General features: G+C 62.9%; 3 protein-coding genes and 1 long non-coding RNA gene across 6 annotated transcripts; 3 read left to right on the top strand and 1 right to left on the bottom strand.

The window, feature by feature from the left end:
• The first annotated feature begins 58,064 nt into the window (after positions 1-58,064).
• Positions 58,065-106,965, top strand: LOC114488691 (cell migration inducing hyaluronidase 1). Of its 2 annotated transcripts, none has more exons than XM_036013182.1 (28): positions 58,065-58,221; positions 59,761-59,907; positions 60,399-60,537; positions 61,200-61,436; positions 64,863-65,042; positions 67,164-67,234; positions 68,260-68,358; positions 68,876-68,997; positions 72,163-72,295; positions 73,051-73,242; positions 79,777-79,952; positions 81,079-81,288; positions 84,018-84,223; positions 84,849-84,918; positions 85,600-85,728; positions 87,284-87,369; positions 88,409-88,540; positions 89,110-89,145; positions 89,230-89,385; positions 91,767-91,947; positions 92,954-93,169; positions 95,822-96,033; positions 96,633-96,818; positions 99,885-100,089; positions 100,289-100,375; positions 100,993-101,150; positions 102,945-103,045; positions 104,036-106,965. In XM_036013182.1, exons 1-28 carry the CDS (start codon positions 58,080-58,082, stop codon positions 104,161-104,163), a joined length of 4,137 nt encoding a protein of 1,378 aa, XP_035869075.1. In that variant the 5' UTR covers positions 58,065-58,079; the 3' UTR covers positions 104,164-106,965. The 2 variants fall into 2 exon arrangements, with proteins under 2 accessions (XP_035869075.1, XP_028358253.1); XM_028502452.2 differs by having other exon boundaries at positions 68,263-68,358; positions 104,036-106,248.
• Positions 106,966-108,908: 1,943 nt separating this feature from the next.
• MESD (mesoderm development LRP chaperone) lies at positions 108,909-122,457 on the bottom strand. Of its 2 annotated transcripts, none has more exons than XM_036013181.1 (3): positions 122,316-122,457; positions 111,264-111,496; positions 108,909-110,133 (listed from the first exon to the last, which is right to left on the bottom strand). In XM_036013181.1, the coding sequence occupies exons 1-3, from the start codon at positions 122,427-122,429 to the stop codon at positions 109,875-109,877; spliced, it is 606 nt and encodes a 201-aa protein (XP_035869074.1). In that variant the 5' UTR covers positions 122,430-122,457; the 3' UTR covers positions 108,909-109,874. The 2 variants fall into 2 exon arrangements, with proteins under 2 accessions (XP_035869074.1, XP_028358033.1); XM_028502232.2 differs by lacking the exon at positions 122,316-122,457 and adding an exon at positions 114,648-114,896.
• On the top strand, positions 115,038-119,251 carry LOC118497739. Its single transcript, XR_004900274.1, has 2 exons — positions 115,038-115,239; positions 116,730-119,251. It is a non-coding gene; the product is annotated as an uncharacterized LOC118497739 (long non-coding RNA).
• A 437-nt stretch (positions 122,458-122,894) lies between the features above and the next one.
• Positions 122,895-125,008, top strand: TLNRD1 (talin rod domain containing 1). The gene has a single exon (XM_028502225.2). It carries the CDS (start codon positions 123,289-123,291, stop codon positions 124,375-124,377), a length of 1,089 nt encoding a protein of 362 aa, XP_028358026.1. The 5' UTR covers positions 122,895-123,288; the 3' UTR covers positions 124,378-125,008.
• The last annotated feature ends 11,307 nt before the right edge of the window (positions 125,009-136,315 follow it).

The raw sequence follows: 136,315 nt of genomic DNA, 5'->3' as shown, positions 1-136,315 counted from the left end.
GAGCAGTTTCTACGTCCTGGAAATCGGGCCCCAGTGCCCAGGCCGGGAAGTTCCCTTTTCAGATGCCAGCTTCAGGCTCAGTGTGCAAGGGCGACCCCTGTTGGTGTAACTTTAAAATGACCGTGATTTGTGACCCTCTTAAGATTGCAATGCCGGATGCTTTTGGGGGTGGGCTACGCTTGCTCCTTACCCCAGCTGCCTGCTGCTTCCCACCTCTCCAGGCCCCGGTCTTCTCAGGCTTGCCTGATATTCCCCTCAGCGAAACCGGATCTGGAGGCTTGGAGGATGGAGCCACAGGCATGGCCTGCTTTTGTAATTTCTCAGGTGGGCTGCTCTAGGGCTAGGGGCTGGATTTGCTGGTCAGCAGGTGGTGTGGTGACCCCTGAGCTGAAGGACAGACCTGGGTCTAGGAATGCAGGGCTTGGGCAGCTTGTGGGAGCCGTGAACAGGTGTGGGGGAGGGGGCTGCACCCTACCTGAGGAAGGGCAGGCTTTCTGGGAGATGTCACACCTGTCGGAGCATTCCCTGTCCTCCTGGACCCTCTCCACTGGGGACTGTGACAAGAGTGACCAGCTCCCACATCTGCACTTACACGGGCAAGAGCTTGGAGGGAGGGAATTTCGGGTCGCCGTTCGTCCAGAGTAGCGTTGTCAGCACCCGCCCCCAGAGCCACCCGGCGCAGCCCGTCCATCACTGGGTGCTGAGTGGGAGTGGCGTGTGGAGCTCGGCCGGGCCGAGGCATCTGGCTGCAGGCGCGGGGCCTGTCTGTAACTCATCAGCATCGCTCTTCTCCCTGGGGCGCTGGTCTGCGATAAAGAAAGCTGGACGCCAGAGGAATGTGCCGCGCATTTCTGTGCTTTGAGAAAACATGACAAAGCACTTCTGAGAGCTCATCACCACACTGGAGTCCTTTGTTACGGTGTCATCTCTGGGATGCCTGGGGAGCAGGCCCCCTGCCCCCCCGGGCGCGCAGGCCCCCACAGACCTCTTGTCTGCGGTCCTCCAGCGGGAGAGGGGCCGGTCGACCTGAGGCTGGCCAACCCTTCTCCACCGGGGCCAGGCACATGGTGACCCCCAAGTGCTTGTGGGTTCTGGGATGTGGGGGCTCCTACTAAGGAAAGGAAAGGACGCTTGGTTCCCTCTGAATTTGCTGGAAAGAAAGGCTGGGGAGGGAGGCCTGCCATAGCACCCAACTTGTTCTCTCCCCTGTTGAGGAAGGGCGGAGGACCCTGATAACTGACCCCAGGGGGCCTCCAGGGCACAGCCTAGGTGGGGGGGGGGGGAGGTGGGCAGCCCTAGCTGTGCCGGGTGATCAGGCTTCTGCTGCGGCCGGAGGACGTGGCCAGGGCTCCAGCAGGCCGCTCTCTCTGGCTGCAGCCTGGCCTCTGAGCCAGATGTCGGGTCCTGGAGCAGGTGTGTGCTGCCCGGAGCAAGGACCCCCCTGCAGGGTTGGTGCCCACGGGGCGCCTGCTGACAGGAAGGGGGAGAGGCGTTTTCTGGGGGGCACTCCAGGACACCAGGGGAGGGGGCTGAGCTGTAAGCTGCCAAAAAGTGGAGGAGGGACGGAGAACTGGTATCAAAGCCCTTGTTTTACCGACAATAAATAGATCCAGAGAGGGCGGTGGGCGGCCCCTGTCACAGGGAAGGTAGTGGCCAAGCTCAGAGGGAACTTCAGGCGCCCGGGGACCTGTTGGGGGCTTTTGCCAGTAGTGCATTTTCCTCTGTAAGGACTACCTGGAGCACCACTTCCTGGAGCATCCCTTCCTGGAGCACCCGTGCCTTCCCGACCCCTGAGGGTCTCCTCTGTACCGTTAGAGGAGCGCAGAGCCCTCCACACAGACCAGCGGGGCTCGGACTCACCCGGGGGGACCCCCTGTGGGCTACCCACCGCTCCTCTCAGCCTCTGCTAAATCCTCCCTTCACTCCGGTGGGGGTGCATCCAGAACCCCTTTCCCTGAGGGGGAAACTGAGGCCCAGAGAGGTTAGTAACACCCTCGTCCACAACCCCACAACCGGTGTGTCTGACCCCGCGTGCAAGCGAAGGTCTCCCACTGGAAGCCAACCCTTTGCTGCTCTGAGGTCTGCTAGGTGCCCATACCAGGGTCTCTTTCTAAGACCCCTCTTTCCTGGCAAGTTAAAAAAAAAAGATTGTGACACTACGGAGGTCTAAACCCCATCTCGAGGTGACTGGTGGCAGACGCAGGGCTTTCCCGTCTCCTCCGCGTCCTTCTTCTCTGGGAAGCCACCGGCGCGCCTGGGGTTTCATGCCCATGCACGGCGACCCTCGCCCTGCGGCCCCGGGAGCGCGCTCTGGCGCCGCGGCCGGTGCTCCGAGTCTGGGGCTCCAGCGCCCTCACCCGGAGGCTGAGGCGCCTTCTCCGTGCGCCTGGCTCCGGCCGGGGCGCGGGCCCCCGCCTCCTCGGAGCTCGGCGGGGGCGGGTTGTGGCTGGGCTTCTGCGGCCCGGGGAGGAGCCAGCGGCGCTGCCTGTCGAGCAGGCAGCTATAAAGCCGCCGCGCTGGCGGGCGGCGGGGATCGCGAGCCGAGCGCAGCTTGGGAGGTCGAGCCGAGCGGAGTCTGGCGAGTCTGGCCAGGCAAACGGCTTGGGGAGCACCGCAGGGCCCGAACCCCGCTTTCCCAGACCAACCACTGCTCTGCCTGCCCACGTCTGGCGGTTTGCTGCCAGACACGCCGGTCCCTGCGCTCCTGGCCCGGGAGGCGTGGCACCGCCTGGGCTGCAGACCGGGAGGTAAGGGGGCCGGCCCGGCGGTCCTGGCCGTGCTGACTGTCCAGCCTGGGGGGCGGGGGGAGGGAAGAGAGGGGTCTAGCAGCTCCACTGGTCTCGGGAAAACGTTGCCCAGCAACGGCTTCTGTTTGTCCACTCAGTGCTGTGCAGCTCGCCTCTGTCCGTCTGTCTGTTCGTCCATGCATCCGTCACTGTACAGGCCCCTGTCACTGTCCTCTTTGAGATTTCTCTGCGATTGTGTGATCCTTTGCAAGCGGCAGGTGCCAGGGGCGCCAGTGCCCCTGGAGCGCATCCAGCGGGGACAGAGCCTAGTTTTCCGTAGATTCTGAACGGCTCCCGGGGCGCAAGCCCAGCCGAGTGCCCCGCGGAGGGACTGCTGGGAGTCAGGTTGCAGAGTCCAGCCCACAGGGAGCCGCTCGCGCCGAGCACAGTGGGCGTGCGCTCTGCCGCCGGGTCTCGGCCCGTCTCTCTGGTTCCCCCTCCGCCTCCCGGACCGCGCTAGACACCCAGCGTGGCGCCGGCACTGACCGGGTGGAAACAATCGAACGTTAGATGACATGCGGGCCCCGCGGATGTTTAGATTGAGATTCCAAACCTGGCACCTCTGGAAGAGGGTTCGGTGGTCCCTGGCAAGGGATATTGGCTCCAAGAAAGGTCAAATTAGGTCGGGAAGGAAGGCAGGGACCTGGCGGAGCGCAGGTCTCCGGCTCACGGCTCTGGAAACGAGGGTGGGAGACATTCTGGAACGGCTGGCGGGACGCATGTGCCCCTGAGGAAGGAGCTCGGTGCGCCAAGGTCCTCGGCGGCAGACTTGCACTCCGCGCCCTCAGCGACCAAGGGTCCAGCACTGCGCGCAGCCAGCGGCCGGATTTGAAGTCCTGAGTCCGGCTCCCTGCAGCCAGCGCTGCCCACAGGTGAGAACTCCCTTTTGAACTACCTTTTGATGTGTGAGCCATCGCCTGGCTGCAGCCCCATCCCGGAGATGGTGAGCCTGGAGCGAGCCTCTCCATTCCAGCGGTCTGGAGAGAGAGCCCGGGCGCGCCCGGGGGCTGGGAGCCCGCGGCTGTGCGTGCCCAGGCGCGGCGCCACCATGGACAGCTCCCAGCCGCTTCCTCCGCGCGGGTCTGGGGCCCTGGGTCTCTGGGAAGTCGCGTGCCTCCCTCCCATACTCGGGGGATCCCGGCACAGGGCAGGAAAGGACAGACGGCTAGTTTGCAGGAGCCCTGGTGTCCTGTCCCCAGGCGCGCTGAGCCGTTCAGGAGCAGAGTGCGTGGTTTGTGCCGGCTCCTGGCTCAGCCTGCAGCCGGGTCGGTGCAGGTGTCTCCGAGGGGCCCCTGGAGCATCCGGCGGAGGCGCGCAGTAGAGCCAGACCCAACCAGCGGCCGCAGTGTGCGTGTCCTAGGGCTGTGTCCTGTTCTGTCACACTCCTTAATGAGTGTGGCATCGGGAGCATGCACTAGTTTCATAGTTGCAGTGGCAGAGTGGAAAAGGGTCAGAGCAAATTTGTAGAGAAAGGGCTCATGCATTTATTTGTAAAAGCGGCTATGCTGTCTCCTGATCCTGTTTTCGCCAACGTGCTTAACACTCCTAAGGAAGCGTCCAGCGGCTCCTCTTTAACCAGCATCTGGTTTCCCTCGCTGGTTGCTTGGGAACCTGGGGGAGAGCCTGTGGGGCTAAGCTGCATGAATGCCACGTGTCCCTCCCCGGGAGAGAAGTGACGGAAAAGGGGCTCTCCTCTTCTGGCATCTCCGGGTACACGGACATCTGAACCTTCCCCCACTTTAAAAACGCAAGGACATCGGGTCTGCTTCTGTCTGTGACTGATAAGGCCGTGAAGAGCAGCATCAGTTGAGCTTCTTATATTTTTTGGAGACAGCACGTGTGACTTTTCAAGAGTTACCTAGTCTCTGTGCCTGTTTCCTTGTCTGTAAGTTGGGGACAGCACTGTTGACTTTGCTGGGTTGCTACTGAGAATTACGGGGCGCAGGTAAAGCCCCTCGCCCAGCGCTGCGCCCAGAGAAAGCTCTGACGGAGGGTCGCGTGTGTTCCAAAGCCAGGCGTGCCTGCCTTTGGCCTTCTTGTCCTCCGGCCCTCTGCCCTCTGCCCCAACCTAGTCATTGTTTCCTAGGGACCCCGGTTCGTTTCCATATGTGAGAACTTGATGGAACCTTGCAGGCGCTGAAGTTGATCACAATGCAAAAAAAAAAAATTAATCCAAAGACAGATGGAAGAATTTTTGTGAGACGAGTTGAGTCAGTCACCTGTTTTCCCGCCGGCACCACTTGGAGGAAAGATAAAGTAAGTCATTTTCAAACTGTCCTCACGGCCTCTGGTGCCCACGATCCCGTCTTTCTGGTCTTTCTCTCGGGAGAATGCAGGGCCTTCCAAGGGGCCTCCTTGTCCTGATGGGGGCGAGGTCCACCTGGGTACGGATGGGGGGTGGCCTCTGGGGGACAGCAGGGGAAGGGAGGGCCCACTGCCCTGGGCAGCCCCTCGTCTAGGAGCCCCTCAGGGGTCCTGCCCAGGCTGAAAGCACCTCTCTTCCCTGTGGGTGAGCCCCGCTGAGCTGCGAGCTCCTCAGCGGGATGCTCGCCATGCCCGGGGCTCTGGCCATGTCCTGGGGCCCAGCTGGATTTCAGTGTCCCTTCGGGCCGCCCGTTTGGGCGGAAGTCACCAGTGTGAGACCCCCTGCGGACGTCTGGGAAGTGGAGCCACCATGGGCCCGATCTCACAGTTACACTGGGTTCCCCCCAAAAGTATGTGTGGTGTGTGTGTGTGTGTGTGTCTGCACGTTTCACATTCTGGTGCTAGGTTGTTTGTCTTCTTTTTTCTTAGAAGGCCAGAAGTAATCTCCACTCCCCCCACCTGAAGGCAGTGGGGGTACAGGCCACAGGCCACAGACGCTGGGAGTCTTCCTGTGACGGCACCCACCAGCGGCGTGAATGGGCGACCTCCGAGTCCTGGCTGTCTCCTCAGGACCCCCAGGCAGCTCTGGTTCTGGTAGGACACCGGGGGACCTCCGTGCGAACACGGCTGCAGTGAGGGTGGTGTGGGCTGCAGAGGGGCTCCCCGTGGTTCCTCTGGCACTTCGTCCACAGCGGCAGCATCCCCGTCTCCGGGACAGACAGACGGACTGGCGAGAGGGGCATTCGGTAGGGAAGGCGGGTGGGGTACGTGGGGCGAGTCAGTCGCTCTCAGGCGCCCCTGAGGCCCCCTTTCAGCGCCGTCGGTGGCACCGGCAGAGCAGCACGGTGCTGTGGGAACGTGCCCTTTGCGTGGGCACTGCAGCTCGGGGGGGAAGGGCACGCGAGCACGCGGGCTGGGTTCGTGAGAGCAACAACCTCGTGCGTGAGGGTTGCAGCCAGGAGATGGGTGTCGGGGAGCAGCGCAGGCCTCGCCTCTCCTGTGACGGCGCGTGCCCCACGTCTGATCCCGTCAGAGCTGTGCGTGGTCAGCGCCGTTGCGTGGCTCCCGCCCTTACGTGCAGGCGGCTCAGTTTCCTCTGGGCAGCGGAGAGGCAGGGATCCTGTCCTCCCTCCCGCGTGTCTGGGTCCGTCGGGAGGGGAGGGCGGCTGTGCTCAGAGGGAGACTTCTCCCTGCCCAGCGCCTTCTGACCGTTCTGCCAGGCGTTCGCCTGGGCCCCGAGCTGCTTTCCCAGGAGCCCGGCCCACAGGAACTGGGAAGCTGGGGGACTGTGGTGGCCACCGGAGTGGCTGCTGTGCACCTCTTCGCCCCAGCCCGCTCTTCCAGGGCCCGTCCTAGCTTCTGTGCAGGCCTGCCAGTGCCGCCTTTCCCTCTGTCCGCTCTGGGCCAGGCTGTGTGTGCGCTCGGCTCCTCAGAAAGCAGGCTGCCTGCAGAGAAAGGTCATCAAATATGCATTTGCTTTCTGCTTGGCTTCCTGGGGGCCAGGAAACACACGCCATGCCCAGAGGGAGAGGGGCTGCTGGTCTTCTCTGCCCTGCTGTTCTCCAGGCTGTCTCTGGGCTCAGCGGGGCTCCAGGGGTGCCAGTGCCCCCTTGCCCCAGGCGTGTGACTCCTGGGCCAGAGGCAGGCCGCCTCCCTGGACTCCCTCACTGGAGCAGGCTTCCTCTCTCCCGCTCCTGGCAGCCTGGCTCCTCGCTCGGGGGAGTGGCTGAGGCTCTGTCTCCACGTCTCCTACCCGGGCAGCCTGTTCCTTGGTGTAAGGTGCTGTGGCCTCACGACTGCCTTCGGAAACCCCGCCTGTTTGTCCCTAGAGAGCCTAGCTGCCTGGCACTGTCCGTCCCAGGGAAGGCACGTCTCGGAGCCGGCCCTCCTGGCACGTTGAGTGTCTGCGCCGGACCTCGGGGGGCAGGGGGCCACACTCCCCCAGGGGCCACTGCACTGCTCGGCCTTCCTGGGGTCACAAGGGCACTCGTTCAAACCAGGTTCGGGCGGGCAGGGCTGGGCACCTGCGTTTCTGACGAGGTCCCAGGTGGCGGCGCTGGTCCCTGGGCTCCCTGCATCATCACTCACTCCCGGTGGTTCCGAGTCAGCGCTGGTGCGGCTTCTCATATCCGAGGCGTGGGGGCTGGGGCCAGCTGGCCTAGGTCCTCCTGATGGCCTTACCACGACCCTTCAAATTCTCGGAGAGAACTATTTGTCACTCTTAAGCTGTCTTATCAGTATACAAAGTATCTGGAACCCCTTTGCATTCCCTTTTCCCTGCCACAATACATTTCCAAAGCTCTCTGCACCCAGTCACTTTTAAGTGCATGACCGCGTGCAAGTGGCGGTTCATCTTTGCTGGCAGAGGCGTGCAAGTGTGACTTTGGTGGCATTAAGAGATCACTTGGGGATTTCATTCCACTCTCCTTCCAGACCCAAGAATGCAGTTGTTTAAATGTTTACATTTAAACAACTTTACTCGACTCTAAAGATCACAACTGTTTTGGGTTTTTTTGAACCTGAAAATGAAATTGAAAGCTCAGTTACATCCTCCCTCCCCGCTCTGTGGTTTTCCTGTAGTGGGAGCTGGCCTGTGCCATCTGAGGTCACCCACTGCGGCAGCTGGGAGCAGAGGAGAGGTGCCCTCCAGTGTTCTGGTCGCGTTCTGGGCCAGCCCCTGCAGAGGCCCAGCTGGATGGATGGTGCCCGAGCTCCAGAGCTAACGGTCTAGCAGGAGACCAACCCCTCAGTCAGGGGGTGCCATGCTGTGTGACGGGCTAGGACAGATGGGTCAGGAGGGCTGGCGGGCAGGGGCCTGCTGGGGCACCGGGGAAGCCAGAGGACACCCCAGGCAGCTTCCTTGAGAAGAGGCAAGGGGTGGTCTGGGTCAGCAGTTTCCAGGAACTTCCTGGTGAGGCCCAGGAGGGTGTGGGGAGTGGGGCTCAGAAGGCCCTTCTCACAGGGACAGGGCCCTGGGGAAAGACCCAGAAGCACAGGCAGGCCTGACCTCTCGCCTGCTGCGAGCTCTCAGGTGTGTGAAGACCCTTGCCTGCCCAGACCTCGAGAGAGTCCTCTGAGCAGCTGGAGGTGCCTGGGTCCTTCGTCCCTTAGACCAGTGGTTTCAGGTTCCTTTGACCATAAAGCGTTTTTTCTGACAAAGTCTTACTACATGGTCTTCACGGACCGGATGAGAGGAGGCTGGGCTGGGAGTTGGGCCTCAGCTCTGGTCAGGAGATCCCCCAATGGCTTGCGCGGGGCTCTCTGGGCTCCGGGCAGTGCAGTCTGAAAACCTCTGAGCCAGGTCCCTTCCTTCTGCTTTGGGCAGTCGGGTTAACTTGTCACCTTGGTTTTCTTGTGGTTTGTCCTACTGCGTCTTCTTTACACTCTGACGCCTCGCTGGTTTCCGTGAAAACAGTTGTCGATGCCGAGGAGCCGGAACCCCCGTGTGTGACGGTCTGACAGGCGCGGGTCATGGGCGGCCGGGGGGAAAGGACATGGGGCAGCTGCCGGCCCAGGGAGCCCCGCTGCAGCCGAGCCCCCAAGGAGGCGAGCCGGGCCGTGAGCCTGCACCAAGGGGCTTTTTATGTTCAGTCTCACCGATTAATCTCGTCTGATTTCCCAAGAGTTTTCATATTCTGTAAGAGCCGGCAAGAAGAAGCCAGCTTGTTTCCATCCAGGGTCTGGCACCCTTTTCACTGACGTAGACAGGCCCCACTTGCCTGGCCGGTGGCTCCGGAGGTTGGAGCGCTGTTCCCTGCACCAGAGAAAGGTTGCCAGTTCGATCCCCAGTTGGGGCGTGTACGGGAGACAACGGATCAATGTTTCTCTCTCTCTAAAATTAAAAAAAAACAAACAAAACCCTCAGGTGAGGATTGAGAGAAAAACAGCAGCCAAATGTGAGGGCAGGGTAGTTTTGGAAGTGGGGCTGAAACGGGGCAGCAAGCGTGGCCGGCGGGTTGGGAAACGCCAGCACAGGGCGGGCGAGGGCTCCAGGTCCAGCAGCGGGGCCTCTGCCTGGGTCTGCTGGAGGGGAATCGGCCGGGAAGGGGCTGTGCCCAAAGAGGGCCCCCACCCCCGTGGCTGGGTGGTCCTAGGCCTTAGAAAGGGGCGGGAAGGAGCCCTGGGCACAGCCAGCTCTAAGACAGAGTCACAGGACTGATTTAAGGAAATGGAAGTGAGGGTGTCCAGAGGGCAGGAAACCCCCCAGCCCTGGGGGAAGGCCAGGGGATGTGGGAGGAGGAAAGGGTGGTGTCAGGTGTCCTGGGGGTTGCGTGGGCAGCCTCACCATCCGGGGCATCTGCCTTGCGTCCAGAGGTCTTCGAGTCTTCGCGTCAGTCTCCGTTGTCGTGGATACTGGCACATTGTGAACTTGGGACTTGACTCCCAAACCACGGGGTTCGGCCTCTTCCTGCTTCCTAGGCCTGGACTGAGGCTGGCTCTTAGGTCACCCTGGCCTGTTGGCACAGGTGACCCGGCTCCCCCGACCCTCTGCGACGGTCAGGGCGGCAGTGGCCAGCCGAGCTCTCCGCTGCACCCTCTCGCCAGGCTTCGAGTCTGTGTCCCTCCACGCCCCCGTCGGGGCGGAGGCGCCTGCAGGTGGGCGATGGGACACGGGTGCCCTCAGGGACGGAGCAGGTAAAGGGTGGCACCTTGGGTGTCTGTCCAGCTCCTAGTCCAGTGCACCCCTCCCCCGCCCGCCTGCCTTCCAGGGCTCTTGCCCTTGTCGTGTGCCGGGGCCAGTCACTCCCAGCCTGGTCCCCTGCAGCCCCGTGTCCCGGGGGTCCTGAGCTGTCTCCTTCCTGTCAAGAAAACAGGAGTGAACCTCACAAGGAGTGGGTAGTGGGGCCGATTTGGGCAAACCATTAAAAAAGTTTGAAAAACAAACCAGTGGTTTATGACAAGTCTGTTTCAAAGCCGATGTGTTAACAGTCACTGAGTAATCTGCTCGTGCACTAATTTTCCAAAGGTTTGGGTTCAGGAAACCTCAAACATCATGGCTAAGTACTTTTCCTTTCCTTTAAAAATTATGTTTACTTTCAGAAGAACTCAAGCCATATGTGTTAGATCCATTTCCCTGTTACTCAGCAGAATGTTGTTTTCCCCAGCCTTGCTGAGTCCTCACGGTGCCTCGACACCCCCCCCCCCCCCCCCGCCCCCCGCAGCCAGCCGGCCCCGAGCCTTGCCCACCTGGGCTCCTAGCGGAGCCCCTCCCCTCGGCTGAGCCCCGCGGCAGCTTTCTGTGAGGCTCGGCGAGTGCCGTCCCTGGAGGCAGGAGGGAAAGTCCGCCGTGCTGGTCCCGTCTGTCTGCAGCACTCTGACCTGTGGGCCGCGGTGGGTCTCTCGCGTGAATGCTGAATGTTGGAAGTGGACTGCAGCATTACTTACACGAGAGCTGAGTTTTTTGGTGCCCTCCTGAATCTCACACCCTCGCCTCGGCCCCCCCCCCCCCCCCCCCGTGAGCACCCCTCCGGGGCCCCCTCTGGTCCGAATGAGCGGGCCCCCGCGGCGCTGGTGCTGGTTCTGCAGCAGGAAGGAGCCGCGGTTTTGCACGGGGGACGCCGTGCTCGTTCTGCTGGGCTGATGTGTCACTCTGTCTGTGACTCCTGCCGGCGCTGAGTTCACCGGGATTTCTCAATCCGGTTCCCGGTACCGAAAGGGAAAGCAGTTGTGGGCTTTTTCCTTTGGAATGTCTGTGTGCTGTGATTTTTTCTGATTTAAGGGGTTTCTGTAACAACAAAAAGGCACAGCAGCCACGTCAGAGCGTCTGTTTGGTTCACGGCTCTTCAGAGGTGAGGACCCCTCTGACCACACGACCTGGGTTCTGCACATGCACGTGCTTGCCAGGTGGCCGAGAAGGCGCTGCAGCCTGTTTTAAGTCTTCAAATCATCGGGTAACGCTGTCACAAATGGCAACACGTAAACACATGCTGGGATTTTCTGGGAACGACCGTGTCCTGAAGTGCGTTTTCACCGCACACACCCCCGTATGCAGTGGCTTCAAGTAACCTGTTTCAGACACGCAGGGAGAAAGGATGCTTCGACTCAATCTTGCCAATAGGCCTGAGCTTGAGCTCCTTCTCTGCTGGGGTTGTTTGAGGTCACCGCCTCTCCCAGGTCAGGGGGACCCGGAGGGGGAGAGGCGGGTCCACACGGGGCCCTCTGGTGGGGCGGGCGGCTGGGTTTCCTCGGTGCGGGGCGCGGGCGCGGGCGCGGCGTCCCTCTCGGCCGCCTGCCGACGCGAGGCAGCCGTTCCTTCCTGCAGGACGGGCCCTCCGGGCTCAGAGCAGAGACCCCTTCAGGTTCCGGTTCGCCTCCGGGGCCGGCAGCGGCAGGCTCTCTCTCCGGTGTTTACTGAACACACGGACGCACGAGTGCTGCCTCTGAGCCCCAGGCCCGTGAGCACGTATGTCGCTCCAGGGAACATGCGTGCTGCAGATGCTCGTGGGTTCCGCTCTGGCCCGTGAGGGAAGCCACGGGCTGCCTGTCACGTCGGCAGAGGAAGGGGCCCGGGGGCCTGCGGTTCGTTCCGTCTCAGGGCTGGTGTCCAGGGCTGGTGTCCAGGGCTCGGCGAGCACCTCCTGAGCTGGGGCACCGTGCCGTCACTCCGTGCTCCCGACGGCCCTGAGCGAGGCTTCGGGTGGGGGAGGGCCCTCAGCGAGAGGCGAGGGGGCGGGACCGGGACCCGGTCCGTGGGAGTCCGGAGCCAGCTCTCGGGGATGGGCAGCGTGGCCTGGTTTCCTGCATTTTGAGGAAGCACATTTATAGGAATGTTACAATTTATCGTAACGCAGTTTGAGAGCAGTTGCAGCCCAAAGGCACTCCTTGTCGATTTACGGATCCCGGACACCCGGGGGTCAGGCGAGGCTCCGCTGTGCCTCCCTGCAGTAGGGGAGGCCGCCGTCCACTTGGGCCGACACAGACAGACGGACAGACACAGACAGGTGGACAGACAGACAGGCAGGCAGGCAGGCATGTGGCTGCCTGGAGCCGTGCCGTGGGGGAGCTGTGAGCAGCAGGGAAACACGACAAGCGGGCAATGAGGACTCGCTGGGGGAGGAGGCAGGTGGCGTGCAGGAAGCGGCACCTGACTGGCTCGCAAAGACGAGGGCCGCGTGCTGGCCAGAGGAGGGAGGGTTAGGAGGGAAGGAAGAGGCTCCACCAGGCTCCAAGAACCCAGAAGACGGGTATTTGGGGGAAGGTCTAGGAGTTTCCTGTGGCTGGAAACGAAATCATAAGGGCGGGGACAGGTGGGATGGTCCGTAAACGCTGAGCAGGGAGTTTGACCTTGAACCTAAGTGACCGATGAAGCTGCCCCCCAGTTGGTGGACGTCCTTAGGCCATTGTTCCTGCTGGCGGGCGGCTTGGGGCTGGGCTTGTGTTTCTCAGCCCTAAGGGGGGTGTTCTTGGCAGGAAGCCCACTCCCAAACACCAGCTCTCACTGGAGAAGGTGGCCGCAGGGCCCAGCAGAGCCGCCTGGGAAGCTGTGCAGCACCAAGTGCATGCCAGTACCAGGGGAGCACGAGGGAGGACCTTCGAGGGGAGACGTGGCCAGCGCTGGGGGACCGAGTCCCTGCCGACCGAGGCCTGCCCCTCTGCAGGAGGAGGCCCAGGCCCTTGAGGAATGTCTCTGGGACTCACAGTCCTGACCCCTTGGGGTTGTCCCTGCAGGTGGATGCAGCCCTGTTTCCATGTCCACTCTTAGTGTGGGGTCAGGAGTGTCCACGTTGTCTTCCTTTGGCCCGTATGCTGAGTTTTGTGCGGAGTTCCAAGCTGCCTTGTTGGGCTGAGCTGCGGCTGAGGTGGTGGGCAGACGGGGGTTGGGGGGGCGGACCGTGGGGGGAAAAGACAGAGCTTTTGCGTGAGGCTGCCCCGCAGGGAGGCAAGTTGTCACCCTGAAGGGTGCCGGTCCCATTCAGATTTTGGAAACTCCTTGCAGGTCTGCCTCCCCCACCGATTAGCTGCATGATGCGGGGCCAGTTACTTTACCTCTCTGTGCCCTACTGGTTTATCCATCTCCTAAAGTGTGAGCGTATTTACTCTGAGGACGAGACGTGGCAAACCCCTAGCGTCGTGACCTGGAGGACACTCGGTGGGCACGACGGCACGTGTGTTCCATCTGTGGGCACAGCTGGGTTGGCAGACACGGTAAGCGGAGAAGGCTCTGTGATCTGGGGCAGTTTTCACGCTGTGGCCCTCTGGGAAACTGGGGGCTGCGACCAATCCACAGCCCCTCCTGAGTGGCTTGGCCTGTGCTCCGTGGGTGACCACGGTGGGGACCTCTGTGTCCGGGTGCGGTGTGTGCCAAGCTCAGTGCGCACGGGAGCGAGAGCTCCGCCTGCCTCTGCGTCTCCAGAGCGGAGCTGGTGCTCAGCACATGCTTGTGAGTGGATGCTATTTCGGAAGAAGAGCCCCCCACCGACGCTTGCTGGCTCTGCCACACGCCACCCGCCACCCGCATTGTGAGTGCCTCGCGAGTGTTCACTCCCTTCACCCTCACAACAGGCCTGTGCGGCAAGCGCTGGTTTTAATTCCCCCGCCCCCGTTACGGGCGCAGAGCCTGAGGGGCCGTGCACGGCCCAGGTCACAGCCAGCGCCTGGCATCCCTGGGCTTCCCGCACCGCTGGCTCCCCCTCTGGGGGCCCGGGCCCACACACTGCACCACCACAGGGCCGTGGGGGGGTGGGGGGCAGGGCAGGAGTTGGAGACGCGCCAGCTTCCGATGAGGGCGCAGGGCAGAGAGCCCAGAGAGCAGATTTCCTGGAGCCTCTGTGCCCTAGTTAGGATGGCTCTGTGGGTCGTGGCAGGTCCTGTGGCAGGGACACCTGCAGGGTGTGGCCTCCCGGCCCAGCGTGGCTGTGTGACCGTGCCGGGGAGTCGTTTCGCTGCCACTGAGGCTAGGTTTCCACTTCTGTCTCCGGCTTGGGAGCCCTTGGGGGGCCTGTCACCAGTGGGTTGGTGTGTGTAAGGCCAGCGTCCCGAGGCCCTTGCTCACTCGTCACCGGGTTGACTGCACACACCGTCCGCAGCTCACGGCGGTGCCCGTCTCTCACCCAGAGGGCGGCCGTCACGGTGGTGGGAGGAGCTCTGGCGATCGCCGCCAGGCTTCCCACGGGGAGGGTTACCCAGAAGGTTCAAACCATGTGCCGCTCCTTACGGCTGTGACAACCAGGCTTAGACCAGCATTCCCAGGATGCGTCTCTCGGGGCAGCGCTGGCTCGGGCTGCGCACCGGCATGCCGAGTGCGGGGAAATCTGGGACACTGGGTTCCACCACGCTGAGCTGCTCGCTCTCCTGGAGGTCTTCCCAAAGCCTTTGTAAAGCAGCGGGCACCCCACATGGCAGCCGGGGTGACGGCCCGTCTTCTAGAGGGCCTGTGAGACTCATGTTCTGTGAGCACGTGGGGGGGCCCTCAGCCATGCGCTAGTTAGTGGGCAGATGAGTGGCGCCCACCAAGTGTAACCGGGCGCCTCTGACCGCCGTCCTTAGTGGCAGTGGTTACAGCTGCAGGAAACTCGTGCTGCCCCTGCGGGTGTGCAGGTGCCCGGAGAGAGCACAGTCAGGGGCCTGGGGTGCGCGGTGGTGGAGGGGGGGACGGAGGGGTGTGGGAGGGAAGCCGATCTGGGGAGGCCGCGTGTGGGCACAGCCTGGAGCTGCTGCAGAGTCGGGGGATGTCCCCGGCAGCGGGATTGAGGCGATGCTGAGAGACCAGCTTGTCGGGGCGCGGGCAGTGAGGGCGTGAGGACGGGCAGGGCAGGACTTCGCTTCAGGGAAGGGGCGGGGCACGGGCGAGGTCAGCAGCATCCTTCCAACCACGTCCATGACTGTGACCTCCGTCCCAGAAGCGGCCGGACTCACTAAACAGTTTGCGGCAAGGGAGTGAGACTGGTTTTCAGTTTTTAAAAGGATCCCTCCGGCTGCTCTCAGATGACTTCCTGTGGGTGGGGGTTGCAGGGGAAGGGCACCGGTCAGCCAGAGCTGGAGGAGGCAGAGGGGCTCTGGGCCTGGGCTGGGGGTGCCATGAGGGTGAGCGGAGTGGTGCGAGTCGTGGTGGACAGACGGGACGGACCCTGCGGTGTTTAGGAGACACGGTGGGCAGAACTGGGTGGGGCTGGAATGCAGGGTGAGTGAGAGGGAGCTGTCCAGGAAAGCCTCTGGTCTGGGGGCCCAGTACCTCGGTGGGTGCTGGGGGGCCGGAGAAGGCTGGGGAGGAGATACACACTCGGGACACGCGGGCGCAGCCGAGCAAGGAGCCCTGCGCCTTCCCGTGCTCTTGAGCGGTCCAGGACCGGACAAGCTGCGGAGCGTGCAGCGATCCTGTCACTGAGGACAGGGCCCGATGACTCCCACCCCGCTTGCAGCGTATCTATTGCTGCAGTGATAGACAGGCTCCACCAGGAAGGGCTTCCGTAAAGAGACGCCTTTTCCTCGACGCTTTTCAAGCAGCATTTACACAGACCTAGCCGCGTTTCCACAGAGATTTGGATCAGCATCTCTGCGCTGGTGGCACTCAGACGGGCAGCGAGCTTTGTAAGCGGATAGGGCTGCGCTGAGGTCCAGAGCCGCCAACGGTCTGCCCTCCGCGGCTCCACTTTTCATCCTGGGCAGCCCCGGCGGAGAGCTGAAACCCAAGACGTCCTCAAAGGAAGGCTGCCAGGGAGTGAAGGAGTGGACCACAGGTATTCCAGGTGAGACGCTCCTCTCACAGGACTCTGGGTGCGTGCCCTGGGGCCCACCCATGTGTCTGATAAGCCACCCATGCATTTGTCAGACTGACCTGTTTACCGAAAAGACTCGGGGTCTGGGAGCTTTGAGCCGGTGCCAGGTGAACCAGTAAACCACGAGGTGCTGTTTGCCCAGCCAGTTTGTCCAGCACACACCTATGAATCACCGTGTCTGCACCAGACACGGAGCAGGCAGGCTCCCGTAATTCCTGCTCCCACCTCGCAGCTGGAAGTGCGGGTGCGGAGGCACCCTGCATCTGCACCAGGCACAGAGCGGGCAGCAGGATGAGAGAGCCCTGTTACTCCCGAGGGACCCAGTGCCTGCTCTGAGCAAAAATGAAACATAGGAAGGATTGAGGAAGGGCGCTTGGGACAAAGGGAGACCAGGCACCCTGGTGCCTTGGAGCGTTTGGTGTGGTCGGAATTGCAGACAGAGTCAGATGTGTCACGAGATGAAGCTTTGGAGTGAGAGTTGCCCAGAGCGGGCTCGCAAGGCCAGGCCTGGAGAGAGTCCCTGGCTCCTAAGGGACCCTGAGTGGCGAGCAGGGCCCGCGCTGCCTAGGGGAGAGTGGCGGCCGCCCTTGGTTGTCCCGAGTGCAGACGTCAAGAACTAATTTTGCCTCGTACGTGAGCACATCAGAGCATTTGCCTCAGTTTTCAAAATCATCATTTTATTTCCTGTAAATTCATTTCTCAAGTTTTACTACTAAAATTTTTAAGTGGCCCGTTTTGTGTACGTGTTTGCCAAATCTGGAATGATTTCCATAGGAGAGGAAGGGTCCTAGAGCTGCGGTTGTGTGGGCCGAGGCCTGCGGACACTTCCGTGGTTCTTTACCAGGTGGCCTCCGAAGGTCCGTTCTCATCCACGCAGCCACAGGCCACGCGGGTCAGCACCGTCGCCAGCATCGGATAGCTCGCCGTCTGAGGAGTCACTTCAGCAGGCGACCAGTCACACCTGATCATTCCAGTTTGTTGACCAGTGAGGTCAAGGACTGCCTCACGTGTTTGCTTAGCCAGTTACTTTCTTCTTTTACGAGTTGTCCGTCCGCATCACTGTGTCTGTTTGTGGGGGGGGCGTATGCTTCTCGCCAGTATCCGTTCCCATCACTGTGTCTGTCTGTGGGGAGGGCGTGTGCTTCTCGCCAGTACACCTGGTCTCTTTGCATGGCTGCCCGGGTCTCTCTCCCTGGCTTCCTTGTTGGTTATTTTGCAACACATGTGAAATATTTTCCTGTAGTCCAGTCTGTTGGTCATTTACTTCTTAGGCTCGGCTGCTCCACGCAGCTCTGAAGTCTCTGGTGGTCCCGTGCTTGATTCTTGAGCTCCTTGACCCATCCGGAATTTATCTCCATTCACGGTGCAGGCAGAGATTCCAACTCCGGTTTCCCCTCAGTGGTCCAGGCGGTTTCAGGGAACAATCTCTCCTTTCTCCGTTGACTTGTGTGTCCACTGGAGGCTGACTTGATCCGGTTACCCGCGTGGAAGATGCCGAGAATGCGATAAGGCCAGCACGGCGGGGATTCAGCCAGGCGTCTAATCTGACCCTCTGGGCGGTCGCACGCATTCCGAGTCTCCGCTCTCAGAGCTGAGCCAAACGAGGGCCCAGCTGCTGGCCGCCCGGGAGCTGCAGGCCTGGCGGTCCCCGTCGGGGAGGGAAGCTGGACAGCACTTCCCTGCGGGGGCGGGGCTCACCGGTGTGTCCCTCCACGGGGAGAGGCCTGACAGAGACCACCCACAGGGCTCCCACACACGGCCCAGGCCGGGGAAGGCCCGGCCCATGGGGACATCACGGTCCTGAGTGTCCCGTGCGGTCCCCACCCCCGAAGTGGGGGTCTGTGCCCGGCTCGAGTCACAGACGGCCTGAGGAAGCTTGTGCACAGCCCGTGTCAGAGCGGCAGCGCAAGGGCACCTGCAGCAACGCAGACCCGGGAGGCGCCCGCTGCGGCACTGTCACATCCCCTCCGCCAGGGGCCGCCGGGGGCCGCGGGCTCGTGTCTGCTCGCTGGCGCAGCCTCAGGGCCCCTTGAGGAGCTGACGGACACAATGCCTATTGCCTTTATGGGATGAAGGAATGGACGGACAGATGGACGGGCGGAGGAGTGAGTGAGTGGTCACTGGGTAAATGTGGCTGGCTTTCCCACACCTTCCCCAGCTGGGGGCTTAAGATTGGTTGCGGCAACTCCTTTTAAACTGTTGGCCTTTCTCTTTCATAAAACCCTGGATGCCTTGATTTAATATTACCCTCCTTTAGGACTCCCTCCTAATTCTAGGCGTTATTTTTTGGTCGCAGTCTTGAAGAGTCTTTACGGACCATCTTCTCAAACACCCTAGCTGATGTCAGCGTGAGAGAAGGAATCCCCACCCTGAGAAGCTCTGCAGGGTGACTGGTGTGTTTGCCATTTCTGGTCACACTTGAAGTACTTCAGTTCTTGGTGTGTGGGCAAAACACTGAGGGCATCCTTCCTGCTAGCTCCCCAACGCCTGTGATGCAGGGGAGCTGTCGGCCTAGAGGTTCAGGGACCACTGGGAGCAGCTCTGGGCGCCGCCTGGGCTCCCAGCTTCCTGTGCGGCCGCCGCTCCCTTCCCTGCAGGCGGGCAGACAGGTCGTGGCCCTGCTGACACAAGGCTGCTCCTCACTGTCTTGCTGTTGCAGACCCCGTTTTCTCTGCCCCAGCACCCAGCCAGGCACCGTGTATCCTTCCCGCCCTTGCCCCATCCGCCCTTCTCTGGGACGAGGCCCCGAAGCCCCCCTCTCCAACGCTGCAGGGGGCTGGTGCGGAGCGAGAGAGCACCCCCAGCCTGGCGGGGGGCGCTGAGAGCAGTGACCGTGTGGTCATCGTTCTGTGGGTCAGGCAGCTCGGCCGACCGCGGCCCCTGTCTGTGTGCACAGCACGCTGGCGGGTCCACGGCGTCCGCACCCACGTTTGGCGTTGCTGGCTTTCCACTGGGGGGGCGAGGGGGCCTCCCGTCGTGCAGCGGACTCGCCCGGGCGTGTTCTCGGGCCGGGCCGGCGTGCAGAGGACAAGGTCTCCGGGGGCGGCCCCATGGTGGGCTGTTCTCAAGTGCCGGCGCCTCAGCACCTCGCTCGTGTGCGCCTGCGAGCCCCAGGCCCGCAGGCCTGCCCCGGGCCTTCCCTTGACCTCGGCTGGCACCTGAGTTCTCAGCTGTTCCCCTCGGGACGTGCTGGCCGTCGGGCCTCTGAGTGTGGTGTCAGGAACATGAGGGTGGGGACCCTGAGGTGGGAAGGCCGCCCCGCCGCCCCCTCGCCCTCCGCCAGGCCCTTGCCTTCAGCTGGGCGTGGGAGGTCCCGCCAGCCGGGGCTCCGGCCCTGGCCCGCGGGTCAGCACCGTGGCCCCAGAGGGCTGCTCCCGGCCCTGCCCACACGCCCGGATGTTGACAGGGGCAGGGCTCCAGCGCCAGCCTCAGTGGATGGTCTCATCACTTTTACAGTGATGACCCTGCAGCGTGGGCTGGTGGGGGCAGTGACCTCACTCCCCAGCAATCCCGGGTCAGCTCCTGCCGCGTCCGTCTGCCTCTCTGAAGGACTGAAATGCCTCTCCCTGTCGGGTACCTGCCCTGCGGTTTCCAGCACCTCGCACGCCTGTCCTGTGACGTGCTCAGGAGAGCACTGAAGGCAGAGGTCCTGGGTTCAAGGCCCCACCCTGGCTTTGCCTCCTGAACTTGGGCCAGCAGCCTCACTGCTCCAGGCCCGAGTTCCCCTGTGTGCCTGGGACATGACTACCCACCATGACCTGCCCAGTCAGGAATTTATGATCGGATCGCCCTGTGACTCGCCATCAGTGGCCTTGTCAGTTTTATTACAGAACCACTTTCATCCACCTTGGCAGGCTTTCTGTCCCCTCTGGCATGCGAGGCAGCCAGGCCTGCGCTTCCAGGAGGAAGTGCGCCTTGCCCTCCCTGCACCTCGCCGGCTCGGCGACCCCGCTCCTGCGTCCACACCCGCCTCTCCCCCAGCTCCCCGAGCACACGGAAACAGCCGAGAGCTGGCTTTGAGCCGGTTAAGACCAGCAGCGGCTTAGAGATCCAGTCGGCCCGGGGGAGGCGGGTCTGCCTCTCCCCCCACCCCGACAGGACTGGGAAAGGCAGTTTGCGTGCTGCTGAGTCAGGCCCAGAGTGAAAGAGATGCAGAGAAGAAGATGATTGTGGTGTTTTTAAAGCCTACCCCTTCCTGCCCGGCCCGGGACAATATTTACAAAGCAGACGTGCAAACAAGCAGACCTTCTTTTGAGGTTTAAATGGCCTCGTGAGCCCGGCCTGCCAGCTCCCTGTCCATGCCCGGCACCCTGTCAGGTTTTTAAAGAGCGCGTTTGCCGGCTAGCCGAGCCTGTCCACTGCGGCGGTCACCGTGTGGTCGGGGAGCCTGGAGCGGGGCTGCTCTGCCCGGGGAAGGTGCATGCTCAAGGGTGTCCCGTGTTGGCTTGAAGTGCCTCTGTTATTATGTTATTTCAATATGTGCAGGCATAAAACCGGTACAAGTCCTTTCAGCTTGGTGTTTGTATACAACCGTACATGTAAAACAGATTCACAGAGGACCCGCAAACCAACCTCTAACGTGAATGGAGCTCAGTTTGCCGACATTACCTCAACAGCCCACATCTGAATCCTTGCTGTTGGGCTCAGCAGGAAAAACTGTGTCTCTGTGTTTTGCGTCTCGCTTGCTAGTGTCTTGGCTTATCTGGTTTCGTGTGGGCAGGACCTTGTCCGGGTTCTCAGCGGTCATCGTTTCCCGCTGGTTAACGCCGACCCCAGCCGGAGCTGGGAGGCCCTCGCTTTGTTTGGCGGGCTGCTGCAGAAGTTCTCGGTACCTAACACTGAAACAAAATCCAGACGCTGGTTGATGGAGTGCTCGTGGTTGCGCCCTGCTAATGAGGCTCCTATAGTGCAACCGAACTACCCTGCAAATCACCGCTGGGGAGAGACTGGCGTGCCCATTCCAACACGTGCCGTGTGGCGACCTGGAGCTCCCACCCTTTCTGAGCCGCAAGAGCAAGGACTTAGGGTGAATGTCCTCTAATTACAGAGACTGAGGCCGTGCCTTAAAAAAACATAAAAGACCTTGTTTTATTGGAGAGATAGGACTTGGAAACCTCAAGAAATACGGCTTTTTTCCAAGCAGGAAGAAAAGATGCAGACCTCTCCTTCTCTGGGAGCCGCAGGAGTTAAAGGCAAGAGGATAAACATGTCAGAATGACTTCTTTATTTCTATTTATAACCCTTGCCATACAGCTCGGTGCATGGTGAGGTGCTTTTTCCAGCGTAGAAACTTTCCTTGGCCAGGGAAAGGCAAGAATAAATACTTTTCCTGGGATGAGTCCATTACCGGTGCCCTCTTTCCAATATTCTTCAAGACTGAAGGTTACGCCTGGAAGTGCAAGGGAGCTGACAAGACGGCCGCCTTCCGAGGCAAACCCGGCGCGATGCAGGGAGAAGTCAGGCCGCCCCTCCTGCACAGGAGCACGGACGCGGGTGCCTCGTGTGCATGGTAACCCTGCGGCGTGTGTCTGGTCTGGCAGCGGGAGGGAGGGGACAGGAGCGTCCGGCCACACTTCCCCTCCCAGCAGCGCCCCTCGCCCTGAGTGCTTCCTTCCCTGGGTCACCATCCGGTGGTGGCCAGGCAGCCAGGCCAGGGAGTGGCTGTGCTGACACCCCAGCAGACGGGCATGGGAGGTGCTCGGGTGTGGTCCCTGTCTGCCTCCTGCTCCAGGGCCTCCCCAGGCGGATTATCGTGCCTGCCGGAGGGTCCCGTTGCCCCCGTCCTCCTAACTTCATCTCTGCTTCTCCTGGGCCCGCCCTCCCCTGCCCCACAAGTGAGCATGTTGCTGGCCCCCTGGAGCTGCGGCTCCTCCGGGCTGTGTTCCCGGGTCCCTCTGGGTCTCAGCATCCCTTCCCTGGAGTCCTCCCCCCTCCCCTAGACCTCCTCCAGCGCTGTCCGCTGCCCCAGGCTGGGTTTTGCTTGTGTGTGGAGCGCTCAGGACAGGGTGCAGGGACAGAAGACCAGGTGCCCTGCACCTGCCCGGCCTCAGGTGTGGCAGGACTAGGTGGCTGACTTGTGGGCGTGGTTAGGAACCCGCCACCCACGCTGACTGTGGGGGAGGAGCTAAGCAGAGCAGAAAGGATGACTCTCTCTGCCCGTGACCTCACTGGACAGATACCACTTAAAGGTCTGAAGACAGTGTGGGGAAATCTATTGTTGTATTCTCCTTCGTAACACATACACTGCCTGGTTCCAGAAAAGAGCGGGGTTGGCTGGCAGCCAAGGCTTTAGAGAGGTCGTTTATGTGGAGAAGCACAGGGAAAGCTGTGCAGAGGGAGGACGGGGCTGACCTGAGGCTGTATCGGTGGCGTGACCACTCTGAAGGCCCCCAGGCCGGAGGCGGGCTGTGCATGGCCCTGGGGCCCCGTGGCCCCGAGCCCTTGGTGCTTGTCCTTGGGGAGAGGGGTGCGGAGGGAGCGGGTTAAACAACTGGGCATGGCTCACGGGAGAACCCCGTTTTCATAGCCAATGTGTGGCCAGAGGCGGAGGGCCCTGTGGGAAGATTCGGGGTGGTGTGCCGTGCGGCCGGATACGAGGGTGCGGTGCTCGTTGCGGAGCTGAGCCGAGGCCCGTCATCTAGGAGACTGTGGCGGCAGATCCTGGTTTGGTCCCCGGTGGCTGCGTCTGGTCATTTCAGAGATACTTTTGCTGCTTCTGGGTCAGTTTTCAGGTAGTGCTTGATTTTTCACTGAGGCTGAAGGAGCCAGGGGGTGTGTTCCCCGCCCCTCGGGGGCCTGCGCCGGCGCCAAGCCTGCCCGAGGGCCAGCTTCTGCAGTCGCCGGGGCAGAGGGAGGGGTGCCCCCGGGCACTGCTGCTCGTGCGTCCGGTCACAGGACCATGCCTGCCCCCACGCTCCCTGCTCCAGCAGAGTGGCGAGTCGGCGTGTTGGTGGCTGGCTTTCACTCTGGTACAGGGCTGTTTACTCGACAGTCCTTGTTACTGGCCCCCGAAGGGACATGAGTGTTTCCACTCTGGTGCCAGCTTCGTCTGAGCCACCGCAGATGCCGGACGCGCAGCCACAGGGGCACTGACCTGACGCTGGCACCACAGGCCCGCCCCCGCGATGGCAGGGAGCCGCCCTGCCTCCAGGGCGCCGGTCACTGGCGACCGCAGAGAGAGTGGAGGGACTGGGCCGGGGCTCCCAGAAGCAGAGCTGGGCTGTTGCGTCGAGTCTAACGTGGGAGCAGGAGGTGGGGAGAGGGAGCGGTCGCCTGCCTTTGCCACGTGGCCAGGGGTGTCCCTCGAGGGTGTTGCGGCCACTGGTGAAGGGACTTGCCTGCAGAGACCCTTGGTCCACGGTCCACGGGAGGCCGGCTCCTGTGTCTCTTCCCGGGGTGCACTGCAGAGCGGGGGCACGGCTTACAAGAGGTCACCCTGCGTCTGCAGAGCCCCAGTGCCCAGTGGTTTTCTCCGGTGGCTGAAGCCAACCTGGCCCCTCCGCCTGCTTGTGGCTGCACCGGGTCACACGTCTTCCTGAAGCCACGTTCCGAGTTTCCACAGGCTGTATCCATAAGGACTATTAAACAGCTCACCCGGCCAGTTCTTTCCAGAAATATGCACTCCTATTTGTAAAAGTGGAGGGTTATATAATTCTGAAACTGGCCCCGCCCATTCCCCCCCTTGCCCCAGTGCCACGGCTGAAGCCACGGAGGAGCCCAGCCTGGCACCCCACAGCCAGGACCGTGGTTCCGCCCGCGGCAAGGCTGGGTCCCATCTAGAATGACAGCCACACCTAGGAGTGGCCCCAGGTGTCTTGCTGGGATCGGCTGGCTTTGGCTTGCTGTGTTCTGGAGGCTGGTGGCTGCAGTTCCGAAACTGCTTTTCCTCCTAGATCTTTGCCACACCCACTCACGTCCAGGTTGTGAGGGAAGGTCACGTTTGCACCCACCAAGGCCACTGGCCTCAGGTCCCGATGACCCTCCTTCCCCTCTGGAGCCCTTGACAGGACACTGGGGTGCTGCTCCTTTGGAGCGGCGGGCGCGAGTTTTTGTTTCCAGGGGAGGAGTCGGTCTTGTTGCGAAGACCCCGTCCACACAGATGGGCAGGAAGGGACGGGGGGTGTGTGTTGAGTGGTCACCAGCGCGTCTTTATGTTGTTTCACTGACCCCCACGGCAGTCCTGCGGAGACCGGCCTCCGTCGGCCTGTTTTGTGGACAGGGACCCTGAGGCCCATTGGGCTGGACGACGTGGTCGCTGGGCCACAGTAGCACAGAGTCAGGACTCGGGCAAGCCCGGACCTGCTGGGCTTCTCCACCTGGCCTGAGGATTGGGTGGAAGGCACCTATCCTGCCTCACGCGATCAGGGTGGGACAGGGAAGCTTCCGGAAGCCTCTCTCTTGCTCATCGTGAATCCTTCCTTTCCACCGGGAGCCGCAGCCCCTGCTGAGGACCTGCCCAGAGTCCCAGGGAGCTGGGCAGAAACACGCCCTCCCTCTTCCCGGGCTGATTTTCCCTTATTTGATCTGGAGCTCTGCTGGGCAGCGCCGGTCCACGCCGGTGCTGTTACCCAGACTGGCTGGGGGGAGTGGGCAGCCTGTTCCTTATAAATACCGCGAGTCACATGTCCTCCCAGCTGCCAGAAACATTCACGCAGAGCCCAAGTCCTCCTTCTTCTGGACCGCATAAATTTCCCGAGGGCTGGCGGAACAGTGCGTCCTTTGTCTTCAGAGAGTCTCATGCTCTCGTGGGGGCTTCTATCTCAGGCACGTGGGTTTGACCGGTCAAGGCCCTTGCCTCAGCCTACTCGAAGTGTGGTTCTCACCGTCAGATGCGGGGAGGGTGGGCCGGGGAAGGGCAGTCAGGAGGGCTGGTGCAGCCACGCACTAGCTGTGTGACCCTGAGCAACTCCCTACGGTTTTTGAGCCTCAGTTTCCATGTCTGCAAGATGGGGTGAGGATAGTTGCCGAAAGCACAGGCTATAGAAACTGATGTGTCTGGATGTGCCTCCAGGGACTGGAGCAGTAGGTGACTTTGGACTCGTCCCTCGCCGTTTTGCAAATGCAGTATTCTCACGGATAGAGTGGAGGTTGTCGCAGTAATTAACTGAGTGGCTTTTTCTGCACAGTAAGTGCACTAAGACGTGGGAACAGCAGGTAGGACAACTTTGGGCATAAGATAAATGCTGGCTGTTTCTATCATGTTGTTATTATTCTCCAGCTTGCAAGGTGGCCGTGAGGTTCGGATAACCTAATGCTGTGGAAGAGTCTGATACGGAGTTTGGAATATAGTAGGTGCTTCAGAATAGTTAGATTTGTTTTTCCTCAGAAGGGTGCGTGATTTTGAGAAGGCAGCAGCCAGCAGGAGCTGCTCCACCCCCGGGGTCCTGTCCCGCCCACGTTCGCTGGACGCCCGCTGTGCCCTGGGCTCGGGCCGGTTGCTCAGGGTTCCCAGGTGAAGGAAACCCGTGCCCGGCTCCTTGGGGCGTGTCGTCTCACAGCCCGTCTGGCGGCGGTGCAGACGGCTCGGGGGAGCACAGAGCGGGAAGATGTCCTCTCTGGCTCCTTGTGTCCAGAGAGCCTGACTTCCGTCTCAGTCCCAGCTCCGGGTCTGGGCAGACCAGGGAGGCGCGCAGAGGCCCCGTCACGCAGGGCTGCCCGTCCGCAGAGCAGTGGCGGGCAGAGGCCGCCCCGGGACAGCGGGGGCACGTTCTCGTTTTAGAAAGGTGTCTGGCAGGCGCCTGGGCTGGGTGGAAGAAGGTAGGAGAGGGCCGGGAGTCCCACTCGGAGGTTTCCCCGTCAACCAGGCGACGGGACAGGGAACCAAGGTAGGGGGCAGATTCCAGAGGCGTATACGCGATGCAGCGGGTGGTCCCCCGAGGAGACGGGCTGCCGGTTGGCAGGGTGACGCTGGGGAAGTGGGGGTGTGCACGTGAGGTCTTCTGGGCAGAAGACGGCTCCTGCATCCCTCGGGCCTCCTCCTTCCCTGTGGAATGTCCTCTCACGACCGTGGCTCCGGGGCCCAGGCGGGGCTGCCAACGGGCTCTGCTGTGGGCAGCAGGTTCCTGAAGGGGGCTCTGCGGGAAGGCCCCAGGGGGGCTGCTCTGACTCAGCTGGGGCCCAGAGGGGTGCAGGTCAGGAGCTTGGGGCGGGGGAGTTCTCCTGCCGTAGAGACCGCCATGCTGGACGGCTCCTGTTCGCCCCTGGGCACGGGAAGCGCGGCCCGTCTGGGCTCCTGTGCCTCTCAGTTGTCGGTCTTCAGGCTGGGTCCAGCGGGCGGTCCCCGCGCCAGCCCCAAGGTGAGAATCGTGAGAGTGCCGACCTGTCCAAACCTGGCCTGCCGGGTACTCGGTGCCTCTGACGGCCCCTGGAGAGTGTTGACATCGACACAGGCTCCCAGACAGGGCTGCAACCTCGACACTCCTTGTGACAGCCGCCTGCTCCGGGGTGGCCCTTGACACCCGTGTCCCCCGGCCGGTCCCAGCGCCGAGCCGGGGCCTGGCCCCCCGGGAGAAGTGAGGCTGCTGGCTGAGTGCATGGCCTCCCTGCGGCCTGCCCCTGGGGGCCGCCGCCACCAAGCCCTTTTAGGAAGTAGAGGTGATGTGACTTCTCGTGGAAGCAGTCACACACCATCCCTGTCTAAGCCAGACCCGCCGTGCCAGGCAGCAGGTCTCTGAAACGGGAGCCGAGGTCCCCTTGGTGTGCGGACGGATGGAGAGCCTCCCCGAGGCTCCGCTGGCCGGTGCTGCGGGGACTCTGCGTGTAGGATCCCCGTCTCCCTCCTCGAGCTCCCGCGGGAGGAAGGGCCGCCCGCAGGGGCTGTGGACAGGCCCGGAGCAGGGAGCTCTGGCCCGCCCGGCGTCAGCAGCGCCAGCAGCTCGGTGAGGGGGCCGGCTGTGGTGCAGGCAGTCACAGCTGCTTGGCTGCCGTCTGGTTCTGCTTCCTCCCTTCTCGTTGTCTGTGGCACGGAGTGAGGACGTCGCCCAAGGGAGCGCTGCCCCCGGCCCGCGGTGCCATGTGGTTCCTGCGCCTTGATTGACTTCCATCTGCCGCCTCACAGGGCACCTCGCTGCTCGCCTCTCGAGCAGATGGTCAGGAGCGGGCGCCAGGCCTGGGGAGCTGCCAGACGCAGGGGGAGCGCGGCCCTGGGCGTCGGGGCGGAACGCCGCCTGGGCGGAGCTGTTCCAGGACCGCCGGCCCCGGGCAGCGGCCCCCCTCGCCGGGCTGCGGTGGTCTTGCGCATCAGCACAACAACAAGGCGAGAGTCTTTCTGGCCCGGGTCGGAGTGAGGGCGCTCAGGGTTCCGGGAAGGGAGCTGCGAGCCCCGTGAGTTCCCCGTGAAGCAGGAGCATGTTTGTGTCTGCTCCCGTGGGGGCCGGCCGGCGTGGCTCTGCAGGCGTGTGTGTGTCGGTTCCTGTTAAACACGCGTCATTCTGTCCATGGCGGGCAGCTTCAGACACACGTGGAATCCCCTGGAATCCCCCGAGGGTCGGCCAGGGGCAACGCACCCCCTGTGTGAAGGCCTTGGGAGACGACCGCGTCACCCGGTGACCCGGCCGGGCGCCTGGGGCTGGACTGCTCCCCAAGAGGCCCACCTCCTCAGGGCCCGGGAGGTTCCCCGTCCTCTTCCCTTCCCCCTCCCTCCCATCCCCTGGGCAGTGCTGCCCTGGGGCTGGCCGTGGGAAGGTGCGGCTTTGCCCTCTCAGCTCTGACGACATGGCCCTGGCGAGCCGTGGCTGAGTGAACCCCAGTGGGCTGGACGGTCTGGAGGGGGGGAGTTGACAGTGCTCAGTGAGCCCTGCGTTGGGACTGAGGTCACGGTGAGGGCCCGCCACGGGGCGCCGGCCGCGCAGACAGGGACAGCTGCGAGCCGCAGAGCAGAGCCGTGACCCCCAGTGGCCCGCACGCCCCCTCCCGTGGGGCCTTTCCCCTGGGCCCAGGGGCAGCTAAGTGTCGTCTTGCTTGCCGGCTCAGTGAAGGCGCGTTTGGGGCCCGAGGAGGGAAGTGGCGTGTGTGGATCGCACCCTTGGCGGCCACAGCCGGCAGCGGTGAGCCCGGGACTGCTCTGGCGTCCCGGCAGCCGGTCCACGCACCTGGCTCTCCCAGTCCCGCACCGTGGTGGTGCCGCCTGCTCCCAGTCTTTCCTTGTCTGGGCCTCCAGTCCCGTCTCTCAGCGGCTGGCTGCAAAGGCTCCAGGCAAGTCACCGCTGTCGGAACCTCAGCTGTCACCCATGTATCTGCCTTCAAGAACCTGTCCTCTCTTCCTGTGACCCAAGCAGACCTCCCCCAGCATCTTCTGCTCCAGACCCTCAGCCTCCCGCCCCGTGGGCGCGTGGAGCTGCCCGTGTCCCAGCCACGCACGACGGCGTGACCCGACACACCGGGCACTTCGGTTCTCGCTGTGCTGGGGCGGGAGAGGCGTGTGCCCCGCCCCCTCGCCCTGCACTGACAGCCGCAGCCTGGCCCAGCCTCCCCGGACGGGGCGGTGGGCCCTGTCGCACTGTCTCGTCTCGCTGGCTGGAGTCCCCTGAGACTCTGAAAGGCCATCACGACCCAGGGAGGACTCCTCTGGCCTCTCTGAGCAGGGGAGGGGCGTCAGACGTGTGTGGTGAGCAGAGCCACTGGAGCGGGCTCAGTCCTCAGCCATGCTCAAAAAGCGACCCACCTCCTGGGGCCCGAGGCAGGAGCAGGCTGGTCTACCTGTAGACCGAGCTTTCTTCAGGTGGGGCTGGGTCAAATGATATTCTGGAACATTCTTCAGCAAGCTATTACCAGATAGCCTGAGTACAGTGGCTCTTGAGTGACGGGGGAAGGAGGAGCGGTCGGCCTGCCAGACTGCACACACCTCCTCTCGTGGGCCCATGTGGCAAACCCGTGACACAGGCGTGGGAGGGCTGGGCGCCCCGTGCACAGACGGTGGCAGTCCCTGCGGGGTGCCAGGCAGGCGCCGTGCCCCTGTGCTCTGTGTGCGTGCAGGCTCACCTGGGAACTCGCACAGCACACCTCTGCCGGCCTCCCCTTCACCCATAAGTGGGGAGACCGAGGCTCGAGAGACGCGGTGGCGTGTCTGAGGACCCCCACTGGGGTCAGCATGAAGCAGGACTAACGCCCAGTTCCTGACTCCCAGGCCCAAGACCTCCGCCTCGCCCTAGAGAAGCAGGCTCCATTTTCTCTTGTTTTTGGACACGTTAATAAGAATTTCCAGGATGGGGCTGGGCTGGGGTGGCCTCCGTCTGACCTGTGCTCCGAACTGTTCCAGAGTTGAGAGGCGGCCAAGCCGCAGCGTCCAGGGCCAGGGCGCAGACGGTGAGCGAGGCCACTGTGCTGCCCGCCAGCACCCAAGGGGAGAACAACAGCGAGGCAGCTGGCGTCTCCGTCGGCCGCGTCCCGCCGGGGCCGAGTTGCTGGCCGCACAGCGGGCCGGCCTCGGTGTCCCTCGGGTCAGAGGAGCAGCTGGGCACAAGGGTGGCTCCTCGGGCCATAAGAATGCTCCCACTTCCCCCCGTGAAGGGCCTGCAACAGCCTCCCAGGAAGCTCCCTTCACTCGCACCCGTTCCCGTCCAGACAGCTGAAACCACGGGCAAAGCCCCCACTGCAGCTGGGCTCCTTCCCGGGTGACACGCAGAGACCCCCCTTCCGAACGCCGCCTCCCGCTCCCGGGGGGCGCCACCCCCCGCCTCTCCGTCGTCCAGCCTCCAGCCTCCCCGGGGCTGCCCTTCCTTCGCCGTGGCCCAGGCCCCTCCCGCGTGCTCCGTCTAGCTGCCCCGGCGTCGGAGGGGGGTTCAGAGCACACGTGGTCCTGCCCCCCAAGACCTTGCGTTTCACCCAGCGGTGCGCTCTCTGCACAGCTGCGAGCTTTGCTCCGTTTGTGACTTTCGTTCGCTGTCAAGTTACCCCGTTGGGACCGCTGGCTGTCTGCGTGGGGCTCTCCCCGAGGGGGGCCCTGGGGTCCCCCAGCCAGCTGTTCTGGGGCACTGTTCTGTCAGTGGCCCTGGGCTCTGGGCGCTGCCCGGCTCCGGCTCAGCGTGAGCGGAGGGCTGCTCAGTGTGGCCTGCTGGGCTCTGCCAGCGTCACGTAGCTCTTCCCGGGGCCAGCGAGGGCGAGGGCGGGCATCCCGGCCCGCAGCGTGGGAGCCGGCGGCTCCTCATGGCACCGCCTGCCGCTTGCTCAGGGCGAGACTGGCGGAGAGCTCAGGTCTGACCTTGAGCTGTGGGCTCCCGGCTGCTAAGTGGTGCGGGCCTCACGTCACAGAGCACCTGCCTCCCGCTGATCCTGCAGAGTGTGTGCCGGTCAGAGGTACAGTTGGGCCAACAGGAGGAATGCATTTGGCCTTGGTGGCTAGAACGTGGTCATCTGTAAGTGCGGCGTTCCCTCTCCAGGTGCCTCCCGGCCGGCCACAGTCTCTCCACCGCTGACCGCCTCTCCCTCCGCCTCCCTTCTCCTGTCCCACCTGCCTGTTCCCATGTGGGCTTGAGTTCCCACCTCCCGCCTGACGTGCGTTCCCACCTAACCCTCACAGTAGCTTCGTGAGGACTCTCTTGTCGACGAGGAGACCCAGGCCCGCTTCGGAGGCCACGCACCTTGTCCAAGCTCCCGCAGCGAGGAGCAGGACTGAGGGGACCCAGCCTGTCCAGGGCCCCTGCCCCGCCCTCCCACCCATGGTGCGGCCGCCAGTACACCGTGTGCCCGTCAGGCACTGCTGCTCTGTGCTGGCCGGGGCCGGCTCCGACCTGGGTGCCGAGAGGGAAGGGCATGGCCCCAGCAATGACTTTTTGTGTCTGTGCACCTGCGTGTCCATGCGTGTGGGCCTCCCCTGCTGGGCAGCCAGGCCCCGGAGGCACCCCCGCGCCTCCCCGGTGGTGGTGACACGCCGTTCTGGGGGTCTGGGCAGCTCTGCGCAGAGGGCTCTGCGTGCAACAGCCCTGTGCAGGCCGGGCTTTCCGGTTTGGGCTGGTGGCCGGGCACTGCTACCCACGCCCATACTCTTCCTTCACTCCACATTCTTCTTGGCCATTTACTCAGCATTTTGAGATTTAGTTCCTTTTACGTTCGTCTGCTGGCACAAGTCCCACTCCACCTTCCCGCTGTAATTACTGGAGTGAGTGATCACAGCTCCTGTAACAGCCTGTGCTCAGTTTTTATCTCTTGCAGCGCCAGGCCGAGCGCAGCAGGGAGTGGGAGCCAGGGCTGGGGCGTCCCTGAGGCGTCCTCCTGGTTCTCAAGCTGCGATTTCTCTGCCCCCTGTGCGTCCTGCCGTAGCTGAGGCCAGCCCGGGGCTCCGTGGAGCGACCTTAGGGATGTCTGGTTTCTTTCCGGAGATTCCCAGCAGTTTTTTCCTCCCGTGTTGGAGGTCTGTGCTAACTGGAAACAAAAACACCTTTATTTGTTAGTTTTGTTAGCTGACCAGGAGCCTGTGGGCTGGCTAATGCTGCTGCCTAGCAAGGGGTGATGGACCCAGGGGACCGTTTCAAGCTGTGGTCATGCCACTGGGCTGCACCGTTCTCTGTCTGAGGCCGGCTCCCGCACCTGCAGAACAGCAGCACCTCAGCTGCCGTGCACTCCTTCAGTCACTCAGCATCTGTGAGTGTGTGATGCGTTCTTGTGCCAGGCCCAGGCCCGGGCTCCCAGGAAGTTCATGTCCGGAGGAGGTAAACCGGGAGGCAGCCACAACACAGGGGCTGTGTTAGGTTTGAGAATCGTGTGTATGGGGCGCAATGACCCCTCCTTCCAACCCGGAGGAAGGGGACCTGTGGGAGACGGGCAGCCTCAGGAAGGTGATGGGGGCCCTGGAGGCTCAGTCCAGGTGGGAGGTGGGAGTTGGGGGGAGCTTCCGTGGAGGTGCTGGGGCGCAGGCAAGGCCGTGAGCTGCAGGGCACAGCGCCTGCCCGCAGGAGCCATGGGGACAGAGGGCCCAGTGAGAGCGGTGGGATGGACGGGGGTGGGAAGCCCACGAGGGGGCCTTTCTTGAGGTGTCCAGGGCTGCCAGCAGGTGCAATGCGGTGGGTTCGGGAGGCCGCACCGTTTCCGGAATCAGCAACCCCTCTAGGCTCCCGGGTGGCCCAGGGCCTCGGCGAGAGGGCTGCTGTGGCCTTGGGCTAGTCATGTTATTTCCGAAGTTGAGCTGCAGGTGGTGGTCAGGAAAAGACGACCTCTCTGAATGGGGGTCCCACGTGGACCAAACCAACGGAGGGGCTGTGAGCACCCCGAAGCCTGGGTGGGAGCACTGGGGGTCTCTGAGCAGACAGCTGCGGCGCTGGCTGCCGAGAGGGTCCTGTGCTGGGAGAGCGTGGTGCTGCGCGTCGGTGCCCAGGGGGGCCCGAGGTGTGCGGGCCTGCGGCGCAGCTGCCCTGCCCAGCCTCCCCTGCAGCTGCTCCGCCACAGGGAGCGGAGGGCTGAGAGGCAGAGGGACAGCGGCCTGGGCGAGACAGAGACAGAGAGAACTCCTTGGACTGGTTCCCACCTATCGTCCTTCAGACGGTTCCGTTTTCAGTGTCACCTGCTCCAGCCGCGAGGGACAAGAATGTGTCTGCAGGAGCTGCTACCCCTGCCTGGTGCGCGCGGGGCTGTGTGGTCGGCAGGCCTGCTTTTGTTTGGCAAAACCAGGTTCAGAAGCTTTGCCCTTCCCGTATTTAGCAACGTATCTGTGGTGCGAACGTACGTGGTCACAGTCGAGGCCGTGAGTAATCCGCTCTTGGATCTGGGCTGGCTCCGAGTCGCCACCTCACGCCCTGCCTCAGGTTCCCGAAGCGTTGTTTAGCATAGACACTGTGTGCGCACGTGTGTGGCTTCTGGCAGTGTTGTTGTTTTTTAAAAGAGGGATCTCTGTGCATTTTGTAAGATCCAAGACCTTACAGAACCTGTAAGGTCATGTTTTTGGACTAAAGAAATAGTGGGACCCTCGTTGCAGAGCGAGCGAGCACCCACCCTTCCCAGCCTGGTGTTCAGCGTGGGCGGCAGTGCAGCTCCCCCGCCCCCGTCCCGTCCCGTCCGTGCCTTTCCCTGTGGCCTCGGGAACCTTGTCCAAGTCCACCCCCCGCAGCCCCGTCCACCCTGCCTTTGCTCCTGCTGTGCCCTCTGCCTGGAGTGCCCTGTGTCACAGCTGACCACCGGTCTCTCAAGGCCCCGACCAAGTGTTCCTGGAGTGCCCTGTCCCCTCGGCGTCCCCTGGCGTTCTCCTCACCCCACCCATCCTTGCATTTGTCACTCTGTGCAGGGTCAGTTGTGTTCTAGTCTGCCGCTGCAGCAGGGTGTGGGGTGGGACCGTGTTGACCAAGTGTCGCTCATTCACTCGCTCATTCATTCACCAGCCATGTCCTGAGGTCCTTCTAGATGCCGGCCTCTGTGCTGGCTCCCGGGGAGATGGAAGCATGCACCCTGCCCTCAAAAATCCCGCACACGTGCAGACAGCTGCCGTACACGCCATCCAGCTGCTGACTTGGGAGGGCACAGAAGACGGGCCCCCCGACCCAGGACCTAGCATGAATGAGGGCCAGCTGGGCGATGTCAGGGTGGCTTCCTGGAGAAGGTGGCACCAGTGCCACGTCCTGACGAATGACTAGGAATTCCTAGGCGGGGCAGGGGTACCTGTTGTCCACAGATACCTCGGTCATGCACGGGCAGGACGGAGCTCAGTCAGGACCTGATCACCTTTGATACTTGAAATGCATGGGCCTGGGCAGCCAATCACGCTGTTCTGGCCCGTGGAAGGGGCCAGCTTGTCTCGAGCATCTGGACTCTACTTGCCTGGCTCTGCCTGGTCTGAGTCCACAGGGTGTCCTCAAAGCCTGGGAACAGATGCTACGATTTTACTGTTTAGAGCAGGGGTGTCAAACTCATTGTCACTGGGGGCCACATCAGTTGGCGGTTGCCTTCAAAGGGCGGAACGTGATTTCAGCTCCTTCACAGTGAAGGAGTAGTCACATGTACACAGTCCTAAAATTGTTCCAGCCCTTCGAAGGCAGTCGCCAAGCTGATGTGGCCCCCGGTGACAATGAGTTTGACACCCCTGGTTTACAGGTTGGAGATGTCTGTGAAGACATTGTGGACCTGTGGGCACTCTGGGTTTCTTGGGGCTCCCCTTCCTTCGGGACCTTGGGGTGTGGGGGTGTACCCGGCGTGGTCTCCCTTCTCCACAGCCCTGTCCTCCCGGCCTCACCAGGGCTGCAGCAGGCCCACACAGGTCAGGGCCCAGCCCCAGCTGGAACCGTGGAGTTTTTTTTTTTTTCCCGAAAAATAAAATAAAATTTAGGCAAAAGTGGAAACAGCTACATAATCACTTTTTAAGTGTCCTTCTAAAATGCTAAGTTCTTTGTTGGTTGGGAAACATCAAAACAGGCCGTGTCTAACTCGGCGTGCTCGTGAAAGAGGTCACACTCGATGTATTTAGAGAGGAGACAGAGGCGATTTTTTGTATTAGGTTTTTCTCTATTTTTCTTTTTCAACCAGAGAGAGCCTGGAAAATTCCTCCACCCTGTCCACGGCTGGTGTGTTTTCCTGGCCTCACGGCGCTGGTGCAGCCGTCTGGTCCCCAAATTGAGGAGTCGGATGCGCCAAGCTTCGTCTGACCTTGTGCGCTGCCGCGCTCTCCGCCAGAGCAGGGGCGTCGCTTCCGGTCTGGTGTCGGTACCGGGCAGCGGAGGGCAGTGCTCCGAAGAGGAGAGAAAGGTCTTTCTCTGTAGCAGGCTGTGGCAGGGGAGAGGAACGTGGGTTTTGCCAGCCTCTAGCTGCGTCTGAGGGTTGTCTCTGTTTTTTGTCCTTTGCACCAAAAGCGTCTGTGTGAGCGGCAGAAATGTTGCTGAGGGTGTCACGGGAAGGAGGGTTCCGAGACACAGGCCTCGTGGCACACAGCCTGGAAGCCACGTCAGCACGTCTGCTCCGTGGTCCCGACCCCTCGGGGTGCGGCCCGCCGGGGCCTTCTCTCTCCCTGGGCTCCGCCGGCTGTGCCCCTTCCCACCCCTCCACCCAGTCCACTCGCCGCCCCTTGTTGTTGGTCTGGTGTCGGCTTTCGTGCCCACAGTTTCCCTTTCCAACCAGCGGCGTTTTCAGCAAAGGGCTGTTACCTGGACTGTGGCCGTAGGAAGTTCTAAGTCATGCTTTTATAACAAGCCCAAATAAGAGGGTACGCCAAAAAGTCTTGGAGGAATTTCTGAGCCCTATTCTGGAATGGCTATTTCCACTTTACCCCCGTCCCCTGCCCCCCTCCTCCAGGGCTGGCCCAGGAATCACTGTCCCCTTCCTTGGGGACAGACCCAGCAGTCCCTCTCTCCCTGAAGCCCTCAGCTGGCTGGGGTCTCAGGGACGGGTGGGGTTGCTGCATCTAGACCGGTGCCGGCTCTCCCGGCGGCCGGGCCCCTCAGGAGCCCGGGTCTGTCTCGCGAGCTTTGCACCATAGAAACTGCAGAACGTTGACCAGGCACTTGGAGGTGCTGCAGGTGGGGGCCGGGGTGCTGCACCAGACCCTAGGCCTGACAGGACAGGTGGGCGTGCAGATGGATGGGGTGGAGAGAGAAGCGGGGGCTGTATTTAGTGAGGCCGGGTCTGCAGTCGTGCGGGCAGAGGGCGTCCCCGGCTCCCTGGAAGGGGCGTTGTCATGGCGAGGCCTAAGAAAATGTTGGCCTGTCTCTCGGCCAGCCTGGCCTGGAGCACGTTGTGTACTCCCACAGGCTCCTCCTCATCTTGGTCCCAGCCCCCGCCCCCCGCCCGCCGGCATCCTGAGAGGTCTCGGAGCCCAGGAGACGCGGCGTCGCCCGGGCTCACACAGCAAACGCGGCTGTAGTGCAGAGGCCCGGGGGCACCCGTGTCCCCGCTCCCCAGGAGCTGCCGCCGCCCTGCTGGACCTCTCGGGCCGACGCTGCCCGACCACGTCTGCCTCCTCCCGTCTGCCTTCCGTGAGGGGCAGCGCCTGGACACCCCCGAGCCTCGAGGCCGGGCGTTCTCACCTTCACTTGGGGACGTTGTCAGTGCTCATCTGATTCCATTCACGTGCCGGCTGGCGGGAGCAGTGTGCGGTGTAGACGGGGGTGGGGGGTGCCAGTGTGCCCGCCCGGCCCCCGGTGGTTGGCCTGCCGCCTTCCCTGCGCATCTGTCCTGGTGAGACAGCGGTGCTCCCACTGAGCCCTCAGCCCTGGCTCCCCCCCGGCCCCTCCCACTGGTCCCACGTGCTGCTCTGTGCTGGGGCAGCTCCAGGCTCCCCCCGCTGTTCTGCGCCCCAGACTCTCTGCTTGTGCCAGTCCTGCCCCTGGTCCCAGGCCAGGCGCAGTGCCTCGTCCCCTGCTGCCTGTGGGTGCACTGAACTCCCGGCACGTCTTCTGGTCCCTCTGAGAAGCCCCCTTCCTTTGGCCTTTCTCTGCGGGTCTCATCCCCTCGCTCGTGGGGAGGCCCATCAGGGCGGAATCCCCCCCAGCTTACTCGTGTGTCCCTAGGACAGGTCCTCCGACATACACCTTCCATCAGTGGTAACCGGTGTGCATTCAGCTCCTTGCAGCCCAGGCAGCTCCTCCTTGGGGTGCGATGTGGAGTCCCATGTTACAGAGGAGTCCACTGAGGTTCCGACAGGCGGGGCAACTTGCTTTCGGTGACTCTGCCGGATGGAGCAGAGCGACGGTGTGGCCCTGGGTCGGCCTGGCTCCAAAACGCTGCCCGCGCCCCAGCCCTGGCGCCCACAGGGCTCCGTGTGTATCGGGGCGGCAGCCCTCGGGGGGTGGGCCTGCCCTCAGCACCTCGGTCTGCAGCGCAGCTGGAACGTGGAGGCAGTGGGATTGGGGTGGGGCTGAGGCCTCATCCCAGGAGAGGGGAGAAGCAGCGGGTAGGCGTGGGGGTGGGGAGCCACCTCACTGAGGCGGCAGGCACCTGAAAGCTCTTTGTCCTCCACAAGGAGGCCCAGAGCTGTGGGGGTGGCGTCGCCCCCCCAGCACTCGTCCGTCCAGCTTTCTGTCCGTCCAGTGTCTGTGCTGCCCCAGTGAGTCCGGGCCTGGAGCTGAACTCGGCTCCCGTCTTCCTCCCTCCTGTGCTGGGGAGGGGCTCCCAGCCCCACCGCAGCCGGGGGAACAAGGGTCGCCAGAGAGGCCGCAGAGCGGGTGCGGGCGGGGTTGGCCCTGGAAGCGAGTGCGTTTGCACCTCCTCCTCTCGAGCGGGCGGAGAGCGGAGAGGGGGCCCCGCGTCAGCGGGCTCCGGACGGGGTCGGAGCTCCCCTGGAAGGGGTGTGGGAGGCCGTGCGGAGTGCGGGGCTGCTCCGTGGGAGGGGCTGCCAGGCGGGCAGGGGGCATGATTCCCAGGGGCCGGGGTCCCCTCCCGGGCCTGACCCCGTGGGTCTGCCGTCTGCATTCTCCTTGGCACTGCCCCGGGATGGTGGCGGCGCGGCCACATGTTGCAGTGTTTGTTTGGGTTTTCTGGAAGCTCCTTGACGCTGGGATGGAACATCTGCCTGGTGGTTCCGAGACGCCTCGCACCCCCCGCAGGCCTGGCTCCTGCCGTCGCTGGGGGAGTAAACAGGCCGCACGGGGCCACACTGCCCGATTGTGGGGGCTCCAGCCTGGGGCGTGGGAGGCGGCTGCGGCCCCGCAGCGCCCGAGTGTTTGCCCAGGTGCCCTGGACAGCCGGCCGGGGCTGCGGGGGCCGGGCCGGGAGGCCGGGGGTGTCTTGTGTCACACTGGAAACACCAGCAGGCTTCCTGGGGAGGACGGGGGCCGGCGGTCAAGGAAGGAGCGGGCTTGGCGGCCGCCTGGCTCCCCGCCGTGCGGCCACCATGCCTCGCTCCGCGAGCTCACAGAGCAGCTTTCTCCGCCTCGGCCGCAGTTGGGGGACCCGGGGGAACGTTGGGCTGCCGTCCCAGAACATGGGGTCGTGGCCAAGGGCACCTTAGAGCCCCTCCCTCCTCGTCTTCTTGTCCTGGGGGGGGGGGGGGCTGTGCCCGGCGCAGGGGCGGCTGCAGCACAGCTCCCGACGACTGTGGCCGTGTGGGGCTCAGGGCCCGAGTTACTAGGTGTTTAGATTTTCGAGTGCAGTTGGAAATTCATATATTTGCTTGAAATTTCTCAATTTCTGAAACGCTTAAAGACGTTCTGCAGGCTGCACTACACATCTGCCGGCCAGATGTGGTCCCTGGGCTGCCAGTTACCTCTGCCCATGGCCTTCCGGGCCCAAGGCCACCAAAGCAAGGGTCCCCTTGCCCCTGATGGGGTGGAGGTGGGGTGCAGGGGAGGTGTGAGGAGGACCCCGAAGTCCACAGGCAAGAAGGGCATAAGCCTTCTTTATCCCCAGAGGGGTAGGGATTGCCCCAGCTCTTGGTCCTCACCCGCCATCTGGGCAGGAGGAGGGGTCTGTGGTTTCCGGCCCCGGGTCCTCGTTCGTCTCCCAGGCATTGCGTTCGCACTGGGCCGGCCTTATCCTGGTGGCTCAGCCCACCAGGGGGCTCTCCCTCCCTCCCCCTTCATGGATGGGTCTACGACTGCCTCCCTCATAGGTCCTTGTGGCCACCAGAGCCCTTCCTCAAGGAGGTTTCGGCCAGTGACAGGGCTGGGAGGCTGGTGGCTGACCAGTCAGAGCAGTGGGCCATGCTGGTGGGAATTAACGACAACATGGCCTGGGTAGAGGAAGCAGCTTTGGGGCCAGACAGACTTGGATTCAACTCCTGTCTTTCCCTAAGTAGCTTTATGTCCCTGAGACTGTTATGCAAGCTTCGTGCAACTCTGTTTCCTCGTCTGTGAAATGGGGACAGTAAGTCCTTCCGGGGGCGGGCGGGGGGAGGAGGCAGAGTCAAACCCGAGGATGCGTGGGAAGTGCCCGCGCAGTGCCTGGCGTACGTCGGGAGTGATCATTGATGCAGGCGGTCTCAAACCCCTTTGGCTCGAGTTCCTCCCGGAAGATACCGTGCCAGGTTCTAAACACCCAGCTGTACGTGTAAACACACTCCCGGGAGGGAAGCCAGCCGGGTGCCATCTGGGTACCTTTTGTAGATGCACTTCCATCTCCTCTTCTACCTCAGTCTCTTTTAAACAAAGCCGCGGGGGAGTGAAAGGCAATGAATGATGTGTCACGTGGCTGCGAACTCTTCTCCCGCTGGGCCTCTCGGTAGCCACCGGGACCTTTGCTGTGGTCTCCTGTGGTCGCTGACTCAACGGTCAGCAAACATTCACCGAGCACAGGGCCGTGCCCCCTGCTGTTGAGGGCTCCTAGGGCGGTTGGCAGACAGACAGACAGATGGTCCTCGCAAGGGTGGAGAAGGGGAAGGCCGAGGCGCTGGTGGGGCGGGGGGCGGGGAGATGGGGCAGAAGGCCTGCAGAGGGAGGTGAGGCGGACCCAGTGGGGGCCCGGGCAGCAGGCAGCGGGCCACGCCGGCGTGAACCCCTCTTCTTGGCGACTCAGTGGGGGCCACCAACTGAGAGGAAGAGCAGCAGAGACAAAGGTTGGCCAGGTGACCTTGGCAGTGCTGGTGGGGCAGCAGGTGGAGCTCCCCTGGAAGTGATCGTAGCGAACCCACTATGTGCTAGACACGTACGGAACGTCTGAAGTCTTGTATCTGGTTCAGTCTTCACAAAGGCCCTACGAGGGCAGGCGCCCCAGTCACCCCCACTTTCCTGGTGAATGTGCCGGAGTCAGGAACTCCAGGGGGCTCCTTCGGTCCGAGGTCACTCAGCCGGCAGGCAGGGTCTGCTGGGGCACCCGCCTTCTTGACCGTTGGCTCACTCGTTTCTTCAGCCGTCCGTCGAGCGCGTACTGTGGGGACGGCGCTGCGTAGGTGCTTCGGCTCGCCGGCCAGGAACACCTGCCCTGGCGTGGGTCGCGGCCACGGCACGCACTGTCTCTGCTCGGAGATGCCGAGTGTGCGCTGAGGGCTTGGGCTGGGGCGCTGCCGGCACACGGCTGGGCTGCAGAGGTCCGGTGGGAGCTCTTCCCCTGGGTGCCCCCGCCCAGGCCCGGCGCTGCAGGCTGAAGAGAAAAGCTGGGATCGTGGAGACATGGCACCTGGGAAAAAGGGAAACCTCCCCTCGTTTCGCAGTTGGGGAAGGTGAGGCCAGGAGGACCCAGTGCCCAAGGCTCCCCGGAGACTGCAGGGACAGAGCCAGGTGAGCACACAGCCCAGGGTCGGGCTCACGTCTCCTGAGGCTCAGCCCACCGACTCCCTGTGAGGCCTGCCCTTGGGGGGGGCCGGCCTCACACCGCCCCTCCCAGGAAGGTGGGCACAGAGGAGGGTCCCCACGGCCGGAACCAGCCTCCCTGGCATGCACAGCCAGGCTCAGGAGCAGCTGGTCGGGGTGTGGACTTCCTGCCCCTTCCCGGGGATGAGCCGCAGCTGCCTGCGCCCCCGGCCCGCCCGTGCCCCGTCCCTGAGGGCTCAGGCTGTCCCGGGGAGAGAGCTGGCAGAGCTGGGCCAGGGGCCAGGGCCCTTCAACTCAGCCGCTGTGCATGCCAGGGCGCGGGCGGGAGGGGGTGGCAGCAGCTGCCGCCCGCACCCGGATCCAGCCAGGTGACGGCTTTGCCCGCTCCTTCCCCTCTGGGCCTCCTCGGGCTGCTGCCTCCTCCATGGGGGTGTGACCCCGAGCCCCACCCACTGGCTGACTCCCGGGCTGCGGCAGCGGGCAGGAATGTGGGCCCCTTGCAGCCCAGCCCCTTCTAAGCCTGTTCGACCTGAACACCTGCTGCCCGGGGGCCGGGCCCTGGCCAAACGGGGCTGCCCCGCTTCCTGGGCCCCCGCCACCGCTCCAGGGGTGTGCTGGGGACGGCGGGCGGCACGGAGGGCCCGAGACCTCCAGGTCCGCTGGTCCAGGGCGTGCCCAGTCTCCCGGCAGCCCTCAGGCAGGACGTGTGAAGCGACTTGGAAGCTCTCTGGTGGCGACCTGCGGCTTGACCGTTGCTGAGAGGTGGCACTCCAAAGAGGACAGCGTTCGGGGTTGCACGAGGCGAGTGCGGCGCTGCAGCCGGCGTGTGATCCCGGCGTCGGAGACGCCCGGTCCGTGGCCCACAGACGAGTGACGCGGGCAGTCGCCCCCTCCCTGTCCAGCTGTCGGTCCCTGTCCCTGCCTCCGCCGCCGGGCCTGGTCGGGGAGGGCAGGTGTGGCAGTGGGGCCGGCTCGGTCTGGTGCGTCCGGGACAGCTTTCCCGTCTCCGCGGTGGCTTTGGCGGTGGCCTGGGGCGGGTGTGCGGGCTGCAATGACACAGGAAGCCCTGTTGCTGAGCTGGCCGCGGTCAGCGGGCGGGGCAGGGTCACTGGGAGGGAGTCAGGAAAACGGGAGGCGGCCGAGGTCTGGAGTCTGATGCAGGCGACTCGACAACCAGGGAGCCCGGTGGCTTCCGGGCCGCCTGCTCGGACTCCTCCATCCAGTCTGGGTGGGCCCGCCCACCCGGCTACACCTGTCTGACCCTGCCCTCCTCGGGCACGCCCTCGGCTCACCCCCCACCCCGAAACCAGGTGGGGACAGGAGCTTCTTTCCCCACCCCGTCTGTCTGGGTCCCCGCGCACACACGCACTGTGTGCTGTGGGCTGCACCCAGCGGGAGAGGGAAGCACAGACCCGGGGAGGACGGCCAGGGACCTTCCCCCCGCCCCCCCCGCCGCCCCCGCTGTGCAGGTGGGCACCTCCCGCCCACCCCACAGACTCAGCCCCGAGGTTGGTGTGTGGCTGGGGCTGGCGTGCGCCTGCTCACTGCGCCCCTCCACCAGCCAGGAGCAGGGACCCTCCTCCTCCACCCCCCACCCCACACTCCCAGCTGGCCGCGCCCTTCTCACAGGACTCCGCGTCCCCAGGGGCTTCCCTTCCCCACCCTTCCCCGCCGACCCCTGCTGCTCAGCGTCTCGTGTGTTCACTGGACAGAACTGACTACGTTGTTTGCAATTGTGCGTTTGATTTTGTGACTACTCGATAAACGCCGGCCGCACCAGGAAATTAAAAGTGTCAAGAGGTTGGGGAGCTCAGCTGCCATGTTAAATGCTGGTTCCCCAGTGCCTGGCTCAGTGCTGGACCGTGGAAGGAAGGGAGGAAGGAAGGAGGGAGGGAGGGACACCCAGGCTGAGTGTCCCTCCCCAAGGACCTCCTGGAGGGACAGAGGGGGCTTTATCCCCAAGACAGGGCCTTGGGGCTCTGCACCCCAGCGTGGCCCCTGGGTCGGGGGTGACCTTCAGACCTTTGAGGAGGCGAGGACCCAGAGGAAACAGCAAGTGGATTATTCATCAGCAAGTCTGGGGAAGCACTGAGATGAGGTCCTGCAGGGCCCTTCATGGTCTGGGAGGGTCGAGGCGGATTCCTCTGGCTCTGGCCTCAGTACCTGCCCCTCTGAGCCTTTGTCTGTCGAGGAGCCACTCTCACTCGGTGGCTCTGCGGCCGGGATGCCGGGGGACTGGGTTCCTGCACGGCCGGCCGGGCCCCAGCTCCCCCGCCTTGCCCCACACCTTGGGCTGGCTTCTCACAGCCTGCGCGGCACCTCGTGACACATGTACTGCCCTGTTGGCTCAGGAAAAGCTCGGGGGGAAGCAGAGCCCCCGTGCGCCAAGCCCACGAGCCTCTTCTCCTTGGCCTGAGCTCAGGCAGTGGCGGCGTTCCTAGGGAGAGAAGAAGCTGGTTCACACCTTGGGGCCATTCCTCCAGCAAGCATCGGCAGGGAGGGAGGGAGGGCGACCTCCTCCTGATGTCCCAGGGAGGGAGAGCCCTCAGGGAGCCGAGCAGCCTGGAGCCTGCGGGAGCAGAGGCCGTGGCAGCAGCTGCTGGCGGCAGGGAAAGAGGGGCACCTGACTGAGCAGGTGGTAGGCCTGGCTGGCAGCCAGGTGCTGGCGCTGGGCTGCCGGCTCCGCATGCTCCAGGCGGGTTCTTCAAATGCTCTGACAGTCTGGCTGGCCCTAAGGGTGCACCTGCCCTCAGAGGGGAAGGGGCCCTAGGGGGAAAGAAGGGGTACAGGAAACTGGTCCCCAGAAGCAGGTTTCCCCAGGCTCTGAGAGCAGGGCCAGGCCGGCAGTGTGGGGGGCGGCTTCCTCAGAGGCACCCTGGTGGGCTTTGCAGGGTCATGCCACTGAGTGTTGGTGCTCAGCCTCCTCCCAGTTGCTGTGCCACCTGATGCGTTCACACCCCTCCCCCAGCTTCGGGGCCCTCGCTGCACTGTGACCACAGCCCACACCTCCCTGCTGAGCTCCGGACCCACCCACACGACTGCCCGCTGCACACTGGCCCTTGCCCTCCACGGCCCCTCCGGTGCAGCGGGCACCTCCTGCCGGCTGGGAAATCTCACTGCTCTTGGCCGGGGGTCCTCCCCGCGCCCCAGCCGCCGACCCCTGAGTCCTGCAGCCCCTCGTGCTTGCTCGCCCCTTCACACACAGGGTGGGCGGCCTGCTCTGCAGGGGCCCAGGAGGCCGTGGGCGGGGCCGGGCCTCAGTGCCCACAAGAGCTGGGTGAACGGGGGTGGGGAGGACCTGAGGGACATGCAGGGCTTCTCTTCAGTGGGGCGTCGCCTGTGGTTAAGGAGAGTGACCAGCAGAGAGACGGGGCGGGGCGGGGGGGAGAGAAGCGGATCAGGAAGCAAGGGGACAAATCACGAATGGGCGGGAGGGGCTCCGGGAGGAGGGGTGCCAAGCGAGGGCAGACACAGGCAGAGAGGCCCAGGCACCCCCAGGAGAGAGCGGCCCCGGACGAATGGGCCGGTGCCGAGCGCAGTGACTTGGGAACACGCCTGCTGGTGGGGGTGGGGGTGGGGGTGGTGGGGAAGGGGCCGCCTCGGAGGCTTTGGCCACGACCGGAACCTGACAGAGACGTGTCTGGGGAAGACGGCGTTGGCAAGATGGGCTGGGGAGGGAGGGGCAACTGTGGTTGCCCGGGCAGGGGGTGGGCAGAGCGTGGACCGCGTCAGGGTCGGGGCCAGAGGTGCTCACGGGGCACAGGAGCCTCAGCGGGTGCTGGCGGGCTGGCGGTGGGAGGAGACGGTGGCTGGCAGTTCTCTGTTGGTGTCACCTCTCGCTTCTGCAGGGAGACGGGCCCGAAGGTGGGGAGCAGCCGTGGGTTATCGGGGACCGTGCTGACCATAGCAGCGCAGGGGAGGGAGTGCTTCCCTCAGTGGCTGGCCCGCAAGCTTCCTCCAGGTCTGCTGGCCCCTCCCTCCTCTGTCAGCGCCCGCGCCTGTTGAGCCCCAAGGGGGTGAGGCTCGGGGAGCGCGAGGCAGCATCGGGAAGACCTAGGTGTGGAAAGGGCAGGAGGGGAGGGGGTCCCGGGGCCACTGACCTCGGGCTGCCATGCTCCCCAGGCTGCGCCTGTCCCCCCTGCTCCTCCCTCATCGTGTCCTCTGGGCCTCGCAGGGGTCGGACGGGGAGCAGAGGCCGAAGGGGCTGCTGCCTCAGGGGACGGCTCCCCTCAAGGCGACAGGACCACCCTCACCCACGCTCCCCAGCCCGAGCCCAGAGCCCAGCGCAGACTGGTCGGTCTGGCTGGGGTCAGGTGCTCACCCGACGTGGACCCGCAGGCTGGGGCGGCGCCTGGAGGCTCACACAGCTGGGGTCCCCCTGTGGGAGCGGAGAGGCCCACCACCCCTCCTCAGGGGCCAGGAGCGACAGGGGGAGGGAGGGAGGACGCCGTCCGCGGGGCCGGGGCCGGAGGGCTGACACAGTCCGAGTCTGGGTGCGGCCTGGGTGGCGCTCAGACAGGCCATTCGTTCACTGGCCTCCGGGTGCGCAGGTTCTGGCATGCGCGCAACAAGCACTCGCTGGGCCCCTGGTCTGTGCGGGGCTCTGGCCCAGGGATTCGGAGGTGGGAAAGGGGAGGTTCCCTGCCCCCCGTTGTCCCCCCCCCACCGCCGGTGGCTTGGTCCTCGCGTGGGAGACAGCTGGAATACAGTCTGTAATGAGCACGGACACCGGCAGGTGCTAGGGAGGGGCGGAAAGGAGGAGAAAGCCCTGAGTGATTCCTGCTGCGAGTCCAGCGAAGGCCCCAGGAGCTCGCTGCCCTTGGCAGAGCGCAGGGCTCCCCGGGCGGCCACGCTAGTTGAGGGCCTCCTTGGCGGAAGGGGCTGCGCGCAGAGAGGCACGGACCCCAAGAGGGAGTGTGCGGGGCGTTGGGACGGGGTCCTCTGGTGGTCTAGGGTGGCCGGGGTGCAGGTGGAGAGGTGCGTGGGGGCAGCGGGTGGCCAGACATGAGGTTGGGTAGGCAGCCAGGGGCCAGTCCCCGAGGGCCCACAGGTGACGTGAAGGGGTTTGGAGGGCGCAAGTGAGCCCCGCCCCGGAGGAGGTCCGCCCTGGAGGAGGACTTGCTGGGCCCAGGGCAGGGCAGGGCAGGGCAGGGGCCTGCAGGAGGAGAGGCCTGGAGACCGCAGCCGGTCGGGAGGCCGCTGCAAAGGGCAGGAAGGCAGCACAGAGGCCCCGTGCTAGACCTGCGGTTGGAGGGTGCCGGTGGGGGGGAGGTCCTGCAGCACTTCTTGCGGATGGAGAGTTTGAGAGCAAGAGAGAGAGGAGGCCAAGTCTGGGGCACGCTTGCCTGGGCGTCCCCACGGCCCTCCAAAGGAGCCGTCCGTTTCGAAGGTGGGAGCGCAGCTGGGCGAAGACGGGGACCAGGAACCAGCAGCGTGGGGCCCGGGGGAGACACAGCGCTCAACTCACTGGTGGCGCGAACTCGGCCAGTTAGACCACTTAACCTCTGGGACAGGGCGCGGCGTCGGCCAGGCAGTAGCCCGAAGCCTGGCAGGTGGGAGGCACCTGACAGGTGTCATCTGAACCCGAGTCTGAACCTTTGGGGACACGCGGGCCGTTTCTGTGCTGTGTTTTGGGGGTCGGGGAGGTGTGAGTCACAGCAGCGAGGGAGCACGCTCCGTGTCGAGGACAGCAGCCTGTTTTCACGGCCCGGGAAGCGTGCCGACCTGGCTCGCAGACCTTTCCTCTGCACCTCCGTCTTCACACCCACACGTGTCTCCAGACACACCTGTCCTCATCCACAGCAGGCTCACCCCGTGCGGTCCTGTCACAGCGCACTCAGAGAGGTGTCCTCACGTGCCTGGGCCCTGGAGAGCGGCCAGACGCGGTGGTGATGCTCCCTCGCCCGGTCCTGAGGGCGAGGAGGCTGAGGCGTGTGCACCGCCGAGTGTCTCTGGAAGCTGTTTACGTGGTTTTCGCCGTGTCTTTGTTCCAACATGAACTGACTTGTAAATACTTGGGAGTGGCTCCTGACAGGTGCCCGAGTAGCTGAGCAAGCAAAATGCACCAGTGGCCGCAGCCCCGTGCCGTCTCCCTGAGTCCTGCTCCGCCGACCCCGCCCCGCCGGGGATGCGCAGTGAGCCGGGCCGTCACGTTCCCTGTCCTTAGGGAGTTCCGGCCACCAGAGACGGGGCCGCAGCCTCCCAGTCCCCGAGAACAGGGGAGGAGTCCACCGGACCCGTGTGTTGTGTCCGAGAGCTGCGTGGCCAGCTCGGACCCGAGGAGAGAAGGGCTGGGCCGCTCCTTGGGGGGCTGAACACTAAGGGTTTTTTTGGTTGTAAGTAATAGACACCAAATTGAGCTAAATGGGGAGGGAAAAAACCAGCGTGGGGTTGGGGTTGCTCTAAGGACACGGTGTCTCCTAGAATCAAGGCAGGTGTAAAGCTGGGCCACAAGGGACTGGAACCGGGAGAACAGTGCTCAGCCGAGTTTCGGGCAGTTGAAACTGCTGGTCCAATCAGCCTGGCCAAGGCGCCGGGGGTGGCGCTGAACAAGCGTGGCTCCAGGCGGCCACCGGCCGCGGGGGAGGCCACAGTGGGGCCACAGCACAGACTGGGGCAGCAGCTCGGGAAGCCTCGGAACCTGGGTGTCTCGGAAGCCCCGAGAAGGTCACGGACCCAGTGCAAACGGCGTGGGTCTCACGGCGAGAGGTGCGGCCGCTCAGGAAGGGTCGCCGCATCACGCGTGGGTGACAGAGCCAGCGTCCTGGTTTCTGTGCCCCCACGGGCTTCTCCCAGACTCGGGGCCGGCCGTGCACACAGGCGGGGCCGGGGAGTGTGCCATCAGACCGTGCGAGTGCGCGTCATTACGGACGGAAACGGTTGAACAGAAATAGTTCATAGTGTGCAGCCCAGCCCCAGGCACTGCATGTTGAGGGGAGCTGGGACCAGCTTTGGATCCTCACTGGGGGACCTTGAGCAAGTCACGGCTCCGTGGCTTTGAAGGCCGCTGCCTGCTCCAGGGTGCAGAAACATCACCTCCAGACTTGGCACCGAGAGCCAGCTGGCAGCCGGAGGCAGGGAGAGGAGGGCCAGAGAGTTCTGGGTTCAGCTGGCGGCCGGGTGGCGTCCAGCAGGCCCTGGGTGACCAGTGGGGTCTGCCCGGCGCTGACGGTGCCCCCCCCCCTCAGCCTGCTCGCCCCCGTTTCATGGTGAAAGGCGAGGAATCACTTTTTCCAGCCGAAGCCCCTGGAAGATCTTAGGCAGTGCAGCCAGCTTGGCCTGAACTCGGGCCAGCGTCCCAGGCCACGGCTCCGCTCAGCAAAGGAGGCCAGAGCCCGAGGCGGGGGCTCTGCGCTGGCCGAGGCCCAGGCGTGGGTGCAGCCCCGGGAGCTCGGCCAGAGGCCCAGGGGACGCCTCCCTGGAATTCCATTTGCAGCAGCATCTGTTGGGCAGGAAGCCGAGGCTGCTGTGTGCCCGGTGTCCTGACTCCTCAGGGCAAGGCGCTCCCCAAAGCACTCCTCGGGCATCCGCCGCGTCCGCCAGTCCGAGTGCACTGCACTGCCGTGGGCCCTTGCGGCGCGCGGGCCTGACGACGGAAGGTGGCTCTCGCAGGGCGCTCCCGCGCCCCGGGAGCTGGGCTCGGCGCGTTCCGTGCGCCTCCCTCAACCCCTCCCGGCCCCCCTTCGCTAGCCGGAGATGCACTCTCTCTGCCTTCTGAGCTTCCCAGGGATCCTAGCCCGACACGTGGAAGAAAGGCAATTCAGAAAGTTGAATGGCCACAAGCTGCTACCGTACAAGAGGACGAAGCTGCTCTGTTGTAGAAATAACCCTTGGAAGTTTCCCAGGATGGCAGAGCCACTCAGAGGCGCCTCGAGGTTTAAGCCCACGTCTTTGTAAGTCAGCTCCTCCTCTCCGAGACAGAACATCGAGAGCACTCTCTGTCTGGGCCAGGGGCTCCGCCCACCACCCTGTGTGTGCCACCCCGTCGTTCCTCACCAGGCCACTGGAGGGGCGCACTCCCCGATGAGGGACCGGGGGACGGCTTTGCATGGCGCTGAGTGGTGGGGCTGGGACCCTGCCCCCAAAACATGCGGCGGGGAAGAGAGAGCCTCACCCAGCAGACGGCACACGGGCTAATTCCCTCTGTAGAAAGTTCTAGAGCCCGCGAAGGGAATCTGCAGCACGGCTCTGATGTGTTTCCACGACCACAGTGGCTGCCTCCTGCGAGAGGGCGCCGGGAGGGTGGGGCGGGCACGGCCCTGTCCTGCACCCAGGCGGTGGGGCTTGGGGCGCCCAGGTGCGGGCCTGCACCACGTGGGCCGGGGGACACCTGACGGCCGTGTGTTCCTTTACGTGCACATCTGGCCTGAGAAGGTCGTTGAAAGTTAAGTGACTGGTGAACTCCAGGCAGTGACAGGCCCGCAGAGTCGTTAGGGAGAATGTGCAGTGGCTGCCCTGTGCTGTGAGGTGCGCCAGAGAGTAAGGGTGATGTGTGACCGGAGAGAGGGGCGGGTGGGTGTGACGGGGGGCCTAGCTGAATGTGACCCGCGGCTCCTGGGCTGTGGGTCGGCTGGCGTCCACCGTGGAACGCTTCCAGCTCGGTGTGCGTTTGAAAACGCCCGCAGGGAACTGTTGGGGGCGTGGGGGAAGCAGTGACATAGAGTCCCGGGTCCCCTGGTGGTGGAGCAGGGGTCCCGGAGCTCAGGACTGGTAGGTGCGCTGCCCCAAGCAGGACCGTCACCCTTGCCCACCTCTGTCCCAGCCCTGTGCCCAAGGTCTCCTGGGACATGGACCTGGGCCTCCCCTGTCTCTGGCCGCCCCTCCCCATCGGTCCGTCAGAGCCCGTTTCTTCCGCAGATCACCGACGTGTGCTCCGAGGCTGGAGTCGCACCTGCGTGCGGGAGTACAGGTGACTGACCCCAGGCGCGGCACCTAGGGGCCCCCCGGGCCAGCAAAGCAGCCTCCGCAGGGCCCCCACGGGGCCTCACTTCCGGGAGGCGTCCTGGAAGGAGTGGGAAGCCACGGCGGCTTCTGCAGATAAAGATAAACAACCCAGAGGAAGCCAGGCCCTCGGACCCAAGGAGGGCCGCGGCCCAGTCCGCCGGGCAGAGGGGAGCAGGGGAGCGAGTCTGCTGCGCCAGCACCCCGTCTCTGCCCTCCCCAGGTCTGTGCGAGCCGGGAGGACGGCCGTGCTCTCCGAGCCGCTGCCAGGTGGCCCCTGCATTGCAGCTGGCTTCCAGGCACCACAGGTGCCAGCAGGTCGGCCTCTGGAAACGCCCCAGCCCCGGGGCTCCCTCCTGGGCCGCTTGCCTGCCTTCCCTGGGCTCACACTTTCGGGAGCTCTTTGGGGGCGTCCCCAGCCTGGGGTTGGCGGCCCCCTGTCAGCGCCACTGGGGGATGGAGAGGTGCAGGGGCACGCACAGAGGCCAGCGCCCTGACTCCTCCGGCGGCAGGGAGACCATCAGGTTGCAGGGGCCTCAGCAGCGAAGTCCTCAGACCTCAGCGTGCCCCCGCGTCCCTGAGGCCGCCAGGCGGCGGCTGCGGGCTCTCGGAGGTGCCGATGCTGCCAGCCCCAGGCCTCGCCCTGAGCAGCACCGCCGGTGGTTGCAGCGCCTCCCCCGCCCGTAATGTCAGTGAACGGTGGCCAGTGAAGAAAGCCACCAGGACACGGGAAGGCCCTGACACAGAGGACTCCCTCGAGCGGTGGGGGGTGTCGGAGAGAAGCCTCTCTGGGACAGGGCCGTTGTGGAGACGTGAGGATCGGTGCAGTGGCGGGGGCGTTCCAGGCAGTGGGAACAGCAGGCGGGAAGGTCCTGGGGCGGAGGGGAGCTTGGCATCGTCCAGGAGACGGCGGAGAGGCCCACGTGGCAGGAGCAGAGACCGTGTGCGTGAGGCGGAGAGGGAGCCAGGCTGAGCAGGGCTGGAGGGCGTTCTGACTCCCCCTCCGTGCGGCGGGGGTTTGAGCAAACACGGGCCGGAGTCCACGCTGGCTGGCCTGCGGACGGGGGCTGGCGGGGGGTGGGGGCAGCCTGCGAGGGGCTTCTTGGAGAGACTGTGGTGGTGGCGTTCCTCCTGACGCGGGTCCCCTGCCCCAAAGACGTGTGCTCGGGGGACCCGCTGCCGTGGGAGGCAGGAGGTTTCTCTGGCTGGTGAGGTGAGGTGACGTGGGGCCTCGTTGGTTTAGGGGACACTCCGAGAGCTAGTAGACTTGTAAGGAAAGTAACCTTCCTCTCGCCTCTCCCTGGGGGCGCCTCTTCAGTCAGGTTGTTTCCATAGTAAATATCAAAACACAACTCACGTTGGCTCGAAAGGAAAGGAATATTATGGTCGAGAGGGAACGTTATTGGCTGGTGGAGCTGGAGCGAGCAGGCACAGCACTAGCTTCAGGCGGAGTTGGATCTGGGCGCTCACGCACGGCCCCTCTCGTGCTCTGGGCTCCGAGCCCCTCTGCGTGCAGCCCCGTTCCCCGCCGGCCCTCTCGGGGACCCAGGCCTGCCAGCCCCGTGCGGTGAGAACCAGCCTCCCCCGCAGGTCTGTGTTGCCCCTTTTCTTGTCCCCGATCGCCCGACCATCCCCAGACCAATGAGGGCAGCCAGGGGGTGGACCGAAGTCCTCGGTCCAGCTGGGTACCGTGGCCACCTGGGCAGCCAAGGTGGGTGGCTCGGCCTCACCTAAACCCGAGGCTGGGAGTGGGGGAGAGATGGCCGTCCAAGGAAGGGCGAGGTGGGGAAGGCAGGGCGGCGGAGCCGGCGAGCAGACCCACCGGCGCCCAGGACTCCCTGCTCGTTCCATCTCCAGGGAGCTCGCTCTCCCTCCGACCGGGACGGTGGTCTCTCCTTTGGGGCAAAACTCAACCGCACCTGGCCCTCGCCTCTCCTGAAGACTCTGGGCCCCGGTCCCAGGGGCGTGCTGCCCGCCCGGGGCAATGGGCCTCTGTCCCGGGTCCTCCCTCCCAGAGGGAAGGGTGCCTCGGGTTCCTGGGGTGCGTGCGGGGGGTGGGCCCTCCTGCGTGGAGACGCGCTCCTGCCTCTGACAGGCAGGGCCTGCGTCAGAGCTACCCACACGCGGGCCAGGGTGTGCAGGGTCCTGCCCCGGCCCCGCCCCTTGTCAGAACCCCTGGGGGTGGGGGCGTGGGGGTGGGGTGCATGCCGGCCAAGCTCTGCAGAGAGACGTTTCTGTCACCGCCCCCCGCCCCCCCCCCCCCCCCCGGCAGTGAGATAGGTGCTCCTTCCCCGAATCTGCTGAGCTGTCCTCCAGAGCTCCTAGCCCGCGGGCCCTCCAGGAGGCGTTACTTGTTCCTCTTCCTTCCCAGCTCCCACCCCCCCAGACCGGCCTGGAAGCTGGATCCTTCCTGCAGCAGGCACTTACTGAACGAGTGTGGGGTGAACTCCACCCCCGCAGACGCCTGGGGGCCGCGCTCCCAGAGCCTGCCTCTCCCTCCGCATCCCTGCCAGCAGCACGTTTGAAAAGTGTGAATCACCCCATCCCAGCCTTCCCATCCGCCCACCAGCCCCCAGGCACTCAGGTCCAGACGCCTCCCCACCGGCCCTCCAGGACCTGGGCCCCGCCCACCTCGGGCATCCTCGCTGTTGCTTGGCACCGATTTTGTGCTCTGTGACGCAGAGCTGTTTGTGGGGATGAGCCCTCCCCCAGGAGGCAGGAGCCCGCAGTGTGGAGAGTGGGCCCTCGGGGCCATGGGGATCCCAGGGGTTGAGGCACGTCTCTCCCCTCCCTGGAGGGAGGTGGGCAGAGGGGACGGGGCATTCTGCAGACATCTTTCTGGAGCCTCAGAAACGACTGGGCCGCCCCCGCCAGCAGCGTGGGCACCGCCCGCTGGGAAGGTGGGCAGCCCGGCGGGACCTGGGCAGGTCCGGGCTTTGACTCGGTCCTGGGAGGGGCCTCCCTTTGCAGCTGCTGAGCTCCGACGGGGGCGCAGGCCCCGACGGCCGGGCCTCCCCGTGCCGGGAGAGGAGGGCCCGCCGGCCTGCAGGGGTGCTGTCTTCTGCAGGTGGTGCCTGGGTGGGAGCCAGGTCAGCGTGTCCTGGAAGCACCAGTCCCCACACCCCCTTGCAGGTCCGAGGGCCAGACCCGCGTGCCCTGCTGGACCCCTCTGGTGCTCGCGGGGCCTGGCAGCCCAGCCCCCCCCCCCCCCCCCCCCCGTGGATGAGACGGCCGCTCTCACGCTGAGGCGGGACACAGCCCCCGCCGAGGGGCAGTCCGAGTGCCGTGCTGGCAGTGGCAGCTTCTCCCCCTGGGGGCAGCGGGGTGGAGCTCGCTGAGCCCCGCTGGCAGCCTGGGGTGACGGGGACCGTGGCTGGGACGTCCAGGGCCCTGGCGGTCCTGGGGACTCTCAGACACGCCTGGGCGGGTGGCCTTTCCCACGTGAATAAAAGTGGTTGGAGCCGTCGAGCATCTAACGCCCAGGCACCGAGGGAGGGGACACGGGGCACTGGGGGCACCGGTTAGTGGAGTCTCACTGCGTTGCCCGTTTCCAGGGGCTGCCCTGGCTGCTGGAGCGGGGTGGGCGGCGGAGAGGAGGACACGGACGCCAGGGAGCGTCCCCTGCCCGCCCACGAGGGCCGGCAGGGAGGGGGCGCACAGTGGGGCCTGGGCCCCGTCTCCCTGTGCGCGGGCCGGCCGTGGTCACTCGGCCCTGGGCTCGGTGCACAGCCCCACCCCCGTCTCTTCCCACGGGGGCTCTGTCCTGCTCGAACTGCAGAGACAGGGGAGCGTCCTGGGAGGGAGAGCCTTCCCGCCCGCCTCCTCGTCCTCCGGGGTGTTGGAGACCCCGCCCCCGGGTGCTCTTTCTGAAGCGGCGGCGGCGGTGGCGGCGGGTCTGCCACACCCACAGGCCCGGGCAGAGCCTGTGCCCGGCGCCCAGTGTGGGCTGCGCTACGTCGATTGTGTTTTCGTCGCCCCGTGAGCCGACGTCAAGTCCGGGCGCCCAGCCTCCGAGAAAGCATCTCTGGTTCAGTGGTGCCTCCCGACCGATGACGCAGTTTTACCAGTTTATCAGTGAAGAGGAGGCTGGAGGTCCCGTTTGCTCCGCTGGGCTGAGGGTCCGCCGGGCAAGGCGGTGAGCAGGAGGCACGCCCACCTCCGGGGCCCCGGGGCCCCGTGGGCTGTCGCTGTGCCACACTCGCTGCGTGCGTCTCCTCACCCCCACAGCCCTGCAGGGCAGCTACAGTTACCCCCACTTCACAGCTGGGCGGACTGAGGCTCAGCTCGTGCAGTGAGTGGCCCGGGTCGCGCACAGCTCGGAGGAGGCAGACCAGAGAGCGCCTTCGCGCCTGTCTGGGACGGGGCCCCAGGGCTTCGCGCTTGGCCGGCGCCCGGCGCCCCACACCCCGCTCACAGGAGGGACGCCTCCCTGGTGGGTGGCTGAACTGGAGGTGCTCACCCTTGGGCGCACGGCGCCGTCCTCCGCAGGCTTGGGGACGCGGGAGGCTGGACCCCAGCCCCTGACCCAGCAGGTCGGTGGGTCTGGAGCGGGCTGTGCTCCTGGTCAGGGAGGCCGGCGGGGGAACCGGGCTCTGGGTCCAGCTGCGGCTCCAGTGTGGACCTTCTGACCGACCCTGGGCACCCGCCGGGGCTCTGACCCTGGGCTGTGTGTCCAACACGAGCTTCTGCGGCCCAGCCCGGCGGCCCCTGGCCGCTGACGGCTCCTGAGCACCGGCACGGTGTCCGCTGTGAGCGCGCGGCCGGGTTGCCAGCGTTGTCTGCTGTGCGTGAAAGCGGAGTGCTCCCGGCACACCACCTGCGGCTGGCCGCCGTCGACTCAGACAGCGGCGCCTTGTAAACACCAGGCGGCGTGCGCCGCTTCCTTGGGTGACGTGACTTGCCCCGAGGTTAACCCCCCGTGAGAGTGGCCCCTTCCCTAGGCGGCATCGCCTGGGCGGGAGGGTCACGCCTGCGGCTTCACCGGCGGTGCCTGGTGTGTGGGGCGGTGCCGGGGTGGGAACCTTACCTCCTGTTCCCCCAGCCTCCGGTGCAGGGAGGTGCCCGGGACGCCAGGGCCACGTGTGCCCGGGGCAGCGGGGGGAAGTGTGGTTTCAGAGCTGCAGGTGAAGGCTGGGGGGCCACCGGCCAGTAGCCGACTCGGGGTGCGGTGGGGGTTTAGGGCGGAGGGGGCTCCAGTGTGCCTGGGGTGGGGCCCTGCTCCTCTGCGCCCTGGGGCTCTGCAGGGCTCCCCAGCGGGGATTCCCTGTCAAAGGAGGGCAGGCCCTTGAAGGTGCTGTGGACAGAGCCTCCCTGCGGCTTGTCGACCCTCCCGACGGTGACCTGAAGTGACTCCTCAGTTGAAGCAGGTGGCGGGGAGGGTGACATGTGCCCCATGACTTGGGGTCCAGCAGCAGCAACTGTGTCTGACCCTGGTTCAGACTTCTCGTGCTGCTCCCGGCCACTGTGAGCGCCTGACTCCCCTCTGCTCCGTGGGCTCGGAGAGCCCGGCAGAGCCCAGTGGGAGGGTGCGGGGGTTGGAACTAGGTGCCTGCTGTTCAGAGCGCGGCCCCCCCAGCAGCAGGGGCGGCAGCCTCCCCGAGACCTGGTTGGACACGCAGGATCTGACCCGAGAGCTGCAGGGCCAGTCTGCAGGGCCAGGCTCTCGGTTCCACGCCCCAGGGTCCCGTGGCCGTGGTCCAGCTCGTCCTGGATTCCAGGAGCTCCCACGATGTGCACATTGCCGGTGCGTCCGGCCCCGAGCTGTTGGCCTTTGGGGGTGGGGGGCGCCTCCTTTGACCCGCATGGACTGGGATTGGGAGGGGCTGCCCCAGCTCCGCAGACGGCAGTCTCGGCCAGACACTCCCGCCGCTTTCCCGGCGCAGCGCGTGCAGCGGGGCCTGCAGAGGCTGGGGCCCCGGCTCCGGTCTCCGCACCGTGCTGTTTGGCTGAGTTCGTGTGACGCGGAAACGGCCTCGGTGCCGTGCCGGGCGTGCGGGACAGGGTGGGGTGGGGGTGGTGGCCGTCCCTGTACTGTCTCAGACCGCCCCGAGGGTCCCGCCTCGCCCCCTGCCTCCGAGCGGAGATGGCCCCTCTCCCCAACTTCTCCCCGGGCCTCCGATGATCCCCGAAGAGACTCCCGATCTCGCAGTCTCTGCGGAAGCAGGATCTCTCGCCCCCGAGGCCGGGATGTCTCTGGCAGGTGTGTGCCTGCCGGGTCTGCTGCTCTGGGGAGGTCTGAGCGAGAGACAGAGGACTGCTGGTTGGGGGCTCGGGGACAGGAGGGGGAGGGACTGGGAAGCACATGTTGCCCGTCACGGGGACGTTGAGGGCAGTGGGGATAGTGGTCGGCAGGACCCTGACAACCGTCTGTGGTGCCAGGTGGTGCCGGGCAGGCGCTAGGCCTGCCGGGGGGGACCACTTCATGAGGGACAAGAAATCTACAAAAAACTAAGAAGAAAGCATCTGGGGCCCCTTTGGAGGCTGGAGTAACACTGCTCCGCTCTCTCTCTCTCTCTCTGTGCAGGTGACAAGCCCTGGACCCAGGCAGCTGTGGACGGGCCCCTGCAGGGACAGGGGAGACCCGGGCACCCTGTCAGCAGCCGGGAGAGGCCGAGACGCTGTGGCAGGCGGCGTCCCTGGTTCCTGCTTGGCGCCTGCCTTGCCCCGTCCCCGTGAGGCCGGGCAGCGCGGGGACTGCGTGCAGTGGACGGCGACAGAGCCCCTGGACAGCGTTCCCTGTGGCTGTGAGGGCCCGGAGTGCTGGCCTCCCCAGCCGGGCGCAGGCTCCTTGCCCCCATGGGCTCTGCTCAGCGGCAGGACAGCTCCGGCCACCGGGCCCAGCACGGGCAGTGGCCGTCTGGCCTCGGCCACCAGCTGTCTGCGGAGACTCCTCACACTGTTCACTGACGGTGCCCGTCCCCGGCCTTCCTCGGACTCACCTCCCAGCGGTGCCCTGGCGTCCGGAGAAGCTGGTCGCAGTGGCAACGCCAGAGAGCTTGAGGTGGCCAAGCAAGAAAGCCGCCCACCCTTGGCGTGGAACCTTGAACCCCCAAGTGCAATTTGAGAACCGCGTGGGGATGCCCTCGTGACTGTTTCTGGGGGCTGCGGCACTCAGTCAGGCGACGGAAGCTGCTCCTGGGTGAGGGAGGCCACGGCCCGCCCCCCAGCCACGTGGGGCCCACAGCCCGGGCAGGGCTGGCTCTGAGGCGCAGCAGGAGAGTGCGTGGACGTTGGGAAGGAGAGGTCCGCACGCAGCCCCTCCGAGGGGCTTGTCCGCACATCCACGCAGGGAGTGCCCTGTCTGGTCCCTGCGGTGGGCTGTGACGCACCCGACGGCGCCCCAGCCCCGGAGCCCGCGGTCCGCCTCCTCTCTGCACCGGCCTGGGGAAGGCCCAGAGGGCAGCGCGCCCTGCGGAGGGTCACCGGGCCACCCCCGGCCTCGCTGCGGAGGGAGCAGCTCCTGGACCCGGAGGCCAGGCGCCCCCAGAGGTGCCCACCGATGACTCAGGGCTCCTGGGCCACAGCCGGCACACCGCCTTGGGCTTTCTGGCGATGATGAAGACTCGAGCGCAGGGCTCTGGCTTCCCCCTCGGGACCACAGAACGCTCCTGTCCCCAGCGCCCCTCCTTCCTACTTCAAAGAGCGTGCAAGCGGACACTCCTCTGCGGGCCGTGGGAGAGGCGCCGCTCCCAGATCGCGATGTGCAGCTTCAGCCATCGGCTGCGGCACCAGAATGGGCCCCGTTGTTCTCTGCAGACCAGGCCTGGGCCCGGCAGGGAGCCCCTTGGGAGGACACCACAGGCATTGATTCTGGGACGACTGTCCCTCCCTCCCTGTGCTCCCGGCACACCTGTGTGGGGACCTGGCTCAGGGCCAGTGGCCCCCTTCCAGGCCCTCCCTCCGCCCCAGCTCACGGGGGCACAGAAAGTGTGCATCCCACAGTGGAAGGGCAGGGTGATCGGATTGTCCCCCCGCCACTGCAAGCTGAAAGGGAGGCGTGGGACGGGTTTGAGCTGCTGCTCTGTGTGTGTGGAGTATCTGTCTGGATCTGGGCACCGCCACCGCCGTTCAGGCCCAGGGAGGCACTGGGGACTCGGGCAGAAGCCCCATCTGCGCAGTCTGCCTGCCACCTGGGATCTGGGGACAGAGGCCTTTCTCCAGTGGCATTATATTCTGAAAGGGCAGTCTGGCGCCTTTTTAAAAAGTTCCTGCCTTGAGGTTTATCTAGACAGATTCCCTCACCTGCATGGATAAAAGCGCACAAAACAAGCGGCTTTCGTAAAATGGCAGTGGAGTAAACCCCTCTCACATGAAAGTCTGTCGTCTAGGGCTGCGCAGTCCTCCGTGAGGTCAGAGCCTGGGTTCTTTCCCTCTGCTCTGCCGTCATCCATGCCCAGCTCCCCGACATGGCCAGAGATAGCTGCTGAGATCCAGCCATCACCTCTCAGTTCCAGCCGGCAGGAAGACGGGAAGAAAGGCTTCCTGGAGGCTTTCCCTTAGGAATGCTGCCTTAAATTCACACACGGCCCGTCTGCCCCCTTGGCCGGAGCGTAATTCCAAGGCCATAGTGGTTGTGAGAGAGGCTGGAGAAGGTGCCCTTGATGCTCGGTGGCCCGGTGCCCCGGGCACCATCAGGGCTGTCTGTTGCATGAGGAGGGAAGTGGGCATTGGGGGACTTGGCTCTCTCTGCCCTCGTCTTTCTCTTGGGCGGGTCCCAGGCGGGTCTGTGACACACAGGCCTCGCACGCAGGGTCTCGGTGTTACTGCCGAGACCTGCTCTAGAAACAGACAGACAAGGGTGGCGTCAGGCTGAGGAACCAGCCACTTGGCACCCTCCGTTTTCAGGTTAGGACAGTGAGGCCCAGAGAGGTTCGTGGAGGCAGCTGAGATCACACAGCAGGTTGGCAACATCGAACTCCCAGCTCCTGTCAGCGGGAGTGGTTTTGTTTCTGCCTGTGTTTTAAGAAAAAGAGAGAAAGGTTCCTTGCGGAAGGGGGGAGCCGCAGCATCGAAGGTGAAACCCCACCCCCCCGCAGGGCCTCTGAGCTGTGGGATGGAGGCGGGGTGCTGTGTGTGGGGGGCGCGTGCCCCGACCTGCCCACGCCGAGTCGCGGGGGCAGGGGTGCTGCCGACACCGCCTCGGGCGCGCACGTGGCCCGGCCGGCGTGCGTCTGCCCGGGAGGATGCCGGCCGACCCGCCGTCCTTGTGTTCCAGGGAAACCTCCGCCAGCATGGGATTGGCCGGGGGGCAGAGCTGCTCCTTCGCGGGGATGCTGACAGTCAGCCTGCTCCTCTTCACTGTCTCCCCTGGGGCCGGGACCACAGGTGAGCGGGGGGCGGGGTGGGCGGCTCCAGACCGGCCCTGCTGACTTTGGGCCCCGGACAAGCCTCGCCCTGGGCTTCCGGCTCGTCGTGCACAAAGTGCAGTGGCTGCGCCAGGCTCAGGCTGGAGGCTCAGTGTCTCGGGAGCCAGGCGCACAGCATGGGCGAGGGGAGCCGGCCAGGCGGGGACTGGGCCCGCCTGGGACCTTCAGGCCCCTGTGAGGCGACACCCTCTTCTAGGCTCTGGCGCATTGCTGCCCTGTGTGGAGGCGGGGCCCTTGTTGCAGGATCTTGTGGATTTTTAAGAGGAGCCAGAAACCTAGAGCTTCATGGGGAAGCTCCCTACTTGTCACGTGTTAGTGGCCAGGTCAGATCTTCCAAACCAAGTGTCCAAGAGCCCTCCTGCCACGGACAGGACACTGTGGCCCCTCCTGCTTTCTGGGCGCAGAGAGAGAGGGGGGGGGGGCGGGGGAGAGAGGGAGAACGCTCTACACGAGCTCCAGTCTGTCTTCGTGATCGCAGGAGCGACCTTCCTCTGCGTGATGTTGAGTTAACACCCAGAGGCACAGGCCTGCTCGGCCAGGGCAGGAAGCCGTGATCAGATACACCAAAACGGGGGGAAAGGTGCAGACGGCGGCACGTTTTAAACTGGGGTTAGAGGTTGAGTGACTGCGTGGTCACCACCAACAGCTCTTTTTAAAAAACCCTATTCTACTTGATTGGGCTGGGTGCTCTTCCACAATAAGAAGAAAGGAGTTACGTGTTGGTTTTCCTCAGCCCACCGGGGAAGGAAGTAATAGTCTCTAAACGTCACCAGTGAAATTCCTCCAAGGGTGATTCCTTGCAGAATCTCTCCGGCGCGTGCGCAGGGGGCAGAGCACACCCTCGGCCCTGAAGCTCCTGAGGGGGCAGTCGGCAGTGTCGCCCAGAGCCGGCCACTCACCCTCCGTCGTCCGCTCAGCGGAGATGCGCCACACAGGCCCGGGCCTGGGCTCGGAGCTGGCCGGGGTCTCTTTCAGAGACCCGCCGCAGGGCCCTGCTCTGGGCGTCCCTCCCACACCCTGGGTCCCCGTCCTGTTTCGAGACAGACCCTTTGGGAAGTCTGGCTCCTTCTGGTCCGTGCTTTTCTGTGGCGTCAGAGGGATGCAGGCACCAACCCTGGCCACTCATGGTCCACGTGGTTCTGGCTTTTACTCACTGTCCCTGCCTCCCACTCCCCACAGTCCCTCCTGGGGAAGGGACGTTCCTTCCTTCCAAGGGATGACCTCCTGGGGTGTTGTTGTTTGTTCCCGAGGTCTGTGCCGGCTGGAAGAGCCATTTCAGTAAAACCAGAAGTGTGCAATTCCCTTCCTCGTGAAGGAGATGCAGAGCCTGAGTCAGGGCTGGCGGGCGCTGAGGGGCTGGGCTCCAGGGAGGGACGCGGCCACAGGGGTGTGGCGCGCTGGCTGCCTCAGAGAGGAGGCGCCGCCCCGCTGCGGCCTGCGGCGGTCTCGCTTGGGCAGTGGATGCACAGGGACTCTGACGCCTTTCCGTCCTTCACAGGGGCGGCCGAGTGCCCCGACCGGAGCCCCGGGCTGCAGCCCTGGAGCCCGGGCCACGACCGGGACCACCGTGTGTCCATCGGCCAGGGCAGCGCACTCCTGCTGACCTCGTCTGCCACCGTCCACTCCATCCACATCTCCGACGGAGGTGAGCCAGCCCCTCCCTGGGCGCGCTCTTCTCCTCGGCCCGGAGCCGCGCGGCTGGATGCGGGGCTCCACCACTTCAGGTGCACGGGACAGTCCCGCGCTCTGGGCTCGTGGCGGAGCCTCTGGTTCTCTGAGACAGCCACCCGTTGGCTCTGAGCACGAAGGGGAGGCTTGTCTGAGGACCGGACGTGGAGAAGGAAGCTTCCGTAGCGCACAGTCCTTCCTGCAGCTCCGAGCGCGCCGGCTCGTCTCGCCTTCAGAGGCCGGTGCGCTGAGCGCCGTGCACGCAGGGACGGCAGGAAGCCGGGCAGCCGTAGTGCACACGTGGCGAGGCAGAGAGGAGGGGAAAGCAAGCGCGGGCAGAGGGGCGTGAACAAGGTGCTTCTTGCCTGCGCGGGTAGGGTGGGGGCTGGGGACGCCCAGCGCTGCCTCTGCTGTGCCCTCACCCCTGCTGCTTGCGTTCTGAACCGCGCCCCACTCCTGCCCCCTCAGGAAAGCTAGTCATTAAAGACCACGAGGAGACCATTGTTCTGCGTGCCCGGCACATCCTGATTGACAGTGGAGGAGAACTGCATGCTGGGAGTGCCCTCTGCCCTTTCCAGGGCAATTTCAGCATCATTTTGTATGGCAGGTGGGTAGACAGCATGCGGGGGTCAGATGCTACTCTTGGGTCTGACGAGAGGAAGGCTTTCTAACGCGGGGTGGGGGGTGAGACAGCCAGGGTTTAGGGAAGGGCAGAGTTACTGCGCACTGCCAGACATGATCACAGACAGGACGGACATCGGAGATGGGGGCGGGCTGCACAGGTACACGGGGCCTTTTACTGTAGCGCCCTGGGCCCGCGCCGAAGTCACAGGAGTCCATGCCGGCCCCCCAGCCGCCTCCCAGCGCGTCATGGCCCAGGGCGGCTCTGCTTCTCTCACCGCTTGTGGCAAGCAGGGTGGGGAGGGTGCGCTGCAGTGTTGGCCCCTGGCTGCGCCCCCTCCTCAGTCAGATGAGAGTTGTGAGCAGCAGTGGCCACAAGCACGCCGGGGTGGGCAGCTCAGGGCCAGGAGACCCGTGTGCTAGGGACCGAGTGGCCAAACGCTCAGCACTGAGAGACGCGCCAGCACGCAGGCTGAAGCCCAGTGTCCCCGCTGGGCCTGTCGGCCTCCCTGTGGTCTGGTTTCGGCAGATGCGGTCGTAAGGCTAGTTCCCTGTCCTGGTGACCTCACAAGTGGTGGCCGCAGGGGGAGTCCGGGAGAGTGACACAGAGAGGTGTCGGTGGCCACGCAGGGCTGTCTTCCCCCGTAGGGCTGACGAAGGCATGCAGCCGGACCCCTACTTCGGGCTGAAGTACATCGGAGTTGGCCAGGGAGGCACCCTGGAGCTGCACGGCCAGAAGAAGCTCTCCTGGACGTTTCTGAACAAGACCCTCCACCCGGGCGGCATGCAGGACGGAGGCTATTTTTTTGAGAGGAGCTGGGGCCACCGCGGGGTCATCGTTCACGTCATCAACCCCAGGTCGGGGGCAGTCATCCACTGTGACCGGTAAGGCCTGTCTGCACTGGGACACAGGCTCCTTGGTTCGGCGCCCGCTCCCTGGGCTTGCGCCCCAGGCTGGCGCTGCTCCCCCTGCAGGACTCCAGCGGCGGGTGAAGCACACAGAACCCCCGGTTCACGGAGTGGCTTCCGCTCCGCAGGCGTTTGCCCAGGGAGGCTGAGTGCACCGGGAACAAGCGTGCGTGCACACACACGGGTGCACACAACGTGGCTCCAGGCGGGGGCGCCCTGTGGCTGTGGACAAGCGCCATGGAGGGCAGGGTCACTGGGGGGAGACCGGTTGCACCCAGTGGTCGGGAAAGGGCGTCCTTGCCTTTCAAGCTGAAAGGTGCACAGTGAGGCCGAGCTGGGGAGAGCGCGTCCAGGGGCAGGTGCAAAGGGCCGGGTGGGGGGGGAGGGTGTGGCGTTCGCAGGCACGGGGAAGCCAGCAGAGAGGCGGGGATGCAGAGAGCGATAGGGAATGGAACAGGCAATGTGGTCGGTCCGGCGCCACTTAACCGTGGAGATGCGTCGAGGGGCGGTTCCGTCCCTGGGCGAACACCGCAGCGTCCATACCCGCACCAGGTGGGGACGGCCCTCTGCACCCCGGCTGTGCGGTCCAGCCTTCAGCTCCAGGCCACACACCCGCACAGCCTGTCACGGTACCGAATGCTGTGGGCCGTGGTGACACAGGGTCAGGCGTCTGTGTACCTAAACATGGAAAGGGAGCGGTACACGTGCAGCAGGAGAGAGTCAGAACAGGGTTCGCGGTGTGTGCAGGGCGCTTCCCTGAGCGGGTGCGTCCTGAGTGGCGGGGCCGGCGCGGCCCAGGCCCCTACCGCCCGACCTCGGACGTCACGGGCAGTGGGCGCAGGCGGCGCCGACCTTACAAGCAGCGTGGGGTTGAGTCCAGTGCCAGGGAGGACGACACAATCGGGGCTCGAGGTGTAGGAGGCCGCTGCTGGGGAAGCGTGGGGCGCTGGTGGGCAGCTTCCTGTTGTCGGTAGAAGAACACGCCCTAAAGTAGCCACAGAGTCACGGTGCGGCGAGTACAGTGACCTCTGACATAGCCGTTCACTGTCGGGGTCATGACCCCGTCTGCTGTGCTTTCCTGCGACCGGCGGCCCGGCGGGTTTGCTGCCAGCGGCACCGGCGCGCACGCTGCACGGTGCTGTGCGGCTGCCACTGCACGGCGGCCGCGAGGTAGGGAGGTGCCGCCTCGGGATAGTCTCCGGGACCGGCACGCACGCGGTCTCCCCCGACCCAAGGCCGTGTGGACCCGAGGAGACACACTCGTTGGGCGTGAGCCCTGGTGGGGAGTGTACCTGCTGGGGCGGCTCCCGCGGGTGGCCGGGGGCCCAGACTTCACAAGTAACGAGAGTCCAGCGACTCCTCGCGGGCTCGGGCTCGGTCCTCACGGCGACGGCCCCGTCCCCAAGGCTCGTCCCGGGCCCCGTCTCGGGGGCTCGTGAGGCGCTTACGGCGGCCGAGGTGCCCTGCAGGGAACAGCGGGTGAGGCCGCGCGTGGGGGGCCCAGGTCGGGGCTCCGTCCTGGGACAGAAGCGAGCCGGGACGGCGGCCAGACACAGTGGAGCCCCAGGCTCCCCCCCCCCCCCCCCCCCGTGTCTGCTCGCCCGGGGGCTGTGTCCCGGCCCGGCTCCACCCGCACCGACCTCCCCCAGGTCAGCCCGCCCCTCCCGGCCCAGGCCGCCTTCTCTCCTCGTTTGTTTTTCTCTAATTACAGGGGGCGTGCTGTATTACATCAGTGTCACGAGCACAGCCCAGTGGTTACACGTTTGCACACTTTACACAGCCATCACCTGGTCAGCCCGGTGCCCTCCTGGCACCGCACACGGCTGTTGCCGTGTCACCGAGCACGTTTCCTGGGCCGTGTTGCACGCCCGCGGGGCTGTTCTCACAGCCAGCAGTGTGTGCTCCTCCCCCTGCCCCGTGCCCCCTCTCGCCCAGCCCCAAGCCCCTCCCGTCTGCCCTCGGTGTCTGTGAGTCTGTTCGGCTCGTTCCTTCACTTTCCTAGATCCCGCGTGTAAGGGACACGGTGTTACGTGTCTTTCTCTGACCCATCCCACTGCGCAGAACACCCTCTCCCTCGGCCCATCCGCGTCACACGTGGCCGGTCGCCTCCGTCGTGGGGCCGAGTCGCAGCCCAGCGTGCGCGTGCACTCCCCCGCCGGAGTCCCTGGTCCAAGGACGGGCACCCGGGACGTCGCCGGGTCTTGTCCGTTGTGACTGGTGCTGAGGCCTCTCGCCTCTGTCAGGACCCACGTGATACAGACGAAACCCAGGGGCTCGGGGGCCACGTTTGCTCAGAGTCAGAAGGCGGGGACGTGCGGGGCCTGGGGTCCAGTCCCACACGGGCCGGGCCCTTCCCACTGTGCTGCCTTCACGGGTGCCCTGGGGACGCTGCTGGCCGAGGCCCGAGAGCACGGGCAGCCCGGAGGGGCACAGCTGGGAGCCAGTGTGTCAGGGAGCCCTCCCTGCACACGAGAGGGGCCGTCTCCCCAGCTCCGGGCCGGCCTCTTGGCCCGGCTCCCTAAAGCAGCGCGGCAGGGCTGCTCTCGGAGAGCCAGCCAGTGGCAAGCTCGTTGCCGACCTGGGAACAAGGCTTTCCTGGCGGCGGCCGTGGAGGCTGCGCAGACAGACACCTGCCCCCTCCCACGCTGCCCCACTCATGTGTCAGTGGCCTCAGGGGCCTGTGTCTGAGTAAAGATAATCACAAACTCTGGACGCACACACGTAAATGCAGACCACAGTCACCTGAGAAGGTTACCTGGAGGCATAGTAACATAGGTGTGTGTGCTTGAAAGGTAGGAACCATCTGATTAGGTGGCGAGAAGGTGAGCAGGGGCGAGGGAAGGCAGGCGTGGGCATGTGGCGTGGTCCAGGGCGCTGGGCGGCCCGAGGCCTGCCACTGCCGGCTGCTGGGGAGGGCCGTGGCGGGCTGGGCTGGGCTGGGCTCCTCCAACGGTGACTCAGAGGCACATCCCGCTGACTGCCCCCGACCACTGCCCCTCTTTTCCGAACTCTCGACTCTTCCCCTGGCTTTGGTTTTCTAGTTTCATTTTAGAACTGTTTTGCCAGTTAAGTCCCAAGACAGATTCCTTTGGAGCTCCCATTTTAACTGCACAAAATCTTGATAGCTACGTGGGGGCGAGTTGGCATCGTCACAAAGTTGTGTCTTTGTGAATTCATGTGAATTCATGGCGCAGGCCTTTGAGATGTGTGTTTCAGTCTATGCATGAGGGCTGATTGTCAGCATCCACTTTGAGACGCTCAATTTTTGCCGTAATGAAAACTTCTCTTGGAAAATCAGAGTCCTTGGGACCTTGGGGTGGTTGTGGCATGAAAGACGCAAGCCTCACGCTGGTGTCTGGGCTGCTGCCAGGACCATCGAGCGTGTGTCTCTGCCCTGTTCAGGTTCGACACCTACTCGCTCAAGAAGGAGAGTGAGCGTCTGGTGCAGTACTTGAACTCGGTGCCCAACGGCATGATCCTGTCCGTCGCGGTGAACGACGAAGGGTCCCGGAACCTGGACGACTCGGCCCGGAAGGTGATGACCAAACTGGGCAGCAAACACTTCCTGCACCTCGGATTCAGGTACCTCCCACCACGCCCGCTCCTCCCGGCCCCCGAACCCCGGAGCCGCACCTCCCCCACGGAGCCTCCGCTCCCGGGGACAGAGACTCGGGGACAGAGACGCGAGCTCACTCGCCGTCTGCACGGCACACATTGTGGTTTGTTCCTAGCGGGAAGCTGGCGTTTCTCACAGGCGTATTTCAGTCCGAAAAAGCAAAAGGCCCCTGTCATACTGAGTTCGTTCATTCAGGCAGCCGCTTACAAAGTGTGAACCGGGCATCTGCAGTGTGCGAGGGAGGGCCACGCCTCCCGTGGACACAGCCAGCGTCCCCTCGTCTTCCTTGGCAGAGGGCTCGCTCTGCCCTGGGGGTGGGCAGACCTTGCTGGGAGACCACACGGAGCGTCCGGCCCGGCCCCGCCCGGCCCACCCGCCCCAGGAAGGGCACCGCACTGCAGTGTCTTCCGCTCTGAGCTCCGCCGGCTCAGCCCGAGCCCCGAGCCCACTTCGGGCACGCCCGCTCGCTGGCACCCAGAGGAAGCCGTTTGCCCCGCGGCGGCCACGCCTCTCTGTCAGGCTGGGTCAGCGCTCGCGCAGAGGGAAGCCGAGGCCGCCCATCCCTCGGCGGTGGGGGCAGCGCTGCCTTCTCGGGCTCGGAGCACAGCAGCCTTCCGGGGGTGAGAGGGTGTGCTCCGGGTTCCGGAGGGCGTCCAGCCGGAGATGACGGGCACCGTGGAGTCACAGGGCTCCTCTGTCAGCATGGTTTTGTAAACCAAAGGCCCGTGCGTTCATTCACACCCAGAGACTGAACCACATGGGCCGGGCCCCCAGGGCCGCCGCAGGAGGAGGTGGTGGCAAAGGCCCGAGACCTGATGTCCAGTCTGACTGGATTTGGAGTCTGGGCTGTGCCTCCTGTCAGGGTGACCACAGGCGAGTGACTCCCCTCCCCCCAAGTGGCTCCTGCACCTGTAAAACGGGGCATGTGGGAGCCGCCTCCAGGGGCTGCTGGGAGGGTCGCAGGGGACGGACGGCAGGAGTGCAGGAGGGGGAGTCGGCCAACCTTAGAGACAAGAGCCACAGGAGGGACGGGCCCTGCCCTGGCCGTTCCCTCGGGCAGAGGGTCTCAGCAAGCAGGAGTCTGTGCCCCTTGTCCGGGCAGACACACCCCGAGCGACAGACTCAGCACTCCCACCCTCAGTGGGGGGCCTGAGCCCTGCCCCGTCATCTGCTCCCTCCTTCCTTCCAGAAGTGGGCACCGCGCAGCTGTGGGCAGGAGGCTCCAGGGCCGACGCGGCGTCCCGAGCTGTCGTGGGAGGGCGGACAGGAGGGGGTGGGATGAGGAGACATCCGAGAGGGGGTGGGGCAGGGGCAGAGGGGCCTTTTGTCAGACCAGCAGGGGAGGATGGGGGCAGGCAGATGCCCAGGAGGACCAGGAGGCTTGGGGTCCCCGGGGCGGGTGTGTGGCTTTCTGAAGACGAGGGGGGCAGGCAGCGTGCGGCAGAGGGAGGTAGGGATGAGGCTGGGAGGGGGCCGAGGGGGGCCCTTGCCCCGTGTCAGGGAGCTGGTTTGCGCCCAGTGGGCAGCAGGGAGTCACGGGAGGACTGGGCCAGAGGGTGACACAGTCAGACCCCCGGCCTCAGTGAGCAGCTCCCTTTCCAGGGTCGGAGGTCAGAACTGAGACCGTAGAGGCTCTGGGGGGCCAGAGCTGTTGGGCGCTCCCAGCAGGCCAGAGGCCACACTGGGCGTCCGGCGGAGGGAGGAGGGCCGGACAGCTTCCAGAGCCTCACGCGTCCTCTGGCTCCTCCGTGCCCCACCGAGAAGAGGCATCCTCCCTTCCCAAAGCCCGTTGCCAACCCCAGGTGGAGGCAGGCCTCGGGCTTGTTTGTTTGTGCTTCATGCCTGGTGTCAGGCCAGGAGAGCTGGGAGGCTCGCAACACACAAACACCGGGCGGCCCAGGTGGGTAGGGAGCCCAGTGCTTGCAAAAAAAAAAACAAACTCCTGTTCTTGCGGAGAAGGGAAGCCCAGCCCGGGAACCCACTTCCCCAGACGCCCGCGGGCTGCTCGCCGGGCGACGGTGTGCTGCCTACCCCCAGCCCGAGCTCGGACGGGTGAAGGACGTCACTCCTCCTGTTGTTGGTTTCAGACACCCGTGGAGCTTCGTGACGGTGAAGGGAGACCCCGCCGCCTCCGTGGAAGACCACACGGAGTACCACGGTAACAATGGCTGGCGGGTCCCCCCAGCGTCCCTGGCGGAGTTGCTCCGCCCCCCTCGGAGAGTGCCGACCCAGCTCCCCACGCCTGCGGCCTGACCCTGTCCCATAAGAGGGCCACCAGCCAGCACCGTTGGGGGCCAGTTAATGAGATGATAGTTACGTTTTCGGAGAGCTCGTCACTGACTCTGTTAACCTGGAAGTAAAAGGCCTCTCAGAGCGGGAGACAACTGTGTTTATTGGAGATCAATAAAAATAGCCATTGGGGAACTGTTAACTCAGGTGGAAGTACAGGTAGTGCTCCCACAGGCCAACAACTCGAGGGGCCCTCGGGGGGGGGGGCGACCCCACCCACGGCCAGGAGGCGCCGCCGTGGGTGCCGAGCACATGAGGCAGAGACGTTCACCCTAAGCAGCGTTCTCCGTTCTCGGCCCGGGGGCCGCCCGTGCAGTAGTCCTGTGAGGTCTGCGTTCTTCCCCCTCTGCACACGGTCCTGTGGGCGCCAGCCGCTGCAGGCCCCGAGCGGTGGCCGTTTGGCCCTGTTTTGACACCCCAGAGACTTGAGGGGTGCGCCTGCCAGGCAGCTCCTCTGGGGTGGCAGCTCCAGCGCCATGGAAGAGCGGCTTTGCTTACCGTCTTTGTTAACAGCTTGATCCTGAACAGGGGCCTGGGCAAGGCGGGAGCTGGGGCAGGGCGGCAGGGGTAGGGTTTTGAGCTAAACAGACGCTTCGGATGGGCCTTCGTGGCGGGGCTGCCCCTGCCCGGAGCAGGGGCGGGGGGCCGGTCGCGGAGAGGGCCCAGACCAGAAGCGCCCCGGCCCCGCGCGGCAGGCCGTGCGGGTGCAGCTCCCCTTCGAAGCCCAAAACGAGAGGGGGGCGACCATGTGCTTCCACGTGAGAAGGTGGGCCTGGGGCAGTTTTGTTTTAAAGAAATGGCTCAAGAGCCCCGTGTCGGGGGAGCTTTCTCTGCCTCAGACTCACGCGGCTCTGGGTTTGGGGGTCTGCCGGCTGCTGAGTGTCCGCTCTCCAGCAGGTCACCGCGGCTCGGTCGCTGCCCGGGTGTCCAGGCTGTTCCGGTCGGAGCACGGCGAATACTTCAACGTGTCCTCGTCCAGCGAGTGGGTTCAGGGTGAGGCGCCTGGGGCTGCCCGGGGAACCTGGCGTGTGGGCGGGAGGCCCGGGCGCTCTGTGTTCGCAGGACACGGGGTTTTCTGCGGTGCCGGTGAGGCCGCGCCGGTGTGGCAGGGTCCGCTGGCGCCGCACCCGGAGTCTGTCTGTGAAGCCGCCTCCCTGGGCCCGGCCGCGGCGCCGGCCGGGGACGACGACGACGGCGAGCCAGGCTGCCGGCACCCGGCTGCAGGGAGCCCGCCCACGGGCCGGGTGCGGGCGGCGGCAGCCTCTGCCCGGGCGCTCCCACGGGGGCGCCCCTCTCTCCTTTCTGCAGCACGACGCGTGTCTGTTGCTTTTATAAAGCAGGAGGTGTCTTTCGTTAGAAGCTGGGAGAGGTGACATGTTGTTCTCCAGGCCGCTGCAGGCCCAGGCGGACGGCGCTGCGTCCTCGGGGCTGAGGGTGCCGGGGGGCCTCGCCGAGCCTGACCTGCCCCTGCAGGCCTCCCCGTGCGACCGGCTCTTTGCTTTCCGCCTAGACGTGGAGTGGACAGAGTGGATCGACCACGACAGGGTGTCGCACACGAAAGGTGGGGAGAAGATTTCCGACCTCCGGGCGGCTCACCCGGGGAAGATCTGCAGCCGCCCCCTTGACATACAGGTACCCGCCGGAGACGGCCGCGGGTTGTCTGGGGGAGACTGTAGACCTCCGACACAGATCCTCCTGTCGCTTGGGGGGTGCGGCTGCCGCGGCCCCCGTAGCACACAGGTGACCAGGGCCCACCGTTCCCGGTTGCAGGTGGGCTCCAGCCCCTAGCTGAGGGGTCGCAGGGCAGGCTCTCTCCTGCTCCTCCCTGCAGGCCCCTCCTCCTCCGCACCTGCTCCTGCAGGCACGCCCGGCTCGGGACGGGTTTCACTGGCCTGCCTCGCTTCTCAGCTCACTTCCTTGGGGCCCTGAGTGCCCGGGGCCTGGCGGGGCCCGGGGGGGTGGGGGGGAGCACACCCGCAGCCGGTTCTCCCAGGGAGAAGCCAGCGGTCGCAGAGGGACAGCCTTTGGGCTGACCTGAAGGGACTGGACTCCCTCACCCTGGGCGTGCTGAGTGGACGTGCAGCCCCCAGGCTCGCCGGCGCAGCTGTGGAGCCGCAGCAAGGGCTGGGCCACTCACACGCCGGCCGCAGGGCCGGAGGTCGTTCAGGAAGGGCCAGCCCTGCCCGTCGCGTTCTCCTTTAGCCGACACAGCGCCTCGTCCCAGGCGATCTGACCGCAGGGCCAGGTCGCCCGGTGGTGCCGCTCCCCCCTCGCGCTGCGGCGGGGCTGTGGACGAGGGACGGCTCCTCGAAGCACGGGCGCTCTGCTCTGCGGTCCGGGGGGCCACGCCCACCCTGTGGCGAAGGTCCTTGTTCGCCGGGCTCCGGCGTCGCTGGAGGGCTTCCTTAGATGGAGGTGCAGGTTGCGGCTCTTCTCGGGCCCAGCAGGAACAAACCCTCCCCCCCCACCCCTCCGCCCACGCCCACCAACACCGTGCTTCCCCGGATGTAACGTTAATGTTCTCTGGCAACGTGCAGCGCCCAGCTGTGATGCTGAAGCAGCCACGGCCTCACCCCGCCCGCCCGCCCTCTGGGCTGCGGGAAGTCCAGCCCTTCCTTCAGCGGGCTCCACTCCCCAAACCTCTCTGGGAGCCCTTGGGGCGTTCACACGCCCTGCCCGCACCTCCTGGAGCTGCTGGCCTCTGCCCCCTAACCCTAACCCTAACCCTCCAGACCTCGGCTGTTGGGAAGGCGACCGCTCCCTGCCAGGCCTTTCTCCCTCCTCCAGCAACTGTGTCTGCTCCGTGGGCTCAGGCTCTTGCGGAGCGTTGGTGCACAGCCCACCCCGGGCCGAGAGTCAGACAGAACCCACCCGGAGGCCTGGAGACCGTGAAGGAGGCCGGTGGGGACGGCCCCTGCAGGCCCCTGAGACCGAGCGCCACCGCGGCCTGGCCCCGGCCCCTCACGCTCCATCCTGCCCGAGGGGTCAGTCCCGTCACGCGGCCGACGGTCCCACTTTCCTCCCGTGGGAAATGGGGACAGTGGCTGTGCCCCCAAGGGACTGTTCTGTGGTCTGGGTGCAACGGTGCGTGAAGAGCCCGACCCACAGCGCGCACCCGTCAGCTTCTCGTGTGCAGGTCACGTGGTTTCGCGGCGGTGGCAGCGCTGCCAGGCGCCCCACGATGACCGGTCGGTCCTCAGGAGTCACAGCACGGCAGTGTCCGCCACAGTGAAGGTCGGGCCCAGCCGGTGGGGGCAGGGCCCTGTTCCCGTGTGACCCGAAACCCAGGTCTTGCCTCAGGTTCGGAAAAGGACCGAGAAGGAACAAGCAGCAGAATCGAGTAGCTGTTTCCTTGACACACGTCCTGCCTGTCCCCTGGTGTCTCCAGCTCGGTGTCAGCGTGACGGGGTCTCCCACAGAAGAAGCTGGCCGCAGGGGTCCGGGGTGCTGCATGTGGCCAGTGACCTTGCGCTCCTAACCCGCCCTGAGGCCCCGAGTCTCCCTGGAGAGCTGCCCCGCAGCCCCTGCGCCTCCGGTGGCCGCAGGCCCCCGGGAGGGCGGCGTGTATGTGGGGCTCGCGGGAGAGGGCTGCCCTTCCGCTGTGCTGGACGCCCGTCTCCGCGCCCTCCGTCCAGGCCGCCGACAACGGGCCTCTGCTGGGTTCAGGCTGTGGTTCCTAAAGAGCACCCCCTCCCCAGGTGGCCTGTCCTTTGGCCGCCCACTCCCCCAGCCCCGGCGCCTTCGCTCTCTGTGCCCCGGAGGAGAGCAGCTGCAGCCCTTGCTGGGAGTTGTGCATGACAGCCCGTCCGGACACACCCAGCCTGGCACGGCCCGCCAGCAGGCAGGAGCCTCCTCAGAGCGGAGCGCGCCTCCCACATTCCCCGCCTGGCCTCGAGGCCACTGCCCCCAGCCCCCGTCGGCCCCCGTCGGCCCCGACCCTCTGCGCCGAGACCCCTCTGGGCTGAGCCCTGGGGTGGATGCTGGTCTCAGGGAGACAGCAGAAGCCTGGTCCTGGCTCTCCCCAGAGCCCGCGGCCAGTGCGGGGAGACAGACGTTGAAGGAGGACACCAGGCTGGGAGCCCTGGGGGCCACAGGAGGTGGGGCAGCTACAGCTCTGTGGTAGGACAGGGCTGGGTTCAAAGGTCGGCTGGGCTGCGTGCTGGCTCCGTGGCCCTGGGCAAGGCCCTCAGCCTCCCCGAGTCTCTGTGTCCCTGTCTGCGAAGCCAGCAAAGACCTCGCAGTGCTGCCGTAAAGCTGGGTGAGATAATGCACTCGAGCTCTGGCTCCACAGCTACAAGGTGGGGCCCTCGCACCGCACTGCCCTTGGAGTCCCCGGGGCAGCTTTGCAGAGAGCTGACGCCCGGCCACGCCCCGACACAGTCAGACTGCAGACTCGGGACGGGGCCTGGGCGCGAGCGTTTGGGAAGAGCCCCCGTGTGGTGTGGGGTCACCGGTGGACTGAACGTGGCGAGGCCTCATGGCGCCGCCGTTCACGGCGCTGGCAGCGGGTGTAGGTAGCCAGCCCAGCTCCTAAGAGAGCACCTGCTTGTAGTGGGCTCCCCATAAAACGCCCACCCAGTGTCACACACACACCCCTGGTCTGGACACCGGCACTGTCGGACCCTGCAGCTCCGTGACCAGACGGTGCCCTCATTGGAGCAGTCTTGGGCCGTTGAGCATGCTTCTTGCTTCAGGGACAATTTTAGACTTGTGGGCATATGTTTATAGCATTAATCATCACCTTCTCTCTTTGCAAAAAAGAATGACTTTGCTCTGTAATTTCCGTGCCGTTTGCAGGCCACGACAGTTGACGGGGCAAACCTCAGCACAGAGGTCGTCTACAAGAGAGGCCAGGATTATAGGTTTGTGTGCTACGCCCGGGGCCACGCCTGCCAGAGGTACCGAGTGCGGTTCCTGTGTGGGAGGCCCGGTAAGCAGTGCTTCGCTGGCACAGAGGTGGGGCAGTGGCTGTGCACTGTGAGTCTGGGTGGCTGGAGCTGCTGCCCCTTGGGGTCTCGGTGACGCGGAGCCCCCGCCAGCCGCGTGCCGACACACGAGAAGTGGGAGGGTGGTCGGAGCAGGCAGGAGCCAGCAGACCCCACCCTGGCCATTTGCCTGTCAGGAGGGGGAGGCCTGGCCCAGGGCAGCCAGGGTGCAGGGGACAGAGCGGCCGCCCTGCGCCCCCACCCCGCACAGACGCGCAGCCTCTTGCCTCTTTGGGTGCCTCTATTTTAAGCCCGGTCCCGAGATGCTCGTTAGAAGGGGCTGGCAGTGGCCAGTCTGTCCGCGGGGGCCCTTGTCGGTCTCCAGAAGGCAGTCGTTAGGGGCAGGAGGGCTTTGGGGGGACAGCTCGCAGCTACTGTAAATGACAGTGGAGAGGAGCTATATTTGTGGTACATCTCGAGCGCAGTGGGTGTGGTGCGGCAGCCGCGCTGGACTGCAGCTGAGGGCTGAATGGAAAATTCCTCTGCCCAGAGCTGATGAATGGCTCTTTTCTGGTAGGGCTTTTGTTGACTTCGAAACCCTGTACCAAGCCTGGAAAGGAGCAGGCCTGGCGATTTGGGGTTTGGATAGGCAAACCTGGCATTTACTTATTTAGGGAGGGGACGGGAAGAGGTGAGGGTGGTCAGAGGTTTGCCAAGGGCCACGGGCCATCATCTCAGTCCCTGCTGCTCTGGGTTACAGCGAGGCCCAAACTCACGGTCACCGTCGACACCAACGTCAACAGCACCGTCCTGACCCTGGAGGACAACGTGCAGTCGTGGGGGCCCGGGGACACCCTGGTCGTTGCCAGTACGGACTACTCCATGTACCAGGTGGAAGAGTTCCGGGTGCTCCCCTGCAGAGCCTGTGCCCCCAACCAGGTCCGAGTGGCAGGTAGGACTTCCCGGAGCCCCACCCTAGTCGCCTGGCAGAACCTGGAAGGCTCAGTCTGAACGTTGGCCAGAATCACAGACGATCTGGGCTAGTCAGCTGTTGCCGTGATAACGCTGCGGAACAAACATCACAGCAAGCGGGGGCACCCAGAACACCAGAGGCCTGGGCTCGGCGTGCTCCCGCTCACCCACGTGGTCCACCGCGGTCAGCACTCGCGGGGCGGGCACGCCCGTTTCTCCTGCGGGGCGGGTGTCGGTCACGCGTGGTGCGGTCCACCGCGGGGCGGGTGTTTTACTCTCTCCTGTCCGCAGCTCTTGGGGCTTCCTTTCTTCTTCTCCGTCTTGACTTTGGTGCCCTGTCAGCTACGGTGGGGGAGGTTCCTGGGATCAGGTGGTTAGAGGTGGGAGAGACCTCAACGATCGTCGGGCTGAGTATTCTCAGTGGGCAGAGTTATGGATCCACTGCGGTCCTTTGGCTGTAAACAAACAACAGGGCCCAACTGGAGCACCTACCACAACACGCAGCTCGCCACGGGGCTACTCGCCAGACAGCACTAACGTGGACGCTGACCAGCCAGGCCGTGCGGAGGGACCGGGCTCCTTGGGGGACCTGGGTGGCAGGGGCCAGCGGGCTGCCCCCCTCTGGCGTCGCTGTCGGCGGGCTCCGTGCGTTGTCCCCGGGACGAAGCTGACGGTCACCTGCAGAGAGCGCACCGGCCGGGCAGCTTGCGCTCGCACCCTCTGGCTGGGTGGAGCCGGGGCCCCTATGCTGACGGCCCCTCTGAGACCGCCTGTGGTGGGGCAGGCGTCACCTCCCGAGGAAGGTCGGGGCACAGACAGGAGATGACGCAGGACGCTGAACCCTCCGCTCCCTGGAGGAGCGTTGGGGTTTGGGGCAGGCAAGGACGGTGGCCTGAGAAAGCAGACCGTGGTCCAGGAACAGGTGTTCGGCCGTCTCAGCCTCTGCCCACAAGCGGCCGCCCCCTTCCCGCTCTCCGCAGCCCACCCCCAAACTGCCATCTCGCAGACACACGGACAGCCTTCCTGTGTGGCTCCGAGTCCGGGGCCAGTGCCCGGGGCCCCCGAGCGGTGTCTGTGGACCCCCTCGGCCACCTGCCCTCCCGCCACGAAGGCAGTGCGGGTGCTGACCTGCAGCGCTGTCTCTCACCCTTTCCCCCTTTGCTCCCCCAAACTCTCTCTCAGCACGCCCCCACCGGCCAAGAAGACTGTGTTCACTGTTACTTCCCGTCGCTTTGCCCCCCACATAGTGGGCGCTGTGGATAAGGCAGTGCCACGGGCAGTGAGAAGAGAGACCCAGCCCAGAGCCGTCCCAGTGCGGACACAGTCCCAAGTTCGAGAGCCACGGTGGGGGTGGGGCGTGGGGGCACGGAAAAGGGGCCGCGCAGAGTCAGGCAGGCGTGGGCGAGGAACGTCTTCCTGGGTCCCCAGTCAGGACGCACGCGGACTGTGGAGCTGGTGCCACTGCTTGTCGCAAGGGGACCCTGGTCTGGGCAGCAGCGTGGCGTCCGGGAGGGTGGCAGGCCTGCCCTGCAGCCCTGGCCTGCCTGGAGAGGGGGAGGGGCCCCAGAGAGGCCTGGAGGGAGGTCTCACTTTGAGCAGGCCCTGGTGGGACACCTGTGGGTGCCCAGGGTGCCCAAGGTGATGCCAGGGGCCGTGCCCCCTCAGCAGGGCGGTTTGGGGGTGTGTGGGGAGCTGCTTCTCCACAGCACCCGGCCACAGGTGGCGCTGCTTCTCGTGGCCCCTCAGGGCTGCTCTGGGTCTGTGGACCGGCAGGCAAGGGTGAGTGGAGAAGCCCTCAGGACCCCGCACCCTCCCTCGGGTTAGTTAGCCTCGTCGGGGTCTGTGCCAGTCCCCTCCCCGCTGAGTCCCACACCCCAGGTTCGGTTGGGAGGTCCAGTTGACACTGCTCACAGCTTTGGGCTCACACGAAAACAGCGCCTCCTGGTGGACAGTGTGAGAGAGCCCCAGGCAGGGGGTGTGCGTGCATGCACATGTGTGTCCAGGGGAGGCTCCCACGTCTCCTGTTCAGCCGGAAGCCCCTCCTCCGGCTCCCCGTCCCCCCTCGACAGCGCGCAAGCCCGCCACCTGCTTCCTCCTCTCGCAGAACGGGCCCCGCTGCCTCGGAGGGTTCCCTCTCCCCGGCTGGCTGCACGGGGACACGGCCTTCCTGGTCCTCCTTCCCTCTGCCCTGTTCCAGTAAACAGGCATCTTAAGGGTTTTCTGATGGGAAACAGATGGGGACCAACGCAGCGAAACGTGTGAATCATCTGAAACAGCATGTCAGAGCCTCGCCAGCCGCAGCGTGACTCCCAACACCTCCTGGCGGGCGGTCGCGGGGCGCCTCAGTCCTCTGCCCTTCCCACCCTGGCCCCCCCCCCCCACCTGGCTCTCGGCCACCCTTTCTTCCCCCGGGTGTGAGGAGCGGTCCTGTCAAGCAGCGCCGGCGTTTCTGTGGCTCCCTGTGCTGGGCCGGGCGCTCGCACGCTCCGTCCCGCTCCCCCTCGTGAGGCGCTGGCGGAGGGTGGGGGTCAGGGGCCGCCGTTCTCTCCGGGACCCAGACTCCTGCCTCTGAGCACAGGGGCCGCCGGGCATGCGGGGCCATGTCCGCACGATTACAGCTAAACACAGTGAGAAGTCCCGTCCCCGGTCACACTGCCCTGGCTTGGAGTGTGCGAGGAAGGAAGTGCACTGCCCCCTGTGTCGGCACAGGACAGGGCATGGCCGTCGAGTCGGAGTCGTGGCGGGGGGAGCGGTGCAGACTGGGCACGCCTCCTCCAGGGGCTCCTGTGGGCAGGACCGGAACTCAGAGCTGCCCGGCCTCGAGGCCCGTGACCCACATGTCCTTCCTCCACGGAGGCCCCGCCCAACATCCCCGCCCCAAGTTGGCTGCCCTGTGGGGGCAAACCAGGACTCCGGGCGTTAGACTTGCTTCCCTGGGACTTGCCAGCCAAGACCCCCCAGCCATCCTCAGAGGTCTGAGAGGCGCGGCCCCCCACCCCGTCCTGCGGACTCCCTGGCCGTGCTAGGTCTGAGCCACGGGACAGGAGTCTGCCTCTCCCACCGGAGGGTCCTCGGTGTTTGTTCTCCCCTTGACCCAAGTAGCTAGTCCTGTGCCCGCCCTGTGGGGAGGGATGGGAGGGAGGCCAGAGCAGCGCAGGGCAAGCAGCAGGGAGGCAGGCCAGTGGGCGAAGCCCCTCTGCCTCCCGGCCTCCTGCCCCCCCCCCCCCCCCCGCCCTTGCCCAGGCTGGTGGCTCTTCTGGACTGTTGGGGGCAGATCTGGCCACCTCTGTGGTCCCTGCTGAGCCTTCGAGATCAGAGCTGCGAGGAGGAAGGCAGGGCGGAGGCCGGGAAACTGGGGCACACAGCTTCCTAGGATAGCGGCCAGGGCGTGGCCTGGGAATGCGGGAAGGACAGATAAACTGCGGGAGGTTCTGTGCAGGTCCTGATAAGGGCCCCGCCGCGAGGGGGCGGACGCCTCGAGGGGCCGACGGGTGGCAGAAACACGCTGGTGCTGGCTGCCTGGCCTGCTCTCGGGAGTCTGAGGAACACAGCCCCCACCCACCTGAAGTCGCCCCTACCCCTGGCCTGCTCCCCACGGGGAACAAGAGCGCGTCTAACCTGAGGCCCCTGCAGCTGTGCAGCCAGTGCTCGGAGCCCCGGTTCTCGTCATCACTCGAGGACAGTCCCAGTGGCAGCTGTGCACGTCCCTCTGCTGCAGCAGCCCCTGCCCCGTGCCAGGGCTGTCCTGAGCACGTTCTGAGTGTCAGCTCACCTAACAGCTCTTCTGAGAGACGTGCTAGTGTTATTTCCATTTCACAGGCGAAGAGCCTGAGGACCAGGGAGCTTCACGGCGTCAGGGGCTCGAGGCTCTAATCTGACCTCGGGTCTGACACAGACGGCTCGGCCCCAGAGCCACCATGCGCCCCCCCATCCTGTTTCTCCTGTCGTGTTGGCACTGGTCCCCGAGGAGGGAGGGTTGGTCGGTCTCTTGCTTGGACATGACGGTTCCGGGGGGACACTGACAGACGGAGAGAAGCCCCCCGAGCCTGAAGTGCTTGCGCTCTGGGGCCTGGGGGAAGCCTGGGTGGGGGGGCGGTGGGGCCTGGCCCCCTGGCTCTGCTGAGCACTGCCGAGCACAGAGCCCACCGGGGGAGGCTGAGGGGTGGGCAGTGGGTCTGGAGGGACCCAGTGGCTGCCACACAGGGGCGAGGTGGAGCAGGCCGTCCCAGCCGGAGGGGGCGGCTCAGAGAGACGCTCGCTCAGAGAAACCCAACAGCCAAGGCTTGTGCAGGAGAGGGTGGCTGTGCTCTGGCCGGCGCCTGAGCTGGAGGCCGCCTGCCCCCTGCAGCCCGTGCAGAGGGGCCCTGCCGCTGGGCCGTAAGGGCGTGCAGACCCGTGGCCCTGTGGCCCACAGCGGGAGGCAGGGCCCGGAACTGCAGAGCTGACTCGCTCAGATGTTCCTGGCACGGGTGCCAGCCCGGGCGAGACCGAAGGCCTGAAGACCCCGCCCGTGGCACCTGCTGCTGACCCTGTCTTGGGCCGGGGGCGTGGGCCTCGGCCTCGGGGGGGCTCGGGCTGAGAGAGCCTCGCAGTAAACGGACTGTGAAGGTCGTTTTCCAAACACCCGCACCTTTCCTGAGAAGAGCTCTGCCGGCAGGGCAGGCTGACCAGTGGCCCCAGAGCCGTCCGCATCCTAATCCTCAGGACATGCGACTGTTACCGACTCGGCAGGAGGCCTTGCCAGTGTGATGAGGTCAAGGCTGTGAGACGGGCGGCTCTGTGGGGTCATCTGCGGGGCCCGAGGGGGTCACAGGGGACACAGCAGGGTCAGCGTCCAGGGGGAAGTGGCGCAGTGACGGAGCAGATGAGAGCTGTGCACGCTGGAGAGTGGGGCGCACGGCGCCGTCTGAATCTGAGAACGGCCGGATCGGAGGGGCCTGGCAGGGGCCCCGCCAACCCCTGGCTGCCGACCCAGTGAGACCGACCTTGGACTTCTGACCTCCGGGGCTGTAGGAAAAGAAACGACTGCTGTTTTAAGCCACAAGTTTGTGGTGACTTGTTACAGCAGCCTTAGGATGCTGATACTGATTCCAAAGGGGATGTTTTCTTGGCTTTGCCATGAGCCGGGTTCATTTCTTTGAACTCACATGCTTCAAAGAAACCACCACCTCCCTGAGACGGCAGAATTCCAGAACAATCCACATCCTCAGAAAAACTGCAGACCCAGCACAGGGTGTGTGCTGGGGGCAGGGTGGGAAGGGGGCCAGCTCCTCCCTGGCTGAAAGAGCAGGGTGGGGTCGCTGTTGGTGGGTGCTGCCCAGGGCTCCTGGTGACCATGGGCTTTGCATGTGGTTACTGTGTCACAGGGCCGAATGACGTGGGTGCTCGGTGGCTCAGGTCAAGGTCGCAACGCAGGCAGCGTGGTGTCTGTGGTGCGGTTCAGGCTGCGGACCCACATGAGAGGCTGCTGCTCCGTGTAACGCCGTCCTGGGGGGGGGGGGGGGGGAGTGCCTGCCGGCCAGGGCAGCAGCCCCAGCGAGGAGCCGGAGGCAGGCTGGCTAGCATCTCTTTATTCCAGAGGGCGAGGTCAGGAGGGGTCGCTGTGGAGGCAGAATTTGGGGCCGAAAATCAAAGGTGGTCCCAAAGTTCCAGCGGGTCGCCTGGGGTCGGGCTCAGGGTCACTGGGACAGGGACGACGCACGGTCCGCTTCACGGCTGGAAGGAGGGTGGGGTGGGGGAGGCCGCAGCGATGTCAGCACCAGTGGGACGAGAGCTGTCCAGCACAGCTCTGAACGGTACGCAGGGGCTCCCAGCACCGGCCACAGTGCTGGGCACAGACGTCCGACCCGGCTCTCCCCAGGAGACCTGGTTGTAGGCGCTCATTCTGCACGAGGCTGAAGGTGGTCCCCCAGGCTGCGTCTGTGACAGGCCCGCTTCCTGTCACAGACCTGGCTTGGGTCTGCGTCGCCGCAGTGCCGGCTGGCTGGCAGTCCGGGCGTGAGCTCCGTGAGGTCATCAGGGCCCAGGTGTCCTCTCTCTCGTTGCTGTGCGGTCTCCAGGGCATGGTCCTCGCCGCCTGGGGGAGCCTGGACCACCCCACGTGTCCCCATTCCAGCCCAGGGGACAGAGCGGGAGCGGGGCCCCTTGAGGGTACACAGGTCGCTTCTGCCCATCCTGGGAGCACACCCACCGCAGGGGGCCTGGGACAGGGGGCCCTCCTGGGGAGCACGGGCTTCCCTAAAGTGCTGGAGATTTTAGTGCCACAAGCAGAAAAGGGGACAGATATTGGGGGCCACGGAGCTATTTCTGCCACAGGCTTCAGATCTAAGCACACATGGCCCAGGATCCTGCCTCTCCACTCAGACAAGCAACTTCACCTCCCTGAGCTTCCTCCCTTCTTCTGTGCAGTGGGGTCGGGGGCCCTTGGGACCCCAGCAGGAGCTGTGGAGGCAGCTGGCAGGGCCTGGGGCCCACGCAGTCCCTCTGGTTTATTCCCTCCCCCTTCCTGCCCCAGGGAAGCCCGTGTACCTGCACATTGGGGAGGAGATCGACGGCGTGGACATGCGGGCCGAGGTGGGGCTCCTGACCCGGAACATCGTGATCATGGGGGCGATGGAGGACGCCTGCTACCCCTACAGCAACCACATCTGCGACTTCTTTGACTTCGATACCTTCGGGGGCCACATCAAGGTAGGGTCTTCCAGGGTGGGGCCAGAAGCCCCACTAGAATTCCCGTGATGCCCGTGGGTAGGATTCTTGCTGGGGGGGCATGCGGGGGCAGGAGCAGGGACTGGGCAGGGGAACCTGTGGAAGCTGGAGAAGGCTTCTGTATTGCCCATCGCATGCCGTCCCGCCCATCAGGGCTTGCGGGCAGGAGAGACAGTGGAGCCAACCTGGGGATGGCCCTCGACTCCCTGGCCACAGCCCGGCACCCCGCACTGCCTGCCTTCCCGACCTCCAACCCCAGTCGTGGCTCTCACTCCCTGTCTTTACAAGAAGGGGTCAGGGCATGACACCCACAAAAGGGCGTGTGCACGAGAGACCCGCTGACAGGCAGATCGGGGGTGAGCGGGGCCGGAGGCTCTAGCACTGACCCACCCTGTGCCTGTCCGGGCAGAGAGCCAGCAGCGGCCGAGACGGCGGCCGCAGGGAGAGGGGCACGGCGCAGGCGCCGGAGCTCGCCTCCTCCCAGCCTTAGGCTGCGGGAGGCATCTGCTTGTCGAGGCTGCGCACAGCCACTTGCTTACCTGGGGCGCTGGGCAGCACGAGGGGCCCAGCACCCTCCACGTGGCCGTTGCTCTCAGCGGCGGGGTGAAAGCCGACAGAAGGACAGGGTCCTGGGGTCTCGTGAGGACTGTTCTCTCGCAGCTAAAACCACGTGCTGTCAGGACAGGACGTTTGGGTCATAACTGAGAAGAACCATGGAGTGGAACCCGCCGAGCGCGGACCCTCCTGGCACGTGGGGGGCGCAGCGTTTGGCTGCGGGCCTGCGCTCACCCAGGGCTGTGTCCCCACCACAACCACCCCCACGCAGTTCCCCTTCCTCGTAACCGCCCGCGGCCTCGAGGCAGGGAAGGAGGGTGGGGGCGAGCCCGTCTCTCTGCACCCTGCCCTTGCCAGGCCATCGCCTTGCCACATCCCTGTGGTCAGGGAGCACCTCGTCTCCCTTGGGGTAGGAAGGCCCGGGCCCTGGGACCGTCCCTGGTTTGCCTGAGGTGGGATGAACACAGCACGTGGGGGGTACGGGAGTGGGGGCGGCAGTGGGGCCGGGGAACGCCTCCCAGGCCACTCCCGACTCTTGCCCCTGCGTCCGCAGTTTGCGCTGGGCTTTAAGGCGGCACATCTGGAGGGTGTGGAGCTGAAGCACATGGGGCAGCAGCTGGTGGGCCAGTACCCGATTCACTTCCACCTGGCTGGCGACGTGGATGAGCAGGGCGGCTACCACCCGCCCACCTACGTCCGGGACCTGTCCATCCACCACACCTTCTCCCGCTGTGTCACCGTCCACGGCTCCAATGGCCTGTTGGTGAGTGCCTCCTGCCCAGGGGGGAAGCTCCTCGAGGGCCCTCGCCCCCTCCCCGGCCACACCAGTCCATGCACTGCTGGGCCCAGGGGCCACGAGGGAGGAACGGGGTTCGCCTCCTGCCACGCAGCCCGGGGCCGCCGGGGGCAGAGCCGGCCTCACCTTGGCCTTGGAGTGGTCCACACTGACAGCAGGCTGCCGGCCAGAGGGGACGGGGAGAACGGGTGTCCCGTCGCCAAGAGCAGCGGGCGCAGAGCGCACGGTGGGCGCTGGGAGTCCACGCGTGGGGGCAGGTGGTTCCGTGGCCGTGTGGCCGTGTGGAGCGACAGGTCTGCTCGCTGCGCACGGGGTCGTGCCCGACCGACCGAGCCGGCGGCGGCGGGCCTGTCTCTCCCGGTAAACCGAGGGTCGGTCCGTCAGAGCGAGTGCTGCTGGGAGAAGCGCTCTCAGCAGACTGGCGTCTGCGTCAGGGCTGGTCTCGAGCTGCGGCTGGCGCTCACGCCAAGTCGGTTCCCCCTCACACGAACCCGTGTTCTGTGTGAACGCTTCCAACGGGACGCTACAACACGGCACCCCGCGGGCGGACTCAGCCTGTGTTTGATTTGGCTCAGGCGGTGTTTAGAGAAGCGCTTGGTCGTTTTTACGCTAAACTGATAATTTTACACTAAATTGAACTTCCTTTAAATGGACTGAACTTACACCCTGTATGAACTTTAAAACCGGATGTCGCAAGATGCCACCCTGAGAGCTGACTCCAGCCACCAGATGTGTTTTGCTTGGCTTCAAGACTGTTTAAAGAAACACTCCGATTCATTTCTATCATTTAAAAGTTGGGGGATTTCACATAGAAGTCTGAATTTTTGGCTTTTCTGGAGAAGTCAGCTGAGTTGGCAGCACCAGGCTCACATTCCTGCCTGTCAGAGTCGCGGAGGCCCCGCTGCGCTGGGCCGCGTTCCCCGGCGGACCCCGTGCCACCGCTTTGCAGCACATTTCAGGAAACTCCCCGGCCAGTGCCGCCAAGGGCCCTCGCCTCTGTGACTCGGGCTTTAAACCAGAGCGGACGTCCCTCACACCAGGCCTGTGAGGGAGGGGAGATGAAGAGGCTTGTCAGCCTGTCGCTGGGGAAGCCTCTTTCGCTTCTGTTCGATGTGCTCATCTGTCACCGAGGAGTGCCCGCTGTCTCTGTTCTGCATTCTGTGACTGGAACCCCGCTGGGCGCAGGGGACGGAGCGTGGGCTGTGGGACCGCGGGCAGCAGCTTCTCCTCCCCGACCCCCGGTCCCGCCTCAGTCGGGCGAGGGAAGGACGTCAGACACGCCGGCCTGGCAGGTGCCGTGCATGAGGGAGGGCTCCCACGGGCCTGTCGCCCAGGAACCGGGCCGGCCGCCCCCACCCCCCAGGGTGGTGAGGGGAAGGGGAAGAGCAGAGGCTCCTGGGCTCCCTGGGCTCCCCTCCACCCAGTGTGTAGCCTCGTGGTTCGTGCAGCCATGCTCCTGTCTCCTTCCCACGTGAGCTGGAGCGAGGAACCAGCCGCTGGTCGCTGGTGTCGCCACACGCTGCACCGGCCAGGGCTCCCATGGGCAGATGGGGTAAGAGACGGGAGGAGGCGCAGAACCCAGCTGGAAGTGGGGGAACAGGCCCTCTTCTTGGCGGGCCCCAGGACAGTGAGGCCTTGACCTTGCCCTGGGACGCCCCTGCCAGCTCGAGCAGCCCTGTTTTCCAGGCCCCTTCCTCCCGTGCTGGCCGTCCTGGGCCATCTCTGATGCACCTGCCCAGCTCACTGTCACTGGGGGGAAAGGCGGCAGCGTCCCGGGGCACTCCGCGCTGCGTGGAGTGCTCGTGGGGGACGCAGCAGGCGTCGAGTGCCAGCCCTGGGCTGGTGCCGGAGATCACGGTGCGGGGGGGGGTGCAAGCCCAGGGCTCCCCGTGTGCTGGGTGTTCTCCCGCAGGGGTGGCTGCGGCCCCCGCCCCGGCTGGCACACGGGCCGCATGACCTTGGGCAAATCAGTCCCCTTCTCTGAGCCCCGTTTTCCTCATCTCCAGAGTAGTTGTTACAGGAAGGGGCAGGACTTCGGCCAGAGTAAAACACGCGCGAGCCCAGTGAGGGGCTGGGACGTGCCGGCTCTCAGCTCTGGGCGCTCTCGGGGCGCGCCGGCCTGGCAGTGGCAGAGCCACGAGGAGCGGGAGTTGGCAGCTTCTCTGGGCCCAGCTGGGGGGCCGCAGCCGGGGGGCCGGGGGCGCGCTGTGAGGCAGGCTGGCTTCAGGGCTGAGTGCCTACTGAGGGGGCCAGCTCCAGTCTCGGGAGCAGGCCCACCTGTGCGCTCTGTGGCTGGGCCCAGCGAGGTTCCCCCTCACCGCCTTCCCAGTGGGGCCCCCTGCGTGCAGCCCTCTGCCTTAGGGCCTGCACACTGCATTCTTGCTGCATCCTCGCCGGAGCAGGCTCGATGACCCCATCTGCTGCCCCCCTCCCCGACCTGCCTCTAACATCTTGTCCTTGTCCCACCCCATGGAGCCTCAGCCGCAACACCTCCAGCTGGAAGGGACTTTGAAGTCACCTGCTTACCCCTCTGCCCAGCCCTCCCAGGCTCCACACCTGTGTGTGGCCCATGTCCAACCCCCAGGGCCCCTCACAGGGCCTGGGGTGCAGCGGGTGCGGCTTGATGAGTGTTGGATGAGCGGACGGGCCCGTGAGCCATCGGACAGGGCTGAAACGCCCCCCTCTGGGCCCTGCAGGTCAAGGACGTGGTGGGCTACAACTCTCTGGGCCACTGCTTCTTCACCGAGGACGGGCCGGAGGAGCGCAACACCTTTGACCACTGCCTCGGCCTCCTGGTCAAGTCCGGGACGCTCCTGCCCTCTGACCGAGACAGCAGGATGTGCAAGACGATCACAGAGGACTCGTACCCGGGCTACGTCCCCAAGCCCCGGCAGGACTGCAAGTAAGCCCCCCCCACCATGCCTGCGCCAGGGCCCCAGACTCCAGCCCAGGGCTGATGCCCACACCTGGGCTCGGAGCAGCAGGAACCCCCAGCCCCAAACCACCTGCTGCTCAGAGGGGAGGGGCGTTTCCCTTCTCAGGTGCCCCGTGTGCATCCTCTGTCCACAGAGGACCGCAGTTCTCGCCCTCCAGCTTCTCCTGATGCCAGGTGGTGTGCTCTCCGCGGAGAACAGGCTGCCCCAGGGTCCCCTCGAGTGTGCGTTGGCACCAGCCGCCCTGGTCGCCTGTAGGCGTGGGAGAGACAGAGCTCCCTGTGGGGCCGGCCTCGAGCCCCGGGCTCCCCCTGGGAAACGCCCCCTTCCTGGTTCTCCTGATTCGGATTTATTTTAGAGCCTGTCTCGGGCTTCACCTGCACCCGGCGTCTACCTCAAAGAGCCATGCCCGTGTCAAATTCTGAACACCTTCAGTGCTTGAGTGTGCCCTGCCCCCGTGAGAACACTGGGGCTCAGACCCAGACAGTCCATGACTCCGCAGCCTCTGGGGGCCTCTGTCGGAGCGCCCAGCTCGGCCCCCGTGGCCGTGCGGGGTGGGGCGGGGCCCCATCTGACGCCGTCCTTCCCCCGCAGCGGCGTGTCCACCTTCTGGATGGCCAACCCCAACAACAACCTCGTGAACTGTGCTGCTGCAGGGTCCGAGGTGAGCAGGACTCTCTTCTTCAGAGGAAAGTGGGGTGGGAGCCGGGGGCTCGGTGGGCCAGGGCCAACCCCAAAATCTGAGCTCTGAACCCCAGCTCAGAGCGAGAGGACTGGCTGTCAGCGATGGCCGTGCCTTCACCGCCGGGAACAGGCGGTGTTTTACGTGTGGTAACCCGTCACCAGATCGAAAGGGTTGTTGCTTTGAACCGTGCCTGGGAGGTCAGCGCTCCAACGGGCTGAAACCACGTGACTCTCACGCTGACTGGGTGAGAGGGCTGCTGTCGCCCGCCGCTGGGCGGGTGAGGACTCAGGACGGGCGCTCCCAGGGCGCACTCGGCCTTGTGCTCGCCCACCCCTGCCTGCGGCCCCCAGGCCTCGGCTCCACGTGGAGTGACCGGGGAGGAGCTGGGCACACACTCGAGGCCCCTGTGATGTGCCAGGAGGAGGTGGAGCCGACATCCAGCCTTGTGGCGCCCGTGGCCGGCAGAGCCAGCCCTGGTGGGGGTCTTCACAGCCAGGGAGGCCCCCCCAAAGTGCATCGGCTTCAGACTTCTCTCTGCTTCCCGGGCGTGTGTTGAAGGGTGGGCAGTGGGACCCGACGGGAAATTTGGGGCCACTCGGGCCCCCTGACGAGAAGCTGGCTGGTGCCGAGTCCTGTGGCTTCTCCCTCCCTCCCTCCCAGGAGACGGGATTCTGGTTCATCTTCCACCACGTGCCGACGGGCCCCTCGGCGGGGATGTACTCCCCGGGCTACTCGGAGCACAGGCCCCTGGGCAGGTTCCTCAACAACCGAGCCCACTCCAACTACCGGGTGAGTGTTCCTGGGTGCCTAGCCCGGGCGGTGCTGAGAGCCATGGGTACGACCGGAGACCGGGGCAGGGGAGCTGCTCTGGGGCAGAGGTGGCCTGCAGCCGCGGGGGCCGCGCCCACAGAGCCCCAGGTGTCAGGGCCGGTCCCCCGTTCCAACCCCAGACGGTGCAGATGAGTGAGCTGAGGCCCCTGGGGAGGACGGGCACGTTCCGGGTCAGAAGCCACCAGGGAATAGGCCAGAGGGAAGAGACCTGCTCTCAGAGCGGCCTGTGCTTGCACCCGGGGGGCGGCCTCGGGGGCAGCTGGGCAGAGTGGGCTGACAGAGGACCCCAGGCAGGGTCACACCCCAGAAGACAGTTCATGGGGCAGAGGGCAGAGGTGAGGAGGGCCATGTTGCCTCCCGATAGAGAGAATTAGCCAGGCCTCATAGGGGCATTTCTGAGGCTGCCCTGGGCCACGGGGGGGCTGTCTCCATGCAGGACAGACCGTACAGCTGGGGGGAGGGGCGGGGAGAGACGGTATTGGCTGGTTGTCAGGTCCCTTGGGGGCCTTCCCACGAGGGGTTGGTGGCTCTGTTGGACCTGGGTGTTTGCAAAGGTTGGAACAGGTGAGGGTACGTGGGGAGGGTGGTTTCCCACGGGACGTAGGCCACGGTCCCGGGCACAGGTGGAGGGGCCTTGAGGAAGGTGGCAGGTAGGACAGGAGGGAAGAGGAGGCTCGAGCTGGAGGGACTGGATGTCTGAGCCAAGGAGGCCCCGTGCTTGGCACTCACGCCCGGGGCGCCCCACTGCCTGCACGTGCGGGGTCCCGTCCAGGGCCGTGCACCTGGGCCGCCGTGTGAGCGCTCACTGCCCGTCTCCCAGAGGCAGCAGCTGAGGCCCCAGAGGCGAGGGGGCCGAACATCCTAGCTCGGGAGAGAGGAGCCAGGAGTCCAGCTTTGCACCTGGCTCACGTCCCAGGGGCTGCGTCAGAGGTCAGCTGTCAGACGCGGTAGCCGGAATGACCGCCAGTGATCCAAACAAGAGAACCCTGAGTTCAGGCGTTCCCGAGAGGCCAGGGGAATCGGGGAAGGAGGGGACGTGCCTCACTGGGCAGCGCCGCCAGCTGCCCTGGCTCCCACTTGCTGTGGCTGACACGCGGGCACCTTGGAGCCACAGAAGAAAGGGAGGCTCTTCCCTGAGTCAGGTGGGATCTGAGGCGAGGCCCGGGAGGGCCGCAGGCCTCCGCGCCGAGGCAAAGACGGGACTGGAGTTCAGCGTTTCCTTTGAAGCGCTGCCGACACACTGCCCAGGGAAGCAGCAGCACCCCCTTGACTGGGTCCTGAGGTGCTGTGCGTGCTGGGTGCAGGGGCTCAGCCGAGTGGCCTTGGACGAGGTCCTTCACCCCTGCAGACCTCCGCTTTCTCCCCTGCACCTCCAAGAGGACAGAGCAAGGCTGGTTTTCCTAGGGTGTTCAGGACGATGCAGTGGGGGGCAGGCGGGGCGGGTGAGAAGATGCCTGGCCTGCAGCGGAAGCCAGCGTGTCCCTGAATGTGTCCCTCCTGTGTCCCTCCTCAGGCTGGCATGATCATAGACAATGGCGTCAAAACGACCGAGGCCTCTGCCAAGGACAAGCGGCCCTTCCTCTCCATCATCTCTGCCAGGTGATCAGGGCTCGGGGACCCGGGAGTAGGCCCCATTCCTACACGCACCCCTTCCTTCATGCACTCATGAGTGGATTCCTTCCTTCATTCATGCACTCCTTCATTCACTCATGCATGCATTCATTCATTCATGCACTCCTTCATTCATTCACTCATGCATGGATTCCTTCATTCATTCATGCGTGCGTGCGTGCATTCCTCCATCGGGTAGCTGCTGTCCTGCGTGCTGAGCCAGTTGCTTCGGGGACCGTGGTGAGAGTCTAGACAGCACAACGCCTGCATTTTAGCGCTAGGGTTGAATTGGGGTTTCATCAGGAGCCAATACCCAGGCCCACTGGCCTGGGCCACAGCAGCTTGGGCTGGGATCAAAACGTGGAAAGGAAAGGCGGGAAGAGTCTCAGTGTTGATGTAAAGAGAAGGAATGTGTGGGTTGCAGCTGTGGGTACATCTGGGGCGCTGCCAGAGGCCAGGGGCTACTTGTCAACCTCCAGGGAGTCAGGAAAACTCGTCCCTTTAAAAAGGCCAGGTTGCTCGGTTTCCATCTAAAGTGACACCAGTGACATCCTGACATCCTCAGGAGACGCTTGCTGGAGTGGACATCTGTGAGCCTCGGGGCTCCAGGCTCCATTCTCTGCCCAGGGGGCTGAGGCGCAGAAAAGGCTCCGGGTCAAGGTTACCCCTACCCCCAGTTGCTGGGGAGCTGGCACCTCCCTCCCCGCCCTGTGGCTGCGTGGCGTGCTGGGTCTGGGACTCTGAACTTTCCTCTGAGCGTCAGCCGGCCTGGGGCGGGAGTGCTCCTCAGTGCTGCGGAGGACAAGCGAAGTGACTGTGTGTCACCGGCCTGGGGCTGGGCCCTGGAGAGAGAGACCCACTGCTTCTGCCCGGAGCTCAGGACGTTCACTCCTGCACCCCAGGAAGGGATGAGGTGGCGTTTTGGCAGTCTCGTGGGCCCTGCGAGCGGAGGGACACTCACAGCCCAGAAGGGGCTCCGTCCGGGACCCCCATGCTGACCCCTGGGCCGCCCCACACCATGTCGCAGGTACAGCCCTCACCAGGACGCCGACCCGCTGAAGCCCCGGGAGCCGGCCATCATCAGGCACTTCACCGCCTACAAGAACCAGGACCACGGGGCCTGGCTGCGCGGCGGGGACGTGTGGCTGGACAGCTGCCGGTGAGTCGGAGCCGTGTGGCGTTGGCACGGAGGGGGGCGGCGCTCTGGGCGGGGGGGAGCGCAGAAATGGAAGATCGGGGTAAGGGTCGGCACAGTCGGGGCTCACAGAGGGTGGGGGCCCCTTTGAGGGCTTCGAGCTTGAGCTGCTTGTGAGGTACTTCGTGGAAATGCCCAGATCTGGGGAAAACGGGGGGGACAGTCACCGGCGGACAGTGGGGTGGAAGCCAGCAGTCCCTGCGAGGTCCCCAGGGACCCTGCGGAGGAAGAGAGGACCTGAGGCGGAGCCCTGGGGGTGGCAGGGCTCACTCGTCTCCCCAGAGCGGGGCCCTGCACGTGGCCCTGGCCCGGTGCCCGCCAAGCCCTGCAGTCGCCAGACACGGAGGTCGGGAGCCCAGGCTTCACGCTGCCGTGCGATGACCCTTTCCCTTCGGAGTCAGGCGGAGTCGGGGGGGGGGTCTAAAAGGCGCCCAGGCCCCTCCCCACACAGCAGCGGCAGTGCGACTCCAGGGCACAGGCGCTTCCTGCCCGCCCCAGCGAGAGCGCGCTCTGACCCCCTGCTCTGTCCCCAGGTTTGCTGACAACGGCATCGGCCTGACCCTGGCCAGGTAAGCCCGCCGGTCGCTGGGCGGGGCCCTCGGTGGGGCGCTGTCTCTGGGCCGGCGTCTCACCCCCACCTCTGCGCCCTGCAGCGGCGGCACCTTCCCGTATGACGACGGCTCCAAGCAGGAAATCAAGAACAGCCTGTTTGTCGGCGAGAGTGGCAACGTGGGGACGGAGATGATGGACAACAGGATCTGGGGCCCCGGAGGCTTGGACCACAGCGGAAGGACCCTCCCCATAGGCCAGTAGGTTTGCAGCGTGGCTTAGCCTGAGCACCAGCCAGGGAAAGAGGAAAGACGCTTGTCTGTGGCTCCTCGCAGGCGTGGCCAGAGAAACCACGGCAGCGCTGGGGCGGGGCTGGCCGGCCGGGTGGACTCCAGCATGCACACGGGGGGTCACACCGCGTGACCGTGAGCTGGCAGGGCCACCTAGCTGCCAAGGGCGTTGTGTGGCTCTGGGCCATGCCGACAGGAACTCCAGCTCAGGACCAGCGAGCGGGTCCCTGTGTTCTCTGGGACTTGTCCCCAGAGAGCACTTCGTGCTCCTCTGAGGGTGCCAGAGAGGGTCGGGCCCAAGCACTCGGAAGGCAGAACGGCCGGGAGGGCGGCCCGACGCAGCCTGTGTCACAGGCAGATCGGGGTTCGCAGCCAGCGGGTGGGGGCCCCGCGCAAGGGGGTACTGTCAGGGCTGCGTGTGCTCTGCTCGGGCCGAAGGGCCAGGACGGGTTCAGTGCAGGGAAGCCTGTTCCGGCTCTCAGATCTGCTCAACCCCAGAGTAGCAGGGCGGTCTAGGGCCGGTGCCGTGCAGCAGGGGCTCGGGCAGACGCTGGATGGTCCACGGTGGCTGGTGGGGTGGGGACCAGCAGCGCTGACAGGCCAGCAGGGCACCTGGACTCGGCTGTTCCTGGGAACGCCTCCGCCCAGGCCGGTGGTGAGGGGTTGCTCCCTGCAGGGGGCGCTGCTGCTGAGACGTGGCCCCGTCCTTCAGGTGCTAGGACCAGGTCCTCCGGCCCCCGAGCTCTGGACTCTTACTCTAGAAAAGCATCCTTCCTGCCTCGACGGGCAGGACACGGGTCAGAACGATCACAGCGAAGGGTGTGCGAGTTTGAAGAGATTGTGCAGACAGAACCGTGGTCTCTCAGTGCCGGTGTCAGGACGAGAGCCGTTGTTCTGCCCCCCTCAGTGAGGCAGCCGTCCCGTCAGAGGGGTCTTGTGAGCCCGTCTGGGGCTGCATAGTGGGCGCCTCTTTGCTGAGGGTCACCCGCCCCTCAGGCCCGGAGCGCTCCGGCGGCTCCCAGAGGTGCGGCCGTCTGCGGCACCTGGCAGCCCTGTCGGACTTGGGCAGGGCCCAGCCGACTCGTGCGCAGGAGCCCGGGCCGTGCAGCCTCTTTGAGGGTGATTCGTCCCGTCTGCCTCTGGGTTGGGGTCTGAGGTTTAAGCGTGGAGCCCGGGGGGATGGGCTGTCCTGCAGGTGCCTTAAGTGGAAAAATGCACGCGCCAGCCGTGAGGGTCGGGGCGCAAGGCTGTGACGTCGGTCAGTCAGCAACAGTGCAGGAATGTGGGAGGCGCTCGGTGTCCCCTGGAGGCACGTGGCCTGGACGGCGTGACCCGGGCTTCCTCCGGGCACCGTGCCTGCACGGAGGGCCCCGAGCGGTGATGGGGCAGCCGGGGCGTGGCCTCTCCCCACGGACAGATCCGCTCCTGCGTTCTTTTCCATCTCTCTGCCTTTCCTCGTGGCCACTGTGGGAGGGGAGGGCCCTGGCCTAGAGCTGGAGACACCAGTAAAAGCAGAAAAATGGCGCTTGGAGAGTGAGTGAGCCCAGGTTTGGGGCCAGGACCGGAAAGGCCACCGGGAAGCCCAGCCCCGGGCCCTCGGAGGCCCTTGCCCATCCCCCCCCCCCACCCCCGCCCGACTCAGGAGCCCGAGGCAAACGGAGCAGGTCTCTGAGCACCTGCCCGCGCTGGGCCCCAGGCAGGGTCTCCAGGTTGCAGTCCTGCTCCGGCCCCACCACCTTGGTCACCAAACCTGCGCCCTCTCCTTTCCTCCCGGGCACCTGGGCCGAACGGGGGTCCTCGGGCAGCCCACTGTCCTGCCCGCTTCACTCTGCTCCCCCAAATCCAGTGAGCTCCCAGCCGAAAGGCTTGCTCACAGACAGGAAGCCCATCTGAGTCTTAAGCTGATTAAAGGTTGCGATAACTGAGACTGAGGCGACAGTGAGGAATGGCCCTCCCCTCCCGGGGACGCCGGCAGCGCGGGCACGCCCCCCCAGCGCTGGCGCTGTCTGCCCAGCGCCTCTCCACAGGGTGGGGGTCTGTTCGCAGTAGAGGCCGGCCCCCAGGACCAAGCCAGAGCTACACGTGTTCATCCCCCGTCCCCCCGTCCGTCCGTCCGTCTGTCCGTCACCCGTCCCTCCAGCATCCCTCCGCTCATTCATCTCTCCCTCCTTCACGGACAGTCACCGTGTCCCTGACTGCTCTCCCGGGGAACCCACACAGGAGGGGCCGTGTTCTCCGGGGAGCAGCTGCCGAGGGTGGGGGGCAGGAGTCGTTCGGGCAGGCCCCTGTCGCCCCGCCCTGGAGGGCGCAGCTCCGGGGCCTCGCCTGACCGGCCTTCCCTGACCGCGCAGGAACTTTCCCATCCGAGGCGTCCAGTTCTACGACGGCCCCATCAGCATCCAGAACTGCACCTTCCGCAAGTTCGCGGCCCTGGAGGGCCGGCACACCAGCGCCCTGGCCTTCCGCCTGAACAACGCCTGGCAGAGCTGCCCCCACAACAACGTGACCGGTGTCACCTTCGAGGACGTCCCGGTGAGTGCGGCGCCGGCGGCCAGACTCGGGCGGTGAGTCACGAGTCCCCGGGGGTTGGTGCCGAGCGGCTGCTCCCGCCACAGGGCTTGAACCGCCTCCTCCGGGCGGGCTGGGCCCCGTCCCAGTGCTGGCCGTGTCCAAACTGGAAAAGTACGGGGTGTGGGTGCCTGCTCGCCCGCCCCCTGCCCCCTGCTGGGGCCCGCCTGGCCTGCGCGGGGCCCGAACGCTGGGCTCGCGCTTCTGAGGCTGCTCCCCCACGTGCCTTGCTTTGACCAGGGACTTGTGCCTGGGCCGCCTGTGCCGGCACAATTAATCCAAACCCCGCAGTGTCTAGGGGAACCTCTGCCGAAGATGCTGCTGTGTTCAGTCTCTCCCCGAGGGCAGACCGTACGCAGGGCCTTCCGGCCACAGGCAGCTGACGAGTTAGCAGCGGGGGGTGACGAGGTCGGTCGGCGGGCCGCCCTTGGGGACTGGGCGGGTCCAGACCTCCTGGTGCGTTTCCTGTGGGCCACAGGCTTCACAGGCCCTTCCTCCCCCTCCCCCTCTGCCCCTGCCTGTTGCCCGCCCGCCCGCCCGGCTGTGGCGGGCTGAGGGGGGAGACGTGAGAGTTCAGTTACCTAACTTCCTCACTCAGGCCGCCAGGGCCTGCGTGAGGCCCGTCACGGAGCTCTCCGGGGGCTCGTGTGGGAAGACCGTCTTCCCGAAACTCAGCACACACTCACACATGCCCCCACGAGTGAGTGTCCACTCCCTCACTCACGCTTCCCGTCCCTTCAACCTCATTCACACACTGAAACACACACGCTAGCCTGGGTCCCCGGGGCCCAGAGCAGCCTGCAGGCCACCCTCGGCGGCCAGCCCTGCCCCGAGCGGAGGCCAGCACAGCAGGCCGGGCCTGGGAGCCGAGTGCCCGGGAGCACCTCTGGCTTGGCTGGCGACCGGCGGCGGCTGTCGTTCCCTTCCCGTCTCGGCCCCCCCCGACCTGACCTGCCTGGGCCCCGTTTAGATCACGTCCAGAGTGTTCTTCGGGGAGCCCGGGCCCTGGTTCAACCGGCTGGACATGGACGGGGACAAGACGTCGGTGTTCCACGACGTGGACGGCTCCGTGTCCGAGTACCCCGGCTCCTACCTCACCAAGGCCGACAACTGGCTGGTCCGGCACCCGGACTGCATCGACGTCCCCGACTGGAGGGGGGCCATCTGCAGCGGGCGCTACGCACAGGTGGGGGTGCTACGCACAGGTGGGGGCGCGAGGGCACGCCTCCCTGGGGTCCGGGGTCGCTCGGCGCCGGACCGTCTCCGGGGAGTGCCTGCTGCGCGCCGGGCCCTGCGCCGGCCCAGGGAGGCGCAGGCTGCTCTGGTCTCCGTCCTTCATCCCCCCTCCTCCTGCCCACCCAGCAGAACCTCTTTTAGCCCTCACCTGAGGGTGTATGTGCTGATTCTACAGGGAGTGGGGAGGGAGGGCGGGAGAGGCGTCCACGGGGAAACACCCACCAGCTGCCGTCCTGGACGCGTCCTGACTCGGGATCAAACCCACCACCTTTGGTGACGGGGTGACGCTCCAGCCAGCGGGGCCGCCAGCCAGGGCAAGGCTTTTAAAAAAAAACTCAAGGTGGACACGCTTTGTAAGCTCAACTCTGACGAGCGAGCGCTTGGCGGGTGGGGTCCGCTGCGTGGATCCAGGCCAGGCTCCGCCTCCTGCCGGCGGCGTGACCTGGGCAGGGTGCTCAGACGCTGGGAGCCTCGGCGTCCTCGCCTGGAAGGCGGGGGTGCTAGTGGAGCCCCCTCGCTGAGCGTGGGGTGCGTCCCTCGGCGGCGTGCAGGCTGCCTCCCCAGCGCTCTCCTCCAAACTGGAGCGGAAGCCCCCCTCGTGATCTTGAACGTCCTCACGGCCGCCCGAGAAGGGAGAACAGGTGACACTAGTCCCAGTGACACATTCTATTCAACTTGGTGCACTCAGGACACTGTCCTGCCAGCACGCGGTCGATGTGAAACCGTCGACGAGACGCCGCCGTGCCCGCGTGCTCCTGTCTGGAGTCTGCGGCCGCACTTGGTGCTCACCGCCCGCTCAGCTGGGGTGCAGGTTTTCCACGAAGTAAATGTTAGTCGTGTCGAGGGGAAAAGAATTTTACACAGATTCTGTTTTGAAATTTAAATTTGATTAAAAGGACATTTAAAGTTCAGGTCCTCGGCCACACGGGCCGTGTTGCCCGTGCCGAGTGGCCGCCGGTGGCCCACGGCTGGTGTGGGGGACAGTGCAGGCTTGGTGTGCAGACCGCGGCAGAGCCGAAAAGGGGAGGTAGCCCTTGTCACGCTGTCGTTGCTGCCGCCGCCTGGGTGAGTGGCTGGTGAGCGGCTGTGTGGAGGCCGGAGGCGCACGTGGGCAGATGTGAGGATGCAGTGTCCTCACCGCTGTCCCGCTGTGGATGTCAGGAGGCGGGGTGTTAAGAGCCAAAGGGGGTTTGGGTTTGGGAAGAGACAGGAGAGGGAGCTGGTGCCGGGCTGAGGGGACAGGGCCATCAGGGGCCAGGAGGACACGGGGCACCAGGGAGTCGCTGGGGGCGCTGGTGCTTAGCAGGAGGGCCCTGAGGAAGACGCCCCCGAGGTAGGGGCGGAAGCCGGCCCAGGGCGTTTCTCTCTGTAGTAGAAGGGAGGTCGTGAGAGGAGAGGGCAGAGCAGTGCGAGGGCAGCCTGCAGGGGGCGGGCAGGTCGGCAGAGCTCCGGCCGGGGAGATAGTGGACAGTGGGCCGGGCTGCGTGGGAGCCCCGTGCAGGCTGCACAGGGCTCCGGAAGAGGGGTTTTCTCGGCCCTCGGAGCGGAGGGGGGAGGCCTCTGCTGCCTGTGCGAGCTCAGGTGCCCACGGGTGCGAGGTCCCAAGGGGAGTGGCGTCAGGTGCCCTTTGGATTGAAGGGTGACCGAACCTGTGAGGCGAGCATGGACACTCGCTGGGCCAGGGACAGGACACATCACCTGAAGCCCTGACCTTGACCGCCCCCCCTCCCTCTCTGTCCGCCACACCCACTGCCCGTCTTCTGCAGAAAAGGCGGACTGTCAGAACTTGCTGGGCCATCGTAACTGGCTGCTGGTTAATCATGACTGAGAACCTCCCTTCGCTTTGCAGTTGCTTTAATCTATGTTCAAACATCCGTCACTCCTGACAGCTCCCCGAGAGGGCGGGGCTGGAGTTTCTCTTTCCATTCGGCATGCGGTACAGCCGGAGGGGACGGTAACACCTTCCTTCCGAGGGCACAGCACCCCCACCCGTGGGCACGACAGGCTCTCTCAGCCTCTGCTGCAGGGCCGTCACCCTAGTAACAGGGGACGTGGCATCGAACGCTGTCTCGAACTGAGGCTGGCCGGAACACCGGGGCCCTGGGGTCCCTGGCACTCCACGGCCAACAGTCTTGCATCCAGTTTTGTCTCTGAAACGAAAGGCCGTTCACGCACCCAGTGCACACGGACACCCCCACTCGCCCCAGCTCTCCCCGGACGCAGGCAGGAAGACAGCCCCCGGGAGGGCAGCTGCATTTGCAGCCGAGTTCTGAACGTTCTCTCCCTTCCTCCAGCTTTTTCCAGAATTTGCCATCTGAGCACTATGCAAACCGCTCCCAACTTCCCACTGGGGTCTCTTCCACACAGCACTTTCTGACATGAACAGAGTGTCAGTGGGGGGTGCCAGGTGGCGCGGGCCGCGTCCACCAGCACAGAGAGGCCCTTGTGTGGCCTCCTTCCCTCTGGTCCCCCAGAGAGGGCTCTGTGAGGGGAGGGGCATGCCCTGGAAAGGGCGGCCGGTCTGTCGTCGGATGCTGACCGGGCGCTCCTGGGGGGACCCCTCATAACTGCCCCGTCCTGTGCTTCCTTTCCCATTTTGAAGATGTACATCCAGGCCTACAAGACCAGCAACATGCGGATGAAGATCATCAAGAACGACTCCCCCAGCCGCCCCCTGTTCCTGGAGGGGGCCCTGACCAGGAGCACCCACTACCAGCAGTACCAGCCGGTCGTCACCCTGCAGAAGGGCTACACCGTCCACTGGGACCGCACGGCCCCCGCCGAGCTCGCCATCTGGCTCATCAACTTCAACAAGTGAGCGCTGGTCGGCGGCCGCAGTGGCGGCGGAGTCCCAGGCCGGCCCCTCCCAGGACCGCGGCTGAGGGACCTCAGGCAGGGCCACGCTGAGGGTGTCGGGACGGGGCTGCGCACACAGGGTGGGCGGAAGTGGGTCTCCTGCTGTGAGTACGTGGAGCAGTTTCTTCTTGCATTATCACTTACTAGTTACCGCATCCTTTCCCGTGCCAATGACTGCAAACCTGCTTCTCCCTGCCCCGCGTTTGTGGCCGAGAGCCTTCTGTGCACGGCGCTCCGGCGAGGCGGACGCTGACCAGACACGGGAGGCGAGGCCCAGAGACACGCGCGGCCCCGCCTGCCCTCAGGCTCCCGGGAGGGGCTGCCCCGGGTCCTCCAGACAGGCCGACGTCCCGCTGGAAGAGGGCCCTTTCCCAGCCAGGCTTCCGTAGGGAGCTCCCACTCGATGGCCCCCCTCTGTCCTTGGACACTCGGCCACTCGGCCGCTGCCAACGGCAGGTGCCCTCCCAGACCCCCACGGCCGAAGCAGAGGAGCCCGGGGAGTCCTCGGGTCTCCGCCCCGTGTGCCCGGCACGTGCCGACTCTGCCCTGGTTTCCAGGGGCGACTGGATCCGAGTGGGGCTCTGCTACCCGCGCGGCACCAGCTTCTCCATCCTCTCGGACGTCCACAACCGCCTGCTGAAGCAGACGGCGAAGACGGGCACCTTCGTGAGGACGCTGCAGATGGAGAAGGTGGAGCAGAGCCTGCCCGGCCGCAGCCACTACTACTGGGACGAGGCGTCAGGGTGAGGGGCCCCCGCGGCCTGTCCCCCAGCCCCGAGGCCCTCCCCGCAGTGGGTGCCGCTTAGTGGAGGGGCACTTGCGGTCTGGGGCTGATGGGTGGTCCATCCGCCAAGGACATTTTCCAAGCTGCTACGCTTTGTGAGTGAGACAAACGTCTGTGTTCTCAGCCCTCCCCCTTTGCTGCAAGGGTGAGGTTCCAGTCATCAGCCGAGTAAGGGGGAGGGGAAACGAGGGGGCTGTCTTGCCCCTCCCCCGTAGAGGGAACCTGACTCCTTAAGGAGGCCAGCACCTCTCTCCGTGATGGTGCTGCAGACAGCGGCCCTCTGGGGGTGAGGGAGGGGCGTGGCGGGGCCCTGCCCGACCCTGGCACTGAGGCTGAGGGCAAGCAGAGAGCCGACCCTGGCACTGAGGCTGAGGGCAAGCAGAGAGCCGGCCCGGGCTCTCGTTTTATGTCGTGAAACAAGGGCCCCGTCACTTTGGTCACAAGGAGGTCAGGGTTTGAGAAGCAGAAGCGTGAGCAGCATTGGGTTGGGCGGGGAGGACAATAAACCGTACCCTCCCCCACCTGAGTTCCAGACCAGCTGTGGGCAGGCCAGCCAGCAGGCGAGGAGGGGACTGTCAGCCCTCCTGCCGATGGACCCCTGGAGAACAGAGGTCCCGTGCAGTCCTGGTGCGCCCCCAGCCCGGGGGTGGCACGGAGCCATCGCAGGCTCCCCGCCTGGAGCCCGGCCCCGAGGGCTTGGGGTGCAGGGCAGCAGACCGAGTGCCTGCTGCCCGTGGTGGACCTGGTGACGCCCCACCCACCAGCCAGACAGGGCCCCCCCATTCCCCGGGAAGGGTGAGTGCAGGGGGGCCTGGAGTGTGTGCAAGAGCCCTTCCAGAGGGGAAGTGGGGGGGTTCCGAGTCCCTCCTGTGGGTGGGAGGGCCAGCAGTGAAACACAGAGGCTCCCAGGCCGAGGCCTGGGGCACCACCTGTGCTTTTTCTTCTTCATACATCACCAAGGGCGAGTTGGAACTTTCTGAGCAAAACAGTGAACGCTCTTAAGATATCCATCCCCCTTGGTTCCTTTAAGGAGACTTCGTTGTGTAATTCAGTGGGGTTTTTTTTGTTGTTGTTGCTCAGCTTATCATTATGCCAATTGACAATCATGCTGTGCTTCTTAATTTTTAAAAATTTTCAATCATAGTTGACATTGGGTATTATGCTAGTCTCAGGCACACATCAGATGAGACATTTATGCCCCTTACGAACCGATCGCTACGACACGTCTGGTAACCGTCCGCCCGCATGCGGAGTGGCTGCAGCAGCACTCGCTGTGCTGGGTGCTGGGTGCTGGGTGCTGTGTGGGGTGCCCCGGGCGGGACTGCTCTGCCTCTGCCGGTCTCAGCCCCTCCCCCTTCTTGCCCCGCCCCCAGCCCCACCCCTCCCCCTCTGGTGACCCTCAGTCTGCCCTCTGGGTCTGAGACGGCTTCTGTTTTGTGTTTTGGATGCCGCCTGAGTGGCATCACAGGCTGTTTGTCTTTCTCTGACTTCCCTCACTGAGCACAGTGCTCTCGAGGGCCCTGGGAGTCACGGAGGGGGAGACTCCATGCTCCTTGCGGCTGAGTCTCGCTCCAGAGTGTGTGTGTGTGTGTGTGTGTGTGTGTGTCTGTTCCCACATGTATGTACATATCGATGGACACTTAGGACGTGTCCATGTCTTTGCTGCTGTAAATAATGTTGCAGTGAACCTAGGGGTGCATGTATCTTTTCAAATTAGTGTGTTGGGGCTCCTCGGATAACTGCCCAGCAGTGGAATTGCTGGGTCATAAGGCGGTTCCATTTGTGGTTTTTTGCGGACCCTCCATACTGTTTTCCACGGTGGCTGCACCAGTTGACACTCCCACGGACAGTGCACGAGGGTCCCCTCTTCTCCACCCCCCCTGCCAGCAGCTGTTTGCTGATGCACTCACTGGTGGTGGCCGCCCTGACAGGTGCGAGGCGGCACCTGGGCATGGGTTAATTTGCGTCCCCGTCGGTTAGTGACGTTGCAACGTTGCCCGTCTTTCCGTGTGCCTGCGGGCCCTGCGTGCGTCCTCTGGGGAAGTGTGGTCTGACCGGGAGTCACCCTTCTGATGTGGAAGGGCCGTCTGTCCTTTCGGTGTGAAGCTGCGTGAGCTCTCTACGTGTCTCGGGTGTTGTTAGCCCCTTTGGGAAATACCATCTCCCGTTCAGGTTTTCTTCTCAGTCTCTCTTCTTTTGAGTTTCCTTCCCTGTGCAAAAAACCTTTCAGTTTGCTGTCGTCCCATGTGTTTTTCTTTTGTTCCCCATGCGCTGGGAGATGCATCCAAATGCACACACATTGCTAAGAGCCACGCCAGCGAGTTTGCTGCCCGTGTTTTCTTCTAGTGCTGGGGTTTCAGGCCTTACCTTTGGATCTTCAACCCGTTTTGAGCTTGTTCTCGTGTGGGGTGCAAGCCGGCGGTCTAGTGTCATTCTTTTGCACACACCTGTGCAGGCCCCACGCCGCTCACGGAAGGCCCGTCTCCCCCCGGCTGTGTGCCCTTCCTCTGCCGCAGGCTGACTGCGTGTGCAGGTGCGAGACGGCTCTGGGCTCCGAGGACGCTGCGCCTCAGCGCGCTGACGTGCTCCGGGACCGCTGACCGCGCTACCTGGTGTTTGTTTCCTGTGCAGAAGCCCCAACTGTGGGGCTCCTTGAAATCTTGGGGCTGTTTTTAGTTATCTCTGTGCCTTACACATTTATAGTCGCTTCTTACTCGGGTTCACGGCACCTGCCTTCAGGGGCTGCCTCGTCTCCCGCCATTGGCTGGGACACTTCATGACCAGATCACTCTGACTGGGGGTCAGTAAAAGCCAGCAGGCTAAAAGTGAGGGGTTTGGGCGCACTCCACTCTGAGAATCAGCCCCATGTTCCGAGGTCACGGCCCACCGGAGTGGCTCTGGCTGTGTTCCGGGTGGTGGGGCCTGCCAGATGGCCCCCGAGCCAGGCGTCACTCACGCGTGCGAGCGAGCGAGTGCTGTGGGGGGGCCGCAGCCAACACCCCCGCTGCCCGCTTCCCACACGCAGGCTGCTGTTCCTGAAGCTGAAGGCCCAGAACGAGAGGGAGAGGTTCGCCTTCTGCTCGGTGAAGGGCTGCGAGAGAATCAGGATCAAAGCTCTGATCCCCAAGAACGCAGGCGTCAGCGACTGCACGGCCGCCGCATACCCCCGGTTTGCCGAGAGGGCCGTCGTGGACGTGCCGATGCCCCGGAAGCTGGTCGGCGCCCAGCTGGTGAGCGGCAGGCAGCCAGCCCGCCCTGTCGCCTTCCGTCGGGCTCGGGCCCAAGCAGGGTCTTCTCGGGACCCCCACTCGGCTCCCAACACGCTTCCTGTGGCCGGGGCAGGGGCGGGGGCCGAGGGCCGTGACCACTCACAGGGCGCCTACTTGACGCCTCAGATCGAATGGCCGCCCGGGGTGGTGTGTTTTGCAGAAGACCAAGGACCACTTCCTGGAGGTGAAGATGGAAAGTTCCAGGCAGCGTTTGTCCCACTTTCTGAGCGACCTCGCTTACATTGAAGTAAGGGGCTGGGCCCTGCAGAGCCAGCTTGCCCGTCCACGGGTGGTGGCGGTTCCCACAGGCTGTCGTCACTCACCGGGGGCCTAGCACAACGGGAGCTCATCCTGTCTCAGTTCTGAGGCCACAAGTCCACAGTCGGGGTGCCGGCAGGGCAGTTCCTTCCAGGGGAGGCTGCTCCAGGCCTGTCCCAGCCCCTGCTGGCTGTGGCCGTCCTCACTGTCCCTTGACTTGCAGGGACGTCCCCCCGAAACCTTGTGGTTTCGCGTGGTCTCCCTCCCCTCCCCCGTGTTGGCATCTTACGTCTCCCGGCCCCTCTTGTGAGGGCACCGGTCACGGGGTTGAGGGCTCGTTCTAGATCTAGCGTGAGCTCACCTCAAGATCCGTGATTAGTCTGTGAGGACCCTGCTGCAGACAGGGTCCTCCCATCGGTTCTGGGTGGGCGGGTCTTTCTCAGGGGGCGGCACTGCACAGCCCACGCCAGCAGGCTGCGGGGGACCGAGTCAGGCTGCCTCTGTGCTTCGAGCCGCTGCGCAGCCAGCCTCTGCGGCCCGGGTCGGCGCGGGGACCCCGGGCAGGGGACCCTGAGGCCTCACACCCCGTGTGGCCCTGGCCTGCAGGTGGATGGCAGGAGGTACCCCAGCGTGGAGGATGGCATCCAGGTGGTGGCGATCGACGGCAGGCAGGGGCGCGTGCTGGGCCACGCGAGCTTCAGGAGCGCCGTTCTGCAGGGCGTGCCGTGGCAGCTCTTCAGCTACGTGCTGGGCCTCCCCGACAAGTGAGTCTGGGGCCCTCCTGTCCCTGAGGCCTCCCCACAGCGCAGGCTGGGGAAGCTCAGGCGCTCTCCACGGTCGGCCCACAGGCCGTGGGGGCCAGGCTGGGAACCTGCTCCCGGAGCTGGGAGCTGGGGCCGTGTGAATGTAGGTCAGGCCGGGCGGTTGGCTGCCCAGCCGGCCACAGACGGGAAGCCGGCCCTGGCCCTCGCCCCCATCGCGACAGTCTCCCAGCATGAGCTCATTCCCTCCCACGCTCTTAATAGGATCCAAATGCCAGGGGCTTGTGAGTGTCTCCAGCCCAGATCTCTCTACTAGAAGCCAGACGCCCCCTCACCATGGCCACTTGGAGTCGCCACCTAGAGGTCTCCTGAGGCACTGAAGTCTTGGCTTTTTTTTTTAATCTCCCAAATGAGACACATTCCCAGTTTCCCTGTCTGGATGGCACTGTCCTCACCGTCCAGACGGCTGCCACGGAGTCGCGGCCTCAGTCAGACTCTCTCCGTGGCCGCACTCGGCACCACGTCCTGTCGCCCCCACTGCTGCTCCTGCGGTTTCCAGGTCTGCCCTCCTCCCAGGCCTTCCCTGCCTCGCCCTCCCCGCCCCGTCCAGGGCCGCCCAGGGCCCCAGGGCCCCAGGGGAAGCAGGAGGCAGCCGCTCACACCCACAACAAGGATGACTCCTTAGAGCTTCTAGGGTGCTAGGGCGAGTCCGAGCTGACAGGTGTCGGGCCGTGGGGAGGCCCGGAGCAGGTGGAGAGGGTGCCACCGTGTGCCTGATGGCCGGTGCCCGCCGCCGGGAGCTCAGCCAGATCCCGTCCGGGGGACACGACCTTCCCGGGAGGCCCCAGTGTGAGGGCTCAGCCCAGCCCAGGGGACTCCAGCTTCCCCTCGGGATTCCAGCCACGGTGGCACAGCCTCGTGGGGACAGAGCCCGAACCCAGGGCCGAGGGTGTGTCTGCGAGGCCCCCCCTCCCTAGCAGCCACGCGTGCCCAGCTTTCCTCCCCGTCCGCTGTGACTGCGCACAGCCCTCTGCGTGTTGAGGACTTTCTTCCCGCTCCCGATGGGACTGGCGGGGGGGGGGGGGGAGAGCGGGGTAACAGCAGGTTCCAGGGGCCCACGCAGATTTTCCTGTCTGGCCTGTGGTCTGTGGTTGACGGGGCTCCTTGGAGACGGTGGCTGGGGGCCCTAGTGGGCCTCGGCCCTGTTGCTGTTCCGGGGAGGTGGTCACTTCCTCCCGTCTGGCCCCCACGGAGACTCCTTGCACAGACTGCGGCCTGAACACACCACGGCGGGCGCGTGGAGACTCCCTGCTCCCGGGTGGGCTTCTGCAGGCTGGGGCCTTCGGGCGGGGCACGCCCACCCAGGCACCCCTCCCGCTGGCAGGTCCTCGGATACGCAGCGACTGTGTGCCTCAGTTTCCCCATTTGCAGAACAGAGCAGGCATGCTGTCTCACCTGAGCAGACAGGCGAGGGCAGGCGAACTCTCCCTGAGCACGCGGGCGCTCAGGCTGCCTCCACCCCCAGGTTCCTCCTGGTCCTACCCAAACAGCGGGCGGAGAAGTCCCTGGTCAGGCAGGGGGGCCAGCCCTGTCCCCGGGACGCGCTCTGGTGCCTGCCCTGTCCTCTCTGGGGACGGAGTGCAGCCGTGGAGAGTCACAGGGCCAGCTGCAGCCGGACGCGTGGGAGGGGCGTGCGGCTCGGCCCGCAGAAGCTGCCCTTCCCCGGGCCTCTGGGTGCAGTGCAGTCCCCACACTGCACTTGCCTCTCCTGCCCTCTCATTGGCCCTTCTTGCTCAGCTCCATAGTCCTCATGGCATCGAGGGGAAGACACGTCTCCAGGGGCCCGTGGACTCGAGTGCTGGAGAAGCTCGGGGCGGACAAGGGGCTCAAGTTGAAAGGTGAGCGGCCTGGACTGGGGTTTGTGTGAGCTCAGCTGCTGCCTCTGTGGGGGCAGCCCCTCCCCCAGCACAGCTGGTGGTCCCCAGGTGCAGGGCCAGGTGCCACCTGCACAGGCCCTTTCCTCCACACGTGGCCAGACACTGAAGGGAGCTGCTAGAGTTGCTCACCCAGCACCTGGGCCTCTTCTGCACCAAAAACAGCAGCAGCAAAGTGGCTTGGTCTGACCTCTCCCAGTTGTGGCCGCTCTGGCTGGGACCCCCCACCTCTTCCTCAGCACCCCAGCCGATGTCTGAGGTGTATACGGCCCGCTGCAGTCTGCAAAGCCTCCTGCTTCCCCGGAGGCAGGCAGGGGCAGCCGGAGACCGTTGCGGCCTGGCCGGGTCCCGCAGCTCTTCTGCGGTGAAGCCCGGCACAGACACAGGGAAGAAGCTGGCGGGACAGGAAGGGCAGCGTGACAGCCAGCAGCAGCATCAGACTGTGCCCAGGGGCCCCAGGAGGCTGAGGGGAGACAGAGAAACTGTAGAGGAGAGCGAGTGTCCACTGTTGCGGCCATGGCGTGCTCAGTCTAGCACCGTGCCCAGCAGTCTTACCACTGCTGCCCGTTTCCTTAGTCACCTGTGCAGCGGTGCCGCCGTCTCCACACAAGGTGAGCAGCCTGAGATGAGAGGGTTGAGGCACTGGGGCCCTAACTTTCCTCACCCTAAGGCAGGACCTTCAGCTGCCAGGCCATCCTGACTATAAAATCACAGCCACTGTCCAAAGGGTCACAGGGTCACAGGGCTGCACACAGGGGCAGGGACTTGCTTGTGGTCGTGGGGTCACCTGTGCAGGTGGCTGAGGCCCAGCTGAGACCATGTCCCCTGTGCAAACGTCGTCAGGCACTGTCGGTGGCTGGGCACAGTGGACACCATGCAGTGCGGCTCGGGGTGGCGGTGTGGGGCCCTTCACCCCTGGGGTTTCTGCTCACGTGGCTCACCTCTGCTTTCCAGAGAAAGTGGTGTTCGTTGGCTTCAAAGGCAGCTTCCGGCCCACCTGGGTCACTCTGGACACTGAGGACCACAAGGCCAAGATCTTCCAAGTCGTGCCCATCCCCGTGCTGAGGAAGAAGAGGCTGTGAGGACGACTGTCACCCTGGGGCCGCCCTGCGTGGACTGGGACGGTGGACTCTTGGCAGCAGCCCAGGGCAGGGTGGCTGGTCCCTGCACAGCCCCTGTGCACGAAGGCCGTGGGTCCAGGCGGGAGCCAGGGGAAGGACACGCGATCCCTGGCACCTCTGTCTACCCCAACCCGTGTGCCTGCCTGCAGCCCGGGGAGGTGCTGGAGACCTGTCCTCCCTGAGGTCTCCCGGTGCTTCTCTCCCCGCCGTGCCTCTCCCGCGGGAGGTGTAGGGACCACATGAGGAGACTGGGCTGCCCTGGCAGCAGGGGCCACTCTGGTGGGGATGTGGACTAGGCACTGGGCCCTCGCAGACCCCACGCTCCCTGGCCCACACACGGGGGGTGTAGGAAAAGATGTAGGAGAGCCCTGGCCTCATGGAAATCTTCGTCCCATAAGTGAGAACCAGCCTTCCCAGGAGTATTGGCGGCGGGACATTCAGAACTGTGGGGTCAGAACTGCCTGCCCTTGGGGAAGGGGTGAGGCCTGCCTTTTGAGCGGGGTGGTCAACCCGCCAGGAAATTCCGGCTCCAAGTTGAGATCAGACTAGGGGACTTAAAAACCTTGTCAGTCTAGAGAGAGATTCAGGAAGCCTGTGGCTTTACACGGTGCCTGGAACCCAGGAGTGGGTGGGAGCGCCCCTGGGTGGGAGCACCGCTGATGCTGGGTGCCGGGGCCCACGGGGTGGGGGGCAGGGCCTGGGGAGGGGCCGCAGTCTTCAGGACTGGCAGTCAGGTGCAGGCACCCTGGGACACCAGGCAGAGGTGCCAGAGAGCATAAAATGGGGACCAGCACCCATCCAGAAAGGGAAAGATTCTACCTGTTCGGGTGAGTCAGGAAGGCTGCATGTAGGAAGAGGCAGCGGGGCAGCCTCCACTTTGTTCAGACTACCTGCCGGCCCACTCGCGGGCCCACAGCTGCGGCCACTCCGCCGGTGCTCCCCGTTCCGTAGCTCTGCAGGCGCAGCCCAGCACAAAGCATCGTGCACGCCGGAACATTCTCTGCAAGCCACCTTGGCTGCTCTCAGGGCCTGAGGGGCCGTGGGGTCCACCCCAGGCCCTGCAGCTACTGCTCAGCCCCCTGCTCTGTCCCCTGCCCCGGGGAGAGAGCCGAGCCGAGAGCCCTTTGAAGAGGGAAAACTACCTGTGGTTTATGCACTCTCGTGATGCGCCAGCTCCCTCCCCAGCCACACTTTTTCTGCAGGGAGGGCCCAGCTGCACCCCCCCGAATCCATTCCTTAGGTTGAGTCAACTGCCAGAGAGGTTCTGCCACCAAACAGCAGGGTGTTAGATGCTAGCAGGAGACAAGAGGTAGGAGGTGACAAGAGGGCTCCGCCTCTGGCCACAGGGCAGCCTCCCAGGCCCTGGTGTGGGGGGACCTCTTGTGGGCAGAGCAGTGGAGGGGGAGGCGGGTCACCGTGACCTCACGTTCCTCTCATCTGCGTCCTGCTCCTCAGTCTCCTCTCGTGCAAGGGTCTCACACTGTGAACCACTCGGGACGCGCTCACCGCAGGAGGCCAGGGATGCTGACCGTCTGCGGCTCAGCCCGTTTCAGAAAGCGTCTGTTTGGGGATGCTCAGAACTGTACATGTGTCCCAGAGAACCTCTGCTAAACCGAGCACCAGCAGCCGACGTCCAGGTGCGCCCTGGGCAGCGGGGACGCTCCTACTGCCCAGAACACGCCTCGTCCCTTCTGTGCGTGAGCATCAGCACGAATCAGGCTCCTAAGAAAAACAGCACACTTCTGACATGCCAGCCTTTCTCCTGTCGCCGAAATAGCGGGTCCTTTTTCGGGAATTAGCTGTATAGTGTGTTTTGTATGTAAACATTTCTTGTAGGCGTCACGATGAACAAAGATATATTTTCTATTTATTTATTACACATGCACTTGGAGAAGTCCTTGTCAGAGAAATGAAGAACTGCCTTAAATGTCGTGTCCGGGAGTCCTTTGACGGCCTGCAGGTGCCCCAGGGCCTCCGCCTGCTCCAGGGCACAGGGCTCTGCTGTTGGGAGCCCTCGCTGCACCACAGTAAACGCACGAAGGATGCCACCTGTCTGTCTCCATCTGTCTGTCTGTCTGCCTGCCTTCATGGCGGGCCTCCTATCTAAGGAAATGTGGTTGATGGCACGCCCGGTGGGTCTGCCTTTCATTTCCCAGAATACTCCGGGGCGGGCGGGGGCGGGCAGAGGGGGCAGGCCCCGCCCTCCCGCTGCTCACAGATGGCGTTGCAGGCGCTCCGCGGCCTCCACCATCTGTGGAGCGCCCCGTGTGTGCCAGCTCTGTGTGCGCCGTTTCGTTTCCTCTCCGTGACCCCACGCGGCTGACGTGTCAGCGGCGAGTCTGACATCGGACGGCCCGGCCCTGACTTGATGAGCTGTGTCTCGGGCACGTGATTTAAGCGCCTCACCTGAGCCCGTGGGCACTAATACAAGCCCCCGCCTCAGAGGTCGTGAGGATGGGGTGAGTGAATCCATGGGAAGCTCTGAACAAGCACTCGATGCCTGTTAACTATTATCGTGGTTTCTGGTTTGTTTCGTAGACGAATAAACAGAAGCTCGTAAGGGTGACAGGCTCGCCAAGGCCTCGCTGGGAAGCAGCAGCGGCACCCTGAGCCGGCTCGCTCCCAGGCGGAACATATTGAGTTCAGGTCCCAGCACCGTGGCGCTGGGGAAATGCTCCCCTTCTCTGAGCCCGTTTCCCTGTGTGGAAGACAGTGTGGCGCCCGCAGCCTCGGGCTGCCGCGACAGTGAGGTGGGCCAGCACACAGGGCAAGGAGGGCTGCAGAGGACGGGGAGGCTATCTGCTGTCCTCACAGGCATTTGGCAAGCACAGCGTGAGTGGGCTGTGAAACAGCAGAATTCTCCCCACAGGAGGGTGTCAGAGCTGCAGGTGGTGAGGCCCGAGGCAGGTGGGGCTCTGCTGCCCCCTCGTGGACACGAGCCTCCACTTTTAGCTGCCGTCTCTATACAGAGGGACAATAATGGTCACTTCAGAGGGGCTTTAACCTGACAGCTTCCCCAGCTGTACCTTGGTTTTCTGCACCAAAAGGTGGAGAGAACAAACAGTGGTGCCTCGCTCGACAGTGGTTGTGTGAAGGGGGGGTGCATCCCCGCCCCCGCTGGCTCACTGGTGCCCTGGAGCTGTGCCCCCACCCCGGGCAGGGCAGGTGTGGACTCACGGGAGGTGGAGAACAGGAGGCGTAGAACAGGAGGCGTGTGAACACTCTAAAAAGCTCAGTAAGGCCAAAAACAATGAAATCTTTAAAAATAAAACTCAATTCGGAGCTTAAAAAAATGGGTGCCCCAAACACCAATACAAAACCAAGAAATAACTTAGAAGATAAATTTTCCCAAAATGAAAAAAAAAAAGTGACTCCACATGTGAAAATGTTCTGGGATATAAAGAAACAGCCCCTGGAAATCAACACTAAGGCTTTGCTGTCGGGGTGAGGCACCATCCCCAGGCGAGCTGACAGGAAAAGCAGATAGAATGGCAAGGCTGCTTCCAGAGTCCTCGGAGGAGCCTGTCAGCGTCCAAGGGAGGACAGGAGGGAGTTCACGGACGTCCTCACCTTGGCCAACGGTTCACACATGCTCAGCTGGAAAAGGTTCTCCAGTGCAAAGGAAACCAGCAGAACCGAACACGCCAGCATGACCGTCAGACTCGAGGGCGTGAGGACGAGGGGCGTGCTTGTGTCTGCGTTCTCCTTTGACAGCTTGCAGCCCCACGGTGCTGTGCAAATGTGTCAGATGAACACACTCGAAAACCAACATGTGAAATTAAGTTTACACGTCTGTGTGTACCTTCCCCCCACCCCCCTCAAGTACAGCGTTTCTCCTGCTCCTGGGTCTGCACGCTGGGGCCCCGCCCACCCAGGGCGGGGGCAGGCAGGCTGTTGGGTTGTCGGGCCATCTCTCTCTGACACCTGCCTACACCTGATTGTTGTGCTCGCCTCTCCAGCCCCATCCTCCTCATGGGCCTTTGCACAGATGCTCCTCTGTGTGGATCACTCCTCGCCTCCTCCCGTCCGGGGAAGGTCCTCTGTGACCACCCCCATTCCTACCCCCTCTGGCCACCTCTTATAGTCGCCATCTGAATGTGAATGTGGGTAGTACTTGTCTATTTTTTTCTTAGCGAGTGGCCATAAATATGTATTTCTTTTGTGTGCTGCAATACTGTATGTAGTCTTTAGTTTTCGTGCCATGAGATGAAAAAGGTTGGAAATCACTGGCTTAGACGACACCAGTGGGGCCTGGCTGTCCCCTGTGTATCCTCACCATATGCACTGGCTCCGTTCCGTCAGTGCCTCTGGATGGGCTGAGGGGGGCCACCACGGCCCCCGCCTCACGTCCTCTCGGCCTAGACTGCAGGAGAAGCCAAGGCCACCTACCTCTTCCTGACTCGGCTCAGCGCACTCAGCTGGGGTCAGTGTTTCGTCCCTGCAGGGGTGCAGTGTGGAGGCTGGGGGGTCAGCAGGGCAGATGCCGCAGCCGGAGCACCGAACCGAGAGGGAAAGCAGATGCCGCGAGGCTGGCGCACATGTCACAACCAGCTGCGAACACACGCGCTGCTGGTAAGAGGAGCAGCAGTGCCCACTGGGGTGGCAGCGGCAGCAGTGGCTCGACAGACCGTCCACCCAGCGCCCTCTTCAACGATGGCACTGTCTGACTAGGTACACGTGTTACTTGGTGGAAATCACAACAGAAAGTTTTTACAAACAATTTTACTTCTTAAAAATGACGGCTGCATAGAAGTTCTGTGACTCGTACCCAGAGTAGGCTCCCACGTGAATGGCGAGATCAGAGATCAGCAGGTAGGGCGTCATGTGAGTGCCGTGCAGAAACACCACAAATTTAGGCACTTTGTTGAAGAAACACATTTACAAACGAGTGAGGTTACCAGGCATCCCACCGCACTCTGCAGAGGACTCTGCCAACTCCCAACTCACATCCTGTAACACGGCCACCTGAGATGAAACACGCAAGCCCCAACACGAGCACGTTTCCTAAACAAGGACACAGAACAGGGCCCTGAATCTCACTGGCCACCTGACGTGACACCGACCTGAGTCCAGGGCATTCAAAGGAAACCCTCGGGAGCTCCGAGCGACAGGACTGCCTGTCCTCTGCTCTCTGCAGGCGCAGGGCTCACGTGCGCGGGTGCCCAGGTCGCTCGCTCAACTGCCCGAGCTCCGGGCGGGGCTCTCAGGGCGTGTTCAGTAGCGATGAAAAAGATTTTCTGTGGCACGAGGAGCCCGATTCACGTAAATGAAGCCTTAACATCTGTCTGACTAGAACCTGGTACCCTTCCAGTGTTAACAGGACGTAAAGCAGGTGGACACCGCACAGGACACGCATCAGAGAGGACGCATTCGGGGGGTTGACAGAGCAGCCAGTGGCTTCCCAAAATTTAAATGAGAAAAAGCAACGGCCAGGTCTCCACATAAAGAGGTTTTATAGTAACCCTGAATTTGGCAGTGTCCAGCGTTAACATGAAACCTGTGTCCTTGCTTCAGCCTTTTCCACAGCGGTTCTCACTCAGACCACAAACCGGCCTCGCGGCAGACCCTCTGCACAAGGAAGCAGAATTTGGTCCGGTGTGCGGTGTCCCACGCCTGCCCTGCCCCCAGGAGCCCTGGCTGTGCTCTGCCCCACGTGCTCCCCAGCGGCCCCATTACAGGTCTTCTCGTTTGTTCCTGGCCCGGTTGTCTTCCTTCGAAGCCCGGGCTTTCGGGCTTCCCTCCTTCTTCTTCTTGCCCTTCTCCTGCTTTGTTTTGTTCTTCTCTTTGCCGCCGCCTCCTCTGCCAGGGTACACCTGTCCCTCCAGAGTGACATCAGCACACCTGTCTTGACCGACCAAAAAGTCCTTGATCTCCCAGGCGTAGCTCCCATCACGCAGCATGAAGATGGCGCGGTCGGAGCCCACGATGAACCTGGATGGGGAGATGCAACCAGTCAGCTCGTGCCAGTGAAGGCCTAATCGGTCAGACTGTCTGCGGTCCGTGACCCGGAAAAACAGTCCCTCTCAAGTTCTACAGGGACACAGAACAAAGCATTGGGCGTGCCAAGGCCCTGTAGCTTCTGAAATTTGTCTGAAAACCCAGCTGACTGGACTAGCTAACCCCTCGGCTCAGACGGGAGCAGAGGCAGAACCTGGGTCTCATGTGGGGTGGGCGGCACCATCGAGGGACGGAATGCGGGAGAGCCCCTGAGGCTGGGGCTGGGGAGGCGAGGAGCAGGCTGCCCCTGGGGTCTGTTTTACATTCTGCGGTGCCCAGTGAAGGTTCCTTCTGAAGAAAGGCTTCTGATAAAGGCTGGAAACCACCAGTTTCCACTGGGTCCTGAGAGGACACCCAGCTACTGGACAAAAATCCTAACCCCAGAGGTTAACAGCAAGCAGCCCAGTGCACCCACACTCAACTCCACGGGTCCCAAGGGGCAAAAGGGAAAAGAATGGGGTTGGGGCAGGGCACTTCTGTTCCTGAGGGGTTGCCCTGGGGCAGTGGTGGTCCATTTGTTCTCCTAAGTGTCTGTGAAGCTAATGAAAGCCCTCCGACATCCTCGACACTCTCAGTATTCCTTCACTTCTTATTACTTTTATATTTCCTAAACTAAGACATATGAAGACCTAAATCTTAAAACTATTACTGAGGAGGAAAAAAGAAATTCCTTAAAACTGTATCTTAGGATCATCCTGAGCTGTGAAAAACAGACCCTTTCCCTTACATTAGTTATCTGTTAGCAGTCCGGTCTAAGCTTATGTACGAACACAGCTACACAGAAAAGCATTCTCCAGTGAGCAGAAACTTCTAGAGGAAGCACACTGTTAAATTCTAACTAATGTGGCCTGCAAACAAGCTAAGCTAGACAACTTTTCTACTCAGCCAAAAAAAAAAGTTAAAGACACAAAGATAAATAAAAGTTGATGATCAAATAAGTTACTAAAAAATAAAACCCCAACTCACTAGCTCTGACCAGTAACGAATATTCTTCAAAGACTATCCTGCCAGATACAGAGCCCAGCACAGCCTACGCTGTGCTCAGCAAGGTGGGAGTACTTTACCTCTGGACGTCGTAGTTGGCATTGAAAAGGCTGCCCTGCCAGAGGCTGGTGATCTCCTCCGTCTCCTTCTCCGTGGGGTTTCCTGACACGGTGACGAACATCATGAGAGTCTTCCCTTTCTTTGTCAACTGCAAGATGCTCTCCGGCTTGCCGGGGTCTATCTTTGAGAAGTCGACCGGTGCTGAGGGCCTTTTGTGCTCTGGAAGGTCTCCTTCTTCTATGTCATCGTCTTTCTATCAGGAGGGGAAAAGCACCAAACATCAGAAATGTGTTCTGCAACTGGCAGAGGCAAGCACGTCTTGATGAACAGGGCGTCAGGCGCAGGTCTGGGACCTGTGTTGTAACGGAAAGCAAACCTCAGCCCCTTTCCTCCTCTACTCGAGGGTCTAAGTTTCAGGCAGTACTTACTGCCCATCACTCCAGGTCGCCAACCAGACAGCCCCCTCGTCACACCCAGAGTCTCCTCAGCATGACAGATGGTAAACATGGCCACATTCTGGTGTGGTGACGCGTGAAACACTGTGCAGCAAGGAAGAACAGCAAATACTGACACGTGAAGAATCTCAAAAGTGTTATACTGAGTCACAGGAACAGCAGGGAAAGAGGAGCAGGTGGATTTACGGACGTCTGCCAGGGGAGAAAGTACTGTTTCCTACAAAAACGCACCCACAGAGATGGACACGCTCTCTCACGGGGGGAAGAAAAATCAGATGCCGGGGAAGGGCGCCAACATCTGCAGTGTCTGCAGAGGTCGGCTCACGCATGCAGCCTGCAAGAAGGACGTTTCCCGACTGTGCATAGGAAAATGAGGGGCCCAGTCATCAAGGGTAAAGCTGGGGTCAAAACCTTTGTGCTTTCACTACACTATGCTGTCTGTCACCCTGTGGGTGCACAATCAGCAGCAACCACCAAGTCCTGGTCCGAGCCCATCTCCCATTTCTCCCTTCCGCTCCATTCCTGAAGCCTCGAGCTTAATCCAGGTCCTCCTCCTCACCTTTCACCTGCACCTCAGTTCACCAATGTGTACAGCTGTGTAGAAAAATGGTTATAACGACACCCTTTAAACTGACTGAATTGGAAAGTCAACTAACTTGCCGTGCCACCTTGGGCAAGTTACTTTACCTCTCTGGGCCTCGATGTCATCACCTAGAAAACAGGGATCCATACCTCCCTCACCAACGTAGTAAGAGGATAAATGACATACTGTGCTTGCAGTAGTTCTGACAGCTCATGAACACTCAATAAATATTAACTATTAAGTTTAAGTTGTCTCTGCCTTCAGATTCTCTCCCTGCCCAGCCATCCTAAACTTTACCAACCAAATAACTTTCCTCAAGTTTAGCACTAACCATGATATTCCACTATTTAAAGACCTTCAAAAGCCGAAATATCTACTCCAAGGCACATTCTGAAGCCTTATGGAAAAAACAAACAGCAGAAAGTTCACTGACGCTATGTTTTCTGCTATAAAAACTACGTCTACATACAGAAGGGCACTTCAAAAAAAACATGTTTGGGGATGAAATTATGAATGATTCAATACAAACATCCCAACTTTTCAAACTTCTCTAACTCACCAGGGACGGCGTAGTTCATTCTGAAGCCCAAACCCCACAGCACCCCAGGCCCAGCGCGACCCGGTTCCCTGCGTCTTTACTTCCCACTGCTTTGCTGCAGACGTGGTCTGCCCCAGCCAACCAAACTCATTTACATCGGGTGACAGATTTTTATGTCACCAGAGCTAATGATCACAGCTGCAGTGTTCTTGGTTCTTCCCACGTTTCCTCCGTTGGTCCTCAGAACTACCTACATGGATACTAGTAACACCTCTATTATTTTTTCAGGTGAGGAAACTAAAGCAAAGAGAGGTTCCCTACCAGTCTAGACTCACAAGTTAAATGGTTTGAACCCAGGTGGTCTAACTCCAGAGCCAGGCCATTACCATGTGCACCATTCTGCCCAGTCCCTCCGTGTCCCATCTTCTGCTCATGCTGCTCAGTTGGGAAGGCCCTTCTCCCACACTTCCCTTGCCTACCCAACATGCCATTTCCTCCCTGAAACCCTTTGAGATTCCCACAGCAGTTTCTTTCTTTTTATGGCACTCAGCAATTCCTATTTTGTGTTACGGTTATTTTTATTGTTATCTCCTGTTACCAGTGTTTGGATCCCCTGTTCATCTCTGCAGCCCCCGTTTGTCTGGCTCAGGCTGAGTATTTCCAGGGTAGGATCTCCTCATGAGACAGTGTTTTCACTTTGGCAGATCAAAAGCTTCACTTGCTGGAGTCCAGAAAGAGACAGGAAGATTGCAAGAGAGATGGTAAATGGGGAAGGAAGTGCTACATCAAGTTCTCTCTTCGTTAGTGGTCTCCACACCCTCCACTGTACCCCAATTTTTCCATCAGCTGCAGATTAAAATGAAAATACGGCTTGCTTTCTGCTAGTCAAGTGTATCAGATGGTATTTTAAACTCATCTCTGAAGGTCTGTATCAAACACTCAGAGAGAGATAATCATGAAGTAATGAAACATCAGCATTGGAAAGAATCTCATCTTGGAGATAAGAAGCCTGTGCCCTAGAGAGGAGACCTGACTCGTCCAAGGTGACACAATGAATAGAATCCTAGTTTCTGTCTCTAGGTTAACGGAGACAACACAACCACCTTTAGAAGGGAAAAAGGCAGCAATGTGATTTTTGGCTAGTGACCTTTTATCTAAAAAGCTTATTACCAACTCCCTGTAATTACACACTACAGCACATTCAGAAAGCTTACTTTCACAAAAAGTCATTGCTCCTTTAAATGAAATGATGTGAGTTCCATGAGAGCGACTAGTCTGTGATTACCAGGGCAGCCAACCCCCCCAAATTACAAAACTTTCATTAGGGAAATGTACCCATATGCGAAGTCTGAAATCTTACTGATTTGGAAGACGAGAAAACTACTAAATTTGAAGCTGACCCTCTTGAAAAGTAACTCCGACCACAGCCCTCACCACCCACTCACCCATTCTTCAGAAATGCAATGAAAAAGTTCTCCCTGCCATTGGCAGGGCTCAGTGATCACGGGGAGCAAGGTAGGGGTGGCGACCAGGGCACTGAAAGTAAATTAAGGCTCCATGCGAGAGGCTGACCCGTGACTGGAAAGGCCCCTAGAAATGGTAGACGAGGGCATTGGGATAGAGGACTGACCGGGTTGGGGGTGACAGAGCGAGGGAATCGGGGCCAGCACAGAGGGTCACCGGTGGCTCGAGGGGATCAGTAAAGACTCGTGGCAGGAGCAGAGAGGGGGTTAGGGGGTTGCAAGACAGTAACCCGAAGGGGGTGGGAGGTCAGGGGTAGAGGGGCCCGAGGCAGAGCAAAGCCCTAGGGTGTGCGCGCGCCGCGAACCTCCCACTGCTCCAGAAGACGCGCCATGTCCGCATCATTGTAATCGCGAATGTCCTTCTTCTTCTTCTTCGGGGGAGGGGGAGCAGCCTCGCCGGGCTTACCGGCCGTGCCCTCGTCCGCACGGGCCCCGGGCGGTAGCAGCAGCAGCAGCAGCAGATCAGAGGCGCAGAGTAGGACCACGGCCGCGCGCACCCAGCTGGAGGCCGCCATCTTCGCCCGGGGCTAGGCTGCGCCTGCGCGAGCCGCCAGCCCCGCCCCCTAACTCCCCTTTCCGGGACCCAGTCCAGTACACGCCTCCAGCTACACCCCCTCATAGCTCCACCCCCGGGAGCGCGCAGGCCTACCAGGCCCCGCCCCGTCCGCTCCGGAAAGCCCCGCCCCCCCGCCATTTTGTCCCGCCCCGAGACCCCGCCCCTGGTCCAGCGGCGGCTCCCAGAGCCGAGGGGCGGGCCCCCCAGCCTGCGCTCCCGCGCCTTTTCCGCCAGGGGGACGACTTTCTCCTCTCCCGCGCGAGGGCCGGGGCCCGGGGCTCCCTCAGGGCCTCCGGGAACGCTCCTCAGCGCCTCGCGAGGCCTCAGGGCCTCGCCGTGAGGTGAGTTGGCGCTGCCCCGGCTGAGGGAAGGCCGGTCCGCGGAGTCGCGCGCGTCCCGCGGGCCTCCCGCGGTGCGTGCGGGGTGTCTGCGGACCTCGGGCCCCCGCGTCGGCGCGCGGCCGAGGGGCGCCCAGTCCCAGCGGCTTCAGCATCCCTGTCGGTTCTCTGACCCCCGAAAACGCTCTTGAAACGTTCCTTTCAGAGGATTCGGTTCCCTCAGCTCGCCGCTCTTCCTGTCATCTCTCCCGCTCGAAGGAGCTTTAAAAAAATTACTTTTTATTAAAAATATCGTCAGTTTTTCTTCGGATGTTCCCCAAATCTGTAGGCGCTGACTGACTCACCCTTTTCAAGGCTGAATCACTCGATCTGTGCTTCTTCAAAAGACTCTTTGCCAGAGGTGGTTTGAAATTCGGCTTTTAAGGGAAGGGTCGGCTGATTTCTTCTTCTTCTTTTCTTTTTTTTTTTTTTTTTGCTTTTTAGTCATCCCTTTTTTTAAAAAAAAATTATTTTGTTGTTCAGTTACCACATTTTTAATTCTGTAAGGAAGACACGCATCCCTTCTTGGCGCGGCAGGACATTTCTCCACGGTCCCAAGTAACACGGCCCCGCAGTCCCCGGTCCGCCCCGCGCCCGCCGGGTGTCGGTTCGTCTGTCACGGACTGGGCTCCTGGGCTCGTGTTTATGCCTCTTCCAGCATCCAAGCGGCTCCGGGGGCGGTTCTGTCGCCTTGATGCCGGTTTCCGGCGGCGCACCGGCCCCTCCGCGCTCTCCCCGGTCACACTCGGCCGGCCGTGAGGAGCTTTCGCTCTGGAGACTGAAACACAGAACTCACACACGGCTTCGCCTCCCTGTCCCAGTGGTTTATTTATTTCCTACCCACACTCCTGACGCACGTTGGCTACCAACTTTTCTGTGATGACCAAAGGAAAAAAAGAGCCACGACGAGCCCCTTCATTTGTGCCCGCGTTAGCGTCTGCGTCCTGTCCCTCCCAATTCCCCATGTGGAAGCCCTAGCTCCCCAGGACCTCAGAATGGGGCTGCATTTGGAGACGGGGTCTTTAAAGAGGAGACTAAGTTAAAAAGAGTTCGTTAGCGTGGACCCTAATCCCACAGGACAGGTGTCTTTGTAAGAGGAGAAAACGTGGCCGTCATGTACACGGGAGGAGACACATGAAGACACAGGGAGGAGACACGTGAAGACACGGGGAGAAGACAGCAGCCACCTTCCACAAGCCAAGGAGAAAGGCCTGGGAAGAAACCAACCCTGCCCCGACCTCCATCTGGAACATCTACCCTCCAGAGAACAGCGAGAAGATGAATTTTTGTTGCTTATGCATCCCGGTCGGTCACACTTGGTTATGGCAGCTTGAGCAAACGGGACACCTTGCTTGGGCAGGATTAATAAGTTGTACATAATAGAACACTGAATTTTTTAAAAGTGTTTTAGACAGGAAAGAGGTCTTCGCTATTGCTTGATTTCTCTTCCACAGAAGCAGATGGAAACTAGGCATCTAGAGCTGCCATTGTGGCTCTTCAGTCAGCTGGCACCCAGTCTGTTTGTCATCCTGCTCCAGCCTCAAGGTCACCACAAGTTGTGAAATGGCTGCTGGAGCTCCAGCCATCAAGCTGACTTCCATCTGGACGCAGGGGGAAGGAAGTCCAAAAGGAACCTCCCTGTCAATGGCGTCAGCTTCAGTTAAGCAGCCTGTGTAGACATTCCACACAGCGTTTCTGTGTACATCTCACTGGCTAGAGCCTAGCTCTCCCAGGCAGGCCGGCAAACTGTCTTCTAGCTGGATCCACTGTCACCCCAAATAAAACTGGGATTCTGTTATCAAGGGAGCAGAGGTAGTGGGTGTTCACAAGGCAACCAGCTAATAATGTTTGCCTCACCTTCAGCCTGGGACCAGTTTAGATGCTCTGCCTGTGGTGGGGGCTGATATGGCACATATTCACACATGCCATCTACATGTACACACACTAGGACCTTTTCCACTGCCATGGAGCAGAAACAACTTGTAAGAAAAAGAGAGTTTTTCCTTTTCTTTTCTTTTTTGAAATCATAGGGGAAATGTCATAAGCTTTCTCTCCAGGGCATATTGCTCCACCCAGTGGCTCAGAGCCCTGTCCTGGTGCAGTCATGCTAAAAAACACGCACAGCTGTGCTCGGTCATGTGCTCTGCTGGGAGGGGTCCCCCTGGTCATTCATGCTGCCAGCTGCCAAGTGAAGGTGCAGAAGTGCTGGGAACCCGGGTCCACAGTATCTAGTTATATGGAAAAAAAGTCATCTAGTGTTTCATAGAAATTGTTAGGATTGTATAAAAAATTCCAGGGCTACTGAGTTTCATCTGAAGAAGAAATTCATTTTATAACCCACTGGTGTGAAAACACCATTTCTGGCATTTGGAAACTTAAGATCCAGTTCAACTCTTTGAGAATTTACGTAGGAAGGGTCTATTCTCAACAAAAATCCAGGTGAGACACAGATGGAAAGGTTGCTATAGCAAGTTCCCTGCCCTAAGGAGTTTGCAGACGGGCAGAGATAAACTATACAGACATCACAGGAGGTCAAGACCTGAAGAGATAACATCATGAAACTAACCTCCTTATTTTGAGTATGAGGAAGCCCTAAGCAGTGGTATGTCAAGTCCGTTGTAGTTTAAAAGGGGGAGAGGCACGTAAACACACTGATGCCTCCAAAATATTGATTGAAACTGTCCTCCTCACCAAGAGAAAAAAAAAGTCTAATTTCAACTGAAATTCTCAGAATAATACACTTAATTCAAATTATCTACAATATTGCAATTTTGCCTTGAAAATTTTCTCCCTTACAAGATTATTCAAAATGAAAAATACATCCAAAGTTCATTAACCAGTAAGGAAATGTGGTAAAGAATTTCCTCATGAAAGCAAGCTTCATCTCCATGCAGGACCCTTTAGTAAACCAGATTGGGGGAAATTCTAGATTTCATAGATTTGGGGCCATGGATGCTCAGGGGTGCCTGCCATGGTAGAGCTGGTCCTGCCCACAGGCCTCCCTCACCCACTAAGATTCCGGTGAACAGAGACAGCACAGAGGGGAGGGTGGTTAGGGGGTGGAGATGGGGAGGACACGGCACAGATGGGTAACATCCTGCCCGTGTGTCCTCACTGTGTGGGCACACAACATGCCAAAGAGCAGGGGGACAGGCTGAGTGAGCAGTGACCCGTTACACAGTGACCCTGCTCCCGAATGAACCTCAGCCGCATGAATGTCGGACTCTCATTCACCACCCGTGCAGATGAGTGCATCAGGGAAAAGGGAGGGGAAATGAACATTTTCCAGCTGTAAATTCCTATCCTTTAGAAGGCCAAGTTGAAAGTCAAATGATAAAGTGTCATGTTTGGCTGTGGGTAAGAAAGATCGCCTGAGACTGAATCGGCCCATTGAGGAGCACAAAAACAGAACAAGACATTGCTCCAAAAGGACACCTTAGGGCAGAGAGTGCCCCCAAGTGACCGCCAGGTGGCACTGTAGACCAGACACAGCTGGGTTGTTGGTCTGGAAAGGCTGGGGTGCAGTGGGAAAGCTGGTGTCAAAACCCAGCTAGACATACAGTGGAACGTTATTCAGTCCTCAAAGGCAAGGGGATTGTGGCACATGCTCTAATATCAATGAACCTCAAAGATACTACTCGAAGCCAAATTAAGTCAGACACACAAGGACACCAACTGCATGATTCCGCTTATATATGCTACCTAGAGCAGTCGAACTTACAGAGACCACAAGCAGAAGGGTGGTTTCAAGGACTGGGGACAGGAGGGAAGGAGGAGTTCCTGTTTAGTGGGCACAGAACTGCTCTGTGGGCCGAGGAAGGACTTCTGGGTGGGACGGTGAGGACAGCTGCACAGCAGCACAGCAGTGAGGATGTGTGATACTAGCACAGAACGGACAAGTTCGCAAAAACAGATAAGATGGTAAACTTCATGTTTCAAATGTTTTACCACAATAAAATAAACCAGGGTGCTCACACTGCTGTCTTACACCTGCTTACAGTTGCCCAGGTGAGGACGGGGGAAGAAGGTTTCCCTACCTGCCTGCCCCGCCTGCCCCGCCTGCCAGTCCCCCATCCTGTGAGTCTCTCCCCAAACCCTCCTTCAGCTCTACGTGCACCTCGTCCATTCGTGTGTTTGTTCACTTCCTACCAAGTGGTGGCCTTGAGCCAGAGAATGTGTCCTCCAGTGGCCAAGCTCCCCCGCACGGCCCCGACTGCCGCGTGTGTACTCTGTTCGCCGTCCCCCAGCCAGTCCTTTGGGCTATGTGCTTTCAGCTTTCCTCCCTCACTCCTTTCCCATTTTCATGAAAAATACATGTGCACAGTGCCTCTGGTTCATGTTCTAACTTTAAAAGAGGGGTAGAAGGGGTAATGGCTGCTGACTCTGGAGAGAAGGCCCTTACTCCAGTGACCTTGGGGTCAGACACAGTCCCTCTATTAACTAAAGTATGCTACAGCCACAACCCTCAGGTCTCTGGGGCTTCACACTGAGTTTACCTTCGCTCACGTTTTATGTCCAGCACAGGTCAATGGAGGGCCTGCCCCGTGGCCACGCAGGCTCCCTGATACTCTGCCACCTTCTGGCCCCAACATCTACAACATAGACTCTGGAGTAGTTACAGCAGGGAAAGGGACACTGGAGAATTACAGATGGGCTTTTCACCGCCTGAGCGCCGAGCATCACTTCCACCCAATTCTTCTGTCGGGATGGGTCACATGTTCCTGCCGAGCAGCAACCAGACTATTTGGTAAGCAGTATTACTTCTGCTGTAGTTGCTTTCCTCTGTGCTTTCACTGTCCCAACAGTGAGACTGTGATTCCCGTTGGTGTGGTGGCGCTGTTGCCCTCTACTCTCCAGAGGGCGTAAAGCCCTCCTATTCCTTACATGCCAGGGACAGGGCCTGGCACACGGTAGGGACCCAGTCCGTGAAGCGAATGACCACGGGCATAAAGTGAAGGTGCCCTAAAGGAAGGCAGAGGTGGAACCTGGAAAGGTCAGTTTAGAAGTTGCCCTGTCTGAAAAACGAATCAGGGAGGACCAAGAAAACATGGCTACCAAATTTTTGACGCTGAACCAAACATCACTGAATACACCGGGACAGTCCGAGGAACACAGCTCTTGGCTCAGGTGCAAGCTCTGCAGCAGCAGCGGCACAGGCTGCATGCATAGCAGAACAGGAAACAGGGCCCTGGGGTGCCCAGTGGCTCTGCGGGGGAAAATCCCCTGATTCCAAGGCTGTTTCATGAACAAACCCGGCACAGAAGGATGGGTTTGACTCCTTTCCCACAGGTTTTTGGAGCTAAGCGGGACTAAGGTGCTACTCCCGGGTAACTGTGGAAGGAACTTGACTCAGCCAACTGTTTTTCCCTCCTACAAAAATAAAAGGGGTTAACCCTACAGAGCTGTTGCTTGTTTCAGAAACGGTCAGTTTTATCAGCCTTGTGTTTGCAAAACGAGAGGGCTCATCCAGAGTCTACGCAAACTGAAAGCATCTAAGCAAACTTTCTGTTCTCAGTAGGGTGACTAACCGTTCAGGTTTCTGTCTGCTGTGCCTGGTTCATTTATTAATAGCGTGTCTCACTGTGTTTCGGTTTGGATAATAAACTGCAAAGTCATCCTAGTTACAAGGAACAATGACAACTGGCTGAAAAGGCGACCCCAGGTCCCAGAAAGGGACAGAGGGACCAGCATGTCTGTTGGCTGTGCACGGCCGGCCCGCGGCGTGCTGGGCACCTAGAGGGCCTGTTTCAGGACTGAGGTGGGGCGTTTGGCTGGAGGACCAGGTGCTTCAACCACTTCCCGGAAAAGAACGTCCGGGCGAAATGAAAAGAGGCGGGTGGGACCCTCGCAGGGCCGCGTGCCGCCTTCCTGACCTTGGGAAGGCCAAAAGGCAGAATAATGTTTCCTTCCAAAGGCTCGGCCACGATTGCTACCCCTTAGGTAGTGCGGGCCCTAGAGGGCATGGGAGAGGGGGGCGGGCAAACTGCGCCAATCACGGCTCCTGCTGACAGCTACTCTTCACCAGCCGAGTACTCAAGCAGGCAGCGCCGAATATCTCATTTCAAGACGAGAAAACGGATCTCGGAGAGAAAACTTGTACTAGCTCAGAACTGATAAGTGGCTGGGGAAAGAGGGACCCCAGGAAGTGTGGTTCGGAGCCCGCGCTCTAACTGCCTAAGGGACCCTGAGTTAAAGGGAGGGCGCGGCCAGCAGACGGCCGCGCTCTTGGGGCTCCACGCCCAGCGCGCCTTCCTCACCCTGCCCGGCCCCTCAGACCCGAGGTGGGAGAGGACCAGCCACACAAAGGGCCGGGGGAGTGCCTGGAAAACCGGACGATGTCCCGCAAAACGGGAAAATTGGGCTCCAGCAAGTCATTAGCAGATGGTTCTGAGTGTCCTCCTCCCGCTAGTCCAGGAAACGGGTCACCTTTGAGACCTGCTCCCTGGGCGGGGAGAGCGCGTGGAGCCCCAGCCTGGCTGAACGCTTACGTAAGGCCAACTGGCGGCGGCGCCCCAACTCCCCAGGGCGCGCGCGCAGAGCCCTGGCTCGGGTGGCCTCCATCCTGTCCCCCCTCCCCGGGGACCGCGGGGAGGCCCCGGACCACCGGCCCGGCCCTGGCGTCCGAGTGGGCGGTGGCGTGCTCCCGCAGCCGCCTGCTTCCCGGGGGAGGAGCAGCGCATCGCGCAAGCATCCGGCAGCGGCGAGGGGGCGGAGGAAGGCGAGAGGAGGAAGCGGGATTTAAACGAAAGGCGGTGACGCCACACAAAAGATTTCTATAGGCTCCAGGGAGGCTGCGGCCGAGGCGGCGGCGGCGAGCGGGGGCGAGGCCGGCCGGGACCAGGACATCCTCCAGCAGCCCCGCGGGCGGGCGGCGCGCCCACGGCCGTGCTCCGAGGTGCAGAGCTGGGAGGAGGCGGCGTTTCCCTCTGCCTTTCGGCCCCCGCCCTTCCTTTCAGTTTCTCCGGCTCGCTCGGAAGTTGGAGGTTGACAAAAATGGCAGGAGCCGGGGCCCAGGCGGGTGGCCGCAGCGTCGCGGGTACCTTCTGAGTTGGTCCGGCAGCCGGGGACACGCGCGCTGAACGTCCGATGAGCAGGGCCCGGGGTCCCAGGAGAGCTGAGCCGCTGCGGGCCAGAGGCGAGGAGGCGCCGGGCATGGACTTGCGCCGACAGCCGGCTGCGGGCCGCGGGGCGCGCGGGGCCGGAGGGCGTGCCGCCCGAGCGCCGGGCCGCTCACTGTGAGTCGCGAGGCGGGAAGGGCCGCCGGGCGTGGCGGGCGGGCGCGGGCAGAGCGCGAGCGGGCGGCCTCTGTGCGCAATCGGTGCAGCTCCCGCCCGACTGACTCCGCGCGGCCGCGCCAGCACCGGCCACACCCTCGGCCCCGCCGCTGCCGCCGGGCCGCTTCCCGAGAGCCGGAGGCAGGAGATGCGCCGGGGCGGCCGCGCGTCCCCAAGCGCCAGCCTCGGCCGCCGTCGCGAGGAAGTGCCGCCGGGCGGGGTCCCGGCGCCTAAAGCCCACGTGCACCGCAGAGCCGAGGAGGCTGACAGCAGAGCCAGCCCGGGCCGCTGAGCGCGCTCCTCCCCGAGGAAGGGATTTTGATTTCAAAGAAAGGAAGGAAGGAAGGACAACTCCCAGCTTCCCCTCCCGCCCTCCCGCTCCGGCGGCCGGCCGGGCCATGCCCAGAAAGGCGGCAGCGGCGGCCCGGCAGAAGGGACTTTCCTGGCGGCCCGGCGACGAGGAGCGCGTACTGTGAGTTTGCTGTGCTCGGTTCATGGTTCCAGCAAGACCTCCCGGAGACCGAACGCCACAGTCCCTCCGCACACCTCGAAGAGCCTACTGCGACCCCCCGCGCCACCTCCGCCCCGCGCCCTCCGCCCGCGGCGGTGGATGGCATGATGGTGCGGGGAAGGCACCGCGGCCCTGGCCAGCTGAGTCGCGACGGCCGTGGGGGCGGCGGCAGTGGAAGCGGCGGCGGTAGCGGGCTCCCCAGCGGCATGCCAGTGCCCCCCGGGCGCGATGGCTAGCGGCAGCGCTGGGAAGCCCACCTGCGAGGCGGCTTCTCCGGCTCCTGCGAGCGCTGTCGGCGGGACCAGCTCACAGCCTCGGAAAAGGCTGGTGTCCGTGTGTGACCAGTGCAAGGGCAAGATGCAGCTGGTGGCCGACCTGCTACTGCTATCAAGCGAGGCCAGGCCTGTGCTCTTCGAGGGCTCTGCCTCCACCGGTGCAGGCACCGAGTCCTTCGAGCAGTGCCGGGACACCATCATTGCACGGACCAAGGGGCTCTCCATCCTCACCCACGACGTGCAGAGCCAGCTCAACATGGGCCGCTTCGGAGAAGCGGGAGACAGACTGCTGGAGCTGGGCGATCTGGTGGTGTCACTGACGGAATGCTCTGCCCACGCGGCCTACCTGGCAGCAGTGGCCACGCCAGGTGCGCAGCCCGCACAGCCGGGTCTGGTGGACCGCTACCGTGTGACTCGCTGCCGCCACGAGGTGGAGCAGGGCTGTGCCATGCTGCGCGCCACCCCGCTGGCTGACATGACCCCACAGCTGCTTCTGGAGGTGTCGCAGGGCCTGTCTCGCAACCTCAAGTTCCTGACAGATGCGTGCGCCCTGGCGAGTGACAAGTCCCGGGACCGCTTTGCACGTGAGCAGTTCAAGCTGGGCGTCAAGTGCATGAGCACGAGCGCTTCCGCGCTGCTGGCCTGCGTGCGTGAGGTCAAGACCGCGCCCAGTGAGCTGGCGCGCAGTCGCTGCGCACTCTTCAGCGGGCCGCTGGTGCAGGCAGTGAGCGCGCTGGTGGGCTTCGCCACCGAGCCGCAGTTCCTGGGTCGCGCAGCGGCCTTGAGCTCCGAGGGCAAGGCCGTGCAGACTGCCATCCTCGGTGGCGCCATGAGCGTGGTGTCGGCCTGCGTGCTCCTGACCCAGTGCCTCAGGGATCTGGCGCAGCACCCCGACGGGGGCGCCAAGATGTCGGACCACAGGGAGAGGCTGAGGAACTCGGCCTGCGCCGTGTCTGAAGGCTGCACCCTGCTATCTCAGGCTTTAAGGGAGAGGTCTTCGCCCAGGACTTTACCGCCAGTGAATTCCAATTCTGTGAATTAGCACCCCCTTTTACCCACCCCACCCCCTTTTTCCACCCCCAGGCTAAAGGAAGATACTTATTGTCTGCCCCTCTCCATTTATACCAAAGAAATCATAGGTGAAGCACCCTCCCACCCCCCACGTTAGATGCTCGAGAGGATCTTCCAGAAGGCAGGGCGGCGCATCCAGTTTACACACACACTCGGGCGTGCCCCGCAGCCCCCGCAGCATAGGGACCTGGAGACCGAGGACGTGTAATCTGCTGTTGCGGGGTCACCCCCACCCCACCCCAGCTCCTCTTCAGGAACCCCTCCACCAAACTATTAATTGGGCAGGAAGGAAGTCATGGGTTCATTTCTTTTTAGGTCTTTTCTGATTTAAAGAAAGGTTACCTCAGTTTTCACTCCGTAGACATGGATGTAGCTACCTTTTTTGTATGTTGTCATTTTTTAAGTCGGATGAGGCATATACTTGGTGTGGGAAGAGTCTGCCCTTGCCACGTGATTTGCAGATGGAGGGAAAATCTACTGTGAGTGTGTGTTTTATTTTCTGATTTACACTATCGAGTGATTTTTTTCTCCCCAATGTCAAGTTTTTACCTTGCATGTACTGGAGTATTTATTTCCTCTATTAAAACGTTATGTTTCTCAGATGGCTTTCTGCGGTTATTGTGGAATTTCAGTAATGGTGATGCTGCATGCCGCCTGCCATATCCCCAGAAGGGCGCCGTCGGAAGGGGACTGCGCTCAGTAGCGGCCAACTGGGTTCCCAGCCGTCAGCCCTTTGTGCGTTTTCCTCCAGTTGCTCCTCGGAGCAGCCTAGAAGTCGGGAAGAGGGAGAAGTCTGGTTTGCCCTCTGCCTGTGTTTTTCAGGTTAACCTTGTGGGGGCGCCAGTCTGCCCAGGTCAGAGGATCTGCGGGTGGAACTGCAAAAGTTCGGTCCAGCAAACGAGAGTGCGCCGCTCTGGCACATAGACAGGTGTGTGCAGATCAGATCCAGCTACTCTTGGTTTGGGGAGAAAACGTGGAGGGTTCTAGATAGTTTAATGGAGGCGCAGGTATTTTGAAAAGCATGAAGTGCTTCCTAGGATCACAGCGTAACTGCAGGTGAAAGGCTGATTTTTGTGACCTTCTGTTCTCGGCAGTTACACCCTGGTTGGTTGTGTGTCGGGAGAATGCTTTGTTAACTGAAATTTGGAGTAACTGAAAGGTTGTTTTCCTTTCTGCAAACATTTTAAGAACAAATGGGATGTGTAGTTTTGCTCAACGTAGTGGAGTTTGGGTCCTTTTCCACTGAAGTACGATACATTTGTTTGTAGTTCTTGCCTTGGGAGAGCCCCACGGCTGAAAACCCCTGCGTACTTTGCTTTTGCTCCGTGTATACGTTTCTTGGGACGGGTTGTGCCTAAATCTTTGCAGTTCCCACAGCCTGAAAAGCAAGAATTTTTCACCTACTATGTTAGAAAGAAAGGAAACTTCTATTGACTTTTACTTGAATGGCTGTCTTTATTACAAGAACATCAAATTCAGTGTGTAAAAACATCTTTAAACCTATGTGGAGTGAAATTAAGACTGTTTAATTTCTCTGAATTTGAAATTTGAGAAGTCTTAAAGCAGCAGGCTATATACATTTAAAAAAATGGTCAAGGGAGCTGCTGCTTTTCTCTCTTAGGTGTTGGTCGATTTATATGTTTAAGATCATTGAAAGACGAATATTCAGTCTTCTCCCCCTTCCATGTTTAAACTCTGGATCAGTCAGGTTCGGGAAGCATCGGGAGGGAGGCTGGAGGCAGGGTAAAGCTCACCCACCTGCTGACAGCCTGCCTGCCTGCCTCCAGGGATTTTCCCTTACTTGTATTGACTGGGTTTCCGTCAGTAATGCTGCAGGCTACGATTCCGTGGTTCCTTTAGCCTCAGCAGACCACAGAGAATAAACTGAAAGGAACAAACAGAAAAACAAAATGAAGGCCAGAAATCTGTAACTTTGATTATGAAAAATGGCAGTTGCTCCTTGGACTCATTTCTTGCAGAAATAGTTTTTAGGACAATGCAGGCTCCTCCCAAAGTCACTTTCCCTGTCTGTTTGGATGGTGTCCATTAGCTAATCATCCAATTAATTGTGGAACTTCTCTCTCCCTTAAGTTAAGCAGTAGCTGCTGTTCACACTTCTGTGCAGTGAAGGTTTTGACTTACAGTATTCAAAGTCAGTCCTGTGAAGTTGTTAAGTTTCAACGGTGTGTCCAACCTCTTTTTCCCTTCTGCCTCTAAAATAAGTTCAGGGTTTCCTTCCAGCAGGTGGCTCAGAATGAAGCCTGCTTCTGTGCTTTCCAGTGGGGTTCAGGAAACCAGCGTGAGGAAAGCTCAGTATCGCTGCATCTGCTTCGCTTGGCTGGGCACAGCACTCGGGCACGGGCCTCTGACATTGTAACTTTCTTCCCGTGTACCAGGTTGCTAAACTTGTTTTTAAAATAGCCCTGACTTTTAAAAAGGAGCATCTCAGACCTATTTCACTGGGTTTAATAAGGTCAGCAGAGATAACTGGCTCCAGGGATAAAATCACACTGGCCTGATTTTTCTTTTTAAATTAAACCACACTAGAGTTAATTTAAGACATCAATTCTTGCATTTTTTTTTTCCCCTCACTTCCCAGGGCAAGTTTTCTGACACGGGCTTAGTGGGCACTGTCCTGACTGGGGGTATTGAAAACCTTCGTTGGAATGGACATGGGAGAAGGAAATGATTACAGCTTAGGTTCTCAGAACAAAAGCCATTATTTTTGATAGCCACCCCAGTAAATGGGACAAAGGCTATCACACACAAGACTTAATTACAATAGTAATAAGGGAACCTGTCTTTCCTTGGCTGTTTCAAGCTTGGCCTTTTTCTACTCATTCTGGGTTGATGTTAGGAAATGCAAAAACCACATATGTGTGTGTGTGTGTATTTTTCTCCCTCCTTTTATCTTCCTCTCCACCCCAGTTTTTTTTTCTCTAATTCACGGTCATGTTTCTTAGACACTATTTAGTTTTATAATTCAGGAAGCATCGGTTCCATCTGATTGGTTATATGACAAACACTTTTTTTTTTAAAGCTGGCACAGGGATCTAAAATATTTGGCAGTTTCGAAATAGCTCATTTTAACAGAAACACCTGTTTTTTGGAATGAATGTGACAGGGTCACCTGCAGCTCAGGCAGAGGCCTTGAACACGACTGCTGGGTGAACGTGACCGGGCCGGGAGAAGAGATTGCTGGGGCGTCCGTAGCTCTGTGTCCCCTGCGGGGCCTTCCCCTGGGCTGCCCCCCGGGCTCGGCTTCCCTGTGACGGACCGGCTGAGCCCTTATGGAGACTGCCCCTGGGTTTCCCGGGTGGGCACAGACACTGGTGTCTCTCTCCGTCGATGTTGCTTTTTGGCGCAAGCGTGTGTGAAGTTGGTGGGCCTGCGTTCCCTGGGCAGGGCGTGCTCTTCAGAGTCACTCAGGTGAGTGAGTTGCGGTTTCCACTGGCAGGAGGCTCCGAGACTGAGCTGTCCGGACAGCAGAGGGAGAAACTGTGACCCTGGGGTCTGCACAGTGTGGGGTGGGTGCAGTGTGACAGGACAGCCCCCGCCGTCGGGCTGCAGTGCCCGGCACACGGGTCGTCGTGAGACGAATGTATGTACAAGATGCCCACAGCAAATATACACAAGCAGGTCATAAAATTGTTCTAGAAATGACAGTTTTAATGGTCATCTGCTAGGCAAATGTTTACTGAGGGGCTGACCACGGGTGCCGGCATCGTGCTGGGCCCCAGGGTCCTGCTGGGAGGGAGACAGGCTCCTCCCCTCGCGCAGACCTGGTGCTGTGTCAGATGTGGTCTGTGGGCACCCAGCATCAGCAGCTCCCTGGGCCCCACCGCAGGCCTGTTGGGTGGGAAACTCGGGGTGGGTCAGTCTGCATTTGCAGGCCCACCCTGGTGATTCTGATGCATGCCCAGGCCACAGAACCAAGGGCTTTCGAGGCCTTGGGGCGTCCTCTGCTCACCGACTCCGGAAGTCCTGAGTGCTTCTGGGTCGGGAGGCAGCAGCGTTCCTGCCAGTTCCTTGTTTGCTCAGGTGCCGGTTTCCCCAGAGACCGCGAGTCCCTCTCTTCAGACGGAGAGATAATGTCGTCTCTCCTGCCACTTGGAATCGGCAGGTTTTTCTGTGTGTGTTGACAAGGACAGAGCTCTGCCCCTCCCCCGGCCAGCCCTTTACGATGAACTGAAGTTGTAGCAAACTGGCAATTTTGCTTTTCTGGGTCTTGCCTGTTGAGTTCTGCCCCGGGGAATGAGAACCGGCCAACGACCTAATGGAAGAATCTGCCCTTTAGCTCCTCGACTGCCCGGGAAAGAGCACTTTGCTGTTAGGTCTGTAAAGTACCTTCGGAACCAAGTGAAGCGTGCAGACTCACTCCACAGCTCTCCTAGGGAGAGCCGGCGTCTGCAGTCGGCTTGGGAAGTGTGCCCTTTAAAAATCAGGAGGATCAGTGAGAGCCTCCCCGCTCACAAGGGGGTCCCGGGAGCCGGCATGGGCGTCACCCAGGAACTTGGTGGACAGCAGAATCCGGGCCGCACCTCGGACCTACCCACTCGGAATCTGCGCTTTGGCAAGATCTCTGGGTCCTTTCCCGGCACCTTAACTTTGAGAAGCACTGTCATTGGGGAGAAATGTCCTGGCCACGACCGAAGCGTGGCTTCCTTCTCTGCTGTGGGAACTAAAGTGTTTATTAGGTCTAGTTCCATCTTTCTAGCTTAGCCAGCACGTTCCTGGGCGTGGTGTAACCGGGTCCCCGGCAAGTGTGCAAGGTGGGCAGGTGTTAGTCACTGCACTTGTCATCTAGACATCCTCGAGCCTGTTCTTCCTGCTGTGACAGTGACAGTGACAGATCCAGTCTCTGACGAACCCCTGTGACGCACACAGCCTCAGGATGAGCACCGGGGACTATTTCTGTCTACTTCATAAGGTCACTGTGACAGTTATCTGAAACACTTCATGTTAAAGTCAGTTTCCCCTAATAATTTTGCCTCTACCCTTCCAGCGACTGGATGGGGCAGACGAGGTGTCAGAGCCTCAAGGGGTCCCGAGGAGCAGGCACAGCCCTGCCTTCCCAGTCCACCTCTGCTCTCTGGTGGACCCCACACGTCCTCTGAAACGCTGGCCGTCTCCCGTCGCTGAAACCACAGTGCCCCTCCGACCTTTCGGGCCGCAGGCCGACTTAGATTCGTTAGCCTAATTTTAAAGTCCACACACCGATTTTAAACTGCATTTACCAGTAACACACCTGGGTCCAGACTGCGCTGAGCTCGGACACGGGGAGCTCCGTGAGCCCCGTGTTTCCGGAGGGGAGCTGTGTGTGAGCCGCCGGGGAAAGCCTCACTCACCCCGCGGTGCGCACCTGAGCGGGGAGAGCTCCTGACTTTGTTGTAGTTTGCCTAAATGTTACTCAACATTTTTTAAAACTTTAAATATACTCTTAATTTTTTAATGTATTGGGGTGACACTGGTTAACAAAACTGCATCGTTTCAGGCGTGAGATTCTGTAGCATCTGTCCGCTGTGCTGTGTGTCCGCCCCCCCACGCCAGTCCCCTTCCGCCACTGTTTGTCCCCCTTCGCCCTCTTCTGCCGCCCCTCCCCCCTTTCCCTCTGTTGTCTGCGTCTCTGAGTTGTTTTTTCTTTCCTTATCCCTGTACCTTTTCCACCCAGCCTCCCAACCCCCCTTCCTCTCTTGGCTTACTTTGCCTCAACTTCAGATGCCACTCAAGATCCCGGTCAAGTGAAAAACCACAAGTTAGTTGTGTTACGAGCCCGCCTCGGAGGAGACGGAGGTTGAGGGGCAGCCTCTGGGGCCGGAGTGTCCCCGTGCGGAAACCGAGCGCATGCGGCGCTCTCCGGCGTCAGCTTTTCTTTCTGCGGTGCCCGCCAACGCCCTCCTCTGCGTGGACCGGCCGGTCACGCCAGCACCTGCCGTCAGGTGAAGCGATTTCTGGTGAAGCGATTTTCTTACGCGTTTCCTTGGTGGCTGGGTTTTACTTACACTTCCCCTTTCCTGCAGGTCCCATGATAAAGCTATCTCTAAAAGCATGAATAGGGTCCTCGCTTTACTGTCCCCTGGAATCGGATTTGTAGAATTGTTAGTCGTGCTGTGGGAAGTGGCCCGAAGAACCGATGGAAATAGGTCATCTGGTATTTGTCCGCCGTCTCAGCGATTCCCTGACACTGTTGCCTCAGGTGGAGTCGGTGCTGTGGGCTTCAGGGCGGGTGTGACACGTGACCAGAGAGTAGCGTGAGGACGGCTCCATGTCCAGTCGGCCTCAGTGTCCGGTAGCTGAGGGCAGAACGGGAGTGTTCCCACCTCCGTCAGCCATCGGTGTCACTGAAGCGGAACCACCCGCTGGACAGACATGAAATAATGTCAGAGATGATCTAGGTCCTCCGCCCCTCCCTGCAGGGCCACCCAAGGCTTCTCGCCCACTAGCAGTTCTCGACTTCGCTAGGACGTTGCGCGTCACGAGCAACCACAGGGCACCTGACAGAGCCACACTAATGACACATGAGGGTGTGAGACCGTTCTCACGTAGGGTCAAGTTGCTGATCACTGCCCTGGCTGGATCGCTACCTGGGTGTAGAACAGCGTCGGGTTTAGCGGGTCTGATGGCGAGAAGTTTCTGATGCAGCGAGCGTTGAGGGACATCGGGGCCCGCGTTCTATCACCTCGTTTGGGAGGAATGACTCAAGGCCATAGGCTGGTAACCGGCGGGAACAATCACAGAAGCCCCATCCTCGCCTCTCCCCAATAAAGTCAACGTGAGATGCTGCTGCTCTGCCCATAGCGACGCTTCCCAGGCCCACCCTCCCTCGGCCTTTCGTCTGTGTAACTGCACAAACCACCGGCCAGTGCGGCGGAGCTTCAGAGTCTCGTCGTCTGGGCGACGGAGGACGCGCAAGTCGGCGCTGGCCACGCCCCGCGGAACGTCTTCTCGTCGGAGCGCGTACGTGGTTTTAGTGTCCTAGGAGCCGATTCTACTTGGACATAGGATTCTTCACTGTAAATGCTACAAGGAAGAGGTTTTAAATCTATATTTAAAACAAAACAAAACAAAACAAAAACATGAGTCTGTCTCCTGGTGTCCGTGAAGTTCGTGTGGTGTGAACATCAGTCGGTTGTCAGATCTCAGGGTGAAGGCGCTGGAGCGCTTCCCACCGTCTCTGTAGTTGGAGAAGTGAATTCTGCCCGGTCGGCTGGGCGTTTGTGTGGGTTTTTTGAAGGACAACCTAATTGTCCTAATCGCCTAACCTAAGCTGTTCTTCCTGCATTGTTGTGGCCCCTTTCGTCCTGGCTGGGACGGGGAGGGCTCGCTCACTCCACGCAGGCTGCCGGGCAGTCATCGGTGCCTCTGGGGACGTTACATCGGGAGCCTCACTCTGGACTTTTCAGGAGGCTCCAGTAGATGCTTCTTAAGACTGACTTTGTACACGGAGTTGAAAGACAGAGACGAGCCTAGAATGCAGTGCAAGTGGTAGACAGGGAGAAAAATGAGGAGAGGCTGGGTGAGCGCTGCAGTCAATGTCAGTGAGGACCCGGAGCCCACGTCTGGGGCTGTTTCAGACCTCGTGGTCCTGAGAGCTGACCCACATGGATGTATTGTCCTGGTGGCCGGGAGGGAGGGTGTTGGCGTCCTGTTCTCAGTGCCAGGCGACCACGTATAATGTAAGTGGGAATTTCATTGAATTCCTTTTCTGTGCGGCCGGAGGGCAGCTTTCAGTTAGATGCTGGCAGGTGCCTCCCGTACGGAGTGGGCTCCATTCCAGTGCCCCGGGGACCATTTGCCATTCCGCTCATTAATTCTGAGTAGCGTGGGTGCGGGGTGCAGGACTGTTCCTGGGCTGGTTTGCTCTGCAGGAAGCAAAGTAAGTCCCCCCAACCCATCAACCCCTGTCACCCAAGCTGCTGGCCTGAACTTTAATCGGGAGCCCTGGGTGGGGCCGAAGTCCTGGGCCTGGCTGCCTGCCATCTTCGCAGAACAGCGAGAGCCCGGCCGGGACGCCCGAAGGTGCATCTGGTCAGGAGTGGGGCCGGCTGGCGGGCTGGGAGCCTTCCAAGGCAAGAACTCGTTTCTTTTTTAATCTCCGCCCTCCTCAGCAGGTGGCCCGCATGTTCAAATGTTTGTCTAGAGAAAGGAAAACGATAGTTGGCGTGCTCTGAGCTCCTGCTAGGTCGGCAAGGACCTTTACACCCCGCCTTTCAGTCCTGCAAGTAGCCTTTCGAGGTGCGAAGTCTGGTTCTCATTTTACAGACGAGGGTGCTGACCTGACCCCTTGCCCAGGGTCTCGGAGCACAGAGTGGGGGGTGAAGACGGACCAAAGTCCGTCTGGCGGAGCCCCGAGTCCTTGCTGCTGGGGCCACAGTGAATGAACGAATCAGAGGGTGGGGTCCATCTGCCCTTCGAAGCCGCACCGCTCCCCAATTCCTTTCTGGTTTCACCTTAACGATGACGGCTTTTGCAGGTTTCCTTCCGAGCCTGTGGTGTGACTCTCTCCGGGACAATTTACGGAGGGCCCGATGCCTGCAGCTCCCTCCCGAAGGCCCGGGCAGAGCTGATCATGTGGACAAGCGGTCCTCTGCCCGCTGCATGGCCCTGGCATCCCGGGGAAGGCTCAGGGAAGACCGACCTCTGGCTCGTCGAGTGACCTGCACTTGTGTCTCTGAAATGCTTGGGTCCCTGTTCTTCGCTCACTTGCCGCACTTCCCAGTTCCCTTACTTAATCCTCACGGGACATCCTCACGGGACATCCTCACGGGACATCCTCACAGGGCGCAAGGCGAACTCCACACGGCGCACCTGCAGCCAGGGCGGCTGCTCAGCCCTCCCACAGAGCACTTGCAGAGTTCTCCGCACGGTCAGCACTCACCTCCGAGCTTTCACACCAGCTGTGTCTTCGTGGGACGCTCACCTGCTCCCTGCTCCTTGCCTTCCCACCTGCCTGACTGCAGCCTAGGGGGCAAGCTGCTCCTATATGAGCACTTACCAAGTCCTAATAACTCTGTTGACCCGTCCGTGTTGCCGCTCTGTCTCGTCGTCAGGTGGCAGAGTCGTTTTCTCACCTCCGGTGACCAACAAGGAGCGTCTCTGTGCAGGCAGACGTGGCGTCCCGAGTCCTCGAGCTCCAGGAGGAAGAGCCCCGGAGTCAGACACGTCATTAACCGCCTCCTTTGTCTGAACTGCCTGCAGTCAGTTACCAGGGCCTTTCGCATCCTTCCTGGGACCCTCAGCATCTTTCCTTTCCCCCTGCTGCACTGCTGGGACCCCAGACAGGCCCTCCCTGGCCTTGGCCCGGTCGGCACTGTGCACCAAGCCTCCCTGGCTGCAGCCTGCACCACCCCCCTCCCTGGCACTCCTGCCGGCTGCAGCGAGGAGCTCTCGGCATCTTAGCATGTTTATCGCACTCCCACAGCGTGCGGCCAGACCGGGCCCGCCCTGGGCAGCCCCAGGCCCTGGCCAGGTGTGGCCGCCATCTCCCAGCCTCGGTCTCAACGGGACAGAGCTTGAGCCACCACCGGTGCTCTGACTCCTGGCCCCTCGCCGGCACTGGTGTTGGCCTCCACACAAAGTGTTGTCCCAGTCCCCAGGGTCGCTCACCCCGCCAGCCCGGGCCGCTTCTGGTGCTGCAGACAGGGCTGCCCTGGTGGGGCTGGCCCTCGGGAGGCCTTTCAGGGACTTGGGTGGGTTCCAAGGAGGGGCCCGAGAGGCCCTGGACGGACCCAACTCCTCCCTCAGTGGGTCCAGGCTCCTCGGGCCCTCAGCTACATCCCGACTCTTGGTTGTGAGCTGCAGGACGCGGTGCCGATGGGTGACATTTCCCGTTGGTGTCCACAGGGTGGGGCTGGGTGCAGGGGGACATGGAGATGAGGTGCCACCCAGGAAGGGCGTCTTTTCCCCATAAACGGACTGAGAGCTGAATTCCCCGGGGGAGACTTTGAAGCCAGCGTGAGAATGGACCGAGGGAGTGAGTCTGGCTTTCAATGCTACGATTGTTACAATGCACAAATTACTCATGATTTTCCATAATCAGGTTTGGGTTATAATCATATGCTCTCAGGCGGACCTCTGGGGCCAGCGGTGCCCACCAGCAGCCTGCGCCTACGACTTTCCTGCCTGGGCCTAGATCCCTGAAGGGAGGAAAGAAGCCTGGGGCCTTAGGGAAGGGAAGCGGGGTGCTCTGCCAAAGCCGGGGGATACTGAAAGCCTTGGAGGCCTCAGCAACCTGTTTTCAGCCACCTGTTTTTACACCAGCATCTGAAGTTTCATATATATACACACACACACTGCATCTGACAGTCGACACTACCTAAAAAACAAGATTTTGGCTATATTATTGACATCAAAGGAGTTGTTTAAAACAAAGGTATCCCACCTACTTAATTATTTGACTTTGTCCGTCCCTCGCTGAAATTCTGGTTTCAGTGGAGTAACGAGCCGAGAGAGTCACCCTGGATAACTTTCATAAAAACGAACGCGTTGCTCGTGTCCCCGGTCTGGTGACGGGACGCGGGTCACGGAAGCCTTGGGCAGAGCAGGGGGGGCTGGGGCTCCACGGGCAGCCTTGGCCCCAAGCTGAGCGCCTGTGCCGTGATGGTCACCGAGGGACCCACCCTCTCTCCAACTGTGTTTTTCAAGTTTGAAACAAAAAAAGGGGGTGTGAACACTAAGTGGAAAGAATAGCCGTGTCAGCGGTGCCGCTTTAAGTGGCCTGAAGACCGTGTTCCGGGGCTCAGACACACAAGCCCAGGTCCATGCGCCGCCCCCCGCCCCCCATCGTGTAAGGGCGGAGCACATCTCGAAGGGGGGCGGGTGTGAGGGAAGAAGTCCGTGCTTTCGGTCTTCGCTCTGCCCTGCCAGCTCCGCCCTGCCGACCCCCCAGCACTGCCCCACGTACCCTGTCCTGGGGCGCCTGCTTCCGAGGCCTTCCAGATTAGTTCACAGCGGCTGAGACAGGCTCACCACCTGCAGCATAGCCCCACTGCGAGTTCTCCGTGGGAGTGTACTCACTCAGCTCATGGCGTCACTCCCTGGCACGTGGGTCCTTCTGACCACGCTGGGGGCCTGCCTTGCTGGAGCCCGAGTGACCGCGGGCAGGTCCCTGGACCCTCCTCAGGGGTCAGACATCCATGATAGGAAAGTAAGACCCACTCCCGACACTTCGAGAAGTAATGCTCACAGACCACCACGTCACATATCAGCAGCCACCCCTGGAACCCCCAGTCCCGCCAGGCACAAAGGAGTAAATCCGAGGTCGTGTTTTTTGTGTGTGCAAAACACAGCGGAACAGAAATCTGGACTCCGCGCCCCTGGAATCATTCACCTGGCATTCCTCTGCCCGCTCTATCCTCACAAACACGTGTGTGAGTGTCCATTTCAGGCCCTGTGCCCCCGCCCCGTCTCCAAAGGGGAGGGTGTCATACTGGGTTCCCAGACAATCCACCAGCTCATCCCCGGGAGTGACGAAGCCTTTGTGGAGATTGTACTCGGTGACTCCAACCCTAGGGGTGATACGGTCTATCCCTTTAAAGTGTCGGGGTGGGAGGTCATGCTGCGGGGAGGGGTCTGCAGCCTGGGCGTGAGCTCCGTCTTTGTAAATGGGCCTCACTTCATGGACATTCTTAACAACATGCTGGGTCCTGGGCATTGTTTTTTACTGGCGAAGACTGGGGAAATACGAGTTACGCTGCAGACGCGAAACACCTAAGCCGTGAGGCCCACAGGGAACTGGGGCGTGGGAAGACGCGGAGGAATGCGTGAGCTGCAACAATTGGGTGCCGAAGGTTGCCGCAGCACTTGCAAGGTTCAACCTCTGGTGCGAGTTGGAAGTCTCCGGATACCTTACGTAATGTCCCGGGGCACAGAGCGCTGGCCCTGACTGCCACCTGGATCGCTGGATCCGA

The sequence above is a fragment of the Phyllostomus discolor genome, chromosome 12 (assembly GCF_004126475.2).
Source record: "Phyllostomus discolor isolate MPI-MPIP mPhyDis1 chromosome 12, mPhyDis1.pri.v3, whole genome shotgun sequence".
Classification (NCBI taxonomy): Eukaryota; Metazoa; Chordata; class Mammalia; order Chiroptera; family Phyllostomidae; genus Phyllostomus; species Phyllostomus discolor.
This window is presented reverse-complemented; position numbering and strand designations above follow the sequence as displayed.

Coding starts and splice junctions, on each gene's coding strand:
- LOC114488691 (XM_036013182.1), top strand. CDS start 58,080: ATGCCGGCCGACCCGCCGTCCTTGTGTTCCAGGGAAACCTCCGCCAGC. Junction 58,222..59,760: donor CCCTGGGGCCGGGACCACAG/GTGAGCGGGGGG, acceptor CGTCCTTCACAG/GGGCGGCCGAGTGCCCCGAC. Junction 65,043..67,163: donor TTCCTGCACCTCGGATTCAG/GTACCTCCCACC, acceptor TGTTGGTTTCAG/ACACCCGTGGAGCTTCGTGA.
- MESD (XM_028502232.2), bottom strand. CDS start 114,857: ATGGCGGCCTCCAGCTGGGTGCGCGCGGCCGTGGTCCTACTCTGCGCC. Junction 111,497..114,647: donor GTCTTCTGGAGCAGTGGGAG/GTTCGCGGCGCG, acceptor CCCTCCTGATAG/AAAGACGATGACATAGAAGA. Junction 110,134..111,263: donor GCCAACTACGACGTCCAGAG/GTAAAGTACTCC, acceptor CTCCCCATCCAG/GTTCATCGTGGGCTCCGACC.
- TLNRD1 (XM_028502225.2), top strand. CDS start 123,289: ATGGCTAGCGGCAGCGCTGGGAAGCCCACCTGCGAGGCGGCTTCTCCG.